Below are 144,179 nucleotides of genomic sequence, written 5' to 3'. Positions count from 1 at the left end.
GGAAATAGAGAGACATTGATGCCTTAAAAAGTAGATTCTAAAATTTTCCTCATATTTTTTGATCTAGTGGCGACCAAAAGATACTAATCAATATGAATATCACAAATAACTTAAAAAATAATTTGCAAAAGTTTGAGAAAAATACGACTTAATATCAAAATATTTAATATACAGACAAATAAATTCAAACATGTTGAGTAAAAATAATCATATTCATATCGATGACATAATTGGATTAATAAATATGTATAAAAACGTGTATATTTAGATGAATTTGAAGAAGATTGAAAAATTATTTTCATGATATTAAGTTGATTCCAAATAAATTGAAGCCCTTTTTAGGAGATTGGCATCAGTTAATGAAAAGACTGCCCATTTATCATGCTATGGGAAATAGAAGGGAGACATTGATGCCTTAAAAAGTGGATTCTAAAACTTTCTTTTTTTTTGATCTAGTGGCGACCAAAAGATACTAATCAATATGATTATCACAAATAACTTGAAAAATAAATTTGCAAAAGTTTGAGAAAAATACGACTTAATATCAAAATATTTAATATACAGACAAATAAATTCAAACATTTCAGTAAAAATAATCATAATCATATCGATGGCATAATTGGATTAATAAATATGTATAAAAAAACGTGTATATCTAGCTAAATTTGAAGAAGATTAAAAAATTATTTTCATGATAATAAGTTAATTCCAAATAAATTGATGTCCTTTTCAAGAAATTGGCATCAGTTTTTAAAATTACTATCCATTTATCATGCTATGGGGAATAGGGAGACATTGATGCCTTAGAAAGTGGATTCTAAAATTTTCCTCATCTTTTACGATCTAGTGGCGACCAAAAGATACTAATCAATAAGATTATCAGAAATACCTTGAAGAAGACATTTGAGAAAGTTTGAGAAAACTATAACTAAAAATCAAAATATTCAATATACAGACAAATAAATTCAAACATGTTAAGTAAAAATAATAATTATCATATCGATGGCATAATTGGATTAACAGATATGTATCAAAACGTGTATATCTAGCTGAATTTGAAGAAGATTGAAAAATTATTTTCCTGTAATTAATTTAATTCCAAATAAATTGAAGCCCTTTTTAAAGAGATTGGCATCAGTTTTCAAAATTACTATCCATATATCATGCTATGGGAAATAGAGAGACATTGATGCCTTAGAAAGTAGATTCTAAAATTTTCCTCATCTTTTTTGATCTAGTGGCGACCAAAAGATACTAATCAAAAATAAATTTGCAAAAGTTTGAGAAAAATACGACTTATTATCAAAATATTTAATATACAGACAAATAAATTCAAACATTTTCAGTAAAAATAATCATAATCATATCGATGGCATAATTGGATTAATAAATATGTATAAAAACGTGTATATCTAGCTAAATTTGAAGAATAATAAAAAATTATTTTCATGATATTAAGTTAATTCCAAATAAATTGAAGCCCTTTTTAGGAGATTGGCATCAGTTATTAAAATGACTGCCCATTTATCATGCTATGGGGAATAGGGAGACATTGATGCCTTAAAAAGTGGATTCTAAAATTTTCCTCATCTTTTACGATCTAGTGGCGACCAAAAGATACTAATCAATAAGATTATCAGAAATACCTTGAAGAATAAATTTGAGAAAGTTTGAGAAAAACATGACTTAATATCATAATATTCAATATACACACAAATAAATTCAAACATGTTAAGTAAAAATAATAATAATCATATCGATGGCTTAATTGGATTAATAGATATGTATCAAAACGTGTATATCTAGCTGAATTTCAAGAAGATTGAAAAATTATTTTCCTGTAATTAATTTAATCCCAAATAAATTGAAGCCCTTTTTAAGAGATTGGCATCAGTTTTTAAAATTACTATCCATTTATCATGCTATGGGAAATAGAGAGACATTGATGCCTTAAAAAGTAGATTCTAAAATTTTCCTCATATTTTTTGATCTAGTGGCGACCAAAAGATACTAATCAATATGAATATCACAAATAACTTAAAAAATAATTTGCAAAAGTTTGAGAAAAATACGACTTAATATCAAAATATTTAATATACAGACAAATAAATTCAAACATGTTGAGTAAAAATAATCATATTCATATCGATGACATAATTGGATTAATAAATATGTATAAAAACGTGTATATTTAGCTGAATTTGAAGAAGATTGAAAAATTATTTTCATGATATTAAGTTGATTCCAAATAAATTGAAGCCCTTTTTAGGAGATTGGCATCAGTTAATAAAAAGACTGCCCATTTATCATGCTATGGGAAATAGAAGGGAGACATTGATGCCTTAAAAAGTGGATTCTAAAACTTTCTTTTTTTTTGATCTAGTGGCGACCAAAAGATACTAATCAATATGATTATCACAAATAACTTGAAAAATAAATTTGCAAAAGTTTGAGAAAAATACGACTTAATATCAAAATATTTAATATACAGACAAATAAATTCAAACATTTCAGTAAAAATAATCATAATCATATCGATGGCATAATTGGATTAATAAATATGTATAAAAAAACGTGTATATCTAGCTAAATTTGAAGAAGATTTAAAAATTATTTTCATGATAATAAGTTAATTCCAAATAAATTGATGCCCTTTTCAAGAAATTGGCATCAGTTTATAAAATTACTATCCATTTATCATGCTATGGGGAATAGGGAGACATTGATGCCTTAGAAAGTGGATTCTAAAATTTTCCTCATCTTTTACGATCTAGTGGCGACCAAAAGATACTAATCAATAAGATTATCAGAAATACCTTGAAGAAGACATTTGAGAAAGTTTGAGAAAACTATAACTAAAAATCAAAATATTCAATATACAGACAAATAAATTCAAACATGTTAAGTAAAAATAATAATTATCATATCGATGGCATAATTGGATTAATAGATATGTATCAAAACGTGTATATCTAGCTGAATTTGAAGAAGATTGAAAAATTATTTTCCTGTAATTAATTTAATTCCAAATAAATTGAAGCCCTTTTTAAAGAGATTGGCATCAGTTTTCAAAATTACTATCCATTTATCATGCTATGGGAAATAGAGAGACATTGATGCCTTAAAAAGTAGATTCTAAAATTTTCCTCATCTTTTTTGATCTAGTGGCGACCAAAAGATACTAATCAAAAATAAATTTGCAAAAGTTTGAGAAAAATACGACTTATTATCAAAATATTTAATATACAGACAAATAAATTCAAACATTTTCAGTAAAAATAATCATAATCATATCGATGGCATAATTGGATTAATAAATATGTATAAAAACGTGTATATCTAGCTAAATTTGAAGAATATTAAAAAATGTTTTTCATGATATTAAGTTAATTCCAAATAAATTGAAGCCCTTTTTAGGAGATTGGCATCAGTTATTAAAATGACTGCCCATTTATCATGCTATGGGGAATAGGGAGACATTGATGCCTTAAAAAGTGGATTCTAAAATTTTCCTCATCTTTTACGATCTAGTGGCGACCAAAAGATACTAATCAATAAGATTATCAGAAATACCTTGAAGAATAAATTTGAGAAAGTTTGAGAAAAACATGACTTAATATCATAATATTCAATATACACACAAATAAATTCAAACATGTTAAGTAAAAATAATAATAATCATATCGATGGCATAATTGGATTAATAGATATGTATCAAAACGTGTATATCTAGCTGAATTTCAAGAAGATTGAAAAATTATTTTCCTGTAATTAATGTAATTCCAAATAAATTGAAGCCCTTTTTAAGAGATTGGCATCAGTTTTTAAAATTACTATCCATTTATCATGCTATGGGAAATAGAGAGACATTGATACCTTAAAATATAGATTCTAAAATTTCGCTCATATTTTTTGATCTAGTGGCGGCCAAAAGATACTTCTCAATACGATTACCACAAATAACTTGAAGAGATAGATTTGCGAAGGTTGGAGCAAAATATGACTTAATATTAAAATATTTAATATACAGACAATAAATACAAACATGTTGAGTAAAAATAATCATATTCATATCGATGACACAATTGGATTAATTAATATGTATAAAAACAAGTATATCTAGCTGAATTTGAAGAAGATAAAAAAATTATTTTCATGATATTGAGGTAATTCCAAATAAATTGAAGCCCTTTTCAAGAGATTGGCATCAGTTTTTAAAATGACTGCCCATTTATCATGCTATGGGGAAAAGGGAGACATTGATGCCTTAAAAAGTGGATTCTAAAATTTTCCTCATCTTTTATGATCTAGTAGCGACCATAATCAATAAGATTATCAGAAATACCTTGAAGAATAAATTTGGGAAAGTTTGAGAAATATATTACCTAATATCAAAATATTCAATATACAGACAAATAAATTCAAACTTGTTAAGTAAAAATAATAATAATCATATCGATGGCATAATTGGATTAATAGATATGTATCAAAACGTGTATATCTAGCTGAATTTGAAAAAGATTGAAAAATTATTTTCCTGTAATTAATTTAATTCCAAATAAATTGAAGCCCTTTTTCAGAGATTGGCATCAATTTTTAAAATTACTATCCATTTATCATGCTATGGGAAATAGAAGGGAGACATTGATGCCTTAAAAAGTAGATTCTAAAATTTTTCTCATATTTTTTGATCTAGTGGCAACCAAAAGATACTAATCAATACGATTACCACAAATAACTTGAAGAAATAGATTTGGGAAAGTTTGAGAAAAAATATGACTCAATATCAAAATATTTAATATACAGACAAATAAATTCAAACATGTTGAGTAAAAATAATCATATTCATATCGATGACATAATTGGATTAATAAATATGTATAAAAACGTGTATATTTAGCTGAATTTGAAGAAGATTGAAAAATTATTTTCATGATATTAAGTTAATTCCAAATAAATTGAATCCCTTTTTAGGAGATTGGCATCAGTTATTAAAATGACTGCCCATTTATCATGCTATGGGGAATAGAGAGACATTTATGCCCCAAAAAGTGGATTCTAACATTTTCTTTTTTTTGATCTAGTGGCGACCAAAAGATACTAATCAATATGATTATCACAAATAACTTGAAAAATAAATTTGCAAAAGTTTGAGAAAAATACGACTTAATATCAAAATATTTAATATACAGACAAATAAATTCAAACATGTTCAGTAAAAATAATCATAATCATATCGATGGCATAATTGGATTAATAAATATGTATAAAAACGTGTATATCTAGCTAAATTTGAAGAAGATTAAAAAATTATTTTCATGATATTAGGGTAATTCCAAATAAATTGAAGCCCTTTTTAAGAAATTGGCATCAGTTTTTAAAATTACTATCCATTTATCATGCTATGGGAAATAGAGAGACATTGATGCCTTAAAAAGTAGATTCTAAAATTTTCCTCATATTTTTTGATCTAGTGGCGACCAAAAGATACTAATCAATACGATTACCACAAATAACTTGAAGAAATAAATTTGAGAAAGTTTGAGAAAAATATGACTTAATATCAAAATATTCAATATACAGACAAATAAATTCAAACATGTTAAGTAAAAATCATAATAATCATATCGATGGCATAATTGGATTAATAGATATGTATCAAAACGTGTATATCTAGCTGAGTTTCAAGAAGATTGAAAAATTATTTTCCTGTAATTAATTTAATCCTAAATGAATTGAAGCACATTTTAAGAGATTGGCATCAGTTTTTAAAATTAATATCCATTTATCATGCTATGGGGAATAGGGAGACATTGATGCCTTAAAAAGTGGATTCTAAAATTTTCCTCATCTTTTACGATCTAGTGGCGACCAAAAGATACTAATCAATACGATTACCACAAATAACTTGAAGAAATAGATTTGCGAAAGTTTGAGAAAAATACGACTTAATATCAAAATATTTAATACACAGACAAATAAATTCAAACATGTTCAGTAAAAATATTCATAATCATATCGATGGCATAATTGGATTAATAAATATGTATAAAAACGTGTATATCTAGCTAAATGGAAGAAGATTAGAAAATTATTTTCATGATATTATTTTAATTCCAAATAAATTGACGCCCTTTTTAAGAGATTGGCATCAGTTTTTAAAATGACTATCCATTTATCAAGCTATGGGAAATAGGGAGACATTGATGCCTTAAAAGGTGGATTCTAAAATTTTTCTCATCTTTTACGATCTAGTGGCGACCAAAAGATACTAATCAATAAGATTATCAGAAATACCTTGAAGAATAAATTTGAGAAAGTTTGAGAAAAATATGACTTAATATCAAAATATTCAATATACACACAAATAAATTCAAACATGTTAAGTAAAAATAATAATAATCATATCGATGGCTTAATTGGATTAATAGATATGTATCAAAACGTGTATATCTAGCTGAATTTCAAGAAGATTGAAAAATTATTTTCCTGTAATTAATTTAATCCCAAATAAATTGAAGCCCTTTTTAGGAGATTGGCATCAGTTTTTAAAATTACTATCCATTTATCATGCTATGGGAAATAGAGAGACATTGATGCCTTAAAAAGTAGATTCTAAAATTTTCCTCATATTTTTTGATCTAGTGGCGACCAAAAGATACTAATCAATATGAATATCACAAATAACTTAAAAAATAATTTGCAAAAGTTTGAGAAAAATACGACTTAATATCAAAATATTTAATATACAGACAAATAAATTCAAACATGTTGAGTAAAAATAATCATATTCATATCGATGACATAATTGGATTAATAAATATGTATAAAAACGTGTATATTTAGCTGAATTTGAAGAAGATTGAAAAATTATTTTCATGATATTAAGTTGATTCCAAATAAATTGAAGCCCTTTTTAGGAGATTGGCATCAGTTAATAAAAAGACTGCCCATTTATCATGCTATGGGAAATAGAAGGGAGACATTGATGCCTTAAAAAGTGGATTCTAAAACTTTCTTTTTTTTTTAATCTAGTGGCGACCAAAAGATACTAATCAATATGATTATCATAAATAACTTGAAAAATAAATTTGTAAAAGTTTGAGAAAAATACGACTTAATATCAAAATATTTAATATACAGACAAATAAATTCAAACATTTCAGTAAAAATAATCATAATCATATCGATGGCATAATTGGATTAATAAATATGTATAAAAAAACGTGTATATCTAGCTAAATTTGAAGAAGATTAAAAAATTATTTTCATGATAATAAGTTAATTCCAAATAAATTGATGCCCTTTTCAAGAAATTGGCATCAGTTTTTAAAATTACTATCCATTTATCATGCCATGGGGAATAGGGAGACATTGATGCCTTAAAAAGTGGATTCTAAAATTTTCCTGATCTTTTACGATCTAGTGGCGACCAAAAGATACTAATTAATAAGATTATCAGAAATACCTTGAAAAATAAATTTGAGAAAGTTTGAGAAAAATATGACTTAATATCAAAATATTCAATATACAGACAAATAAATTCAAACATGTTAAGTAAAAATCATAATAATCATATCGATGGCATAATTGGATTAATAGATATGTATCAAAACGTGTATATCTAGCTGAGTTTCAAGAAGATTGAAAAATTATTTTCCTGTAATTAATTCAATCCTAAATAAATTGAAGCACATTTTAAGAGATTGGCATCAGTTTTTAAAATTAATATCCATTTATCATGCTATGGGAAATAGAGAGACATTGATGCCTTAAAAAGTATATTCTAAAATTTTCCTCATATTTTTTGATCTAGTGGCGGCCAAAAGATACTTCTCAATATGATTACCACAAATAACTTGAAGAAATAGATTTGCGAAGGTTTGAGAAAAATATGACTTAATATTAAAATATTTAATATACAGACAAATAAATTCAAACATGTTGAGTAAAAATAATCATATTCATATCGATGACACAATTGGATTAATAAATATGTATAAAAACGTGTATATCTAGCTGAATTTGAAGAAGATTGAAAAATTATTTTCATGATATTAAGTTAATTCCAAATAAATTGAAGCCCTTTTTAGGAGATTGGCATCAGTTATTAAAATGACTGCCCATTTATCATGCTATGGGGAATAGGGAGACATTTATGCCTTAAAAAGTGGATTCTAAAATTTTCTTTTTTTTTGATCTAGTGGCAACCAAAAGATAGTAATCAATATGATTATCACAAATAACTTGAAAAATAAATTTGCGAAAGTTTGAGAAAAATATGACTTAATATCAAAATATTCAATATACAGACAAATAAATTCAAACATGTTAAGTAAAAATAATAATAATCATATCGATGGCATAATTGGATTAATAGATATGTATCAAAACGTGTATATCTAGCTGAATTTCAAGAAGATTGGAAAATTATTTTCCTGTAATTAATTCAATCCCAAATAAATTGAAGCACTTTTTAAGAGATTGGCATCAGTTTTTAAAATTAATATCCATTTATCATGCTATGGGAAATAGAGAGACATTGATGGCTTAAAACGTAGATTCTAAAATTTTCCTAATATTTTTTGATCTAGTGGCGGCCAAAAGATACTTCTCAATGCGATTACCACAAATCACTTGAAGAAATAGATTTGCGAAGGTTTGAGAAAAATATGACTTAATATTAAAATATTTAATATACAGACAAATAAATTCAAACATGTTGAGTAAAAATAATCATATTCATATCGATGACATAATTGGATTAATAAATATGTATAAAAACGTGTATATCTAGCTGAATTTGAAGAGGATTAAAAAATTATTTTCATGATATTAAGTTAATTCCAAATAAATTGAAGCACTTTTCAAGAGATTGGCATCAGGTATTAAAATGACTGCCCATTTATCATGGTATGGGGAATAGGGAGACATTGATGCCTTAAAAAGTGTATTCTAAAATTTTCCTCATCTTTTACGGTCTAGTGGCGACCAAAAGATACTAATCAATAAGATTATCAGAAATACCTTGAAGAATAAATTTAGGAAAGTTTGAGAAAAATATGACTTAATATCAAAATATTCAATATACAGACAAATAAATTCAAACATGTTAAGTAAAAATAATAATAATCATATCGATGGCATAATTGGATTAATAGATATGTATCAAAACGTGTATATCTAGCTGAATTTCAAGAAGATTGAAAAATTATTTTCCTGTAATTAATTTAATCCCAAATAAATTGAAGCACTTTTTAAGAGATTGGCATCAGTTTTTAAAATTAATATCCATTTATCATGCTATGGGAAATAGAGAGACATTGATGGCTTAAAACGTAGATTCTAAAATTTTCCTAATATTTTTTGATCTAGTGGCGGCCAAAAGATACTTCTCAATGCGATTACCACAAATAACTTGAAGAAATAGATTTGCGAAGGTTTGAGAAAAATATGACTTAATATTAAAATATTTAATATACAGACAAATAAATTTAAACATGTTGAGTAAAAATAATCATATTCATATCGATGACATAACTGGATTAATAAATATGTATAAAAACGTGTATATCTAGCTGAATTTGAAGAGGATTAAAAAATTATTTTCATGATATTAAGTTAATTCCAAATAAATTGAAGCACTTTTCAAGAGATTGGCATCAGGTATTAAAATGACTGCCCATTTATCATGGTATGGGGAATAGGGAGACATTGATGCCTTAAAAAGTGGATTCTAAAATTTTCCTCATCTTTTACGATCTAGTGGCGACCAAAAGATACTAATCAATAAGATTATCAGAAATACCTTGAAGAATAAATTTGAGAAAGTTTGAGAAAAACATGACTTAATATCATAATATTCAATATACACACAAATAAATTCAAACATGTTAAGTAAAAATAATAATAATCATACCGATGGCATAATTGGATTAATAGATATGTATCAAAACGTGTATATCTAGCTGAATTTCAAGAAGATTGAAAAATTATTTTCCTGTAATTAATGTAATTCCAAATAAATTGAAGCCCTTTTTAGGAGATTGGCATCAGTTTTTAAAATTACTATCCATTTATCATGCTATGGGAAATAGAGAGACATTGATACCTTAAAATATAGATTCTAAAATTTTGCTCATATTTTTTGATCTAGTGGCGGCCAAAAGATACTTCTCAATACGATTACCACAAATAACTTGAAGAGATAGATTTGCGAAGGTTGGAGAAAAATATGACTTAATATTAAAATATTTAATATACAGACAAATAAATTCAAACATGTTGAGTAAAAATAATCATATTCATATCGATGACACAATTGGATTAATTAATATGTATAAAAACGTGTATATCTAGCTGAATTTGAAGAAGATTAAAAAATTATTTTCATGATATTAAGGTAATTCCAAATAAATTGAAGCCCTTTTCAAGAGATTGGCATCAGTTTTTAAAAAGACTGCCCATTTATCATGCTATGGGGAAAAGGGAGACATTGATGCCTTAAAAAGTGGATTCTAAAATTTTCCTCATCTTTTATGATCTAGTAGCGACCATAATCAATAAGATTATCAGAAATACCTTGAAGAATAAATTTGAGAAAGTTTGAGAAATATATTACCTAATATCAAAATATTCAATATACAGACAAATAAATTCAAACTTGTTAAGTAAAAATAATAATAATCATATCGATGGCATAATTGGATTAATAGATATGTATCAAAACGTGTATATCTAGCTGAATTTGAAAAAGATTAAAAAATTATTTTCATGATATTAAGTTAATTCCAAATAAATTGAAGCCCTTTTTAAGAAATTGGCAACAGTTTTTAAAATTACTATCCATTTATCATGCTATGGGAAATAGAGAGACATTGATGCCTTAAAAAGTAGATTCTAAAATTTTCCTCATATTTTTTGATCTAGTGGCGACCAAAAGATACTAATCAATACGATTACCACAAATAACTTGAAGAAATAGATTTGCGAAAGTTTGAGAAAAATATGACTCAATATTAAAATATTTAATATACAGACAAATAAATTCAAACATGTTGAGTAAAAATAATCATATTCATATCGATGACATAATTGTATGAATAAATATGTATAAAAACGTGTATATCTGGCAGAATTTGAAGAAGATTAAAAAATTATTTTCATGATATTAAGTTAATTCCAAATAAATTTAAGCCCTTTTTAAGAGATTGGCATCAGTTATTAAAATGACTGCCCATTTATCATGGTATGGGGAATAGGGAGACATTGATGCCTTAAAAAGTGTATTCTAAAATTTTCCTCATCTTTTACGGTCTAGTGGCGACCAAAAGATACTAATCAATAAGATTATCAGAAATACCTTGAAGAATAAATTTAGGAAAGTTTGAGAAAAATATGACTTAATATCAAAATATTCAATATACAGACAAATAAATTCAAACATGTTAAGTAAAAATCATAATAATCATATCGATGGCATAATTGGATTAATATATATGTATCAAAACGTGTATATCTAGCTGAGTTTCAAGAAGATTGAAAAATTATTTTCCTGTAATTAATTCAATCCTAAATAAATTGAAGCACATTTTAAGAGATTGGCATCAGTTTTTAAAATTAATATCCATTTATCATGCTATGGGAAATAGAGAGACATTGATGCCTTAAAAAGTATATTCTAAAATTTTCCTCATATTTTTTGATCTAGTGGCGGCCAAAAGATACTTCTCAATATGATTACCACAAATAACTTGAAGAAATAGATTTGCGAAGGTTTGAGAAAAATATGACTTAATATTAAAATATTTAATATACAGACAAATAAATTCAAACATGTTGAGTAAAAATAATCATATTCATATCGATGACACAATTGGATTAATAAATATGTATAAAAACGTGTATATCTAGCTGAATTTGAAGAAGATTGAAAAATTATTTTCATGATATTAAGTTAATTCCAAATAAATTGAAGCCCTTTTTAGGAGATTGGCATCAGTTATTAAAATGACTGCCCATTTATCATTCTATGGGGAATAGGGAGACATTTATGCCTTAAAAAGTGGATTCTAAAATTTTCTTTTTTTTTGATCTAGTGGCGACCAAAAGATAGTAATCAATATGATTATCACAAATAACTTGAAAAATAAATTTGCGAAAGTTTGAGAAAAATATGACTTAATATCAAAATATTCAATATACAGACAAATAAATTCAAACATGTTAAGTAAAAATAATAATAATCATATCGATGGCATAATTGGATTAATAGATATGTATCAAAACGTGTATATCTAGCTGAATTTCAAGAAGATTGGAAAATTATTTTCCTGTAATTAATTCAATCCCAAATAAATTGAAGCACTTTTTAAGAGATTGGCATCAGTTTTTAAAATTAATATCCATTTATCATGCTATGGGAAATAGAGAGACATTGATGGCTTAAAACGTAGATTCTAAAATTTTCCTAATATTTTTTGATCTAGTGGCGGCCAAAAGATACTTCTCAATGCGATTACCACAAATAACTTGAAGAAATAGATTTGCGAAGGTTTGAGAAAAATATGACTTAATATTAAAATATTTAATATACAGACAAATAAATTCAAACATGTTGAGTAAAAATAATCATATTCATATCGATGACATAATTGGATTAATAAATATGTATAAAAACGTGTATATCTAGCTGAATTTGAAGAGGATTAAAAAATTATTTTCATGATATTAAGTTAATTCCAAATAAATTGAAGCACTTTTCAAGAGATTGGCATCAGGTATTAAAATGACTGCCCATTTATCATGGTATGGGGAATAGGGAGACATTGATGCCTTAAAAAGTGTATTCTAAAATTTTCCTCATCTTTTACGGTCTAGTGGCGACCAAAAGATACTAATCAATAAGATTATCAGAAATACCTTGAAGAATAAATTTAGGAAAGTTTGAGAAAAATATGACTTAATATCAAAATATTCAATATACAGACAAATAAATTCAAACATGTTAAGTAAAAATAATAATAATCATATCGATGGCATAATTGGATTAATAGATATGTATCAAAACGTGTATATCTAGCTGAATTTCAAGAAGATTGAAAAATTATTTTCCTGTAATTAATTTAATCCCAAATAAATTGAAGCACTTTTTAAGAGATTGGCATCAGTTTTTAAAATTAATATCCATTTATCATGCTATGGGAAATAGAGAGACATTGATGGCTTAAAACGTAGATTCTAAAATTTTCCTAATATTTTTTGATCTAGTGGCGGCCAAAAGATACTTCTCAATGCGATTACCACAAATAACTTGAAGAAATAGATTTGCGAAGGTTTGAGAAAAATATGACTTAATATTAAAATATTTAATATACAGACAAATAAATTTAAACATGTTGAGTAAAAATAATCATATTCATATCGATGACATAACTGGATTAATAAATATGTATAAAAACGTGTATATCTAGCTGAATTTGAAGAGGATTAAAAAATTATTTTCATGATATTAAGTTAATTCCAAATAAATTGAAGCACTTTTCAAGAGATTGGCATCAGGTATTAAAATGACTGCCCATTTATCATGGTATGGGGAATAGGGAGACATTGATGCCTTAAAAAGTGGATTCTAAAATTTTCCTCATCTTTTACGATCTAGTGGCGACCAAAAGATACTAATCAATAAGATTATCAGAAATACCTTGAAGAATAAATTTGAGAAAGTTTGAGAAAAACATGACTTAATATCATAATATTCAATATACACTCAAATAAATTCAAACATGTTAAGTAAAAATAATAATAATCATACCGATGGCATAATTGGATTAATAGATATGTATCAAAACGTGTATATCTAGCTGAATTTCAAGAAGATTGAAAAATTATTTTCCTGTAATTAATGTAATTCCAAATAAATTGAAGCCCTTTTTAGGAGATTGGCATCAGTTTTTAAAATTACTATCCATTTATCATGCTATGGGAAATAGAGAGACATTGATACCTTAAAATATAGATTCTAAAATTTTGCTCATATTTTTTGATCTAGTGGCGGCCAAAAGATACTTCTCAATACGATTACCACAAATAACTTGAAGAGATAGATTTGCGAAGGTTTGAGAAAAATATGACTTAATATTAAAATATTTAATATACAGACAAATAAATTCAAACATGTTGAGTAAAAATAATCATATTCATATCGATGACATAATTGGATTAATAAATATGTATAAAAACGTGTATATCTAGCTGAATTTGAAGAGGATTAAAAAATTATTTTCATGATATTAAGTTAATTCCAAATAAATTGAAGCACTTTTCAAGAGATTGGCATCAGGTATTAAAATGACTGCCCATTTATCATGGTATGGGGAATAGGGAGACATTGATGCCTTAAAAAGTGGATTCTAAAATTTTCCTCATCTTTTATGATCTAGTAGCGACCATAATCAATAAGATTATCAGAAATACCTTGAAGAATAAATTTGAGAAAGTTTGAGAAATATATTACCTAATATCAAAATATTCAATATACAGACAAATAAATTCAAACTTGTTAAGTAAAAATAATAATAATCATATCGATGGCATAATTGGATTAATAGATATGTATCAAAACGTGTATATCTAGCTGAATTTGAAAAAGATTGAAAAATTATTTTCCTGTAATTAATTTAATTCCAAATAAATTGAAGCCCTTTTTCAGAGATTGGCATCAATTTTTAAAATTACTATCCATTTATCATGCTATGGGAAATAGAAGGGAGACATTGATGCCTTAAAAAGTAGATTCTAAAATTTTTCTCATATTTTTTGATCTAGTGGCAACCAAAAGATACTAATCAATACGAGTACCACAAATAACTTGAAGAAATAGATTTGGGAAAGTTTGAGAAAAAATATGACTCAATATCAAAATATTTAATATACAGACAAATAAATTCAAACATGTTGAGTAAAAATAATCATATTCATATCGATGATATAATTGGATTAATAAATATGTATAAAAACGTGTATATTTAGCTGAATTTGAAGAAGATTGAAAAATTATTTTCATGATATTAAGTTAATTCCAAATAAATTGAATCCCTTTTTAGGAGATTGGCATCAGTTATTAAAATGACTGCCCATTTATCATGATATGGGGAATAGAGAGACATTTATGCCTTAAAAAGTGGATTCTAAAATTTTCTTTTTTTTGATCTAGTGGCGACCAAAAGATACTAATCAATATGATTATCACAAATAACTTGAAAAATAAATTTGCAAAAGTTTGAGAAAAATACGACTTAATATCAAAATATTTAATATACAGACAAATAAATTCAAACATGTTCAGTAAAAATAATCATAATCATATCGATGGCATAATTGGATTAATAAATATGTATAAAAACGTGTATATCTAGCTAAATTTGAAGAAGATTAAAAAATTATTTTCATGATATTAGGGTAATTCCAAATAAATTGAAGCCCTTTTTAAGAAATTGGCATCAGTTTTTAAAATTACTATCCATTTATCATGCTATGGGAAATAGAGAGACATTGATGCCTTAAAAAGTGTATTCTAAAATTTTCCTCATCTTTTTTGATCTAGTGGCGACCAAAAGATACTAATCAATACGATTACCACAAATAACTTGAAGAAATAGATTTGCGAAAGTTTGAGAAAAATATGACTCGATATTAAAATATTTAATATACAGACAAATAAATTCAAACATGTTGAGTAAAAATAATCATATTCATATCGATGACATAATTGGATTAATAAATATGTATAAAAACGTGTATATCTAGCTGAATTTGAAGAAGATTAAAAAATTATTTTCATGATATTAAGTTGATTCCAAATAAATTGAAGCCCTTTTTAGGAGATTGGCATCAGTTATTAAAATGACTGCCCATTTATCATGCTATGGGAAATAGAAGGGAGACATTGATGCCTTAAAAAGTGGATTCTAAAATTTTCTTTTTTTTTGATCTAGTGGCGACCAAAAGATACTAATCAATATGATTATCACAAATAACTTGAAAAATAAATTTGCAAAAGTTTGAGAAAAATACGACTTAATATCAAAATATTTAATATACAGACAAATAAATTCAAACATGTTCAGTAAAAATAATCATAATCATATCGATGGCATAATTGGATTAATAAATATGTATAAAAAAACGTGTATATCTAGCTAAATTTGAAGAAGATTAAAAAATTATTTTCATGATAATAAGTTAATTCCAAATAAATTGATGCCCTTTTCAAGAAATTGGCATCAGTTTTAAAATTACTATCCATTTATCATGCCATGGGGAATAGGGAGACATTGATGCCTTAAAAAGTGGATTCTAAAATTTTCCTCATCTTTTACGATCTAGTGGCGACCAAAAGATACTAATTAATAAGATTATCAGAAATACCTTGAAAAATAAATTTGAGAAAGTTTGAGAAAAATATGACTTAATATCAAAATATCCAATATACAGACAAATAAATTCAAACATGTTAAGTAAAAATCATAATAATCATATCGATGGCATAATTGGATTAATAGATATGTATCAAAACGTGTATATCTAGCTGAGTTTCAAGAAGATTGAAAAATTATTTTCCTGTAATTAATTTAATCCTAAATAAATTGAAGCACATTTTAAGAGATTGGCATCAGTTTTTAAAATTAATATCCATTTATCATGCTATGGGAAATAGAGAGACATTGATGCCTTAAAAAGTATATTCTAAAATTTTCCTAATATTTTTTGATCTAGTGGCGGCCAAAAGATACTTCTCAATATGATTACCACAAATAACTTGAAGAAATAGATTTGCGAAGGTTTGAGAAAAATATGACTTAATATTAAAATATTTAATATACAGACAAATAAATTCAAACATGTTGAGTAAAAATAATCATATTCATATCGATGACACAATTGGATTAATAAATATGTATAAAAACGTGTATATCTAGCTGAATTTGAAGAAGATTGAAAAATTATTTTCATGATATTAAGTTAATTCCAAATAAATTGAAGCCCTTTTTAGGAGATTGGCATCAGTTATTAAAATGACTGCCCATTTATCATGCTATGGGGAATAGGGAGACATTTATGCCTTAAAAAGTGGATTCTAAAATTTTCTTTTTTTTTTGATCTAGTGGCGACCAAAAGATACTAATCAATATGATTATCACAAATAACTTGAAAAATAAATTTGCAAAAGTTTGAGAAAAATACGACATAATATCAAAATATTTAATATACAGACAAATAAATTCAAACATGTTCAGTAAAAATAATCATAATCATATCGATGGCATAAATGGATTAATAAATATGTATAAAAACGTGTATATCTAGCTAAATTTGAAGAAGATTAAAAAATTATTTTCATGATATTAAGTTAATTCCAAATAAATTGAAGCCCTTTTTAAGAAATTGGCAACAGTTTTTAAAATTACTATCCATTTATCATGCTATGGGAAATAGAGAGACATTGATGCCTTAAAAAGTAGATTCTAAAATTTTCCTCATATTTTTTGATCTAGTGGCGACCAAAAGATACTAATCAATACGATTACCACAAATAACTTGAAGAAATAGATTTGCGAAAGTTTGAGAAAAATATGACTTGATATTAAAATATTTAATATACAGACAAATAAATTCAAACATGTTGAGTAAAAATAATCATATTCATATCGATGACATAATTGGATTAATAAATATGTATAAAAACGTGTATATCTAGCTGAATTTGAAGAAGATTAAAAAATTATTTTCATGATATTAAGTTGATTCCAAATAAATTGAAGCCCTTTTTAGGAGATTGGCATCAGTTATTAAAATGACTGCTCATTTATCATGCTATGGGAAATAGAAGGGAGACATTGATGCCTTAAAAAGTGGATTCTAAAATTTTCTTTTTTTTTGATCTAGTGGCGACCAAAAGATACTAATCAATATGATTATCACAAATAACTTGAAAAATAAATTTGCAAAAGTTTGAGAAAAATACGACTTAATATCAAAATATTTAATATACAGACAAATAAATTCAAACATGTTCAGTAAAAATAATCATAATCATATCGATGGCATAATTGGATTAATAAATATGTATAAAAAAACGTGTATATCTAGCTAAATTTGAAGAAGATTAAAAAATTATTTTCATGATAATAAGTTAATTCCAAATAAATTGATGCCCTTTTCAAGAAATTGGCATCAGTTTTAAAATTACTATCCATTTATCATGCCATGGGGAATAGGGAGACATTGATGCCTTAAAAAGTGGATTCTAAAATTTTCCTCATCTTTTACGATCTAGTGGCGACCAAAAGATACTAATTAATAAGATTATCAGAAATACCTTGAAAAATAAATTTGAGAAAGTTTGAGAAAAATATGACTTAATATCAAAATATCCAATATACAGACAAATAAATTCAAACATGTTAAGTAAAAATCATAATAATCATATCGATGGCATAATTGGATTAATAGATATGTATCAAAACGTGTATATCTAGCTGAGTTTCAAGAAGATTGAAAAATTATTTTCCTGTAATTAATTTAATCCTAAATAAATTGAAGCACATTTTAAGAGATTGGCATCAGTTTTTAAAATTAATATCCATTTATCATGCTATGGGAAATAGAGAGACATTGATGCCTTAAAAAGTATATTCTAAAATTTTCCTAATATTTTTTGATCTAGTGGCGGCCAAAAGATACTTCTCAATATGATTACCACAAATAACTTGAAGAAATAGATTTGCGAAGGTTTGAGAAAAATATGACTTAATATTAAAATATTTAATATACAGACAAATAAATTCAAACATGTTGAGTAAAAATAATCATATTCATATCGATGACACAATTGGATTAATAAATATGTATAAAAACGTGTATATCTAGCTGAATTTGAAGAAGATTGAAAAATTATTTTCATGATATTAAGTTAATTCCAAATAAATTGAAGCCCTTTTTAGGAGATTGGCATCAGTTATTAAAATGACTGCCCATTTATCATGCTATGGGGAATAGGGAGACATTTATGCCTTAAAAAGTGGATTCTAAAATTTTCTTTTTTTTTTGATCTAGTGGCGACCAAAAGATACTAATCAATATGATTATCACAAATAACTTGAAAAATAAATTTGCAAAAGTTTGAGAAAAATACGACATAATATCAAAATATTTAATATACAGACAAATAAATTCAAACATGTTCAGTAAAAATAATCATAATCATATCGATGGCATAAATGGATTAATAAATATGTATAAAAACGTGTATATCTAGCTAAATTTGAAGAAGATTAAAAAATTATTTTCATGATATTAAGTTAATTCCAAATAAATTGAAGCCCTTTTTAAGAAATTGGCAACAGTTTTTAAAATTACTATCCATTTATCATGCTATGGGAAATAGAGAGACATTGATGCCTTAAAAAGTAGATTCTAAAATTTTCCTCATATTTTTTGATCTAGTGGCGACCAAAAGATACTAATCAATACGATTACCACAAATAACTTGAAGAAATAGATTTGCGAAAGTTTGAGAAAAATATGACTTGATATTAAAATATTTAATATACAGACAAATAAATTCAAACATGTTGAGTAAAAATAATCATATTCATATCGATGACATAATTGGATTAATAAATATGTATAAAAACGTGTATATCTAGCTGAATTTGAAGAAGATTAAAAAATTATTTTCATGATATTAAGTTGATTCCAAATAAATTGAAGCCCTTTTTAGGAGATTGGCATCAGTTATTAAAATGACTGCTCATTTATCATGCTATGGGAAATAGAAGGGAGACATTGATGCCTTAAAAAGTGGATTCTAAAATTTTCTTTTTTTTTGATCTAGTGGCGACCAAAAGATACTAATCAATATGATTATTACAAATAACTTGAAAAATAAATTTGCAAAAGTTTGAGAAAAATACGACTTAATATCAAAATATTTAATATACAGACAAATAAATTCAAACATGTTCAGTAAAAATAATCATAATCATATCGATGGCATAATTGGATTAATAAATATGTATAAAAAAACGTGTATATCTAGCTAAATTTGAAGAAGATTAAAAAATTATTTTCATGATAATAAGTTAATTCCAAATAAATTGATGCCCTTTTCAAGAAATTGGCATCAGTTTTTAAAATTACTATCCATTTATCATGCCATGGGGAATAGGGAGACATTGATGCCTTAAAAAGTGGATTCTAAAATTTTCCTCATCTTTTACGATCTAGTGGCGACCAAAAGATACTAATTAATAAGATTATCAGAAATACCTTGAAAAATAAATTTGAGAAAGTTTGAGAAAAATATGACTTAATATCAAAATATTCAATATACAGACAAATAAATTCAAACATGTTAAGTAAAAATCATAATAATCATATCGATGGCATAATTGGATTAATAGATATGTATCAAAACGTGTATATCTAGCTGAGTTTCAAGAAGATTGAAAAATTATTTTCCTGTAATTAATTTAATCCTAAATAAATTGAAGCACATTTTAAGAGATTGGCATCAGTTTTTAAAATTAATATCCATTTATCATGCTATGGGAAATAGAGAGACATTGATGCCTTAAAAAGTATATTCTGAAATTTTCCTCATATTTTTTGATCTAGTGGCGGCCAAAAGATACTTCTCAATATGATTACCACAAATAACTTGAAGAAATAGATTTGCGAAGGTTTGAGAAAAATATGACTTAATATTAAAATATTTAATATACAGACAAATAAATTCAAACATGTTGAGTAAAAATAATCATATTCATATCGATGACACAATTGGATTAATAAATATGTATAAAAACGTGTATATCTAGCTGAATTTGAAGAAGATTGAAAAATTATTTTCATGATATTAAGTTAATTCCAAATAAATTGAAGCCCTTTTTAGGAGATTGGCATCAGTTATTAAAATGACTGCCCATTTATCATGCTATGGGGAATAGGGAGACATTTATGCCTTAAAAAGTGGATTCTAAAATTTTCTTTTTTTTTGATCTAGTGGCGACCAAAAGATACTAATCAATATGATTATCACAAATAACTTGAAAAATAAATTTGCAAAAGTTTGAGAAAAATACGACATAATATCAAAATATTTAATATACAGACAAATAAATTCAAACATGTTCAGTAAAAATAATCATAATCATATCGATGGCATAAATGGATTAATAAATATGTATAAAAACGTGTATATCTAGCTAAATTTGAAGAAGATTAAAAAATTATTTTCATGATATTAAGTTAATTCCAAATAAATTGAAGCCCTTTTTAAGAAATTGGCAACAGTTTTTAAAATTACTATCCATTTATCATGCTATGGGAAATAGAGAGACATTGATGCCTTAAAAAGTAGATTCTAAAATTTTCCTCATATTTTTTGATCTAGTGGCGACCAAAAGATACTAATCAATACGATTACCACAAATAACTTGAAGAAATAGATTTGCGAAAGTTTGAGAAAAATATGACTCAATATTAAAATATTTAATATACAGACAAATAAATTCAAACATGTTGAGTAAAAATAATCATATTCATATCGATGACATAATTGTATGAATAAATATGTATAAAAACGTGTATATCTGGCAGAATTTGAAGAAGATTAAAAAATTATTTTCATGATATTAAGTTAATTCCAAATGAATTTAAGCCCTTTTTAAGAGATTGGCATCAGTTATTAAAATGACTGCCCATTTATCATGGTATGGGGAATAGGGAGACATTGATGCCTTAAAAAGTGTATTCTAAAATTTTCCTCATCTTTTACGGTCTAGTGGCGACCAAAAGATACTAATCAATAAGATTATCAGAAATACCTTGAAGAATAAATTTAGGAAAGTTTGAGAAAAATATGACTTAATATCAAAATATTCAATATACAGACAAATAAATTCAAACATGTTAAGTAAAAATCATAATAATCATATCGATGGCATAATTGGATTAATAGATATGTATCAAAACGTGTATATCTAGCTGAGTTTCAAGAAGATTGAAAAATTATTTTCCTGTAATTAATTCAATCCTAAATAAATTGAAGCACATTTTAAGAGATTGGCATCAGTTTTTAAAATTAATATCCATTTATCATGCAATGGGAAATAGAGAGACATTGATGCCTTAAAAAGTATATTCTAAAATTTTCCTCATATTTTTTGATCTAGTGGCGGCCAAAAGATACTTCTCAATATGATTACCACAAATAACTTGAAGAAATAGATTTGCGAAGGTTTGAGAAAAATATGACTTAATATTAAAATATTTAATATACAGACAAATAAATTCAAACATGTTGAGTAAAAATAATCATATTCATATCGATGACACAATTGGATTAATAAATATGTATAAAAACGTGTATATCTAGCTGAATTTGAAGAAGATTGAAAAATTATTTTCATGATATTAAGTTAATTCCAAATAAATTGAAGCCCTTTTTAGGAGATTGGCATCAGTTATTAAAATGACTGCCCATTTATCATGCTATGGGGAATAGGGAGACATTTATGCCTTAAAAAGTGGATTCTAAAATTTTCTTTTTTTTTGATCTAGTGGCGACCAAAAGATAGTAATCAATATGATTATCACAAATAACTTGAAAAATAAATTTGCGAAAGTTTGAGAAAAATATGACTTAATATCAAAATATTCAATATACAGACAAATAAATTCAAACATGTTAAGTAAAAATAATAATAATCATATCGATGGCATAATTGGATTAATAGATATGTATCAAAACGTGTATATCTAGCTGAATTTCAAGAAGATTGGAAAATTATTTTCCTGTAATTAATTCAATCCCAAATAAATTGAAGCACTTTTTAAGAGATTGGCATCAGTTTTTAAAATTAATATCCATTTATCATGCTATGGGAAATAGAGAGACATTGATGGCTTAAAACGTAGATTCTAAAATTTTCCTAATATTTTTTGATCTAGTGGCGGCCAAAAGATACTTCTCAATGCGATTACCACAAATAACTTGAAGAAATAGATTTGCGAAGGTTTGAGAAAAATATGACTTAATATTAAAATATTTAATATACAGACAAATAAATTCAAACATGTTGAGTAAAAATAATCATATTCATATCGATGACATAATTGGATTAATAAATATGTATAAAAACGTGTATATCTAGCTGAATTTGAAGAGGATTAAAAAATTATTTTCATGATATTAAGTTAATTCCAAATAAATTGAAGCACTTTTCAAGAGATTGGCATCAGGTATTAAAATGACTGCCCATTTATCATGGTATGGGGAATAGGGAGACATTGATGCCTTAAAAAGTGTATTCTAAAATTTTCCTCATCTTTTACGGTCTAGTGGCGACCAAAAGATACTAATCAATAAGATTATCAGAAATACCTTGAAGAATAAATTTAGGAAAGTTTGAGAAAAATATGACTTAATATCAAAATATTCAATATACAGACAAATAAATTCAAACATGTTAAGTAAAAATAATAATAATCATATCGATGGCATAATTGGATTAATAGATATGTATCAAAACGTGTATATCTAGCTGTATTTCAAGAAGATTGAAAAATTATTTTCCTGTAATTAATTTAATCCCAAATAAATTGAAGCACTTTTTAAGAGATTGGCATCAGTTTTTAAAATTAATATCCATTTATCATGCTATGGGAAATAGAGAGACATTGATGGCTTAAAACGTAGATTCTAAAATTTTCCTAATATTTTTTGATCTAGTGGCGGCCAAAAGATACTTCTCAATGCGATTACCACAAATAACTTGAAGAAATAGATTTGCGAAGGTTTGAGAAAAATATGACTTAATATTAAAATATTTAATATACAGACAAATAAATTTAAACATGTTGAGTAAAAATAATCATATTCATATCGATGACATAACTGGATTAATAAATATGTATAAAAACGTGTATATCTAGCTGAATTTGAAGAGGATTAAAAAATTATTTTCATGATATTAAGTTAATTCCAAATAAATTGAAGCACTTTTCAAGAGATTGGCATCAGGTATTAAAATGACTGCCCATTTATCATGGTATGGGGAATAGGGAGACATTGATGCCTTAAAAAGTGGATTCTAAAATTTTCCTCATCTTTTACGATCTAGTGGCGACCAAAAGATACTAATCAATAAGATTATCAGAAATACCTTGAAGAATAAATTTGAGAAAGTTTGAGAAAAACATGACTTAATATCATAATATTCAATATACACACAAATAAATTCAAACATGTTAAGTGAAAATAATAATAATCATACCGATGGCATAATTGGATTAATAGATATGTATCAAAACGTGTATATCTAGCTGAATTTCAAGAAGATTGAAAAATTATTTTCCTGTAATTAATGTAATTCCAAATAAATTGAAGCCCTTTTTAGGAGATTGGCATCAGTTTTTAAAATTACTATCCATTTATCATGCTATGGGAAATAGAGAGACATTGATACCTTAAAATATAGATTCTAAAATTTTGCTCATATTTTTTGATCTAGTGGCGGCCAAAAGATACTTCTCAATACGATTACCACAAATAACTTGAAGAGATAGATTTGCGAAGGTTGGAGAAAAATATGACTTAATATTAAAATATTTAATATACAGACAAATAAATTCAAACATGTTGAGTAAAAATAATCATATTCATATCGATGACACAATTGGATTAATTAATATGTATAAAAACGTGTATATCTAGCTGAATTTGAAGAAGATTAAAAAATTATTTTCATGATATTAAGGTAATTCCAAATAAATTGAAGCCCTTTTCAAGAGATTGGCATCAGTTTTTAAAAAGACTGCCCATTTATCATGCTATGGGGAAAAGGGAGACATTGATGCCTTAAAAAGTGGATTCTAAAATTTTCCTCATCTTTTATGATCTAGTAGCGACCATAATCAATAAGATTATCAGAAATACCTTGAAGAATAAATTTGAGAAAGTTTGAGAAATATATTACCTAATATCAAAATATTCAATATACAGACAAATAAATTCAAACTTGTTAAGGAAAAATAATAATAATCATATCGATGGCATAATTGGATTAATAGATATGTATCAAAACGTGTATATCTAGCTGAATTTGAAAAAGATTAAAAAATTATTTTCATGATATTAAGTTAATTCCAAATAAATTGAAGCCCTTTTTAAGAAATTGGCAACAGTTTTTAAAATTACTATCCATTTATCATGCTATGGGAAATAGAGAGACATTGATGCCTTAAAAAGTAGATTCTAAAATTTTCCTCATATTTTTTGATCTAGTGGCGACCAAAAGATACTAATCAATACGATTACCACAAATAACTTGAAGAAATAGATTTGCGAAAGTTTGAGAAAAATATGACTCAATATTAAAATATTTAATATACAGACAAATAAATTCAAACATGTTGAGTAAAAATAATCATATTCATATCGATGACATAATTGTATGAATAAATATGTATAAAAACGTGTATATCTGGCAGAATTTGAAGAAGATTAAAAAATTATTTTCATGATATTAAGTTAATTCCAAATAAATTTAAGCCCTTTTTAAGAGATTGGCATCAGTTATTAAAATGACTGCCCATTTATCATGGTATGGGGAATAGGGAGACATTGATGCCTTAAAAAGTGTATTCTAAAATTTTCCTCATCTTTTACGGTCTAGTGGCGACCAAAAGATACTAATCAATAAGATTATCAGAAATACCTTGAAGAATAAATTTAGGAAAGTTTGAGAAAAATATGACTTAATATCAAAATATTCAATATACAGACAAATAAATTCAAACATGTTAAGTAAAAATCATAATAATCATATCGATGGCATAATTGGATTAATAGATATGTATCAAAACGTGTATATCTAGCTGAGTTTCAAGAAGATTGAAAAATTATTTTCCTGTAATTAATTCAATCCTAAATAAATTGAAGCACATTTTAAGAGATTGGCATCAGTTTTTAAAATTAATATCCATTTATCATGCTATGGGAAATAGAGAGACATTGATGCCTTAAAAAGTATATTCTAAAATTTTCCCCATATTTTTTGATCTAGTGGCGGCCAAAAGATACTTCTCAATATGATTACCACAAATAACTTGAAGAAATAGATTTGCGAAGGTTTGAGAAAAATATGACTTAATATTAAAATATTTAATATACAGACAAATAAATTCAAACATATTGAGTAAAAATAATCATATTCATATCGATGACACAATTGGATTAATAAATATGTATAAAAACGTGTATATCTAGCTGAATTTGAAGAAGATTGAAAAATTATTTTCATGATATTAAGTTAATTCCAAATAAATTGAAGCCCTTTTTAGGAGATTGGCATCAGTTATTAAAATGACTGCCCATTTATCATGCTATGGGGAATAGGGAGACATTTATGCCTTAAAAAGTGGATTCTAAAATTTTCTTTTTTTTTGATCTAGTGGCGACCAAAAGATAGTAATCAATATGATTATCACAAATAACTTGAAAAATAAATTTGCGAAAGTTTGAGAAAAATATGACTTAATATCAAAATATTCAATATACAGACAAATAAATTCAAACATGTTAAGTAAAAATAATAATAATCATATCGATGGCATAATTGGATTAATAGATATGTATCAAAACGTGTATATCTAGCTGAATTTCAAGAAGATTGGAAAATTATTTTCCTGTAATTAATTCAATCCCAAATAAATTGAAGCACTTTTTAAGAGATTGGCATCAGTTTTTAAAATTAATATCCATTTATCATGCTATGGGAAATAGAGAGACATTGATGGCTTAAAACGTAGATTCTAAAATTTTCCTAATATTTTTTGATCTAGTGGCGGCCAAAAGATACTTCTCAATGCGATTACCACAAATAACTTGAAGAAATAGATTTGCGAAGGTTTGAGAAAAATATGACTTAATATTAAAATATTTAATATACAGACAAATAAATTCAAACATGTTGAGTAAAAATAATCATATTCATATCGATGACATAATTGGATTAATAAATATGTATAAAAACGTGTATATCTAGCTGAATTTGAAGAGGATTAAAAAATTATTTTCATGATATTAAGTTAATTCCAAATAAATTGAAGCACTTTTCAAGAGATTGGCATCAGGTATTAAAATGACTGCCCATTTATCATGGTATGGGGAATAGGGAGACATTGATGCCTTAAAAAGTGTATTCTAAAATTTTCCTCATCTTTTACGGTCTAGTGGCGACCAAAAGATACTAATCAATAAGATTATCAGAAATACCTTGAAGAATAAATTTAGGAAAGTTTGAGAAAAATATGACTTAATATCAAAATATTCAATATACAGACAAATAAATTCAAACATGTTAAGTAAAAATCATAATAATCATATCGATGGCATAATTGGATTAATAGATATGTATCAAAACGTGTATATCTAGCTGAGTTTCAAGAAGATTGAAAAATTATTTTCCTGTAATTAATTCAATCCTAAATAAATTGAAGCACATTTTAAGAGATTGGCATCAGTTTTTAAAATTAATATCCATTTATCATGCTATGGGAAATAGAGAGACATTGATGCCTTAAAAAGTATATTCTAAAATTTTCCTCATATTTTTTGATCTAGTGGCGGCCAAAAGATACTTCTCAATATGATTACCACAAATAACTTGAAGAAATAGATTTGCGAAGGTTTGAGAAAAATATGACTTAATATTAAAATATTTAATATACAGACAAATAAATTCAAACATATTGAGTAAAAATAATCATATTCATATCGATGACACAATTGGATTAATAAATATGTATAAAAACGTGTATATCTAGCTGAATTTGAAGAAGATTGAAAAATTATTTTCATGATATTAAGTTAATTCCAAATAAATTGAAGCCCTTTTTAGGAGATTGGCATCAGTTATTAAAATGACTGCCCATTTATCATGCTATGGGGAATAGGGAGACATTTATGCCTTAAAAAGTGGATTCTAAAATTTTCTTTTTTTTTGATCTAGTGGCGACCAAAAGATAGTAATCAATATGATTATCACAAATAACTTGAAAAATAAATTTGCGAAAGTTTGAGAAAAATATGACTTAATATCAAAATATTCAATATACAGACAAATAAATTCAAACATGTTAAGTAAAAATAATAATAATCATATCGATGGCATAATTGGATTAATAGATATGTATCAAAACGTGTATATCTAGCTGAATTTCAAGAAGATTGGAAAATTATTTTCCTGTAATTAATTCAATCCCAAATAAATTGAAGCACTTTTTAAGAGATTGGCATCAGTTTTTAAAATTAATATCCATTTATCATGCTATGGGAAATAGAGAGACATTGATGGCTTAAAACGTAGATTCTAAAATTTTCCTAATATTTTTTGATCTAGTGGCGGCCAAAAGATACTTCTCAATGCGATTACCACAAATAACTTGAAGAAATAGATTTGCGAAGGTTTGAGAAAAATATGACTTAATATTAAAATATTTAATATACAGACAAATAAATTCAAACATGTTGAGTAAAAATAATCATATTCATATCGATGACATAATTGGATTAATAAATATGTATAAAAACGTGTATATCTAGCTGAATTTGAAGAGGATTAAAAAATTATTTTCATGATATTAAGTTAATTCCAAATAAATTGAAGCACTTTTCAAGAGATTGGCATCAGGTATTAAAATGACTGCCCATTTATCATGGTATGGGGAATAGGGAGACATTGATGCCTTAAAAAGTGTATTCTAAAATTTTCCTCATCTTTTACGGTCTAGTGGCGACCAAAAGATACTAATCAATAAGATTATCAGAAATACCTTGAAGAATAAATTTAGGAAAGTTTGAGAAAAATATGACTTAATATCAAAATATTCAATATACAGACAAATAAATTCAAACATGTTAAGTAAAAATAATAATAATCATATCGATGGCATAATTGGATTAATAGATATGTATCAAAACGTGTATATCTAGCTGAATTTCAAGAAGATTGAAAAATTATTTTCCTGTAATTAATTTAATCCCAAATAAATTGAAGCACTTTTTAAGAGATTGGCATCAGTTTTTAAAATTAATATCCATTTATCATGCTATGGGAAATAGAGAGACATTGATGGCTTAAAACGTAGATTCTAAAATTTTCCTAATATTTTTTGATCTAGTGGCGGCCAAAAGATACTTCTCAATGCGATTACCACAAATAACTTGAAGAAATAGATTTGCGAAGGTTTGAGAAAAATATGACTTAATATTAAAATATTTAATATACAGACAAATAAATTTAAACATGTTGAGTAAAAATAATCATATTCATATCGATGACATAACTGGATTAATAAATATGTATAAAAACGTGTATATCTAGCTGAATTTGGAGAGGATTAAAAAATTATTTTCATGATATTAAGTTAATTCCAAATAAATTGAAGCACTTTTCAAGAGATTGGCATCAGGTATTAAAATGACTGCCCATTTATCATGGTATGGGGAATAGGGAGACATTGATGCCTTAAAAAGTGGATTCTAAAATTTTCCTCATCTTTTACGATCTAGTGGCGACCAAAAGATACTAATCAATAAGATTATCAGAAATACCTTGAAGAATAAATTTGAGAAAGTTTGAGAAAAACATGACTTAATATCATAATATTCAATATACACACAAATAAATTCAAACATGTTAAGTAAAAATAATAATAATCATACCGATGGCATAATTGGATTAATAGATATGTATCAAAACGTGTATATCTAGCTGAATTTCAAGAAGATTGAAAAATTATTTTCCTGTAATTAATGTAATTCCAAATAAATTGAAGCCCTTTTTAGGAGATTGGCATCAGTTTTTAAAATTACTATCCATTTATCATGCTATGGGAAATAGAGAGACATTGATACCTTAAAATATAGATTCTAAAATTTTGCTCATATTTTTTGATCTAGTGGCGGCCAAAAGATACTTCTCAATACGATTACCACAAATAACTTGAAGAGATAGATTTGCGAAGGTTGGAGAAAAATATGACTTAATATTAAAATATTTAATATACAGACAAATAAATTCAAACATGTTGAGTAAAAATAATCATATTCATATCGATGACACAATTGGATTAATTAATATGTATAAAAACGTGTATATCTAGCTGAATTTGAAGAAGATTAAAAAATTATTTTCATGATATTAAGGTAATTCCAAATAAATTGAAGCCCTTTTCAAGAGATTGGCATCAGTTTTTAAAAAGACTGCCCATTTATCATGCTATGGGGAAAAGGGAGACATTGATGCCTTAAAAAGTGGATTCTAAAATTTTCCTCATCTTTTATGATCTAGTAGCGACCATAATCAATAAGATTATCAGAAATACCTTGAAGAATAAATTTGAGAAAGTTTGAGAAATATATTACCTAATATCAAAATATTCAATATACAGACAAATAAATTCAAACTTGTTAAGTAAAAATAATAATAATCATATCGATGGCATAATTGGATTAATAGATATGTATCAAAACGTGTATATCTAGCTGAATTTGAAAAAGATTGAAAAATTATTTTCCTGTAATTAATTTAATTCCAAATAAATTGAAGCCCTTTTTCAGAGATTGGCATCAATTTTTAAAATTACTATCCATTTATCATGCTATGGGAAATAGAAGGGAGACATTGATGCCTTAAAAAGTAGATTCTAAAATTTTTCTCATATTTTTTGATCTAGTGGCAACCAAAAGATACTAATCAATACGAGTACCACAAATAACTTGAAGAAATAGATTTGGGAAAGTTTGAGAAAAAATATGACTCAATATCAAAATATTTAATATACAGACAAATAAATTCAAACATGTTGAGTAAAAATAATCATATTCATATCGATGACATAATTGGATTAATAAATATGTATAAAAACGTGTATATTTAGCTGAATTTGAAGAAGATTGAAAAATTATTTTCATGATATTAAGTTAATTCCAAATAAATTGAATCCCTTTTTAGGAGATTGGCATCAGTTATTAAAATGACTGCCCATTTATCATGCTATGGGGAATAGAGAGACATTTATGCCTTAAAAAGTGTATTCTAAAATTTTCTTTTTTTTGATCTAGTGGCGACCAAAAGATACTAATCAATATGATTATCACAAATAACTTGAAAAATAAATTTGCAAAAGTTTGAGAAAAATACGACTTAATATCAAAATATTTAATATACAGACAAATAAATTCAAACATGTTCAGTAAAAATAATCATAATCATATCGATGGCATAATTGGATTAATAAATATGTATAAAAACGTGTATATCTAGCTAAATTTGAAGAAGATTAAAAAATTATTTTCATGATATTAGGGTAATTCCAAATAAATTGAAGCCCTTTTTAAGAAATTGGCATCAGTTTTTAAAATTACTATCCATTTATCATGCTATGGGAAATAGAGAGACATTGATGCCTTAAAAAGTAGATTCTAAAATTTTCCTCATATTTTTTGATCTAGTGGCGACCAAAAGATACTAATCAATACGATTACCACAAATAACTTGAAGAAATAGATTTGCGAAAGTTTGAGAAAAATATGACTCGATATTAAAATATTTAATATACAGACAAATAAATTCAAACATGTTGAGTAAAAATAATCATATTCATATCGATGACATAATTGGATTAATAAATATGTATAAAAACGTGTATATCTAGCTGAATTTGAAGAAGATTAAAAAATTATTTTCATGATATTAAGTTGATTCCAAATAAATTGAAGCCCTTTTTAGGAGATTGGCATCAGTTATTAAAATGACTGCCCATTTATCATGCTATGGGAAATAGAAGGGAGACATTGATGCCTTAAAAAGTGGATTCTAAAATTTTCTTTTTTTTTGATCTAGTGGCGACCAAAAGATACTAATCAATATGATTATCACAAATAACTTGAAAAATAAATTTGCAAAAGTTTGAGAAAAATACGACTTAATATCAAAATATTTAATATACAGACAAATAAATTCAAACATGTTCAGTAAAAATAATCATAATCATATCGATGGCATAATTGGATTAATAAATATGTATAAAAAAACGTGTATATCTAGCTAAATTTGAAGAAGATTAAAAAATTATTTTCATGATAATAAGTTAATTCCAAATAAATTGATGCCCTTTTCAAGAAATTGGCATCAGTTTTTAAAATTACTATCCATTTATCATGCCATGGGGAATAGGGAGACATTGATGCCTTAAAAAGTGGATTCTAAAATTTTCCTCATCTTTTACGATCTAGTGGCGACCAAAAGATACTAATTAATAAGATTATCAGAAATACCTTGAAAAATAAATTTGAGAAAGTTTGAGAAAAATATGACTTAATATCAAAATATTCAATATACAGACAAATAAATTCAAACATGTTAAGTAAAAATCATAATAATCATATCGATGGCATAATTGGATTAATAGATATGTATCAAAACGTGTATATCTAGCTGAGTTTCAAGAAGATTGAAAAATTATTTTCCTGTAATTAATTTAATCCTAAATAAATTGAAGCACATTTTAAGAGATTGGCATCAGTTTTTAAAATTAATATCCATTTATCATGCTATGGGAAATAGAGAGACATTGATGCCTTAAAAAGTATATTCTAAAATTTTCCTCATATTTTTTGATCTAGTGGCGGCCAAAAGATACTTCTCAATATGATTACCACAAATAACTTGAAGAAATAGATTTGCGAAGGTTTGAGAAAAATATGACTTAATATTAAAATATTTAATATACAGACAAATAAATTCAAACATGTTGAGTAAAAATAATCATAATCATATCGATGGCATAAATGGATTAATAAATATGTATAAAAACGTGTATATCTAGCTAAATTTGAAGAAGATTAAAAAATTATTTTCATGATATTAAGTTAATTCCAAATAAATTGAAGCCCTTTTTAAGAAATTGGCATCAGTTTTTAAAATTACTATCCATTTATCATGCTATGGGAAATAGAGAGACATTGATGCCTTAAAAAGTAGATTCTAAAATTATCCTCATATTTTTTGATCTAGTGGCGACCAAAAGATACTAATCAATACGATTACCACAAATAACTTGAAGAAATAGATTTGCGAAAGTTTGAGAAAAATATGACTCAATATTAAAATATTTAATATACAGACAAATAAATTCAAACATGTTGAGTAAAAATAATCATATTCATATCGATGGCATAATTGTATGAATAAATATGTATAAAAACGTGTATATCTGGCAGAATTTGAAGAAGATTAAAAAATTATTTTCATGATATTAAGTTAATTCCAAATAAATTTAAGCCCTTTTTAAGAGATTGGCATCAGTTATTAAAATGACTGCCCATTTATCATGCTATGGGGAATAGGGAGACATTGATGCCTTAAAAAGTGTATTCTAAAATTTTCCTCATCTTTTACGGTCTAGTGGCGACCAAAAGATACTAATCAATAAGATTATCAGAAATACCTTGAAGAATAAATTTAGGAAAGTTTGAGAAAAATATGACTTAATATCAAAATATTCAATATACAGACAAATAAATTCAAACATGTTAAGTAAAAATAATAATAATCATATCGATGGCATAATTGGATTAATAGATATGTATCAAAACGTGTATATCTAGCTGAATTTCAAGGAGATTGAAAAATTATTTTCCTGTAATTAATTTCATCCCAAATAAATTGAAGCACTTTTTAAGAGATTGGCATCAGTTTTTAAAATTAATATCCATTTATCATGCTATGGGAAATAGAGAGACATTGATGGCTTAAAACGTAGATTCTAAAATTTTCCTAATATTTTTTGATCTAGTGGCAGCCAAAAGATACTTCTCAATGCGATTACCACAAATAACTTGAAGAAATAGATTTGCGAAGGTTTGAGAAAAATATGACTTAATATTAAAATATTTAATATACAGACAAATAAATTCAAACATGTTGAGTAAAAATAATCATATTCATATCGATGACATAATTGGATTAATAAATATGTATAAAAACGTGTATATCTAGCTGAATTTGAAGAGGATTAAAAAATTATTTTCATGATATTAAGTTAATTCCAAATAAATTGAAGCACTTTTCAAGAGATTGGCATCAGGTATTAAAATGACTGCCCATTTATCATGGTATGGGGAATAGGGAGACATTGATGCCTTAAAAAGTGTATTCTAAAATTTTCCTCATCTTTTACGGTCTAGTGGCGACCAAAAGATACTAATCAATAAGATTATCAGAAATACCTTGAAGAATAAATTTAGGAAAGTTTGAGAAAAATATGACTTAATATCAAAATATTCAATATACAGACAAATAAATTCAAACATGTTAAGTAAAAATAATAATAATCATATCGATGGCATAATTGGATTAATAGATATGTATCAAAACGTGTATATCTAGCTGAATTTCAAGAAGATTGAAAAATTATTTTCCTGTAACTAATTTAACCCCAAATAAATTGAAGCACTTTTTAAGAGATTGGCATCAGTTTTTAAAATTAATATCCATTTATCATGCTATGGGAAATAGAGAGACATTGATGGCTTAAAACGTAGATTCTAAAATTTTCCTAATATTTTTTGATCTAGTGGCGACCAAAAGATACTAATCAATAAGATTATCAGAAATACCTTGAAGAATAAATTTGAAAAAGTTTGAGAAAAATATTACTTAATGTCAAAATATTCAATATACAGACAAATAAATTCAAACATGTTAAGTAAAAATATTAATAATCATATCGATGGCACAATTGGATTAATAGATATGTATCAAAACGTGTATATCTAGCTGAATTTGAAAAAGATTGAAAAATTATTTTCCTGTAATTAATTTAATTTCAAATAAATTGAAGTCCTTTTTAAGAGATTGGCATCAGTTTTTAAAATTACTATCCATTTATCATGCTATGGGGAATAGGGAGACATTGATGCCTTAAAAAGTAGATTCTAAAATTTTCCTCATATTTTTTGATCTAGTGGCGGCCAAAAGATACTTCTCAATACGATTACCACAAATAACTTGAAGAAATAGATTTGCGAAAGTTTGAGAAAAATATGACTTAATATCAAAATATTCAATATACAGACAAATAAATTCAAACATGTTCAGTAAAAATAATCATAATCATATCGATGGCATAATTGGATTAATAAATATGTATAAAAACGTGTATATCTAGCTAAATTTGAAGAAGATTAAAAAATTATTTTCATGATATTAAGTTAATTCCAAATAAATTGAAGCCCTTTTTAAGAGATTGGCATCAGTTTTTAAAACGACTATCCATTTATCATGCTATGGGAAATAGGGAGACATTGATGCCTTAAAAAGTGGACTCTAAAATTTTCCTCATCTTTTTGATCTAGTGGCGACTGAAAGATACTAATCAAAATTGTGAACTTTGCAAACAATTATATGTCAATTATGTCAGAATAAAATGTGTAAGTTATTTAAAACACAAACAGCCTTTTGTGTTCAATGTAACAGAAGGGAACAAGGATTTGTAGTAATACCTGATTTCGTTACAGACATAATTCAATACAAACTAATACAAAGCTTAAAAATTCTGGACTACCCAACCATTTGCTCCAAATTGGTCTTTTCTTTCGTTCTGGTCTTTGCAAAATGATAATCTCATCCTGTACCCTTGTACCCTGTTTAAAATAATGTGAGAGTTATACATAGCATTAGACTTTTTGAGTAGTAGACAAGGTAAATACCATTTTGGCAATTATAACATACTAACATTGTTATTCCTCAGTTAAGTTCACAATATATAACAAATATCCCAATTATTTTTTCAGCAACATAATCCTCAATGCGATTTTAGTGTCACTTACCGTATGTAGATGTCTAATCATGAATGTGATGCCTGGTACCCTCCCCCCAAACCCTCAGGTTATGTTTGTATCAACGTTTTTTCAAATTTGAGAGAATATTTAGATTGCCTTTGCAACAACAGCAGGTATTCGAAGGGGACAGATTACCAAACCATATCAACTGGTTTGTACAGAAATTTTTTTGCGAAGGCAGTTATAACAAAGAATGCCTATGTAGATAATACAAATGTATTTGTAAAGTGTGTCAGATGAATAATTGGAAATTCCATCAATGCTACTAATAGACTTTTAAAAATATTTCAAAAAGGTCAGAAGTTATCACACATTTCCTATAAACAAGGCACTGAAAGATAGCTTGTGAGACTATGTTTAATGAGTTATAATAGTCCAGAACATATCTATAAAAGTTTTTCTTGCTATTTGTAAAATTTGGGGGAGTGGAATTATAATAAAAAATTCAGAAGGTTGCGTGTTCAGATCACGTCGGGGTCACCAATGTAACTTCTGGTGTCTAAATTGGTCTCTGATTGAGCGAATTAGATAAGTATCTGACTCCAAAAACAGAATATATAGTAGGTTACGTGTTCAATTTGAGATATCTGTTAATTTTATATAACAGTAAGGATCTGACCCATTTGCCTGTAAAGATTTTTATTTCCACAGATAATATATCACAATAAATTGACTTACAATAAAACACACTCACAATCGTGAAAACCAAGTCGGTGATGAATTAGCATTGTTGCATCGAAATTGAAATAGAAAAGCCGGTTGCTGTATCGAACGAATAGAAAAGCCGGTTGCTGTATCGAACGAATAGAAAAGCCGGTTGCTGTATCGAACGAATTGAAATAGAAAAGCCGGTTGCTGTATCGAACGAATTGAAATAGAAAAGCCGGTTGCTGTATCGAACGAATTGAAATAGAAAAGCCGGTTGCTGTATCGAACGAATAGAAAAGCCGGTTGCTGTATCGAACGAATAGAAAAGCCGGTTGCTGTATCGAACGAATTGAAATAGAAAAGCCGGTTGCTGTATCGAACGAATTGAAATAGAAAAAGCCGGGCTGTATCGAACGAATTGAAATAGAAAAGCCGGGCAAACCACGATCAAAATGTCTATTTAAACGGTAACATCTTTTTCATCTCGCTCGCCAAAAACGGTACCTTTCTTTATTATCCAAAAATCTCGTTTCCCACGGAGCAATTTTTGCTCATATCTAGAATGTTCGGTACCCTTCTTACAATAATTACACTTGTTTATAGGTTACCTGACATGGGAAATATCCATTTTCTCATACACGAGAAAGATCTAGACTCAATATTTCGAATGATCTAGAAAGATCTCTTCAATATTTCGGTTGTTTATGGGTCACCCGACATGGGAAAATATCCATTTTCTCATACACGAGAAAGATCTAGACTCAATATTTCGAATGATCTAGAAAGATCTCTTCAATATTTCGATTACGTCAATTATTATATAGAATTTGACTTACATTATCCAAATTATTGGTTAATTTGTTACACATTCCTGGCACCACAAGTGAAATATTTTAAAAGCACATATTAAAAATTAACCGATAATTGTAGAAATATAAGAATGAAATCGAAATTATCATGACAGTAATCAAATCTCGTAACTTTTGAAGATGGCAATTTGAAATGTCAAAGTAATTTGTTTGAAAACTGTCGGATGAAGAGCAAGAAAAAATGGTCGAGTGTAATTAATCAATAAGACATAAGACTCAGAAACGACAAGACAAATTCCTTAATTTTGGTTATTTAAAATGGCAATTGAAAGATTTATATACAAGAAGAAAAACATGAAATTTGAGCACTAATTATACATGCAAGAATTAAAAACATACAACTTAAGAACTCATTGTAGCCCCATTTATTATGATTCTGACTTGGGGTCTTTTCAAATTATAAGGATGAGACATTTGTATTGTGAAAGGCATTTGAATTGTGCGATTCAGTGAAATAGTAATGGTATTATTATACCTTCTTCTCACCTACACGACTTTCAAAATTGTGAGCACTTGTTTAATGTACGATTTACTATTAGATAAATTAGGCGATAATGACTTTAAAAAATGAAGAAAAGATGGTTTATTGATTCCCAAAAACAAAAAAATCTTACAATATGACTGTATTGTAGGTCTTTACGTTATCAGTGTTAAACCTTATCAAACATAAGGCTTTTTGGTAGGTCGTTACGTTTCAGTGATTGCAACTAGGTAGGTCTTTACGTTTCAGTGATTGCAACTAGTATTGTTACTACTCATTCTACATTTAATTGTCTGTACCATTTGCAATAAAAATGGGGGGGGGGGAAGATTTAGATGTAAAACACAATAATTTGTCATGAGATTTGAAAAATACAACAAATAGACGAGCGTCGTAAAACCAATAAAAGAATGCAACAATAAAATTAATTTTGAGACATCGGTACCGTGATATTTCCTATTAATCTCATAAATTCAATAAACTGCAGAAAGAATTAAGATAACTTTTGTGAAAACTTTGGCACTTTATTTGGAGATAAAACTTGGTGGAGAAAACAAAAAAAAATGATTGGAGTACTCCATTTGGGGAATCATTGGTTGAAAAAAAAATGATTGAGGGAAAAAAAATGAGGCTTAAAAAAAAAAAAAAAAAAAAAAGGTTTTTATTTTCTTGATTATACTTTCTTGATTATGTAACCTGTCATTGTCTTTTATCAGGTCATGAGTTTTGTTTATCGCCGCGAGCGCTATAAGTTTTTATTTATTCGCTTCCGCTATCCGACACGAGATTTATGACCTCGACATTTCCACCATTGCTTCTGAGGTGTTGCATAGCATTGGCCCTCTCGTTTGCTGGGGGAGCTCTTTGCACCGGTGCCATAGGACGAGCTGTGGATGATTGGCCGATGGGGGTTCGGCTTCTGGCTCCGCCACGGGACGACCAGAGACGGTCCCATCTATCCCTTACTGGGGTACGCGTGACTCTCGGTTGGTGGGGAAGTGGGCACTGCAATAAAATGGGCAAGAATGAAACATTAAAAATTAGGCGAATATATATATAAGACACTGAAAATTACGAGAAAACTACGGCAAAAATATATAAGACACTGAAAGTCGGTCGAACAAAAAAGGCGAGAATGAGACATAAAAATGGTGGGAAATTAGTACTGCAATATTTTCTTGATTACGTATGACACAGTAAACCAACGAAAAAATAAATCGAAAAACTGGCGAAAAATAGACGTTGAATTGACGAAAAATTGCCACTCCATTTGGTGGAAATTGGGCACTTGAATATTTTCTTGGTGTTTAGATCAAATCATAAGCCTAGTTGGCTGCTCGACTGAGCTTCTTTCTCTGTTACGTGTCAATGTTTGCGCGTTACCAGCTTGACTTTTTCATCTGAAAAAGATCCTTTAGACCCCATTTGGTCATCCTCCTGGGTGCCTCTGGGCGCATTGTTACAATTTTTTTGACCTAGTTGGTTTGTATTTACTCATGTCGGGTTGAAATAGCGCATTGTTGCAATTTTGCGACCTAGTTGGTCTATATTTGCCCCATGCCGGGTTGAAATAGCGCATTGATGCAATTTTGCGACCTAGTTGGTCTATTTTTGCCCGATGTCGGGTTGAAATAGCGCATTTTTTTTTGTTTTGTTATGCCAGCTTTGGGCTTTTTCGGAGAATATAACTTTTTTCGTCTAATTTTTGTTAAGTCGAGCGTGGAGCTCATTCAATCACTGAATTTACTTTCAAGGGCATTTTAGTAATAACGAAATCTATCCAATCAAAAAGGGGTTTGTTAATTCCCGCCAAGCTTTCAGTTATTATAAATCTCTCGAAAGTCATTTAAAGTTTAAACATTCAAATTCTTCTACCATTAATTCATCAAAATTGAAAGCCAAATTGTAACATCATAAATATACAAATGGAAAAGTACTATATCTTAGAAATAGAGTGAATATAAAAAAGAGTGAATACAAAAAAAACTTAAAATTAAACAACATGATGAATTACGTTTCTAAACATGTCTATTAGGTAGGGATACGCACTGGTATCTTTATTATTCGGAATAGAGCTGGTTTTATTTCTATTGGAGAAAAAACTTTGCCAATGCACTTTATTAATTATTTCGTATTTAACTGAATTAGTTTCAGAAATATCCAAATCCAAGTCCGAATTGTGGGTCGATTTCGTCAACAAATCGACCTTTTGACATTTCTGGGGTAATATGTGGTAATTTATAATGATTCACCCCTAATTTAACTTACGTAATATCTATCCAATATAGACCAAACCCCACTAAGCAATACCAGTTACAAAATTACAATAACAAAATTAAACCACCAAAACAATAACAGGTACATAATTACAATAAGTATGACAGTAAGACAAAATTAAAAAACGTACAAAACAATACTAAGTAATAAGATATAAAGACTTGCTTACGGTTGTTAAGTATAATCCATAATAATCTCGATATTCGGCGTCATCAGTGAGACGACTTCTGGTGATGAATAATTTCAAGCTATTATTCATAACAGTAGCGTAGCGATCATCAGAATTATTGATACTTGACGATAAGGATGACGATCGCTTGAAATGTTTGAGATCGCATTTAAAGGGATACACAATTTTCTCGATTATTCGAGACCGTTCTTACACTGATTATTCATGTAAAACACGGTCATTCAATCGTGAAAACCAAGTCGGTGATGAATTAGCATTGTTGCATCGAAATTGAAATAGAAAAGCCGGTTGCTGTATCGAACGAATAGAAAAGCCGACATTTCAAATAAAATATCCGAATCGTCGTCATCTTGGTTTATTGTCCGCCTCAGATCAAGATGAATCCCTACTTTTTTATTCATATCAAACTTTTAATATGCAATTATAACATAGGATTCTCTTATTGTGTGAGTGCGTTATTGGTGAAATATGTTTTTGACTGTGTGTTGACGCTAGGGATGCGTTGAATCTAAAAAGGTTCGGCTCGGCCGAATCTCGAGTATTTGCGCTGGACTCGTGTCCGAGTCCCGAGTCCAATACTTTTACATAGCTCCGAAATAAATACCTAAAGTGAAGCTGTTGTTCGCGTATATTGGCCGTAAATTAAACATTCTGTATGATAAGACTATGCAATTAAAAACGTTGCACATAAACACTATTGCTTTCGAGACAATCATTCGCTGAGCGGCTAGTTTAAATTAGTACAAATAGGTCCTATTCCCCGTCGAAGGAATACTTTGTTACGTAACTCTGATCTACCGCCGCGTCGACTGCTGAAGACGCCGCGCTCGTGTCCTGTCACGATAAATATGGGCCATAACCCACACGTTTGGAACAAATTTTTTATGGGAAATTTTTACTTATATGTTATCTTTTTTAGTCGGCTTTGAGATATTAATAAAGAATTGCCAACTGTGGAAGCATCGAATAAATGTATCTTATAAATATATCGTAACAAAATAGCTAGCTACTCTTGGTTTGAAAACCATCAATAGCGATTTTCGAATCCGCGGAAAATGAGAATGTGTAATTGTTGATTATAATTCAATAAGGGAGACGTAAAAGAAGAAATGTGTTATATGCTAAGTTACGGCTGTCTGTTCAAACTCATGGTCATGACACAATCATTTTCATTAATACAAATAACGGCGCTTTGAAAAGCAAAATCGAATTTATTAACATTAATTTAGAAGAGAGAGTTACGAGTAAAAACCCACATACGACTCTCACTAACAGACAGAAACGATAAATGTGAGAATTATTATGTTTTTGGTTTTCTTTCTGCGCCTATCCTTATCTTTACAATTGCCAATTTTGCATAAAGCGCGCCAACACCTTTTCACATTTAGAAACGTCAAACCAGATTACGTGAGGCAGGTAAATAATGTAATATATGGAAATATTGTTTGGACTAGGTAGAAATGCCATAACTCGAAACAGCACGCAATGGTAAATTTCCGGAGTTTTTATTTAATATCTAATACTAAAATAACACAGCCACGATAGGTATTGTTCGCTTAAAACAGGGACCGTAATTTACAAACTGTGATATGGAAGACCAAATTCAGAAGATGAGACCAGAATAAAATTAATATGTTTATGAATTCACTAATTAATAGCTGTCTTTAATATCTTCGCCTATTTGTACTCACACTTTTTTATTTAATATCTAATACTAAAATAACACAGCCACGATAGGTATTGTTCGCTTAAAACAGGGACCCTAATTTACAAACTGTGATATGGAAGACCAAATTCAGAAGATGAGACCAGAATAAAATTAATATGTTTATGAATTCACTAATTAATAGCTGTCTTTAATATCTTCGCCTATTTGTACTCACACTTCTGCCTGAAATATAAAAACGAAACTTCGATGTCCGGCGTTGTGTGGGAACTGATAGTGAAAACGGGTGCTTTAAAAATATAGTTTACCAACAATAATCAGGATGTCCGTCGCCGAAACGATCGCGGTGACAAAAAAAAACAATTCGCGATTGTGATAAAATTACGGATAAGAAGTAAAGAAGCCGCTTTGTTATCGAGTCTCCAGTCTTCTGGTAATTTTCTACTATCGGTAAATAAAAAGAAATAGACGAATTATTCGATCAGGAAAAATTCGATTTGCCCGTCACTAATCGCGGTGTATGTAAATACTTAATTGAATAAAAATAAAAAGTCGGCCCGATTAACATCCAATTACCACGAGTAATAGTTTCCAAATTTATGCACATTTAATCGATGCGACTAGCGAAATTGTTTTTGTACATATATACGATTGTAACGCCACTGACATCTGCGAGTTGTACTTTTCTCTCAAATATACCGTAATTTTCACTATTTTATCGTTTCATTTCTAACATTTCTCACATTTGTTTCTCTCTGGAAATAGCTAGATCAGTGATTCCCAAAGTGGGCGATATCGCCCCCCGGTGGGCAAAAACGATACAGAGGGGGGCGAAAAATTCGAAGGGGGCGATAGGGGGGCGATTTCGCGAAACCTGTTTTTGTTCAAGCATCGTGCACTTATTCTGTACTCTGTGTGAATTCGCAGGCTTGAATCACGTGGCCGATTACCACACGCAAAAGGATTGCTTGACTCGTCTTCGCAGTAAGGTAAGGTAGTTTGCTTATCCCAGTGGTCGGCAAAATACGGCCGGAGTAAAATAATCTGGCCCGGAACGATTCACTGAATGGACCATTCCCCGACCTTTGACTGCGGAAAATTCTTCCTATACTTTACCATTTCAAAATTTTCGGTGCTCATTTTAAGAGTGGTTTTGCGAGTTGCTGCCTGTAAAATGGGATATTGTTTCAAACTATCATTCTAATTCATACCATCCAACAATCTGTTTTTGAAAAATACAGATGGAGAATTTTAGCCTAGTCTATCACAGCTATTTCTACACTAAATTTTGATTACTGTATTTAAACTGAAACTCATAGGAAGACAAAGTAATCATTGACTTATTTGATTTATATATAAATTTCCGAAAAACAACTAAAAACTAACGAATATAAATCAAAAACGCGAAAATGGGGTAATGTTCACAACCACGCCTGAAAATCTGTCTGAGAGAGTGTGTCTGAGCGGATGCGAAAGAGGGCATTGTTACGTTTATTTTTGCATCTTGCTGATTGGCCAATGTCACGAAGTAAACAAGGAAGTCTATGCCCGGAGAAACATCCAAATGGCGGTTTTGACGATGAATTAATATTACCCATAATCTACGCTCGAGGAGTAAATTACATTTTTTTACGTAACAAAATTTATCGTGAGACACGTTTAGACTAAATTTTATTATATCCTGAAAATTCTATCGAACAGCTAGCTACTCGTGTAACGAGCCTACAATTTAACTAATTATAATTAGACAAATGGAATCACGGAAAAAAGTTGATGCTGAGGGCAAGGGTTCAATAGCGCAGTAAATATTCGAATATAATGCGATGCAATAAGGAAATAAAATTTATATTCTATTCGAGAGATTCACGATAGTTGGTCACGGCTTCTTCCACATCCGAGTCCATGAATCCAAAAACAAAAGACTGATTAATTCTGTGGACTGGAGGCCGTGGTAGGATAAGGAATCGGGGATGATATTTACCGAAGTATTTTTGTGCAGGTCATCAGGCTGTAGGAATGAATGAGATGTACGAAAATCATTATTATAAGTTTGGGAAAATTACCTTTGTTTTCATTATTTTAATGTGAAGTGGGGTGAATTTAGGGAGTGAAAGGCTATAAGGAAGGAGTACACGGCGGTTTTTGAGGAGGTAGAAGCCTGGATTCTTTCATTTCCTACCTATTATATGGTGAAAAAGGGGTTTTCAGCCGTGCTACTATTGCTATCAAAACAACGAAATCGCCTTTCCATCTGTAAACGGGGTAATTTTAGATATAATGAAAAACTCGCTGAAGGACACCAAGCTCATCCATCTCATTAAAAAACAATATAAACTATGATTTGTCTTCTTATTTGGTCTGTAATATATTCGTTTCTGACTTTAAATTTTTTTGCATTGCTGGGGGGCGATGAAGTTGTATAAGCTACTGTAGGGGGGCGATGGTCAAAAAAGTTTGGGAACCACTGAGCTAGATCATTTATGGAACGATAAAAGGCGAACAGCGCGACACGGTTACCGCTAATTGCGGATTAATCACTGTTCGAGAATTAGCAAGTATATGCTTGAAATAGGACGTGGTAAACATTCACTAAACGAAGTCCTATCAATGGAAGGCAAGCTACACGCAACACTGGAATTTATTCAACTGACTTTCGCTGACATTTTTTTGTTCTTACGGCTAATTTGTAGTTTTGGCGACTAGTTTTAATTTCACCGTAGAGAAAATAGGCTGGACCAGCGGTTCTCAACCAAGGGCCCTCGGCCTCCTTAGGGGGCCACAGAGGAGTTGGAGGGGGGGCACAAGGATGGGCTGAAATCTGAATTTACTTTTCACTTTAATGGAAATCTCACAGTTTTCCCTAGTTTGCTGCTCAACAAGGTTATTTCGCAGGGTGTTTTCGCTCTCTTTTGTGCAAATTGTTTTAACATAATGGGATTTGGAATCTATCAATGAAAATAACCCTATTAATACCTCTGGAATATTAAAGTGGGGGCCATGGGTGCTAAAATCCTCCGAAAGTGGGCCACGAGTCATAAAAAAATTGAGAACCACTGGGCTGAACAGTCTCGTGGCAAAACAGAACGAGAAAGTTGCCGCCACCAGTCTGCGCTTGACTATCGCGTGACGTATGATATCCCGGACTCGGGTAAAATCATCAAAGGCTCGGGCCGAATCCGAGTAGCAAATTACGGGAGATTCAGCCACGAATCCGAGCACGAGTCCGAATCTTGTCGCATCCCTAGTTGACGCTTAGAAAACTGTCCGAGTGATAGATTACCTACATGTTTTCACTAATTCATGTTTCTGGAGGGTCCATTACAATAAAACAGTCGATACAACTAACTACATATCTTCCAAGTATTCGAGATTTGATTAGATTCAAAATAAATATTCGATTTGGTTCTTAAATCATCAGGTGTTCAAAAATGCTATATTATATACATGCATGTAAAGCAGTTTTTAGAACGCTTTGTCTTGTGGCCTCGTTTATCTTTTGACTTAGTGGTATTATAGTGTATTTTGATCAGTAGATTTCAAATCCAACTATGTTTAAACAATTCATGCTCAACATAATGAAAACACGCAATGAAATACCTTTATCAATCAATAAATGGGGAGGTTTATTGTCAGGGGAAAAGTAAAATCAGTTTTGTACCTAGCATTGCGGACCCCCTCTGAAAATGGGCCGCCGGTCCAAACTAGCATTTGCTTTAAATGCAATTTAGAAAACAAACCTAAAGACTTTCTCTGATGCTTGAGTGAAGCCACAATGCTCTGGTTTGTATTCATGTGATTTGATTGATAGAAATGAGCTGAGCTGAAAACTAAGAGATAAAAATAAGATTTCACCTTTGAATAAATTCAGACATATAATATAGACTTATGTATACATACATTATTTACAGTTGAAAGTAAGAAATTCAGCTATGGATCGTCTTTAAAAAAGAACATATTGAAAAAAACTATACTTTTGGATTTTCTAATAAATATTTATTTATGTATAGAATAATTCTGAAAAAAGTCAACTTGGAATTTCACTTAAGAATGGCATATATAGGATGGAGTTTCAGGTTTCAGTCAAAAAGTTGAAGTGCAGCATTCATGGCTTCAATGAATTTATTATCTTATTGCAGATGTTCACAAAATACCTAAAAAACAATTAATCGATGTCTTTGTAGCCCAAGATATATACGGTAAGCGCTGATAGATACCTATGAGATATGACTTGGGAGAATTTGCGAAAGCTATATGAAGATTTTTGCATTTTATTAAATAATCAGGTCATCCTAATGGCAACGATCAGCTGTTATACAAAAATTAGCTATGGAAAATCACACACATTTTTCGTAACCACTTCAGGATTGGAAGAATTTTAAAAAGGGGTGGTTTGGACCCTGATTGAATATGGATAAGCTATGACAGGTGTGGTTTGGTGTTGTTTCGTAATACAAATAACTAGCAAAATCTTTTGACATATTGTTACATCACTAATGAATGTCACTGAATTGACTAGTGTTAAGGCTAGCTGGGGCAACTAGCAAAGTTGAATAATGTGTTTGGCTAGCCTAAATTGTTAACCGGTTTTCTATTTTTTGGTCGGGAATATATGCTAACAAAATAGGCTTAATATAAAATTAAAAATCAAATGAGTTTTTTTGCAACCAGCCTAATCAGTAAAATATGCTGCCTATATGTCAGAAAATTAAGTAATTACCCTCTCAAATTTGATAAAATTCAGTAATCAAACAATCTGCAGTTATTTTGTGAACATGAGAAAGAAAGCTGACCAATTTGAGCAGATGTTTGAATGAATATGGGAGGGAAAATACCACAATGCTTGCTCAATATGTTTACAAATTGTGTCGTGACAATCTAAAATGACATTTTCTCCATTATGAAGAGTTTGAAATCTTACACTAAATATAGTACGATTTTGCATGCTTTAGTGAGTTTTTTGGTAGTTTTGGCATGTTTTAGCTTGATAAATTACAAATAATGATCACTGTATTTGGAAAATAAAATGGTTTGTCTTGTATTGCAATGTTCACCTATTCTTGGAATTATTGTTGCCCGCAAACTTAACAAAAATAATAGTGTGGCCAGCAAGGCCGTTAACCTTGGACCACCCTGAGCTATGAACTAAATAATTACCGTACCTGTATTCTCTCCACATTTTTGCTGGCTGATCTTTTATCTTCTGGGTCTCAGTTGTTACAATTACTGTTTGGGCAGGAGGTGCCGTGACTGAAATATGAAATAAAATATGCCAAATATAATATATATTATAGCATTATAGGTAAGATATAGGTATATTGAGCATACTGTGATGGCGACTATATAATGTTAAAAAGAGCGTATTTCCATATTTTGATAATCTGGTATTCAATGCTTCATCACTCTCAAGATAATCAAGATGCATCTATGAACTAACAATCATCTAATCTTTGAGCAACCAATTTACCCAATTGTTCATCTGCATAGAGCAAATAAAACATGGAATGTTTTATTGTAGAGAGATTGCATACAGAATTTATATAGGAGAAACTGGTTTCTTTATAGAAGTTTGAGAGAATGGAGAAAAAGTATAAACTTCTGTAACTCTTTATTTGAATATGTTGTGAACCGCCATAAATTTAATTTTACAGACAGGCAAGTATGGAAATGAGTTTCCAGCTTTGAAAGTTTGACCCATGCATGTGAACATGTACCTAGGTATATTAAATCATAACAATACACATCCTGCTTGAAGAGTTAACAGGAAATTTTGTTTGTCGCCCTGCTAATTATATTTTAGCTATGTCTATGAAATTCGCGCACCAAACCCAAGCTCTGGAGAACATGACACAATATCTTTGTTGTTTTTCGCTACTCCCGTAGTGTTTGTACCAGGTTGGGGTTAGGCCATAACTTTAATCAGATTTTCCTTATTTTAGTTTTATTACGAGTTCCGGGACTGTCTGTGTTAGCCCGTGAATATACCCCCACCAGCCCATATGCTTCCGTCCCTTTACAACTTGATGTGGCGAAAAAAATTAGTTACCTCCATATCTGGTACACACACTTCCGGAGCGCCGTTTTTTCAGTACTCTTGACTGTTGGGAACATGCCTATCAATATTTTGCAGGATAAATGCGTACTAAAACCATAATAAAACCATACTAGAGGCCTGGAGCTTCCATTTATACACATCAATTTTGGGGTATGAACATTCTTTTGATAGAAGTCATGAATCATAAATCTAACATTTACCTTTAAAAAACTTTGACCGGGCTTGGGATAACAGCTGTCAAGTCCAACCAACTCAAGGTTGTGGAAAACTGACCTTACATAATGAAAAATCTGGTAAAAATCACAAAAGTCAAGACCATATCTACCTGAAAATTGTTGAAGTTATCAACATTCTTATCTCAGATATCAGGATGATGATGAAGTCTCCATACCTATCAGTGTCAAGAATCTAAATTCTGAAAAATGATATTTACAATTAGAACCAAAGTTGCCCTTGCCTTAATCTAGCGTTATTATCTTGTATATTTGATTTCAAAAATTTGGGGAATTCTTCTGCTCACTTAAAAATAAAAAATATCTCGACTCAATATGGCAAGTACAATAAAGAAGGAAGCTATATTCCATCTAACAAGACTCTCATCGACAGAGACTCAGAAAATGATGTGATAGCCTTATTTTAATGAGGCGAAAAAAAAGTCATCTAAACATCTGGGGCCAGAATTCTGAACATCTGGGGCCAGAATTCTAATCCCATTTCCTAGCACTAAAACTTTGGAAATGATGACCTATTCTTTTAATAAGACTAGAAACTTATTGAGAAGTTTTTTTTTTTTTCTCATGATTCAAATAATTTTCTATTAACCATTCATGTCATTTTAAAAGAATCAACAAAAATAGTGAATCTGAAAGACAACTGATAGGCATGAAATTATGCTTTTTGTTTGTTCAAACTAGGGTCCAAGGCCCTCAATTACGAGGGATAAGAGTATGAAAAAAGTATTGTAAAGACCACTGAAAAGTTAAGACAGAGATGCCACTAGTCTGACTAGACAGTTGTTCTCTGGTGTCCAGTTGTTGGCACAGTTCTCGGATTCCAAGAATAGCAGCCCTACATTGAAAAACATCTTTATTAACAGTAAGTGCAAACTCCTCATTAATGAGACAGTCTGCCCTCCATATCAACATGAATGAATCAACGCATAAACAAACAAAAATGAAGTGCAATCTAAAAACGTCACCATCAGATTCATCAGAAAAAATAGTCCGATTGACTGGAGGAACAAATTTTAACCATAGCATTCGAGAGTTTTAAGCCAGAAATTGCACTCTTGGCCATGTGATGGTCGCATCAAATTCAGATAACTATTGAGATATGCTTGGCACAATCTGGCGCGTCTGCGTCATGCCAGAAGCCCTCCTTTCAGAGACAGATGGAGTCTTTGTATTAATGAAACAAATGTCAGAACATAGAAATTGGCCTTTGGAGAACTGTGCTCTACTGTCACAAGACTTAAAAAATTAAGTCAACTCAGCCAGGGGAACAAATTCCACAACAGAGCTTGTTCATGCCCAGAATTGGTATATTATTCCAACATCTAGAATTAGATAACCTCCATTATAATTTAGTATTTGTGCAAATATTTATACCGGTAAACCAACTCATTGTCTGCAGTAATTAAGTAGGTAGTATTTTAATAATTCTTTCCACGCTGGAAAAACTCACTTCTAAAACATCAAGAAACATAGTTTGATTGAGGTGCTGCTGATCCTTCACAAAAATGTCCCTCCTTGTCTTCAATCAGAGAGTTAAACTGTGTCAAAAATTAGGTTTCTGAAAGCGAAAAATAACCTAAACAACAAGAAGGTAATATTTAAATCTTTTATATCAATGATGATGACTTGCAACCTTGATATGATCAAACCAACATAAAAGCACACACCCAGGGAGCATTATCTAGAACAGTAGAATGAGACTTTCCATATGATATAATAAATAAGTGCTAGAAAAAAAATATAAAAACATATTAAAAAAAAAATGATCACAATATGTTGAATAGCTTACATCGATTTAGTTAGTGGTTTCTTTCATTGGTCAGATATTATTTGTATTTTCCCTATAATGTTAACTTATACCATTTGAGCTAAATAACAAAATCATAGTATATATATCACTTAACGGTATATCACACAATATTTGATGATATAAGTTCTGCGCTATATATTGTAATTAGAAGTAAGAAGGCAATGAATAAAAACAAAATTATATAAACCAAATAGTTCACATACCGGTAATTACTGCTTCAAAGGGATAACGTCCCATGATCCCCATATATATAATAGCCTGACTTACAATTGAATTATTATTCGGGCGTAAATACTTCGTGTGGATGTGAGTTTGAACATAGACTGCAGCTTCTACTATACAACTGTACTGTACAAGAAAATAACGGAGAAGTGTAGAATACAACAAACAAACAAACAAGCGGTGCACAAAATGCGATAATCAATGTGATCACGAACGCAATCAACTAGTTCAGTAGTTGTCGACTGGACGATAAACAACAATAATAAAAGCAGCGTAAAAGTAAACAACAACAAACGAAGTAAAATATGGCAAGAGCATTCCAAGCCCTGGCGTTCGAACTTTAGTTTAAATCAAAATCCATGTGCTTTGTGTAAGCAGTCTTTTTATGGAATCAAATATACGGTACGTTACATCTGACGTTTGAATGTTCATGTTATTCTCAGCTTCGATCAGTTTTCCAAGATAAACTCCATGCAGGCCAGCATGATCTGATGCGAACTCATCCATAAGGTACCGTATCGGTATCACCCATATCGGTACTGTATCCGACTGGAACTAGTTACTAGTTTGGGAAGCCCTGCCATAGATCTCCATGGCGACTATTTACTGATTTAAGACGTTTTTTTTTATTCCTTTTCCACGGAACACTTCGAAAATGCTCGCGGAACACTAGTGTTCCGCGGAATACAGTTTGGGAAACGCTATGCTAGAGCATGACACTGCATTGACCGAATTCCAACTACAAAAACACACGATTGTTCCCGATGGGTTTCTACCGCGCATTCAGTCAACAATTGTTTGGGACAATAATGATTTCAATGAAGAGACAAAATCTGGAGAAGGAACGACACATAATACAAATGGAATTTTTATACAGGTCACAGAAACTGTTATTGCCTCTCAATCACGAGAAAAACATGCAAAATCTAAGCGACGTTCTGTTCCAAATCGATCGGAATCCATAACTCCGTACCGCGGTTCAATAACGTCCTAACCTGCTTAAATTTCAAACGAAATTATGTCTCCACTGCCTGTTCTTCGTTAACTTCCGAATATTTGAACATAGATCTTGCTTCTTAAACTGCCAGAAGTTTCAAAAAAGGTTGTTCCGGGCTGGAATGCTTTTGATGCCATTCTAAATAAAAGTACTGCCAGTGTGTCGAATATTGGATACTAGCCGGTTATCGACGCACCATCTACAGATATATCAACAATTAACACAGTACTCGAAAAAGCGTTGCTATTGCTGATGAACTTGACTTACACTCTGTTGTTGTAGTATTTGATCAGGCCATATACGCTAAGGCCCAGAAAATACGTTGGAGCAATCCACTTTTCTACAAAAGATTGGTTTTGCGACTTGGAAAGTTCCATACATGCATGTCATTTCTTTCAGTAATTGGAAAACGATACGAAAGCTTTGGTCTATCCGATATATTAATAGAATCCCGTGTTGTTGCTCCAGGTTCCATTAATAGCATTATGCAAGGTCGCCATTACAATAGAAGTATTCGAGCCCACAAACTCGTGTTTGAAGCGTTGCATAGGATGCGGTGGAACGTATTCATTAAAAACCAATCTTTGCAAAGCAAAGCCAAGGTTTTTGATTTGGCATCAAAGCTGAATAATGCTTATACAGACCCTCAATTATTCAAACAAATATGTGAAAGCGAGGAAGTGAGAAGTCTACTGGCGGATTACCAGTATTTTATAGAGCATCAGAGCAAGTTGAATAAAACATTCAGTTTATGGAGTTATATCGATATATATATCTTATATCGATATGGTTGAACTTCTGCTGCAATTTATTCGTGATACTAGAGACGGCTTATGACATCTCCATCTTGCTACACTTTATAAAATGCTACCATGTTTTTTTGCGTATGATCATATCAATTATGCGAGATATGTCTCAGTCTATTTGTCCGAAATGAAAAATTAGTCATCAAGTCATCTTTAAATATATCAGTATTTAAAGCAGGGTATTTTTTCTGTACAGCATCATGCTCAATATGGTTTCAGCCAAATTGCCTGCGATCAAATAATTGAGCAAACTTTGAACAGAGATTTTAAAACCCGAGGCGGAATTCGTGGGCTATCTTTAAACAAATATGCTGTAAATAGATGGCTCCTATCACACCATCAATGCAGATTCAGATAATTTATTTTTATCATGCAAGAATCAATGAAGACACAACACAAAAGTGTATAACGGAATTATATGAAAAATTGAAATAAACACGGGAAATAACGACAGAGATTCATAGCAATCGATAAGGGGTCGCGAAGGACTGTAACAGGCAACGCGCTCTTATTTCTATGGCATGCAGAGAAATGACTGGAAAAGATGCTACTAGACGACAATGCAAAGACCTTGATTCTGCTAATTCAATCAGAGAACAAAAAAACGTGCAATCAATAGTCGATACGGTGACCTTCATGACCGACCCGTTGGGTTTAGAACTTTTCTTCGGGGTCCGTGGCATCAAATGCTATTAAAATGGGTATGGAAGACGCATGTAGACTGGGAAAAAGCAACGCAGATTTATTTTGCCGAAACCGAATTCTTGCTAATTCAACTGTAAGTATATTTACTCCAATGAAAATCAAGAACATTTGCTTTGGGTAGCGCCAAAATTAACGAAAAAGTACCACACTTCTCTAAAAAATCAGAAGATAATTTCTATAGGCTTCTACTTATTGGGAAAACGAAAAATATAGAACTCCAAGAAATGCTAGAATATCCATTTACTGCTATCCCCGCATCTATTGGATCAACAAACGGAACGCCGGTGAGAACTAATAAAGCTAGGCTCTTGCACGAATTGGAAAATAGTGTACCAGAAGTATTAGTCAAATCATATCCATTGAATGCAGCTCTCGTAATAGATGGTATGGCTTTACTGCAATCGTTGAATAATATTCCGGAAACTTTTGGAACACTCTTGAATTTGATTTTCGTCAGAATAATTAATATGGCAAAGTCTTACAATTGTAACAGGGTTGACTTTGTGTGTGACACGGTGACCGTACATTTGAACCCATGTACATTTGAACCCATGGGTATATCCACGGGTTCAATCTATATGCGGGTGCTAAAACCCATGGGTTAGGGTTAGTATGGGTTTAACTATCCGTGAAACAAAAAAAATTCCAAAGGTGCAATAGCATACAGGTGCAATTGTCATGGGTTCAAATGTACGTGGGTTCAAATGTAATGGAACCGTGTGACACCTATCCAGATACTAGCATAAAAAATTTTGAAAGGTGTCCCCGATCATCGAATGAAAGCGAAATCATCAAAATAATAGAATTAAAACAAAAAACGCCGAAACAGTTTAAAAAGTTTTTGTTTTCCGGCATGAATAAGGAGGCTCTCGTGGAATGTTTAATTTTGTTTGCTCCGAATTATCAACCTCCTCGTCCTGCGGGAAATATGAAAATTTTTATCGGCCACGATTCTGAGTGTCACTGCATCAATTTCAGCTTTGCGTACCGGGCGAGCCTTCTTTGGTCAACGATCACGAAGAAGCAGATACCAAGCTTTTATTACACGCAAAGCAATGTTCATCGGGATTTAACGACGTAATTATTATTAATGGTGACCGTACATTTGAACCCATGTACATTTGAACCCATGCGTATATACACGGGTTTAATCTATATGCGGGTGCTAAAACCCATGGGTTAGGGTTAGTATGGGTTTAACTATCCGTGAAACAAAAAAAAATCCATAGGTGCAATAGCATACAGGTGCAATTGTCATGGGTTCAAATGTACGTGGGTTCAAATGTAATGGAACCATTATTAATAGTTCTGATACCGATGTATTGATATTGTCATTGGCACATTCTACCGATATTGGATGTAATTCGTATTTTTTAACTGGAAGTGGTTCGCAGTCCAGGATGTTATCAATCAGAACGATGGTTAACCACTTCGGAAATGTCATTTGTAAAGCTATTCCGAGTCTACATGTATTTAGCGGATGTGACACCGTTACCGCTTTCGGTGGAAAGGGAAAAGTGAAGGGTATGCGATATAGGCTTTTAGATAGGCTTTTTCAAAGTTAGGGGATCAGTGGTACATTCCTGAAAATATTTATATTCAACTTTCAAAGTTTGTTTGCACTCTTTATGGTTACTCTGGTGAGATGTCTGTTAACAAAGTACGTTTTGAAATATTTCAAAAGAAATCGCTAGACGAACCCTGTATGCCCCCATCTGAGGATGCTATCGTACTCCATTCAGCGCGTGCAAACTACCAGTGTGTCATACACAGGAGAGCACTACAAAATTTTATATCTGCTCCAAATCCTGATGGCCACGGATGGATTGTAAATGATGGAATTATAAGTATTAAATGGATTTCAAAACAAATTGCCCCAAACTCAGTGCTAAACCACTCTAAATGCAGATGCGCCAAATTGAATTTGCAAGAACACCAAATGCCCTTGTGTGAAGTCAGGGTTCTCATGCTCCAGTTTGTGCAGTTGCAACGATTGTAGCAACGCGGATGTCATGCGTGAGGAAGACGATTATATTAATATCGAAATATGGTTTTAACTTTCATGAAGTCCAGCCCAAACAACTAAAATAGTGATATATATACATTATACGAGTTAGAACGAATTATTTTTATTTAAACATATTCAATAGTGATATATGCACCATATTAGCCGCGTGCTTGTTCATTTTTAATATTTTAATTGCTTTTTTTTTGCAATTCTTACAATTGTCATAGTAGATTTTATAGCAGGTGACGCTGATTACATAATTATTAGGACATGAGAAATACTTTTGTTTTTTTAGTATTTTTGGCCAAACGCGCTCTTGCTCTCTCTGTACTCATTTTGTGTTCTTTTCATAACATAGTGTTTTTGAAAGTTTAATTTAATTTTACTTTCACATTATTTTTGTTACTTTTACGGAAGAATATGCCATAAAAAACTAGTTTTGAAATATCCGTTTCTGTGTGTATCGATAGGAAACAGCAGGGATGGTCATTGCAGATTACTTAGTCTCCGCACAATAACAGAAAAATAAATGTTGAAAAGCAGTTATGACGTCACATTTGACCAAAGAGCAAATTGTGACGTCATCTGATACAAAAACTTACCCCCTAATTTTTTACAAATCCGTCAAAGGTTTCGGTATTCAACGTGCAAATCCTAGGTTTAAGTAGAATATTATATAGTAGATATGGGTTGTGAGGGCACGTGACGTCATCGTTAATTGTGAAGTAATGCTCCACTTTAGAGATGTCAACTTTTTATGTTTAGTTAATTGAGCTTTTAGCTTTCTAACCCACCAAAATTTAGGTCCCCCCTCAAGAGTCACCACGAACTCGATTTTTTAAGCGCTTTACAGATTTCGGCCCATGGCCTAACTAACACAACTGTTTCTTTTTATCTAAATTCCTGCAATCACGCACTCATGAAGATCCCAATCCCCTCACGGCGTCCAGGCTACTTGCGAACGAAACGGCAAACGTGGTAAAGTTCTTGGCGACTGATCTCAACCCGACAGTTTCACTATTGCGAAACAAAGCCTCTTTAGTACGGTTGTGAATTGAGGTCTCATTCAGTTTATTGAGCTTGTATTGCAAAAACAGAACGGACGACTTTCATATTCTGCCTGGGTATTGTATCAAAATTATCAAACTTACTCTGCAAAAATCGTAAAGACATATACAGAGAAATTAAAAGATTTTTTCATAAACAAAATGTCCACTTGATGTACGAAAATTATACCCGTTGATTATAAACCAGCAGAACTACTGTCCCCTTAAAGTTGGCGAAAATATGCAGATATTTTAAAAATATTGAAAGAACATATTATTTTTGATACTGTTTTATCAGAGAAAAAGAGATTTCAGATAAAAAAAAAACGCAAAACGTTTTAATTATGGAACGTGGAATTATTGAGCGGACAGGAAAATGTCTACCCAATTTTCCGTCTACATAACTATCGCTTTTTTAGCACGGTATGTCTACTTAACTACCGTATTAGATACATATGTTCATATATATATATATATATATATATTCATCAACTTGAAATACTTTGCTTAAATGGTCTCAGGATTCATATATGCTATTTTGGCTAGGGCAACTTCACTAGATTTCTTGTAAATTTGATATTTTAAAAAACACCTCTGCCACGTTTCAAAATTAGTAACTATTCAGTTATTCGTAAATATCCGTGGTAGAATTGACGATTATTCCATATCTTGAAAACAAAAACGGTTACCTTTTTCGAATAGTTTCTGCAGTCTGAAAAGTCGAATAAGCATTTCGTCAAAGTAAATGTTATGATCATTGCCATCAATATATTATGCTAGGGCCTTGCACGAAATTCATAACGTGAAAAGATACGTCCAGCGGTTTATACCATAAACCATTTTAGTGTTTTTATCGATAATAATATTCAATTGTTTAAAAGAAATACATTTTGTTAGCCTTTTTTATTTCTGTCGCAAGTGCTGACAATAACACTATTGAATGATTTTGGCAATGGAAAAATCAAATTGTAACAAAAAATAATTAGATTGTGCAACGGTGAGAATACCTGCGATACTAATAAGGGCATAACGTGGAACGCGGAAGGGCGAGCAAAATCGAAGCGCGTGATCATAAATGCGTTTCGAGATCACGTCTTACCGGTGCAGCCGCGCATCTTTTGCAATAAGCAAGGTGCTCTGAAGGCGCTCTCGTGTACAATTATTGTAAGATAACAGTTATAATATCGGTAAATCTTAAATAACCAATTGTGCGCGCTCGACTATCGCACTTTTTCGTAAAGCGGAAACAACATGTGTTTAATTATAGACGAAATTATTGGGGGGGGGGGTCCTCTCTTAGAGAGTTAGGAGAATGTCTACCTCACATTCGTCCACAAATTACAGCAGTAGTAGTGAAGCACCAGGCATAATAGTCTTACTGACATTCGCCATTCTTAATCTATACCTGTTACTAAATACAGGAAATGTTGTATTAGGCCGCGAGACGGGGGCGTTTATCTTTCAGTTTCGTAGCGCGCATAAAGTAACTACCTGAAAATGATTTTAAAATGTTCCTTAGAAATTTAGTAACAAATATTGCCTTGTTCCCACTTCCAAAAGTTGCTCGTTTTACGGAAAAAACGCTTTTACTACAATAAATATGATTTTGTCTTCTTCATCGGTATCATGGGCCAATGAACGCAGACTTCTACATGACGTAACAATTAAATTGGTCAGCTGTAGATGGATGGATCTATTTCATATGAAATAACTGTATCACACAATCAAACACTTTGTGTCACGAATCATCACAAAATATCTCAAATATATCAAAATTTCTACATCTCAGGCCATTTTTTATAAACCTTCAAAAACCTTGGTGAAATTTTAACTTTTTCGGTGGAATGAATGCAGTCTAAAAAAATTCCAACGTTGTTTGATATAAAAAATGCAAAAAAATTACTTTCACTACACTTTTAAAAAAATTGATGGAATTCAACTTTTGCTTGGAATGGCCCATATACGCTCATTGAGTAGCCTACATAAATATAATGCATTAAAAAATGCATTATGTATTAAAAGTGTTAGTCAGTATTTAGTGGTATTTTTACACTCATGCTGTTCCAAATATGATTTTCTTCCTCATTTTAGATACTGTACTACAAAATAAAACGACAATGTTCCACCAATCCAACCTCTAGGCTCTAATCCCTGCTGCTATCAGCGCAAAATGGATATAACAAGAAGTCTTGAAGCATAAAGGTATATGAGAACCAAAACATTTGCAAGCAGCTTAAATTGGCTAGATATGAAGAATGTAAATGATACCAAGGCATGTCTTTTTAACACTGGCAAACATATGTATTATAGTACTCTCCCACCCAACAATGATTCACTGAAGAAGCATGTGGGACAAGAAACAAGCAAGCTAATGGCAAATTATCAGGCAGGACTTCATCATTGTTGCCTTGAACCAAGACCAATTATTCTACCATCTATCGGCCATAGATGTGTTCTTGATAAGGGTGTTTTGCGGGTTAAATTGATGGATCTACTTCCACCCCCCAAATCAGTTCTTGAGTTGGCAAACTGCAAGTGTAAGAAAAAAATAGTCAAAATAATTTAGGCACGTGTGCCAAAAGCAACCAAAATAGCACAGATTTTTGTTTGTATTGACTGCAAAAACAATAGTACACTTATAGAGGAAAAGTCGACTTCGAGATAGTGGGTTTCGGAAACAATTCAGAAGAAAGTGAATTAAATATTGAAGTTGATTTAATAAATATTATTTTTTTTCGGACATCTGTTAGTGTCGTTAACCTGTTTCTAAAAAGAATATTGCCTTTGTTCGAATATATAACCACATTAACTAAAAAAAGACTAATTGTAATATTTCTGTTCACTATGGTATGTACATTCATTTAATTTTCTTGACTTCTCCAGTAAATTTCTAAGTGAGAAATAACTGATTTATTTGTGTTTTTGTGCTCTCGATGTTAATTTGTGACTTCATTGCTTAAAAATAAATACGTTTGACAGCTTCTGTAAAATGAATGCAACTTCTTATGCTGTCATTGTTGTAAACTGCTTGTGGTTGGTTATTACATAAAATTTATTCGCTAATCTGAATCAGCGTTGTTGATGTCCCTGCTTGAAGACCTTTCGAGGTTCCTCGCGACCCCTGTCACACAATTAAAGTATTTTTTGTTGTTGGGTAGATATGCCATATTTTTCGTAATCTACCTAATAAATTATGATTGACTGAGGAAGTCTGATTTTGGTCAGGCAAGACGTTACAGAAAACCTTTCGAGGTCCCTCGCGACCCCTGTCACACAATTAAAGTATTTTTTGTTGTTGGGTAGATATGCCATATTTTTCGTAATCTACCTAATAAACTATGATTGACTGAGGAAGTCTGATTTTGGTCAGGCAAGACGTTACAGAAATACATTTGTGTTAGTGTGCTGCATGGCTCTTGAATTGCATAGTTCTTATGCTACGTTGTTGTAAACCTATGGTTATTGAATTTTTGGGGAATTTTTTATTCAATTTCGCATCAGGATTGTGGAACAAGCTGTAATGCGTTCAGTATGTTCATTTTCATACAAAACTAAAGAATTTATTTAGTTACCAGATGTGCGCTACGAAACTCATTTTCTGGGCGTTTTCAATGCTTCGTCTCACGGCCCATATCCGTGGTAAGGATCTACAAGTGTTTAATAACTTACTTACTTTTTAACAACGTCTTAGCATAACTTAACTAATAATAATAACGAGAATATCGGTCAGAGACCGAAGACTTATCGATCGAAAGTTAGGGGATTCCCAAAACAGCGCTCTAACTCCATAGTGACACCTTGTGTCCCATCACTAATTAATCAATAACTTGCTAATTACACAACATAATTCGCCCAAAATCGATAGGCTTATGGTCCGAGATATGATGAATGCACATGCAAAATCTGGAGCAGATTAAATCTCGGTTTCGTGAGATATCGCGTGCGTCTAACAGACAGACAGACAAATACCTATCAACATACTTACCGATCAAAATCGATTAATCGAAGTAATAACTAAACAGTTTATGGAAAGGCTACCCAACTCAACGCAAGATCGAGCAGTAATAACTAAGATTCATCCGCCCGCTAACAGCTGATTCAATTCAATTGTTACGTCACGCAGAAGTCATTGTTCATTGCCAGAAATGTAGAGAATATAGGACAGATCGTAGCACATATTTCTTGTAGAAAAAGCGTTCTTTCCGTAAAACGTGCAACTTTCGGAAGTGGGAGCAAGGCATTATTTGTTACTAAATTTCTAATGAACATTTCAGAATTATTTCCAGGTAGTTTCCTTATGTGCGTTACGAAACTCATTTTATAGGCGTTTTTCAGGGCCTCGTCTCACGGTCTATATTTACATGAATACAATTCCCCTTATCTGATCTTCTTTGTTTATTATTATTTTATAGCAAATTGGCTTTGTGAGTAGAAAATGTTCATGTTTTGTGGTAGGTTTAAAGTGCTCAATAGTGTGCCGTGGCATAAAAAAGGCTGGGAACCACTACAGTATAATAAACTATACCAGACTCTATTTCTTTTTCTCTCGTTTTGTTCGTCTCAACGATCCCTATATGAGAGAGATCGCTGTCATTAGTCAGTTCTTCATCATCGGCGCGAATTCATTTCGGGCAATCGTAGTTATACTTTGACAAGCCCCATGACGTCGTAGTGACGTAATTTTTGGATGACGTTGTCAGGTGGGGGTTAGGATTGACATGTGGAGTACGAGGACGCCCACAAGTATGTTAAGTACGAAACTGCACGAAATCCCTTTTCACCGGTTTACACTGCTCATTGCGTCATATTTTTCAGTACTATTTATCTGAAATATATAGTTAAATATGATAAATTTAAAAATAAATCAATACCTTACATTCTTGTATTGATCCTCGAATGTTGAATTGGGACTGTACATGTTATAGATCATGTCAGAGTTGAAATATAAAAATGAAATTGAACTGGGGAATTTCCATGACAAGCTGTTGGAAGAAATTGTTAGGATTGAAGATAAAAATTATACATCAGGCGGATTGTTTTTTGCACAATGTCTCAATGAAATACATGACATAATGCAAAGTATGATGAAATTTAGCGATAGTTTTTCTCTGGATCATTCTGCTGTGTCATTCTTACTAATGAATGCGTCTGTCTTGAAAACAACCTTAGAAATCATATTACACACACCAAATGATATGCTATATTTGAGACAAAAATTTCCAGATATATTCAACAGTTTAAACTTTTTCGATTGTCTTATTTCAGTTTTGATTCGTGTTCATCCATCCAATACCTTGTTATTCGCGCTAACTGAAGTATTGTCCATTTTCATATTAGTTTCCTACAAGTTTTCTTGTTCCCAGTCTTATTTACATAAACTACAGTGTTGTATGAACCAAGATATACCGAATTTAAAAATTTACTTATATTTGATGTACCATTTGGTTTTAATAAGTCAAGATTATTTTTGTGAACATTTCCATGAATTCCTATGTGGTACTAATGGTGTTTTGAGGAATGACTTTTTGTCAATTCATTTATTCAACAGTGAAACTGACATTAAAATATTGACTTTGAAAATTTTCAAGTCATTGTTATCTGTGAAAGAAAGTGAAATTGTGAGATTTAAATTACTACAAAATATTAACTTATTTGATGGTTTTTCCAAAACTGTGAAATCGTTTAGAGCACGTGGATTGTTCTGGAATTTTCTCAGAGAATTATTGCCATTTTATAACATACATGATAACTATGATTTGGTACCAACTTCGGCCTCAAAATTTATTCTTGAAGAAATTCGTTACATCAATGTGGAAGATATTACTTTGCGAAATTTCAAAGGTGATCTCCTGGGAGGTGCTCGGTTTTCACCTGCGATTGTCAACTTGGTTTTAAACTGTGTCACTTGGGTCTGCAAAAGTGACGATTCGAATTGTGATGACGTGATACTGGTTAATCTCCGTAAACTGCAGCTGTTGATTACTCATAAAGATGCATCAAGCGCAACTATTTCGACACAAATTATTATAGTGTGCTTCATGGAAGATGATGAAGGTCTCGTAGATTTTCTCTTGCTCCAACTTGAATTATATTGCATTTGCCAACAAAGGTTAGTTTGTTCAACTGATATTTAATTTTTATGGAGTCTTGATACTTTAGCATACTTTTGTTAATTACCGTAATAAACAAATTTAGTCTTTTTTAATGCCTGTGTCTCTATGAATTAATTTAACTATTTGTTGGAAGTCGAGAAATCAATGCCTACACATTCGACCATCCTATTCCCTTAGACTCCAAGAAATTAAATAATTTAGTATTATTGACAATTACAACTAGAATGTGTTTATCAAGACTAGACTGATTCATTTCTTGCATTACTTACATGGTTTTAATCGATTGTAGGTACATAATCTTGCAGTAGTTAGGATAGATATGTAGTGTGTTTCTCAAGAATTACCGTATGTGCTTATTCATCATAACTTCAATGTAAATTGTGCCTGTATCTGTCAATCTTATGCTTCAAAATAAAACATGAGTAATTCAGAAATGCTTTATTTATTACCAGAATCGCATCATCAATTATGAAGGAAAGCTTCATATTCAATCCATTTGAACTATTTCTTGAAGTGATGGATGCATTGTCCTATGACTCTTCTATCCTTTTGGATTGGTTGCTATCCAATGAAACAAAGTTTCTCCAATACTTTATTCGATATTTGAGGATTTTAGAGTCTTCATGGAAGGATTTCATCAAAGCTTGCAATAATAAAGATGACAAGACACCAAAAAGCAGCACCAGCAATGGGATGAGGACTTGTGATTGTTCCATTTCTACATTGATCAAATTGAAAACTTCAATCAAAAACTTGGCTGAATCAAATTTATTCCCTTATTGTCCCACCCCGCTTCTGAAACGTTTAAATACTATTGAATCAATATTTGAAAGCAAAGTTGAATCTCGATGAAGTATTATTTGGTTTTAACTTTTCAGTAAGAAAGAAAAAAACTATATATGGGCTACCATCCATGTTTGGAAAAATGGAACATTTTTTTTGTCGTATTATTACATCATTATAAATTGGTTGTTTCAGCTTGCATCATTACTGGCTGGTATGAGCAATTGCTAGTTTAAATCACTGATTGTCTTTTTTAATGCATGTTTTTATTGTTTGCATTTTGCTTAAGTCCTTTATGTTAAAATGGAAAATGATACATATGGAATTGATAGCGGCGTGAATGAAAATGTCAGTTTAGAGCAGTCAATTGAACAAGCACCTGTAAAGACTAAAGAAGAACTATTTTGTCATGATAAACCCGACGAGGGCCATAAGGACAATAAACCACCTAGTGACGAGTTAACTGATCAAGTTGAAAGTGTATTGACTGCAAACAAAAAAGACGAATCTAATTCATCTGAATCAGTAACTTTCAAAGTGATTTTCAATAAAAACAAACATGATGTAAAATGGGAACTTGATAAAACTGTATTATCTCTAAAGAATCATATTCAGACTTTAACTAATGTTGCTCCAGCGATGCAAAAACTCATGTTCAAAGGTTAGTTCTAACCCACTTGTGATTGGATATTTCTTCTATACATCATTATTTTAATTGCATCGATTGTAATACTTTTTTCAGTTTGGTTCTATTTTATTGGGAGGTTCTATTTTATACTGTCATGTCCTTCACTAATATGGTTGGTGATATAAGTAATATTTAGTGTAGAATGATTGTAATTTTGTAATCAATGAAATGAAATATTTTAAAATAAATAATTACAAATATTTAAGGTCTTGCCAAAGATGAAAAGACATTAAGAGAACTGGGTGTAACAAAAGGTTCAAAGATGATGCTTGTTGGCTCAAAACTGCAAGATGTAATATCGATAAATACTGTCAATGCCGGTGCATCAGCTTCAGAAGATGAGAAAGCGGAAAACAAGAAAGAACCCTTGTCTAAGCAGAAGCCTCATGCAAAGGTGCGTTATGTTATCTGTAGTTGGCAATAGGTAAGCCAAACAAGAGACAATGTATAATAAAGAGAATCCCCACCTGTTACTAGTTAAAAAGTGGGTGCTCCAGAAGTGTGTGTACCAATATGGAGGTAACTTGTTCGCATCACGTTGTGTAAAGGGACTGAATCCCGTGAGCAGGGTGTAAGCTAACACAGACAGTCCCCGAACTCGTAATATACCTAAAATAAGGAAAATCGGAATGAAATTATGGCCTAACCCTTACCTGGTAATTGGTACACACACTGCAGTAGTACCCAAAAAGTGTGACACATTGGATCAGAAAATGCAAAATTTTGGAAGGCAACTGAGGCAAGACTTACTTGACTGGCCTCTTTTGACAATATCTCTAAACCAGTGGTTCCCAAACTGTTTGAAGTTGGGACCCACTATTTATTCCCACAGCTTATTGCGACCCATTTAACTTTTTATGACTTAATAACACAGAACACAGCAATGGCTAATCATCGCAAAACTACGGTGTTTCCTCGAAAATAAAAAAATATATTGAAATCCTGTCTAATTTTCGAGGAAAAACGGTAAGAAGTGCTATACAGTGTACAAAACTGATATGCATTCTTTGTGTAGCAAATTTTTGTTTTTTTGAGAAGATCGTAAAAAGAAAACTTTTACAGATTAGAATAAATTCAATTTAATTTTTTATGTTTTTTTGAAGATTTACGTATTCGAGTCGCCACTGATCCTAATAACTAGTATAATTAATCAAAGTTTTCTACATCTTTTCATGACCCACTAAGATTCCTTTTGCGACCCACCAGTGGGTCGCGACCCATAATTTGGGAACCGCTGCTCTAAACCATTTGAAATCAGATGTTTCGAATAACACTTGTAAACGCGTAATTGGGTGTAATATTAATTATTTGAGATGGAACAAGTCCGGCATTATAGAGATTCGACGAATCCGAGTAATAGGTCAAGGACTGGAATCGAATCCTCCAGAGTCCGTGACGTCACAGTATAAAAGTAGAAAAACACGCTTTTGACCATACTACAGCATCGCGCGCTCACAAACATACGTCAGAGCTCATATTTTTTCCCTAATGGTTCCGTAGATGTTGAATCAATTTAAAAATATATTTTTCTTCTTTTTTGGCGGCCATAATACAAACGCGAACGTGGGTCAATGTGCGTTTTGGCTGTGAACTGGATTTCCAGCCCACCACTTTGCGTCAATTTTGGGCGGCTATTTAGAAATTCTTACATGTCAATATGAAAAATAAAAAGCTTTTGACTACAATGCTTTCCCATAATTCCAGATATTTCTAGCCTTAAATTTACTATGTCGCGTACGCAAATGGTAGAGAGATGCCACCTGTCGTCAATACAATGCTTGCAATTTAGTAGTTCATGTAAACGTTCTAAATCGATCCATGCTTTCCATTGCTCCCTTTTTAGAGAAAGGATTGCACGTAATAAACTCGATTTAAAAGAGGTATTGATGAGATTCCCTCTTGGGTTGATCCTGCGCATCTTTCATATTTATTTACGCGATTCGAAAACTCAAAAATATTGCACTAACACATATTTTATTGGGTACCACACGTATACCAAAAAGGATAGATAGCTTGAAGACTACTGGCGCATTATTGTTATAAGCTATCAATAGTTTTTAACTTGCGTTATATTATCTGGATATCTGTCGTCGTTTTTATTAGGAGTGTTCATAATACACACAAGTGATATTGTTACATATCTAACCTTGAATTTCAACTAGCTAAGGTATGTAGTGAGATTTATAGGGGTAAAAGTACAAACATAGGCGCAAATTAGTAAAAACAGAATTGATTATAGACTCGGTAAAAATGACGGACTCGAAATCGAATCCGGGTCCAAAAAATGCCTGGATTCGAATCCGAGTCAAGATCCGAATCCCGGCCCATCTCTATTAATTATTTCAATCCTAGACTTTTTTATGACAAGGTAATTGAAAAAGGAGTTCCAGATGATGTAATGCCTGGGTATTCGAATGGGAAAGAGCCTCTTCCAAGCACACCTTTAAAAGGAATGGTGAACAAATTCAGCAACAAGGTTGTTTTTCATTTTTGTAAGATTGAAATTAGTTCTTAGTGAAAATTGGACATCTGTATTATAAGTATCAGAAGTATTGGATCCAGGTCACTTTTATTATTAATTCATAGAGTGGTGCTCCCTTATTTGAAGGTGTGAACTAAAAATTGAAAGCAAACTTCATTTCACTATTTGCCATATTCAAAAAAAGATTTTTGTTATTCGACAGTCCCCGATTTGAACTTTTCGTTTAACACTGCCTAGTGGGAGAGGGATTGAGTGAGAGTCTATTCAATAATCTCTTGTTGTGACTTGTGACACAATGAAAAACTTAAGCTAAGTCATTTTAAAAATTGTTATTGGAATTGTTGATGAAATAAAAACTCAAAAGACGTGCAAACAACTTTCTGGGATTCAACGGAAAAGACTTCGTGTTATGAAAATAACACTACATTCATGCAGTATGATAATGAAATTTGTTCTAGCGTAAGTGTTGTGTATTTCCATGCTATCACCAAATTGTCAACTCAGAATGAGAAGGCCAATGATCTAAAATATTTGTGGTACATTTGTTAATAAGTACGGTATGAATTTTATCTTCAGGTACGACTAACTTTCAAACTTGAAGCAGATCAACTTTGGCTTGGGACGAAAGATCGCACAGAAAAACTTCCACTTAATTCAATCAAAGATGTTGTTTCTGAATCAATTGATGATCACCCTGGTTATCACATGCTCGCACTTCAATTGGGACCAACTGTGCAAAGCAGGTGACGGAAGTTCGCTTTTGTTGTATTTTATGGATGGCATATGTGCAAGCCACAACTTCAAGTAGAATGTTCTTCAGTTTGTATTCCAGACCACCTATCTATCTTACTTATATTAAGATAGTCACTGTGAAGACCATGACATCCTAATTTGGGGTGGGTCTGCATAACTGCAGAGTGTTCTTTTAATATTCCTAGAGGCGGATGCAAACCAAAACCGCAAAGCGGCTGTACAATAATAATTGCATTGTTAATCTAAAATCTCTTGTGAATAAAATAAACCACATAAAGCTAATTAAGACGCAGTTGTGGCCATTTGCTAATTGTAAACCCCATACTGTAATACGTCGGTCGTCGAACGACTCACTACTCAAAGAATTCGGTAGCTAACCCAAAAAGTTCTCGTCAAATATACCGTGGTTCATGAACACCAGAGCACGTCGCCGAGTGAGATTACGTCATCCGAACTGTTTATCTTGGCCATTTATTGATAAGAGAGCAATGCTCAAATATATAGAGACAAAGGCCAAAACGAAGTAGTACGGGTAGCCATCTGTCACAGTAGACTACCGGTATGGAAATCATCACGACTAACGCGAGTACGGAACCACCACAAGGTGATCAATTTTTTATGGCGTCCTCGCACATGACAAACTAATCCCACAGTGCCATTCTATTTATTCAATATAAACTGGCAATTTGTTTATTCGATACGGTACCATGGCTTCAATTGTCCCTGAAAATAAGGTTCTCAATCACAAAAATTCACAATGGATGCTCTTATAGCATTCATTGCAATTGCAACCCAGATGCTATTCTGAAACCTGTAACGTTTCAAGCCAGTGATTCCCATTCTTTTTCGGCACATTCCTCCCTATGCCTATTTGGATTACGGTACTTTATTCCCACTTGCATTGCTTAAAAACTTTGTTTTCGTTATTTATTCAATTCTTATAGGATTTTTAGCTAGTGTTATGGGTGAGTCATTAGGTTAGTTTATAATGTGTGTATAGGGAAGTATTATAATAATAATAAAGGACTGAATAATATTTGTTATACTACAGCAAACACAAAGCAAAATTTCTCCCTGGTTGCTTTGAGCCGAGATCTCATTAAGAGCAAGTTCATGATACATTTGATCTTGTAACTTTTGTTTATTGCTACATTTTAAAATTTTGTCTTGATCTCATCTTTTCAATTTCAGGTATTGGATCTATTGGGTTCCATCACAATATGTTGATGCAATAAAAGATGCAATTTTGGGAAAATGGCAAATGTTTTGAGGCTTGTTTGTTGCCAGTGACTTCTCATATACCTGCAGATTGATTGCTGGAGCATTGTGCCAAATTTTGACCTTGTAATAATCTACTTCTTACATTTCTTGTTATATTTTTGAGCATTACAATTTTAAGACTTGTCAAGACTCGCACACACTTTCCATTGCTGGTTATGCATATGTTTGTTATTTGATAGGGTTTGGGAATTTATATCAGCTCATTTTAAATATCAAAAGGTGGATAGCAAGGATGGCCAATTTCGAATTATTCACAATTTAGAATACATTTTGAATTTTTATTTTGAATATGAAATATCGAATATATTCTAAACTAATATAAAGTAATAGCTCTTCTTAGTGCACGAAGGAATTCACATACGATAAAATAAACAACGGAATAACTGTTATCTCAACCTGGCCATTAAATTTTACGGGCTTTTCTTAATTTGTTCATTTCCTGTTAGTTACCTCGCATAAAACCTCTTCCCAGACTGTTAAAAAAATGATTTGCAGTAAGATTATCAAACCTGAATGAAAGTGTTTCAATCGCAAGCAAGACCAAAGTCAGTAAAATTGTCATTTAGCGGAGAACGCTATACATTTCGATTCAGTAGCACCGCAACAAATAAAAACGATACATGCCCTAAGCACTTAAGCTTTGGTGCCCTGTATATAAAAAGAAATAATGTTTAACTAGTGTTTCATGTTATCTGAAATTGAATAAGTAAGTTTCGGTACTCACTGCTAATTGAGGGCCAAGTTATGATTAATTAACATGATATTTTTTGGAAATAGTCCTCATGCGAACATTTATAGAGGTTTAATTGTGAAACTTGAGAATGAAAAAATTCATTTCAACAGGGTCAATATTGATGTCGGAGTTGAATCATTTTATTTAGCAATAAGGCAACATAATAAATTCGACTATGGCGATTTCTGTGGTACCCCTTTTCCTCCGTGCCCTAAGCACGTGCTTATTTGCTTAAGGTTAATCCAGTCCTGGATAAAAGCGTACCAATGTTACCTATATTTCATCAAATTAGTATTCTTTTGAATTCCATCGCGGATCCTGGCATTTTTAAGAACGATAACGACTTCGCAAGAATACAAATCGAAAATTAATTTTAATCGGACAGTTTACCACACGTGTCTACATATTGCTTCGAGTAGAAAGGCGTTTTATTTTTTCGTAATTGCGTAAATACGAATCAAAAATTCTTTATAATCGGGTAGTTTACCTCTCATTTTTGTCCGCAGATTGCCGTGGTATTTTAGAGTAACAAGTCTGTTATTTATTCGTAAGTCGACGCAACCGTGAGTTGCGTTGAACAGAATTAAAATATTGCGGCAAGGCATTTTAAATGTTAGTATCGGTCATGAATTGAATATTTTGTTCAACAGGAGGAATAATATCGAAACTCTAGGAATATAATTTTAACACGAGGCTTATTGTTTTCTACTTTTGCTTGTAAAACACTGTAAATGTTGTTCATAAAATGTAACTTTTCACTTACATGGCCCGCCAGTCTAAGGATGCAAAATCTTTAGCCCCTGGAACAAAAACCTTGCCCACCTGTCGGAAAGATCGAGAAAATTGGCACAATCTAGAGAAAGGTTTATGCCAAACGCTGTAACACACACAGAAGTGAAAGAATCCTCACTACAATCTTACTGAGTGAAGAGAAAGAATGAAGCTATGACCACGAAAAAATAAAGTTACGTAGGTTATTAGTGAAAAATTTTGGTGATCGCAAGTGGTGAAGAGTATGCAAAAACAACGCATCGTACCAATGAGCATAGGATCGTACTAACTAAGCGTTAGGAATACTTTTGCCACCGCACTGTAGGGTTCGAATTTGTTTTTGTTAAAAAAGTGCGGGCAAGTGAAAAACGGGATTACAAAAAAATGTTAAATCAGCGAATATCTGAAAATGGCCAAATTACCCCGTTAAGAGTAATGACCCCATGTTTGGAAATCACGGATGACCTCTACGGAGGGGGTTATTTGAAATGCGATTGGGACATTGCATTGATGACTTGTTAAGGTAATAATGATGCAACCAAAGTGACACTTTGATTGCAACTATAGCCTATTTTATCCCTATCAATGATGTCGCCATCACGTCAAGCTAATTTAGTCATTGTATGAACCGAGTTTTGTTGCATCTCTTAGATATTTACTCAGGCTAATCAGTGTGGGTAATATGTTTATTTCTCTGTCTTTTATTAGTGAATATGCCATTTTATTTATTTTTCGAAGTGCCTAAATATGTGCCTAGCATATGTGGTGACCAAGCGCGTGCGACTACCTTTAATACTACGTTTTAAATATTGTTATTGAGTTTGCCCGTTGCAATTTGCGTTTTCAACATTTAATTTGGCCATTTTTAACTAATTGATTATGCATTTAAAAGGTATTACGCCCTTTTTACTTTTTTTCTAAAGTGCCTAAATAAGCGCCTAAAAAAGTGCCTAATTTGCAAGTGCCTACTTTTAGTCCGTCTCCCATCAACTTCATCGATCTAATTATTGCCGAAAAGATTAACGAACCGCGACGATATTTCTCACGCGTTAATGGAAATTACACTAAAATGCGGCCACAAACAAAAAAGTTATGACCGAAAACCCGACCGAAGAAGAAAAACGGTTGGTTCATTTTTACATGTCGCCAACTACCCATTCAGCCATTGTCCCATTAAAAAAACTTAAAATCCATTCAAATATAGGAGATAAAAAGATGAAACTTGGCAAGGAGATAGAGTTGTGTTTCTTTCAACCATCTTTGAATTTTCGAGTTTCTGCATTTAAAGGAGGGGAATAGGGGGGTGCGCATTTCACATACGCCGATAATGTCTTTGTCGACCAATTTGCGACCACCGTGTTTTTGTCTGTTCAACCTAGTAGTATATATTTACGGTCTGTTTGATTGCTGTGATGCGGTGCTTTGTATATAATTTGACGAGTTTTGTTCGAAATGACCGTGTTCTTGAAATATGTGACGGTTAGAAAAGCAATTAGAAGCCCAATTTTTTCACTCAAAGCTGCGTATGCTGTCTCTAGTAGATGCAGCAGAAACGATGTTCAAGGCCTGAAATCCGTGGTCGCACACTGGTCATTCGGTCACTAATACGTCTTCCGAGTGTCGTACTTTGGTGTCTGTATAGCTTTAACCGTAAATATATACTACTACCTTTAACCCCTGGTCGTGGAAAGTTAATCCGAGGTTTAGCGTGTAGAATAAATGCCAATGCGCACCTACGGTGAAAAAAATAACGGGTTAGAAATATTGGTTTTTGTTTTATAGGTAGCGAATGATTTGAATGAAATCGTCCGCAGACTGGCTACTGGTACCCTATGCTATGGCCTACCTAATTTAGTTATTTAATTAATCGTAAAAGAAGTGAAATAGCTGAATGTCAACAGAGGTCAAAGAAGTTTTTGCAATCGTTGAGTTGATATTATTATTAAATAAATGCTCTTGCTGTCTTCAAGTACTGAAGCACTGAAGCAACTAGCATTATCATAAAAGAAAGAACTTTCACATTCAGACATTTGTATATAACAAATGCTATATCTGTATATACAGATATAGCAGACATTTGTTAATGCTATTTTTCTTGCATTCTAGAGATTATAGGTATACGTTATTTTGTTGAAGAATACTTTATCGATAAGCAAGGTATGTACCTGTAATGCAAATGTATGTGACGGAATGTTTGCATTATTCTGCTAATACTATCCCAAGAAACGAGGCAAAATATGTCCAGAATTCAAAACAATCTAGGCCTACTGCACAGTTTCAGAGTTTCTTAGTCATTATCATTATGATATTCTAATAAATGGCCTTAGATACAGTAGACATGATTTTACTGATTTAGTATCTATAGAATTAGGAACATATTACGATTTTGACTAAACTTTGAAAACTGATCAACAATGCAAAACCAGTTCATATTCCTTAATTCTTCAAATTCTATATTCTGATACCAGTTAAAAAAATATTTCATCCGCTGATTTAATTGTGATTTTCTTGATTATTTTTAATACAGAATAGCTTGTTTTAATATTAGAAATGAAGCGAACTATCCACTTCAAGAATCATCACAAGGCATTCATTCAACCAGTTTTGACCAGGAATGTTAAACATAGCACATGTTTCTCAGATTTCTATTTTGGGTCATCTTGTTCCACTCTCGAAGAACTGCAGGTTTGGGTGAGTAGTCTCGGAGCGATCAATCAAGAAAGAAAAGATAATGTTGGAAAACATATTAAAGTGCAAGAAATTCCAACACAACTTGGACTATATGCTTGGGGAAAGCCAGCTGAATACATTTTCATGCTTTCTGAATACTGGGGTTTGCAAGATGAGGCCAAATATATAGCTCTTGAGCTTTTCAATGTATTCATGTCAGCATTGGTTATGCAACTTCGCAAACTGATTTTTGACAAAATTGCATTTAGTAATTATCAAAGTGATTCGAGTTTTAATACGTCGTCTGAAATTGATCATCATAGCCAGCAATTTGCACCTGGAGATGTCTTTAGTTCAAAAGATAAAAATACACACTTGGATTGGATGAATTTGGGAAGAAAAAAAGCTAATAGTGAATGGAAAAAAACTTTAGAGCACATAAAAAGTCAGATGAAATTACGAGCAGTCACTTGCGTTGTAATAGCTAGCAAAGCTACAGCTCACTATGAAATCGTTACATTGAACAAAGCCTTGGACTTTCTGCAAAAGCAGGGACATCATTTTAGCAAATCTGTACTTCTAAAGTCAGAATTGAGAATTTTGAAAGCCATTAATTTCAGGATTAAGTTTCTTCCTTCACCTCACCCTTATATAACAGTCATGCTTGAAATTTTGAATAGAACTGACCAAAGTTTCAATGTCAAACTGTTTTATCCAATTTGCATTAGGATATTAGATCTTTTCTATTATTTGCGACCAAGAATAATTGGACGTGTTAGTGAGATCTTAGTGACTGAGCTTGGACTTCCCAACATGAAGAGTTTATCTGAAGCACAACGCTTTATAGAAAACCAAAATGACTTACAATTCATATCAGCTGGTATTATTGCTGCTTCAGTGTATATCAAAAACAAATCTATTAGTGACAATATCATCACTCTTTTAGGTAAAATGATTCATGTACAAGAATCTGATCTCACTCGTTTTACATGCATTATTCTGGATGTAACACTTGCATCTTGATTGTATTGTTGATTATTGCTAGGTAAAAATGTATGTTATTGAATTTGTGAATTGGATATTAAATTTTTAACAACATCCCATTTAATTCCAGAGCATGTGTACATTTCACTTATTAACAGAGAACAGTTAATGAAGTGTTTCCTGTCATTTTGAAAATTCACTGCTCTCCACTATCAGTTGTTAAATATCCGAAGCAGTGTCAATCTAAAGCGAGTTATTTTTTTTCTAATATTAGTAATATTTACCTTGTTTCACTTGTCCTATTTTCTTTCATTAATACACTGTTTGTTTATAAGACACTGTCCATAATTTTGTATTCTACTTTACCTATTCCTTATGCAAATACATTCATTGGCTGTTGTTACTTTTCAAGGGCTTGCAAACTCTCACTGTCAATATTCAGTTTATTCATTGCACTCTGAACATCACCAAACCTATTGTACAGTTCAAACCAGGCCTGATTTACACAGTTACACAACTTGTCAAACTTTGAAAAAAATGTCAAACCTTATTTTAAGTTATTCATTCGTTTTTAGTTATTCATGCGATTTAGATTTGGCTTAATAAAATGAACCCTTGTAGTAGGTTCTTGCTGTCATTGTGGAAAATTGCTTTGCTATTAAACAAAAGATATTGTTTTGAGTGATAGATTTTGTAAAATTTCTTCGATTTTGGTTTGTGATGGGTGTTGCAAATTATAGTTGTTACTATTAGAAGTGATTCGAGCAGGCTAGAAGCTAATGTACATTTATTTAAATAGGCTTGAGTCAAACTAAATTATAAAATATGGTTGCATAAAACATGTGAGAAACATTCCTTTTTATGAATGCATATTAACAGAATTTTAAGTTTATTCCAATTTTCATTCCTTCAATTTATTCCTATAGCAGTTCATTATCAATCAGTATAAGCACAGTTCATTTTACATTTGCATGTGTTAGTGCCTCATATATGTTTCATATATTTATTGCTTTCATTTCCTTCATATATTTCAGGATTTTCAGCAGTCATTAATGGTGATTGTAGCAATATTATCTTAATATGGTCATCGAAGAAAATGCAACAGAGGGAAAAAAATACGAAAAAATGAAGCATGTGAAATTATGGGAGGACAATTTGAGACCAGAACAACGTCAACTAATATCTGACTATAATAAGCATCAAAACTTAAAATTCAATAAAGTACATCCATTGAGAAAAAACATCATCGGATTTACTATAGGGGCAGCTGTACTTTCTATTTATGCATACACATGGCGTCAAATGTCTAAAGATCGTCTTTGTGATGAAATTGATACAGAAATACAGGACAAGCTGCAGCATTAACTGATGTGGTTGATCGAGTTAAACATTTACTGTTCTCGTCATAAACTATGTTTGTTTTTACGCAACCCATCTTGGTTCACTTGTGGTTCACAATCCAAGAAATTAGATTGGGTCAATATATTGTGCATAATTAGTTTTTAGTCAAGGCATAAACCATTAAGTGATAAACGTGCTTTGACTTTTTTTGGTTTAACTTTTGTGGCATTGCCCACATAATTTGGACATCCACAGGTGACCTTAATAAATTGTTTGTATGTTTACTAATTGTTAAATATGGGTATGTCAAACATTAACTTGATTGGAATTATCATCATGATATTTTCCTGCAAAAAGAACAAGCAGTTCAATATGACACTCACACAGTAGTGGTGTATTTAGGTTTTAATGCTGTTAAGCTCAAAAATATCATTTAGTGTATACTTTTATTAATTAATGATGAATTGTGAATGTTATGGTATAGTTAGATAAAAAATGGTCCAGAAATTTGTCACCTCATTTAATGCTGTAATAGGAAAGTTGTGATGGATGATGATTAGGTAATACTTAATTTTGCTATAAGTATATCACTTTGAGCGAATTAATTAAAATATGTACCGGTATGTTGAAGTTTTCTTTTGGTGTGGCTTTGTAGAAATCTGTTACAGTATATTTAACAGCAACCTTCAAATACTGTGTACTTTAAGCATCTTGTTATTATATTTGAAAATGTAAAATTTAGTGCACCAATTTTGTTCCTAAAATTTTGGTAGGCCTATTCTGTTCATCAATCGGTTATCCATTTTTTGTTTATAGATATAGGAGGTTAATATTTCATAAAATAAAATGGCGGACACTTCGGATGAAACTAAATTGATCATGGAGGAGCGTAGAAGAATGGATATTAAGGTTGAAGAAATAACAAATGTCATTGATGGTGGATCAAATAACACAACTCTTCGAAGAAAAATTAGTTAGGATTATTTTATAACTAGTTCTTTTTTGTGTATCGTATTTTTCGTTCCTAGTTGATAAATCATGTTCCATACTAGCATTAGTGAATTTCTAAGTACTTATTCTGATATTGTTTATAGTTGTAATGCTATATTCATCGATTACGTTTTTATCGATTATGGTTTTTAAATTGTTCACTCACATGTAGTTTGAGTATTATTGATTTACTCTGATGAGAAATTGTTCAAATCATTTTTTGTGTGTTTTATAGCCGACATGATACAGAATGATGCGATTCTTTCTGATATGGATCAATTCTACAAAACTGAGGAAGAGAAGTATTCTCGTGGAATACGAAGAGCGTTACGCGTGAGAAAATTAGACGTTGATTTCAATGATACAACAACTCAAAGAATTCTTTTCATGTCAGTAGATATGTATATTTAGAAATGTTGTTGTGAAGTGCTTCTATTGGTTTTACACCTACCTGTTTTTAAATTCTATTTCTCCAATTATAATCATTCGAAAGTAGTATTTTCTGGTTTTTAGAAATGACATTCTGTGCGATGTTTTTGCTGTAAATTAAGGTTCTCAAAAGAGAATAGGAAATTTTTTGAAGATTTATTTGAATCTGTAGTATTTTACTTCATTTTAATCAATCAAAAAAATTCATGTTTAGAGCAACTGGTAAAGAAATTGGCCTTCCGATTCATAGTGGCGTATTTGTACCAACTATTATGAATTTGGGAAATCAAGAACAAGTCGAGAAATGGGTTCCATTGGCAGTCAATTTCAATATTATTGGCACTTATGCTCAAACAGAGCTTGGTCATGGTGAGAATTTTGCTGTTTGTTGCACATGTATAATCTTGATATGTTTTGATCAATTCCAATTTTTGTATGTGATTTTCTCCTATAAAAGATTTGATACTCCTGTAGTACATGAACCAAGGTGGTGGACACCGGGAAGTAGAATGTGTACCAAGTTAGGGTTAGGCCAGGCCTGGGCAAGGTGCGGCCCGCAATGTTTCAGTCGGCCCACAAGCAGGTTTCTAGATTTTAACATTTTCTTTTTTATTTACATATAAAATATACTTTGATTGTGAACAAAAGAAATATTTAGAATAATCAAATCAAATAATCGGTAATCAAATTGCCGATTGTTTTCGTCAGCGTGAGGTATTATTTAGACCGTAAACATCTTCTTTAAGTCGGAGATTATTTTCCTCGAATCACAAATTTCCCTCAACATATATATGTCTTGAATACGCAACTGTGAAACCATTGATGAAAACTAGTTATTCGGCGACTAGACGCTAAAAGATAAAGAAAGGAGTGCATCTGCAAGCAACCTGAATTTAGCTTTTAGAGCGGCATTATAAAATACTAAAATTTTCCCCGACCCCCTGTTTACATTAAAAATGCTCCGATGACAGCAAAGATAAATGAATCACCATGTTTGACCACCGAAGGCAGCTATTTATGTTTTAAACTAGTTTTAATAACTGTGCTTTAAATAAAAATTCTAACGAAGTACAATATATATAGTACTTTTTTTTTAAATGTGTAATAAAATACATTAAAAACACGCAATTGACTTTGCTTAGTCCGGCCCGCCACCGCATTTTGAATATTCAATGTGGCCCGATAGCAATAATAATTGCCCAGCCCAGGGTTAGGCTATAATTTCAGGTACAAATACCACAGCTAGTCCTCGAACTTGTAACAGAAATAAAATAAGGAAAATTGGAATAAAATTATAGCCCAACCTGGTACACATACTACACTATAATATGAAGGCATGAATGAGGACTAGTAAATGTCAACCTCTAAAACTATCTGGTCAAACGTTAAAGGAACAAATTTGCGAGGATTGGAGACGACTGCTACATTTATTCCGGAATCCCAAGAATTTGTCGTCAATACTCCCAAACTATCATCAATGAAATGGTGGCCTGGTGATCGTAAGTATTTATTAACATGTATGAAAAATTGATAGATTTCTTGTCATTGAAGTTTCTCAACTCATTTTATTGTTCCTTCCATTTCAAGGTTATTAAATACTAGATATACACCGTTATTAGATTTCATCAAAGGCAGCCGCAGTGAAAGCAAATCTTTTTTAAATTTTTGAAACAAACACATACCGGTAGGTATGTCCTTTTATCATGTATATGCCCCATTCAACGGGATATTTGTAAAATACATTGTGAAATCATTGAATTTTGTTACTAATTGTAGTGTCAGGAAGTTGAAGAAAATATGACTTTTTGAATGACCATCATTTCAAATACCGGTACCTAAAATGGCAATTTTTATGAAATAATACTCAATTAGGTATTCCCGTATTTTTTTCCAGTGGGAAAAGCCGCAAATCATGCAGTTGTAATGGCTCAATTGATCATTAAGGGAGAAAGTTATGGAATGATGCCATTCATTGTTCAGATTCGTGACTTGAGTACGCATCTTCCGCTTCCAGGTATTTTTTCTGATAAGCATGGAGTATATCGCAACATGATCTAATGTTGCTGTTTCTGTTTCTATATTCTTAATGCGTTGAATATTTTCACAGGTGTTAAAGTTGGTGACATAGGAGCAAAGTTTGCATTTGAATCTAATGATAATGGTTTCCTTATATTGGACAATGTTAGGATACCAAAAGAGAATATGCTTTCTGGAGTTGCTGAGGTATTTAGTCAAATGTGCTCAAAATGATTGACTAGTTTCTTGTACTGGATTGACGTTTATGTGTAATAGTTCTTGTGTTGCCGTTGGTGTAGATTTGCTTTTTCCAGATATTTTTTTGTTCAAATTCTCTAAAAATAAGTTTGATTTATTTTCAAAATTTTCATAAACATGGTCAATATAATTACTATAGATGGTGGTTATGGGTAAAGAAACTGATATAATTCCAAAACATGGAAAATGCTCTTCCATAGAAGTTCAAAAGTGTAGTTTATACATTGAAAGTATATTATAGAGCAGTGTTTTTCAAACTTTTTTTCTTCACGGCCCACTTGGCACAGCCAAATTATTTTGCGACCCTCACAACCTAAAATAAAAATAAAGTGAAATTTAATAATAGAAAAATTATTAAAAATATATATAATAAAATTGGCAATATCTTTAATGAAACCAATGGGCTTGCATATTCTTTCCCGAAAGATTGAATCTTGGCTGTTCTTGAATCTGGTTCCAAATCTTTCAATTGTGATCGAAATTTTGTTTCAACATAGATTAGTGTTGAAAGAGAGTTTACCGCACCGCCATTTAGCTTTTTGACAACACACCAGGGGATCGAGACCCTCAGTTTAAAGAGCCTTGTCATATTGTAATTAATACTTCAGGTTGATGCGGAAGGCAATTTCATGCTTAAAAGTGATCCAAGGGTTTTATATGGTGGAATGATGTTAATTCGTGTGAATCTTGTCGACTCTCAGGCGGTTTTCCCTCTGCAGCAAGCATGTACTATTGCAACACGATACAGTATTGTAAGAAGACAGGGTTCCATTCAATCTGGGTCGGTATTGTTTGCAGCAATTCCTTTTCACTTTATAGATAAGTATTTTAGATATATGTTGGATGATATCTATGAATCATGATTCTGAGCAATAGATGATTTTAAATCTTAACTACTTATTTTTGATTTGTAGCCTGATGCAGGACTGGGTAAACATCTAATAAGACCTAGTATAACTATATAAGTACTCAAAAGTTTCAAATTCACTTTCTACATATATATTTTTGAATTCACTTTTCAGCGGGGACGAAGTATCAATTCTTGACTATGTTGCTCAACAGCACAAACTCTTTCCACTTCTGGCTGCAAGTTATGCTTTTCATTTCTCAAGCAGACAAACCCACGAGTTGTATAAGATAATTAATGCTGAAGTGAAGAATGGAGAATTTTCCAATCTTCCTGAAGTTAGTTGCTACCGTAACAATTGAATTAGTTGTTTTTGTTTATGAATGATGCGGTAATCGATACTTAATTATGCGAAATTTCAAAATAGTTGTAATAGAAATTTATCAGTGGATTAATTACCTATGAAAATAAAAGTGATGTGTTTTTTTTTTTTTGGGGGGGGGTCATTTTTCAAATAAATGGAACTAGTTTTTTGCTGTGATAAACTTTGTGTTGTGTTATGTGCACATTAAGTTTAACTGCATATTACATCAACTGCAACAGCATGTGGTCATTTTGTGATGGTAGACTAAATTCTTATGATCTTTATATTTACAGTCATATCTTGTATTGTTTGAAAAAGTTAGACCATGATCGGAAGCTGACAAATATACCCGCTATTTTGTTGAAATCATGTTGTTGAGATCATGTTATTTTTACTTATCAGAATAATAATTAGTTTATGAATATTGAATATATTTTAGCTTCATGCTCTTACTGCTGGGATGAAAGCCTATTTAACTGAGAAATGTTTGGCTGGTACAGATATTTGCAGACGGGCTTGTGGCGGTCATGGATATTTGCAGGTAAAATTATTCATTCATGATGATGGTAATTGACATCTTGTTTTTCTGTTATTCTTTTTCAATTTGATACTTCTACTTATGCATATATATTGGTACTCAAAATTTGTTACTTTGGGTGTTATGAATGTCCTTGTTTTCATTCAGAAACTGTCTAAAAAAAATTCAATAACTTTTTAATTTTTTATTTTGACAATAGCATTTCAACTCGCAAAAGCTTATATTTTGAGTTATTTGTACCAGATTTTGTTATATATGTAGATGAAGTCATCAATTGTTAACAGTCATTGAAATAACTACTTCTCTTTTACAGGCAAGTGGTTTTCCGAATATCTACTTGCAACAATTGGCATCTGTAACGTATGAGGGAGAAAACACAGTTATGTTTCTACAGTGTGCCAGGTTTGACAATTTCAAAAAATATTTCTTACATTTATCAGTAGAAAATATGCGGGACTAACTCCCAATACTTCCTCAATGCCATTGCACAAGTGGATTCGTATGCATATAATGCAGCAAGGATACTGCAGCAGGAATAAACTTATCATACTTGAATATATAACACAGAATTTATTTTTTGATTAAAAATTGGACATTTTTGAATACAGTTTCAGTTGTATAGAAAAACTTTGATAATATTTATGGAAATTGAATATATACCACAAAATTTTTTTTTGATTAAAAAAATTGGATATTTTTGAGTTTAGTTTCAGTTGTATAAAAAATCTTGAGATACAGTTGATTACAAGTCATTTCTATCATATTGTGATTATAGATATCTGATGAAATGTATGTCTGGAGTAATCAATGGCAGAAAGATAGTTGGTATCCCATCATACCTCAATGAAAGAATGTCGGATCGGTGTCATGCAACTTCTGAACGAGATCTAACAAATCATGATACACTTCTTCAGTGTTTAAAGCATAGGTAGTATTTTTTTTTCATTTTCCAATGGTTATGATACTGAACCAATATGAATGCTCATTTTTTCTTAACTTAGGCAGCTGATTTCTAAACTGCCATTCATTTTTTCATGAGGTCGATTTCTCTTGGCAGTCAACCAATTTACATTATTTTTCGTTTAATCTATTTTCTTCATACTAAAATATTTTGTGCCAAGTTTTATTGAGAGATATATACTGACAGGGTTAGTTAATATTCCGTAAATGAATGAGAGATATATACTCACTGGTTAATTGATATTCCGTAGTAAATGAGAACTGTGGTCCTCCATGACCATAAGTTGTCTGATCCTGTGTTTTTCAAACAAAGGTTGAAAGAGCTTCATTGGTCTATTATGTCTTCACAACTTGAAAAAAAATAATGTAACGTAAATGAAGATATCATAATTTGGAACCAAAGTTCGGCTTTTTATTTCTGAGAAGAACCATGCTAAATGTTGGGGTAATGCTCTTGCAATCGCCTCTCACCACTTTTGATTTAAATCAAAAACTCTCTTGTGTTTTAGATCAAGTTTTCTGATTAGACAAGCTAAAGAAAAAATTGACAGTTTGACTAAATCAGGGAAGTCTTACCAAGATGTATGGAATATAACATCTGTTGAACTTGTCAACGTGGCAAGGGTAATTATAAGTTTTTCATAGTCCTGTTTCAAGATATAAAATTACTGAATACATTTCAATATTCAAAAACAATTACTGCTGAAAGTGATGTAAATATCCATAAAACATGATTATTAAAGACGAGGTAAACATCACTTATATTGTTTTTGAATTGGCGGAGTTTGTCAATCAGATCCATATGGAGGATGATTGTTCAAACTTCATTTTCATGGAGTAGACTTTTTAGGAAAAAATAATTTTGAAATATTCACAGCGTTTCAAATGCTATTTTTTTTGTCGACAGGCACATTTGGAGTACTACATCTTTTCCAGTTTTCTGCAAGTTATTCAGAACATGAATGCTTCTGCGGATACAAAAGGAAAAATGGGAGAATTGTGTTCATTGTTTGGGCTTCATACCATCAATGAGAATATGGCAGATTTATTGAGGGTCTGTCTCAAGTGTATAGTATTTTTAATGAGTAGTCTATAGCAGGGCCTAAAATGAGGTTTTCTCTTTTTAAATGACTTTTATACTTTTAAAATTTATTTTATAATTTGCACCTGACTATATATATGGAACGAACTGTAACGTCATAATAAACAATGCGAATAGCGCAATCTTGATTAGCCAATAATCATTAGTCAGCCAACGAAGTGTGCGTTCAAGGAATTTTTGGTAAAAATAGTTGAGTAGCCCTGGTCTATAACTACCATACTAACTTGGATGAAATGGCAAGATTTCCATATTTATTTTAGAAAGAGTTAATATGGCAGCTTAATTCAGGGTTTAATGCCATTAATCATGTATGGTATATGACGGCTAACCAGTTAATATTCCATATGGCTGGGTATGGTTGACAGTGAGCCACAATCAACTTCATTCACCCTCACATTATTCAAAATTATGTGTCTGGTTCATTGATTACTAGTGTTATGGGGAGAAGCAAGCTTGCTAGAGCACTAATACTTTCAGGTGACCTATACCAAATTTTCAAAGTTTATATGATTCAACGTGTGGATAAAATAAAGTAGAACAAAACTTTCGAACTCCACATAGAAGATTTGAATATATTTAGGTTCCCTATCAAATTGGCCGACCATTAATTTCACTGTGAGATATCATTGCCGTGGCTGTTTGGGTTGGTACATATATCGGGCATGCACAGGTCCAAGCCTGGTCGATTGACTGATGTGAATTGGGGGGGAACTGACTATGATGACCTTATCGCTCCCTCCAGTCTATACCGAATTGACTTGCATATTTTTATATATTTTACTGTACCATTGCTTGTTTCCTGGTTGAGGAAATAATAAATATCTCTCGTTCTCTCTCTGTCACAGTCTGTAGAGGTTATTTCAAAACAGCAGATTAATAAATTTGTTTTCTGTAAATTCATGATGTTATTTTTTATCGCAGGATAAATACCTGAGTGCCAAGCAAGCAAGATTGGCAACAGAAGCAGAATTGTCATCACTGTCTCGAATTCGTAAGTATGCTCTTGGCCTTGTGGACGCATTCGATTTCACAGACAAAACATTAATGACATGTATCGGCACTTATGATGGAAATGCTTATGAAAGATTATATGAGAATGCTAAGCGAGCACCAAGGAACAAAACTGAGGTAATAATATATAGAGTAGTTGTGTGTAAATAGCATTCAAAGGTTATATGGGTCTGCGCTTACCACAGCATTATATTCCATTGTTCTTTCCATTTTAAGATTTACAGCAAATAAATTTTGTTGGATCTTGAAATATTATTTTCCTTTATGGTATACTTAATATTTCTATGGTTTGGTTTCTGTATTTACAGCAAATAAATTTTGTTGGATCTTGAAATATTATTTTCCTTTATGGTATACCTAATATTTCTATGGTTTGGTTTCTGTCAGCCATTAAAACAAATCCGTGGGGAATGCTGCAAACATGACTAAGAATTGTGAGTTTAGTCTCAAGTGGGGCGTTGATTTTTTTGTTGTGCAGTGGGATTCATAGTTCAAATTTAGTCCAACACTGCATATGTAGATAATACATGGCATGGTTCGTGAATTTGTAAGTTCAGGTAAAACATGACCTCTTCAAATTCTATTTGTATGATCTTGTTCACGAAGCTTTTTAGAATATTTTGCATAACTTTTTTCACACCTCTTTTGTCAATATTGCTAATTAAAACTTGTCTTGTTTCAGGTAAATGAGGGTTTCTACAATCAGTTGCGGCCCTATTTATTGAAAGGCAGAGATATTCTGGAGGGAACAAAATCAAAACTATAAAACGTACATATAAAAATTGTGTTCATGTTTTTTTGTAATTCATGTTAAATTTGTGCAGCATTAGTGTCATTTCAATTTATTTTTATATAATTATAATATCTGCCTCATTCAGCTGACCAACAATCAAGTTGTAAATGCTGTCATTTGGTTCTTTTTTTTAATTTATTCTATGCAATATGGTAGAAATATAATTGGAAGACATTTTTAGATTTTCTAACAGTATATATTAATTTATCACTGAGCAATGAGTATGATTACTAACTTTCTTTCATAAATTTGATGACTGTCTGATTTTATTGCCAAATTCAACTCACATTCTTGCGACAACTTATGTTATTTTACCATTAATCATGACTGATAAAAAATTTCTGAATTCTATTGAGTTACTTGTGGTATCAGAGATAGTATCAGATTTATGTAGGATAAGGCCATCTTAAGCTAGGAAATGAAGTGCGGATACCCGAAACGTTGTAGTTGAAAGTGTTATATTTGTGTAGAGTGGGGGTCAGCAACCTATGGCATCCGGCCCGCGACGCTTCACTGCATTATAGCTGAATTAGAAGAAATTATAGATGTTTTGTCGATTATCGTGTAGACTAAATTCTATTCTAATGTGACAAGAATATAATTCACAATTACTCGTTTAATGAGCCTATATTTTTATTATAATTTAGACAAATGGCAACAAAACGCAGAAAAGTTGTTGCTAAGTGCAAATGGTTTAATGGCGCAAAAAATATTCAAATGGTCAGTCTTCACGCGCTGCTTAAAATTTAACTTTTGATCTGTGTGATCAAATGTGATTCATCTGTCATCCATTCGATTTTTAACTTTCTAAAGATATGTGCGGCCCGCCAATGACTTGCAACCTTTAATTTTAGCCCACGAGCGACAAAAGGTTGCCGACCCTTGGTGCAGAGGGCATGATTATAATTTAGTTTTACCCAGAATTGTAGACCAAATGATTATCAGCAAGAAGTCTCCCCATCCACTCTGAAGTGAATTTTAAGAAAAATCGCTACACAGAAACTGGTTTTGAAAGTCAATTGTAATGGTTGGATAAAGCAGTGTAGGAATAATTCGTCCCCTCCCAGTGTTATAGTGTTTGTAAAATAAGCTCATCACTGTCGAGACTTGGTTCAGCTTGAATAAAAATGCTTTTCGGACAACTTTATTCTGTAGGTATTATTCAGTCTCTAGATCTGGCATGTGAATACTGGCTCCGAATCTCTGCGATACATGTTCACACTGGACCATGGGGACTACTGGGAGTTTCTAGCTGCCATTATTGTAGATGGCTGATGAGAACCTCTAGCTAGATCAAGGGTCGGCAACATACGGCCCGCGAAGTAAAACAACCTGGCCCGCAATGCCCCACTGAATTATAGCCACAAAGCGCCGATTTATATATATCAAAAGTATCATATTGAAGAAAACTTTATTCAAATTTGACAAACCATGCGAACAAAATTCACATTGATGTTTCGAAGTACATATGTGTGGGAACAATCATTCCCAAAAATGGACATTACAAAGAACGGGGAACTCGGATTAGTGATGCCCATTTAGAAAACGTTTTATTTACTCTTGGCTTCATCCATCATACCACCTGATGTCGAAAAGCTATTGAGTGTGATGCAACAAAAAAGTGTCACATTAAATGTCATTTGTAAATTTTTTTCTTTTAGTAAGACGAAGTTGAGTTCACGAGTGGTCATGGTCTTCTTCTCAATTTCAACTTCTGCTCCGTGTGAAAAAGTTGCTATTCGTCAGTATTTAACCTTCCAAAAATACGTGCGGCCCACCAAGTCTTGCAATTGCAACCCTTAATTTTGGCCTGCGAGCGACAGAAGGTTGCCGACCCCGGCTCTAGATCTCTAAGGAAATACTTCTTGATATTGCACATGCTGAACTTAGATCAGAATTATATGATTTGAATAAATGATGAGACATTTACTCCAGGTACAATTACATAATCAAAATAAATGGAACATAAAAAATAGATATTTTGGGGGCAATTTCATTAAAAATGAAGAGCCCACAGAGCGTATGTATGGTACGTGTCTGGGTATTCAGTATTCATTCGTTTTTGTGTATGACCTTACTACCCAACGCAAGCTATCTTGAAGATTTTAGTCGATCGTGGTTGAAATCAGGTTGGCCACCCCTGCCATATAAAATAAGATCAAGAACTGGAGATAAAATGGTACATGTACATTGCATTGTAATATCGTTTATCAGAATACGATTTAGATTATTCCATAGCGAGTAAAGTCCATGAAATGATTTGGATCATCTAATACAACATGGATTGTTCCCATAACTGGGGTTTGGAAGAATAAAATGCCATTGAACTTAGAATAATCTAACATAATTCGTTAAACTACTATAAAAATTGCAGCAAATTCATTGTTTTTTCAAATAGTTAGTTATATATCACATTCCCTTACGGCCACAATGAGATGAAATTGAATATAGTTGAATAGGCTATTAAAAACAAGGAGTGTGCTTCGATCCCTTCTGCTATCTGAGATACCAATATAAAAACTGGAAATGAGCATGCCATTGAGGGATTTCAGTCAGTTTAATATTCATATTATAAATGAAAAAACTTCTAAAATTCATTTGAAAGTCAATATTTTAAATCAAATAATCAGCCAAATGATTCTGATGATAAAATGCACTTTGCTTTTCACTATCTAAAGGATCATATTATGCTTTATCATACTAATTATAACCAATGATTTGCACAAAAAATGATAATTGATTCAGGCGTCTGTTGGCCGTCTGAGAAAAGCACAAACTTGGCAAGTTCTTGTGTTAGGTTCAAGCACAATATCTACAGTTGAAAATACTTTAATTTTTTGTGTGATTGTCTCATTATACTTCGGCAATTTCAGCTTCCCTTTCTTTTTAAGTGCCTTTTCATCATTTGTTAGTTTGTATTGCTCTGATTTAACACATGGCCACAGTAACTCGATCTCAGTGTTAAGTTTTATTAATTTCGATCCAACGATAGGCATGGCGTCCAAATAAATTCGATGCACTTGTCCATATTTGATCGAAAGCACATCGAAAGAGTGATCATAAACATACATTACAACAGCCTCAGCTTCAAGTGATCCAATACCTTTCACAAGAGCGTAGAAGAACAATTGAGTACTCAAGTCTTGCACTCTCTTGGCCTCACTTTTGCGGACATTGCAAGCATCAGCTTGTTTCTGCAGCATAAAGAGTAATTCATTACAAATACAAATTAAATTCAGTATTTAAATTATAATTAACAACCTAAAAAAAATCTTGACAACCAAATTACATGCTCTAGCCAACATTTTTCTGTTATTCAGTAAATAAACAAATGATTTTCTGGAGAATCAATTTTTAACGTTAAATTCCAACTTTCATAAATTTGAATAGTTGCTAATTCCACTGACGCAAGAGCGTGTTTTGTCAAGATTTTGCATTTAGCATAGAAGATACGACAAGGATTTAAATATCTACTCATTAACTACTAATTTTCTTGTATTCATTTATAGCAAGTTTGCGCAGACACCGATAGCCATAAATAGAATATTTGCATTTGCATATCCAAATTGTTACATTGGCACTTGCCTGGAGATCCTGGGAAGACATACTTGCAAGCTCTATATCTCCGGTATCACCAAGTGCTGCAGAAAGTTGTCGATGAACAATGACATCAGCATATCTAAGTGAATGATAAGTATAAAAATTAGAGAAAAGTTACAGAGAAATAATAAACCAAATTTTAAAGTTTTACCTTCTGATAGGTGATGTAAAGTGGGTATACAGCGGTACATTCAAAGCATAATGTCGAAATTTTTCCTCGTCATCGACACAGCCAGTGCAAAAATAAATTGCTAATTCTTGTGGTTTGATAGCAAGCATTTGGAGTCCTAAGATACAATGATCTGCCAATTCGTCACTTTCAGCTGCAGCTCTCAGTGAATCCGCAAGGGCTTTTGAAGAAGACACATCGAGTTTCCATCCATTTTCACTACAATATGTTGCAATGTTTTTTAACATATCATCTTTGGGTTCAGGATGACACCTCAAAAATGCATGATCCGGGAGAGAATTTCGTAGCTTTGTTGCAACAGCCATATTGGCAAGAAGCATGAACTCTTCAATGAGCGCATTACTGGCTTTGTATTCATATGTAAAACATGAATTTGGCATTCCAGTTTCCTTATCAAGAGTATAAGAAAGTTTAATCTGATCAAGCCTTAGGGCACCATCATCAAATCTTTGACTTCGGAGCGACTGACTTATTTTATGTAAATCAAGGACCTTGGTTCTTATCTCTTTCAAATTATAGCTTGCACTTATCTCAGGAAATTCCTTTTCATCAAATTCCTTCTCTGGATTTTCAATGAAGGACTGCGCATGCTCATAACTCATTTTAATGCAAGAATGAATTACAGTCTTCCCGAACCATTCGTCAACAATTTTCCCATCACTTGTCATTTTCCATATTACTGAGAAAGTTAATCGATCTTTTCCTGGATTCAAACTGCACAACTCTTCACATAAGAGAGTAGGCAACATAGGTATAACTCTTTGCACCAAGTATACGCTCGTACATCGTTTGGCTGCAATTTCATCAACCTCTGTTCTGGGCTTTACAAAATGACTAACATCAGCAATGTGAACACCAACTTCATACAAATCGTCACCAATCTTTTTGCAATGCAATGCATCATCTAAATCCTTGGCAGTGGCAGGATCAATGGTGAATATACATTCTTTTGTTAAGTCTCTTCTATTTGAATATTCTTGCTGTGGCACTTTCCAAGGTAAATCCACCGGTAACGAATCATTCACAGTTTGTGGAAATGCTGAATGATCCACACCATGTTCAAGTAAAATACGAGTTGTTTCCGGTTCAATTTCTCCTCGATCTCCAATATATTTTGATAATTCACCTTGTGCAAACATGTCATTGTCATCCCATTTCACTATTGAAGCCATAAAAAGTTTATCAGCAAAATCGCCGCCCCGCTTGAGAAATTCAGGTGGACATTGGTCAATAGGAATTAAAATACGTGGAACACAATGATCTACTGGAGTGAATAATACTTTATCATTCCTAATATCTTTCAAAAATCCGACACAAACACGACCGTGTCTTTTTTCCAAAATTCCCACCACATCCCCGGTCTTTGTCTTTTTTCCACTGTTTTTATTTTGAACGGGTTTATCACTAGATACTGACAGATTACTCATGAACTCTGAAACCACTTCAACGCCTTTATCACCCTTGACATTCAACCATTTATCCGGAGAACGAAGTTTAACCGCAACAACATCACCTGATAAAGCCCGATTGCGGGCAACAACAGAATCAAGTAAAATGTCTGGGTTTTTTCCATCACTAATGTAGGACGTAAAATATTGTCTTGGATTCATTTTTAATGAACCAGAAATAAGGGAACCATCTTCCAAGCCATTATTTATTCGATCTTCATCCCAGTAAGGTTCATACCTTTCAATTACTTTGTGCATCATATCAGGAACAACAGTGTTAACTCCTTTCGGTTTATTTTCTTTCAGATTTTTCCAAATATTTTCTGCTTGCTCGGCAGTTGACATTTCAACAGTTGACATAACATTATTTGACAAAATTTTGCGCCGCATTGCGATAATCTGTCCGCCCAAAGGCTGCAAGATTGTTTTGATGTCAGTTAATGACAAAGCTTCATCCTGGTGGAAAAACAATACACATCTATGATTGTTGCTGGGCCAAATATTAGATTTAGGGGTTGTGTGCATGTTTCTTGATTGTTGTGCGTGGCTTTGCCTTCCTTGTGCTTCATCTTTATTGGAGTTTTTTCTATTTCTATAACCAGATTGTGGGCGTCTCTTCGTGTTGTTTTGTTTTTTACTTGCATCACTCATTATTACAGTCAATATCAATCGTTGATTAACCAGAGGTAAACGCTGAACAAGCTTTGGAAAAAGCATGAATTGAAATTTTCGAAATTGTTTAAATCTGTTCCAAATTCCCTGATATCCTCCGTAACTTAAATAAGTCTACCCTATATTATTCAATCCTATCTATATAAAATAAACAAAAAAACATAACAATTTGATCAGCAGAAATTCTCAGCACAAAATAGTTTTCCAACTGTAACCGTTTTAATCAAATTCACAAAATACATTTGGACATTGAAATACAAACAAATAAAAATTTTATGAACAATTAAAACCCGAATTAATGATCTTGTACAAAAAGAACATAAGCAAACATTTAATTAATAAAGCCTCAGATGGGAGTCCTTAGAATATGGATGTCAAATAATACAGGCCATGTCACTAAATAAAGTTGAAATATTTTGGTTAAAAAGTAACATGTACCACAAAAGCCTAATTTAAACCTGAATTACAAGAGCTATACTCAATCCAATACGTATTTTGTTTAAAATCTGAACATGAACAGACAAATAGAGTCACCAAATTAATATTGATGTAGTGCACTGTTAATATTCACCAATGAATGTCTGCTAATTGTATCCCAATAATAATTAAATTCCTTTTTTAAACAAAACGAAGAATTATTTTAAAAACACACAAAATAATTAAAACTTAAACAATAAAATCAGCCAAACTGCGGCTACTTTGATTGAATGAAATTCAATTCCATCATAATGACAATATTTAAATGGAAAGCACTAGAAAAATTACAACAAAGAAATCCAGAAAATTAAAACAAATTGCTGCTGACTTAAGAAAACTATAAGTGTTATTAAACAATATGGGCAATTGCTGAAAATCTTGTTAACAGATTGAAATCAAATAATCAATTTATCATGCCCGTCTCTAACAACCAGTGGAATAAATTAACAGTTCTGTAACTTTGACGCAGGTTGAAACCTTCTAAAACACTTGTAAAAAAGATCTAGAAACCATAACATAACGAAAACTGATAAATTTATCAAATCATGCTTTGTTATTTAAACATTGTCATAATTGTATTTATTAAAATATGGCATGAAACAACTGCTTTAGTGTTGATTATTATAAAAATGTGAGTCAAAAGTTATGTACTATTCAAATTGATTAAAAATATTCCCACATGTTTATTTAATTTTACGATTTCTCGAGGGCCTCCTGGCATCCGATGTTTCTTCTGACAATACAACAACTAAATTCTTTTTGGATTTGGAGTCGGCAATGCCATTTACAGTTAATTTCTTTGTTTCTGAACTTTTTTGTACTTTTGTTGGTGTACGCTTAGTGGATCTCAGGTAATCAAACATCTTACTACCAGCAGATGCTCGTTTTGGCCTAGGGGAGTCTGTCACCGATGAATTTGGAGATGATAACATCGATGAATCCTCTGATGGTGTAGAAAGTGTTTTTTGAGATGGAGACGAAACCTCCAGTGACGGCTCTACGATAGGCTGGTTTTCCTTCGACTTAGTAGATTTTTGATCTTTTTTAGGTGTTTTTCTGGCTTGCATCAACTTAGTCTTTTTTGTTGCAAGGCTTTCTTCATCTGAACTTAAATAATCCTCATCTTGATGTTTTACTTTTCTCTTTGACCCTCTTCTTTGTGAATCACTGGAAGACGTCGTCAAAGATTTACTTGTTGAACTTGATGAATGTTGTACCGCATTCCTATTTTTTGTTGGGCTAGTTACAGCAACTTTAGTAACAGCAACAATTTTAAGAGGTACTTTTGCTGATTTTTTAGCTGCATTCGATTTACTTTTACTTTCACCAGATGTTGCTTTACGTGTTGGAACAAGCTTGGCCTCAATCTGAAATGCTTCTGGAAGGTAATTGGTTGGATTTTCAGAAGACGTTAGCTTTGTGTACAATCGAGCCGGTAGAAATTTTTTCATTGCATCATCTGGAGGTTCAACGATACCAATAGCATATTGTGCCGATTTTATCAAAACAGACTGCAAGACAAGATCACATACTCGATACATTGTTTTGTTTCGAAAAGTATTGTCAGAATCATCCTGAAATTTTGTACGTTTGACCAATTCAGCCAAACGCTTTATGAAACCGAAACTTTCTGGGTTGTCTCTGGTTAGCAGTGGTTCTAACATGAAATTGAGAGATTCTTTAAGTCTGGAAAGAATGGGTTTAGGGATTTCCTCTTTCAGTGGAATGTCGGGATCATTGGCGAGCAAATGTATAGTGAATGACAGAACATATTCAGGCATAACATAGTGCATGTAGTTAGAAGTCATTGAACTCCGTCTGCTGACATCCCGATATCTTTTCACCAGCTGAATATACAATGCTGTACCATGATCTCTGTGTTCCTTCACTTTTTCTTGAGAAATCACACAAAATAATGACATAAAAGATATATGTATTTGGAACTTGAACAATGCTTGATGAAGTTTAGCCAAAAACTGTTGGCGTACTTCACGCAGATCATCCATTAGAAGAATGGCAAGTTCTAAAAACACAGAAGGTGAAATCAAATCTTTATAGCCATCACATCTAGCAATTCGTAAGACACAAAACGCTGCCTTCAGCCTCAAATGCGCCATATCAGGTTTGGATATTTGTCCGCATTTCATGAGATCCCCATCATTGTGCATCATATGTTGTAGAAGTCTCAATGTTGAGCCACAGCAATCTAATTCATTTGAATTTAATCCACACAACCACCGTACCATGCATTTCATTGCTACAAGTTTAGTTGCAGTTTCATCACTAATCTCAGATTTTTCCAGCCATTTCAATTCTTTTTTCTTTCTACTTGATTTTGCTTTAGTTTTCATGATGATCTTCTTCACAACTACTGTAGCAATGAAGCCTTTCAGTTCTTTCCCAGCTTGTTTTGGCAAACATTCTGCAATACACCCTAAAGTTGTTAGCAATGTTCGTAAATTCAGGCCGTGTGCAGTATCTTCACTCGCCATCTCTTTGCATTGTTGAAATACCTGCATAAGAGGAGCTTCTCGTACAGATGTCATTAAATTAATGCAGCGAACAGCATATTTTGCTTGTTTTGGTGTGCCTGTTTTAGCAATTGCTTTGAGTTCAGGCAGCAAGATAGTTCTTATTGTGGTAAATTTTTCTTCAATGATAGGGCAAGTATTCAAAAGAACAAGCAGTGCTTTCTCAACAGCAAACTCATCTTTTCCTCTCAGCATTGACAGAAAAATCTCCAAGCATTCACTGTCCGCAAATAAGTTTGGATCATGCTTCGCTAATACATGAAGCAGATCTACTCCTCTTTCTTTTACTGAATAACTTTCAAAGTTCTCAATGTCAGAAATTCCATCTAGCAAATCTCGAGCAAGTTTTGTCAATGTCAGCATTGAGGGTGCATCAATTAGAACTGTCACAAGAACAACTCTTTCGAGTAGCTGCTGCACAGTCCCGCGTACCACCTTTGTAACACCATCTGTGTCAAGTTTTTTTAAAATATCTCGGACAGCAAGCGCGACCTTTTGACAAGTATATTGCTCTGCAGTAATATACTCCAACCACTGTCGAATCTTAGCATCATCGAGAACAATTGCTACAAATTTCTTTATATGTTCACGAGCCTGCATTGGTGACTGCAAATGGGAAGATAATGTTAATATTTTTGGCCACAATTTCTTGTTCCTTTGTTCACTATCCTTTAAAGAAAGAGAATTTAAAATGTCTTTTAGTGCTTCTTTCAAGATTTTCTGCTTTTTGAACATTTCCACAAGCGCTTTGACAGCATGATTGTCTGCCGTACAGTACAACTGAAATAGTTGTTTCATTCTCTCTTCGTCAGGCAAACTATATTGCACAAGACTGCTCACTAAAATGCGTTCTAACAATATGCAATCATCCAGATTTTGGGTGTAATACACACGAAGAAGCTGACTTCTGAAAATTCCCAACTTCCTTTGATATATCAAAGGTGATTTCGTACTGGCAGAAAACTTTTTGTAGATATCGGCAACAGCTCTGATCGCAGTTTCACGAACTTTGTGTTTTTTGTCAAGCAATCTTTCTCTGAGGAAATCCAGCAATTCATCAGTTACTAATCTAAGATCATTCATAGCGATTCCTCGGATCGTAGTGACAACTGCAATTCTTACACCTTCTTCCGTGTCATGCCTTCTTAGTTTCAATAATTCCACCAATTTAGATAAAACCTCTCTCCCCTTTGCATCATCAGTACCGTGATTAATTACCATATCTGAGCAAAAGTTAACACACACTGCTCTGATTTGTGGATCTATGTCATTGAATCTTAAGAGGAAACTGTTCCAGAGTGCAGTATGCTGCGAAGAAAGGCTCGAGTCCTTTTCTGAAAACATTCTGCTTAGTAATCGAACAACTTGAAGTCTTTCAGGAACATTATCGGTTCTGAGTTTCATCTCAATCTGAGGAATTGTGTTGACAAGAAGAGTAGGAGCAATTTTATACAACTCTGTTATTAGTTGCGGCCAACTCCTAGATAAACGATTTGAATCCTGGTGATCACCTAATAGGATATTTTGAAAGAATAGCATGATCACTCCTTCAACATTGTGAGCAGTCTTCCTCAGTAGTTCACGAGCAAGTTCATATGCTGAGGGATTCATTTTTTTAGTTTTCTCCAAAAGACACTCAAAAACATTGTCGAACAATCTTTGTGATACAGATCCACTTTCAGAAACTATGCAAGTCATTATATCAAGCATGTGTGCTTTCAGTTGGTCATCATGTGAGGAATTAACTATGCTAAAGAAAATTTTGAAAAGTCCACAAAACACTTCATCCGCTGATTCATTGTCAAGTTCCAAGCAACTGTTATAGGATTTCACAGTTGCCACATTTTCCAATATATGGTATGCTTTAGAAAACAAGGTAGATTTAACATCTCGTAAGTGACTCAATTGTTCATTTAAAAACAAAAAAATATCTTTCAATTTGTCTCCTGGAAATGGATTTTCTGGGGCATGCAAGCGAAAAATATCAGCAAAAATACAACCTAAATGAATCCTTGCATTAGCATCAGTTATTTCATGAACGAGATCACTCTCTGATATGTATCGACAAAAAGGTAAATAGATCTTCTTTTCTTCATCTTGATCCTGTTCCAACTGAGAGAAAAACTTACAACATCGTTTCAACGACTTCAAAATCTCAGAAGGGTTCATATCAGCAGAAATTGATTTGGAGCCAGGAGGAAACCGAATTCCTGATAACTCCATCTTAGCAAACAGTTAATTCACCAGGTCTTCCAGTTAAAAAGCTTTTTTGAACTAGGATAATTCTGTATGAGAGTAAGTAAAGAACATTAATCATCCTGTAACATTGGTATCACAATATCACCACCCCAAAGTCAGTACGGTACACTTTCCAGATCGACAGACATTGGCTCATTTCAGGGCATCTCAATTTGCCGATGACCAAACACAGGAAGTCTGGACATTGTTTTTCCTCAAATCTGCAAGAATACTGTAAAATGAAGTTGCGCAAAAAACTAAATCGTTGAATTTGGCAGTTAAAAAATAATCCAATTTCCCCCAAAAAAGTTTTTTACCGTGGCATTTGAGAGTTTTTAGTAAAAACTCACTCAACGGCCATGATTAATTTAGATTATTATCAAGTCAAGCATGGCGCGATATGATGCATCTGCGGTGCCAGCCAGACGCCCCACGTTTGTGAGACACATGGAGTGTTTGTTTTATCGAACCAAACAGAGGGACATTCTAAGAATTTGGAAAGTGTGTCCTACTGAAAGTGCGTGGAAGTACAGTATGGCACAGTTCTCTGATTCCAAAAATAGCCCCCTCATTGATAGATATCTATGAAAATTATTGCAAACCCGTCGTTCACGAGCTAGTCTTGGTCTCCATACCGGCAAATCAGAACGGTGCAACGGTGCTAAAGACAGTAAAAGCAAGCGCAATCAAAAATCCAATTTACAAAAGAAAAAAAAATTTACTGTAGCATTCGAGTTTTTAGAAAAAAATACTGCAATTTTGGTCATGTGAAGGCTGACGAATATTGCGATTAATTTGGATTCATGAACCAATGCTTATACGTTTTAAATGTAAATATGATGAAGACTAAAAAAACTTTTTTTGCAGAGGCGTCCACATCACTCAACTCTTTAGCACAAATTCTTCTGATCTATGCATCTAAAAGAGTAAAATTTAAACTTGAATAAAATGCCATTTTCATTCAACCACCTTTCGAGTTCAGTCTCTCTGCAGTCAAAAGACTGAAGAAGTGTGTGTTTTAAATTCAATTTTTGACATTTGTCAGCTATTTGTTTCGTTGACAATTTTACAGACAAATTTCGAAAAAAATACTACTTTTCAAGTGTTTAGTGGTGTCATCAGGTGATTTAATTGTACCGGTATTGAATATGATTATAGGCCTACTAAAATGTGTCAAAATGTTTATTGAGAATCTGCACATGAGCCATTTGGGTAGCCTCGATACAACAGGACTGCAGGATGGTCGATGCATTAACGGTACCGTACCTGAAAGCCCTGAAATGCATACCTTACAGAAAATCTGTGTTTCAAATCATAATCAATAGACATGACATGGGTCCTATTATTTAGTTAAAATTGTAAGACGGTGAGAAACATGGCTAACAACTGAACATGTGCCGTTATTTAGTGCACAACAGAAGAAATCAAAGCAAAACAGATGGTAGCCATGTGAAATTGATACAAAACGATAAACTTGCCATATTACTAGTAGTTTTAGATAATAGTCTAATTGTCGTCTTTTAGTGACATTTATCAGTATTGCATATGACGCACACAAAACCAAATGCAAAATGTGGTTGAATTGTTTTTCTCATTTGGACATGATTTTACCGGTACCGTCCCTACAGTAGCAAATTCTGGCACCGTACAGCCGTACACTAGTGTCGATACAGTAGTACTGGGATTGATGGAATAGAACATGCGCCAATGCCTACCGGTACCGGTAACTGCTACAGGGGTGGTGACTCCTCTACGACCCATGGGCCGGGGCCACGGCCCATCCAATTGGGCCACATGGGCCATGGCCCATCAAGCTATGGGCCGCGGCCCCGTCAGGAAAAATTCAATTATCTTATCAAAATTTTCAATTCTTACAAAATTGTCAATATTCGAACCAAAAAATAAACTCCTGTAGTATGTGTACCAGGTTAGGGTTAGGGCAAAATTTTGTTCAGATTTTTCACATTATAGTTCTATTATGAGTTTGGGGACTGTCTGTGTTAGCCAAGTGAATAGTTTCTTTACACAACTTGATGGGCCGCGGCCCATAGCCTGATGGGCCGAGGCCCAATTTGATGGGCCGTGGCCCCGGCCCATGGGCCGAAGAGGAGTCACCACTTCCACTCGGTAACTGAACAGTGAACTTTACGGTGACTCTCCAATTTCTACATTTGGCGTTTTCAGAAACGTACCGGTAACCAGAATTTGCCGCGCAGAGCCACACGTCGTTATCAGTGCAAATGGTCAGTGTGAATCTGGCGCAAAACTAGCAAACATTTTTCATTACACCCAGAATGGTAACTGAACAGTGAACTTTACGGTGACTCTCCAATTTCTACATTTGGCGTTTTCAGAAACGTAACCAGAATTTGCCGCGCAGAGCCACACGTCGTTATCAGTGCAAATGGTCAGTGTGAATCTGGCGCAAAACTAGCAAACATTTTTTATTACACCCAGAAGAATTCCACGCGTAATAAAATATTGCACTCGTGTAATCCACGTCCAAGTAGAACTGAATAACATAGTTCATGTCGAAACCCTCAACACAACAGGGAGAAAACTCAACATATCACAGTAATACACAGAATGCCTAAGCGGACCTTCATATTTGCTGCGAATTACAAGCTACGCAAGATTGGTATACTGGGAAGGGAGTAGTGGTTATAAAGTAACGGATAATTTCCTCAATGAATCGTTGCAGTTGATCCATTTGCAAAATACATGAGTTAGTTAAGATCTAATTATGAAACATTTTTTTGATTCGTTCTGGTTTATGTAATTGTCCGTCCCTTTTGCTGTATTCTTTTTTTTTTTCAAATAGTGGGCCTCGACCCACCGATACTTACCTTTTTATACTTACTTGTTGCTGGGGAGTCTTTCAGGTGAAATTTTTTTTCTGAAACATATAAAAGATAGAGTTGACAGAACACCTGGCCTCGACAAAAATTTTTCCGCCACATATAGAGGACTTGCACGGGTCACGTGACATTGTTACTGGACGGCAATAAAACAAAAACGTCCATTTTGGCTCCTGTCAGTTGCAAGTCGGATTATACGTTTGCGTTTTGTTTGGTTGTTGAAAATGGTTATTTCGTTGTTCTGTTGGCTGTACGTATAGTATAGACATGGACGAAATGGATCTTCAGTAATATTCCACTGATTTCAAATAATCCTGAACGTCGCGCAATGTGGATATCATATATTGCCTATTGGCAGAACTGCTTGGTGTCAAGTCCAGAAGCCATCTTACTTGTGTTTCACTGTTTGCGGACAGCACTTCGTTGATGGTGAGTGATAATGTGGTGATAGTGTGCCGTTATCAATTTCTTTAAATATTCACAAGCTCCCTCATTTCAATCGAAAGCAGATGACAAACTACTGTTATCAGTAGGCCTAGGTGTGGGCCTACGTGCAGTTGCAGACTTGACTTGTGTAAGACAGTAAGGAATTAATAATCAAATAATCAACTACTGTTATTAGTAGGCCTAGTTGCAGACTTGACTTGTGTAAGACAGTAAGGAATTAATCTAATAATCAACTACTGTTATTAGTAGGCCTAGGCGTGGGCCTACTTGTAGTTGCAGACATGACTTGTGTAAGACAGTAAGGAATTAATAATCAATTGCTGTAAGGTATTGTTTCCTGATTAGCAGGTAATCTATTACTAAGTGTGAAAGGTTGAATAGATAACTAAAGTTTAACACCACTGGTCATGCAAAAAATAACCAGAATTTAATTTAATTTGCCATCTAGGAATACGCTCGCCACCGCATCTCTGATCACCCTGGTAGTTTCACAGGTTTCAATCCCATGCGGGGATAGTTATGTGCTAGAGGATTGCAGCTCCACTCCCCCGAGGGTGGTTCACATGACCGCTGATCGGTTACGACCATTCCCCACCATCCAAGTCCATGCTTCTGAAAACAAATAACTGGCTCCCCTCCCTCCCCAGATAAATCCTATCCTAATGGTGCTTGTACAATTGATTCAAAATGTCTTTTTATTGTCATTGGTAAAAAAGATATGCAACCCGGAAACAAATTCATTTTCGACTAGTGGCTGTGGTGGGATATGGACATAAATTTCACCCGGGCTAGGCATTTCGAATCGAATAGTAAATTATTCGAATCGGTTCAGACTGGAATTTCGAATCGCCGCCATCTTGTTTTTATCTTTCCGCTAATGGTCGAGGTGAATTCCCCAATTTTTTTTTCATTGAAGTCATATTTTTTCAACGGAATTCTAACATATGACTGTTTTCTGTAGTGAGTTATTGATAAAACGTGTTTGTTATTCTGTGTGAACGCTCAGTAATCTATCTGAGTGATTTATTCTATGTCTTCAGTAATTCATTTGTTGAGAGGACCAATTACTATGATAAAGTCGCTTACAATTTTATATTTTCAAGTATTCGAGATTCGATTCAAAAAAATTATTCGATTCGATTCTGAAATCACAAGGTATTCGAAAATGCCCAGCCCTAAATTTCACACTCCTTGATCGTTAGATTTTATGAAAACTCTTATCTGTATCCATTATCTTACAGATATGGGTGCGACCATGGAATAGATGGATGGCAAAGTATAAGTTGCAACAAGACCTCAGCTTGCGTGACTTGATAATACATCCTCAGTATTCATTTATTGATGCTTATCGTAATGACAAAGTAATTTGTCATTACTGTGGATTGGTGGAGATAAAGTGTCCATTGTGCTTTAACGAAATCAACTTCAAGACGACCCTATCAAGAAAAAAAATTGTTTCGGTGGGTCTGGTCGTGAAGGTTTCAGTCTAACGTTGGACACCGATACTACAACCAGATACAGTTGCCAATGAAACTTAAGCGAGGCGTAATATTGCGACTTTGTGATCTGAAAGGAAATTCTGATGGGTAGCCAGCTAGCCCCAACCTTTTGTTTAAACAATATTATGAGATACGACTTAAGAGTCTAAACTTTTATTTGAGAGGGGTGTAACCCAAGCTAATTTGCAAATAGTATTCATGTACCAAATGTATCACACACTTTACAGTAATTATATTTGAAAAATAAAGCACATCAAAAATGTATTTTTAAAAAACAATTGGTTTTATCTGCAGATACTAGGTTGATATTGAGATTGATCATTTCAATGCTAAATTTTCTTTAGTCAAAAGGCACACTTGATTCGCAAAAATTTGTGAATGCGCACAGTACACCAATTTGTCTAATGTTTTGATTCCATAGGCAGGAGGTTGTGGATCGGTGCTGCTCAGGATGGGATATTTTTGCCTCTAAATGCATATTACGTGTTTCACATGAATCCATCGTGCTCAGATTCGTCTGTTTTCAAGGTCTGAAGGCTCCAACAGCCTTATTTTATGGGTACACAAGAGAATTTTCAGTGTGGCATGCATGGGTCAGTTGGAGTCACTAACCTCAAGATATCTATAAGCAAGGATAAGATAACCTGGAAGTAACATTCCATAATTTAGAGTAAAAAATGTATCTGCCTCCACAGCCCTTTCAAATGAAAGATGTGATGCCTCGGGGGTAATTTCTATCAAATATTTTACAGTATTATGGTTCTAGTGAAAAGGGGTGTAGACGGCTTTTTTTAAAGTGTGGTAGGTCTAGTCGAAAGACACATTAAATGTTTATGCTAACAACTGCAAATTAATATTGCAACGCATACAAGTTAACAGAATTTGTTGAAATGGTCCTGCCTTTTTCCTTTCTTCGAAATTCTCTGGGGATGGCAAAAATTCAAATATCGATGGGACATGTAAGCAGCTGATAATTTTTCCCTTTTTCCTGAAAATAAATTAAACACTAATCATCATTTGACAGTGCCAAGTTTGTGTATCAGATCAGTAATAAATTACCTGCTAACTACCAAAACAATCAGACAACACCTTCTGACCATTAATGAAGATTTCTTTCAATTTAAAACGCAACTATGCCTACCCATGTGGGTAGTTTTTAGGATAGAATTTATCTGTGGTTGGGGACAGATTGCAAGGTGCAACATCGTACGATTACCATTCTATGTCGGGATTAGTTAGCCAGTTATTTGTTTTAGAAGCATGGACTTGATGGTGGGGGATGTCGTAATCGACCAGCGGTCGTGTGAACCACCCTTAGTGGGAGAAGAGCTGCAATCTCCTCGTCCCCTCGCACATAACTATCCCCGCATGCGATTGGAACCTGTGAAACTCCCAGGGTGATCAGAGATGCGGTGGCGAGCGTATTCTCAGATAGAGAATTCAATTGAATTCTGGTTATTTTTTGCATTAGCACTGGCATTAAACTTTAGTTATCTATTCAAATTTTCACACTTACTAATAGATTACCTGCTAACTAGGGAAACAATACCTTATGGCAATTATTGATTAATACCTTACACGAGTCAAGTCTGCAAGTAGCCTAGGCCTAAGCCTACCAATAACAGTAGTTTGTCATCTGCTTTCCATTGAAATGAGGGAGCTTATGAATATTTAAAAAAATTGATAACGGCACATCATGACTCACCATCAACGAAGTGCTGTCCGCAAACAGTGAAACACGAGTAAGATGGCTTCTGGACTTGACACCAAGCAGATGATATCCACGTTGCGCGACGTTCCGGATTTTTTTAAAACAGTGGAATATAGCTGCAGATTCATTTCGTTGTCTATACTATACGTACAGCCAGCGGAACAATACGAAATAACCATTTTCCACAGCCAAACAGAACGGAAACGTATAATCCGACTTGCAACTGACAGGAGCCAAATGGACGTTTTTGTTTTATTGCCGTCCAGTAACAAGGTCACGTGACCCGTGCAAGTCCTCTATAGGAGGGTTCGCAGAAGTGCACCTTGATACACACTCACCCCCCAGTGACGAGTATATCGTTTGGCCAGGCAGGCAGTAAATGGAAGAGAAAGAGTCAGAATGACGAAGAAAGAAAATTATGGAAAAGGCTATGAAAAAGAGAAAAAGAAAATAATAAAAAAAGAGTATAAATTAAATGGCAATGAAGTTGCCAGTTGGGTGTATGTTGTGCTATAGAATAGAGAGGACTTGCAAGGGTCACGTGACTTTGTTTTCTGCACGGCAAAAAAACAAAAACGTCCAGCTGACACCTGTCAGTTGCAAGTCGGATTATACGTTTCCGTTTTGCTTGACTGTTGAAAAATGGTTATTTCGTCTTGTGTCGTTGACTGTGCGTTTAGTATAGACAACGAAATGGAACTTCAGTTATATTCAACTGTTTTCAAAAGATCCGGAACGTCGCGCAATGTGGATATCATCTATTGGCAGGACTGCTTGGTATCAAGACCAGAAGTCGTCTCGCTTGTGTTTCACTGTTTGCAGACAGCACTTCCTTGATCGTGAGTGATAATGTGCCGTTATCAATTTCTTTAAATATTCATAAGCGCCCTCATTTTTATTGAAAGCAGATAATAAACTACTGTTATTGCTATTGGTAGGCCTACTTGCTTGTCTACTTGCAGACTTGACTTGTGCTGTTGTGTAAGGAGCCAATCACCAATTGCCGCAAGGTATTGTTTCCATTGAGGTGTATATATAACCTCAATGATTGTTACTCTAGTTAGCAGGTAATCTATTAGTAAGTGTGAAAAGTTGAATAGATAACTAAAGTTTAACGCCAGTTCTCATGCAAAAAATAACTAGAATTCAATTGAATTCACCATCTAGGAATACGCTCGCCACCGCATCTCTTATCACCCTGGTAGTTTCACAGGTTCCAATCCCATGCAGGAATAGTTATGTGCGAGGGGATTGCAGCTCTCCTCCCACTGAGGGTGGTTCACACAACCGCTGGTCGGTTACGACATCCCTTCAAGTCCATGCTTCTGAAAACAAACAAGAGAGCTACGCACAAATATATGGACACGTTAGACCAGAGCGAATCAGTCTTTACCGGTACCTTTGACGCTACCGGTACCCTAAAAAAAGTTCTGAATTTCCAGTAGCAAGAATTTTGCAGAATCAAAACGTACAGCCAGTCATGACACTGACTAAAATCCGTGTTCCCATGGATAAAAAATAATACAGCAAAATTTTAGACGAAATATCAAATTTCATAGAATTCACGCAAAATTTTGAAATAAATAAAAGTAATAGCCTTCTAGCGAAGAAATTAATCTTTAACCACTGAAAATTTCAAAGCAATTGGTCCAGTATTCGAAGAGAAAAGCGATTTTTTAAAAACGTGTCAAAGAACAAGAACAACAACAACATAATATTGAAACGATCGTTATGGCCACTAAACGTGTCCAACAAGAGAGCTACGCACAAATATATGGGCACGTTAGACCAGAGCGAATCAGTCTTTACCGGTACCTTTGACGCTACCGGTACCCTCAAAAAAGTTCTGAATTTCCAGTAGCAAGAATTTTGCAGAATCAAAACGTACAACCAGTCATGACACTGACTAAAATCCGTGTTCCCATGGATAAAAAATAATACCGCAAAATTTTAGACGGAATATCAAATTTCATAGAATTCACGCAAAATTTTGAAATAAATAAAAGTAATAGCCTTCTAGCGAAGAAATTAATCTTTAACCACTGAAAATTTCAAAGCAATTGGTCCAGTATTCGAAAAGAAAAGCGATTTTTTAAAAACGTGCCAAAGAACAAGAACAACAACAACATAATATTGAAACGATCGTTATGGCCACTAAACGTGTCCAATAACAACAAAATTTTGAAACGATCGTTATGGCCACTAAACGTGTCCAATAACTGGCTAACTAATCCCGACATAGAATGGTAATCGTACGATGTTGCACATGCAATCCTCCACCCCAGATAAATCCTATCCTATATTCTACTGTAATTGGTAGGCATATTTGCGTTTTAAATTGAAAGAAATCTTCATCAATGGTCAGAAGGGGTTGTCTGAATGTTTCGTTAGTTAGCAGGTAATCTATTACTCTATTAATAGGCGTAAAAATAGCAGCAGTGTTCATGAAGAAAATAACCAGAAGCTCTTAGCGACATCAATTCATTGATACACAAACTTAGTACTGTACTGTCAATTGATGATTAGTGTGTAATTTCTTTCAGGAAAAAGGAAAGATAACCCATTTTCAGCTGATTATGTCCCATCAATATTTGAATTTTCGCCATCCCCTGAGAGGAAAAGAATAGTTAGAAAAAGGTGGATTTTGAAAGAAGGCAAAAGGCAGGACTATTTCAACAATTTCTGTTAATTTGTATGCGTTGCAATATCACTTTGCAGTTAGTATAAACATTTAATGTGTCTTCAGACTAGACCTACCACACTTTAAAAGAAGCCGCCTAAACCCATTTTCACTAGAAGAACCATAATGCTGAAAAATATTTGAAAGAAATTACCCCTCAAGGCATCATATCTTCCACTTAAAAGGGCTGTGGAGGCAGATACATTTTTTACTCTAAATTATGAAATATTACTTCTAGATTACCTTATCCTTGCTCATAGATATCTTGATGTTAGTGACTCCAACTGACCAATGCATGCCACACTGGAAAATTCACACGTGTACCGATAAAATTAAGCAGTTAGAGCCTTCAGACATTGAAAACAGTCGAATCTGAGCACGATGGATTCATGTGAAACACGTAATATGCATTTATAAGCAAATGGAATCAAAACATTAGACAAATTGGTGTACTGTGCGCATTCACAAAACTTTGCGAATGAAGTGTGCCTTTTGACTAAGGAAAATTTAGCATTGAAATGGTCAACCTCAATATAAAACTGCTATCTGCAGATAAAACCAATTGTTTTTTGAAAATACATTTTTGATGTGCTTTATTTTTCAAATATAATGGCACATAACTATCCCCGCATGGGATTGGAACCTGTGAAACTACCAGGGTGATCAGAGGTGGGGTGGCGAGCGTATTCCTACATCAGTAGATGGCGAATTCAATTGAATTCTGGTTATTTTTTGCATGACCACTGGCGTTAAACTTTAGTTATCTATTCAACTTTTCACACTTACTAATAAATTACCTGCTAACTAGGGAAACAATACCTTACAGCCTTATGGCAAATGATGATTAATTCCTTACACAAGTCTGCGAGTAGGCCGAAGCCAACGACTAACATACCGGCCAAAGCCTACCAATATCAGTAGTTTGTCATCTGCTTTCCATTGAAATGAGGGAGCTTATGAATATTAGAAGGAATTGATGACGGCACATTATCACTCACCATCAACGAAGTGCTGTCCATACATACAAACGTCAATGTCATCTGAATATATATACAGCCAAATCATACATATACGGCAATTCAAGTGATGTACATCCAATGCCATATGCGTATATAGATACTCAATATATTTATACAGCAATTCAAGTAATGTACGTACCGTGTTTCCCCGAAAATAAAACCTGTGCTGAAAATAAGACCTAGCCTGAATTTTAAAAATGATTTTAGTATAAGCCCTCCCCTTAAAATAGGACCTAGTCAATAACGCATTTGTTTTTATCTAATAGGGTAGCAAGAAATGTATCATGATAAAGAATATATGTATTGCAGTTATTTCGAATATATATAGTAAATTAATATCGGATCTCATATTTTGTAGGTTTAAAAATCTCGTAATTGTCTACTTTGTAAATTTGTTTTTGATAAATGAAAATATAAGACATCCCCCGAAAATAAGCCCTAGTGTATTTTTCGGAAGAAAATTGACATAAGATCCAGTCTTATTTTCGCGGAAACACAGTAATTAACCAATGTCATATGTTACAGGGCTTCTCTGGAAGGGGCCTCGAAACGAATTTTAGGGGCCAAAAAGTAAACACCAAATTTACACGAAGTACTATATCTATTGTACTTTTTCAGTCTCTTCATTCGAAACACAATTATTAGAATGTGTGTAAAACAAAAATTTCACGATTCCGAGTTAATATATCTTCATACCGTGTTCCCCCAAAAATAAGACAGTGTCTTCAATGTTCTTTCGAAAATAACACTAGGGCCTATTTTGGGAGGATGTAGAGAATAACGAGATTTATTAATATACAAAATAAGAATATCGACTTCTATTTACTTATTTAATAGCACGTTTTCATTTAAAATAACTGCTATATCCTATATATATAGATTATTAACCATTTAAAAAGTCAAAAAGATTTCTTGCTATCGATTAGGACTCGGTGATTCTCGAACTTCATTGTATTGTGACGCCCTCCAAAAATATTCTCAAGTTGCGACTTTCCGTGAAAATACGTGTTGATACCTTTCAATAAAAGACCTTTATTGCAATGAGTTTCATAAAAACGAACAAATAAAACCTAACCACATTCAGTGAAATCATATTTAGCAGGCCATGGTAGAAAAGCCTGCTTTATAAAAATACAAAATCGCAAAGAGGATGGGAGTGCACAATGCTTCTTGAAAAATAAAGGTAAAATAATCTTTATCTACAAAAAAAAGAATTTTCAGAATTAAACTTATTTATCATAATACCATCACAAAGTTTGCGACGCCCTAGCAAAATTGAAACGATGCACTTCCACTGGACTAGTTAATTAAAAAATTGCACTATCGACGAAGTCTTTTTTGAGGGGAGCGCTCATATTTAAAACATTTTTGAAATTCAAGCTTAGTCATATTTTCGGGGAAAAACGGTAGAATCATCGCGCATACCAATGCATATTCTGATTGTAAGACCCGATTTTCGCGTGCTTGCATAACAATGTCGGCTTTAATCACTAAACTAGCGATTTCCGAAGGCGATTAGCTAAGTGCGCCTCGAAACATATCATATATTTTGTTTGTTCTAAATGTTTTATTGTTTCTCATTACTGCAAATGATTGTTATATGAATCAAATTCATTTTACCGTTCTATATTGTTCACTTTCTGTAACGTTGGGGTCTATTGTTACGCAACAGAAGAAGTAAACCATACATGCAGCAATTTCGTAGGCTGCAGTTTATTCATTTGCTGAACCGAGTTTATCGAACATGAGTGATTTTTTAGCGTTTTAAAGAAAACCTAGGCAGAGATAAGAAAGAAAAGTTAACCTTGATTTGCTTCAAAAGGCATGAAGTACATATTAACGATGACTAAATTGTGCTTCATTTTGAAGCAGTATATTTTTTCGTAGGTGCACCATGAGTTTTTTCCCTGATAATTTGGAGCACACAAATCGGTGTAAGTTTGATCAATAAGAGTGTGAACAATTCCGGATAAGGACTAGACCGTCGGTGGCCAGACATTGTAATTCATCAGTTAGGCCTGCATACCCAAACATTGCGCCACGGCTGGACCTGCTATGCAGCAAAAAGCATTCGCACCCATTACATTGAATAATTGAGTAACCTTAATCTGAGTAGCCTAAATATGTGCTTGTTTTTGTTATTAAGTAGGCCAGGCCTACTAAAAGCTGGGAATTAGCTGTGTCAATTAAATATCAAAAATGCATATTTCGAACTGTTTAGCAATATTTATTTAAAACGAGGGCCGCGAAAAATTTCAGTATATATATCAAAAGGGGCCGCGAGCTCAAAAGTTTGGGAAGCCCTGATCTCTAGTCAACTCTATATACATATGAAGGCATTTCAGTCAGCTGTTGTGAGGCATTAGGGCTTTATAGATTTAAACCTATTCTAGGCCTACATTTTTATGTACCACGAGCGCCAGCAATTTAATGTAATACCCAATAAACACGTGGACCCTTCCCCTGAATGATTATATCATAGTATTTGATTAAGTCTACTGTAAAATTATTGTGGCTGTATTTGTATATTGAGTTGTTTGTATACGCATGTGACTTTGACAGTATATGTAGGCCTATAATTGGTTGACTGTATATGTATATAAGTTGGCGGTATGCGTCGGAAGCTCTGGTGTGCGGCACGTTGCCAACCCTATTGCAATCACCAACTGCGAGCAAGTAAATTGCAATCGGGACATATAACGAAATGGGCTATATGTTCTATGAGTCCCGAAAGAGTCTCCTTTTATCAGTTCATGTAAAAACATTTCGAACCAATTCTTCCCTTCTCGAGCACAAATCTTCGCTATACTTGTCCACACAACGAGCAAAATACATTTCTACATATGTTTTTATTGATAGAAAATGTACAAATCGATAGAAATGCTCGTAAAATCCAGGACTTTATATCGCTGGATGGATATTGAATAGTCTTGATGAGATAGGGACATTGATAATTAATCATTGTCGTACTAGTTTTTTTCTAGGCAACATTGGAGATTTTGCAATAGGAGAATCAAATGCGCACAGATTCAAGTTAATCTAATCTTCTAATAATTTTCCGCATGAACGCGCAGTGTAAAATCGATTTCAAACATCGTCCATGTAATTGTTTTCAGATAATGATCTTCACTGTGACCCATATACATGTGTTGAACTAGGCTCATGTGAAACTATTGCATGGACGCGCCATTATACGAATCCTCTTCCAAATTGCCTCGCAGATTTATCATAATTCCATAAACATTTGTTCGCAATTAGAGCTGGGCATTTTTGAATACCTAGTGGTTTCAGAATCGAATCGAATATTTTTTCAAATTGAATCTCGAACACTTGAAAGATGGGTAATTGAATGCGACTGAATGCAAAAAAAAACCATTCGATTCGAAATGCTTAGCCCTATTCGCAATCTTAAAAATTAAGCGCATTGGAAGATTCATCAACAACACAATATTTTTCTTTTTCTAATTCATACTTTGCGTTCACGCATAAACTCCCAAAGTTGCAATTCCATATTTTGTCAAACTGATTGACATTGATTTTCAATGAATTACGCAAATAATCAACGAAATTGAAATATATTACAAAATCATTTTTTTTTTAACTCTAAGCAGTGTGTTGCTGAATGCTTGTATTGTTTCTTCAATTTAGTTAAATTATTTAGTTAAATAAACTGCTGTAGGCGATCTTCTATGAAGAATCGTACGACCTCTTAGAAAAATAAAGAAAGTGAAATACTTCCCTAAAATTAGTACTGCTAAATATCGCCATCCCGTTCATCAACAACATTTACACATGAGTTAATTATACAATCACCAAATCGAAGTAACGCAGGCGATTCAAGCATTGTTTCATAACTATAACTATCAACCACGGCATTTTTTTTATTTTCATCAATGATTTTTCATCAACAAAAATAACGAAAGGCTTAACCAAACGAAAATTAACGAAATTCAGTTGATTTTCTCAGGTTTCTTGCAACATTGAAACTCTGACTGAATCAGAGTTACTACACAAATTGATCAGCATATTTTTTTCTTGGTTGGCATTGATGCTTCCGAATATCCATCCATTCAGTTGATTGTCAGACTTTGCATTATTACACTAATGAAGAATGGCATCATCAGCATAAACAAGCAATTTGCAAATGAGAATAACCAGAGGATCGGTGATGGATAATACGAAAACAATGTGGGTCCAAGAATTGAGATGTAATGGACACCGGCCTTAAATGAGATGCTGAAGTTGTTCGGTCTGTTGCATCGTCTTTCATATTCATTTCAAATGCCAGATGTTTATATTTGTTAGTGCTGCATTCAATACACTCTGTATATAAGTGCATATTGAATCTCTTTTGCAATATTTCTATATGTATTGATCTTATTTACTTCTACAAACGTCAAAATAATAGATACGTCATACCAGACTAGAGATTATACATAAACCAGCTTTTAATATAAATGAACTATTATACAATGTGAGCACTAGTTCGAATATATTTCCAAAAGAAGTTATATATATCGAAACGAGTGAGGAATTCTTGAATGTTAAAGATGATAAAAAGCGTTTAGTCCATTTTTATAGACAACTGAACAATGATTTTTCAAAACGAGTGAGAAATTCTTGAATGTTAAAAATGATAAAAAGTGTTCAATTCATTTTTATAGACAACTGAACAATGATTTTCCAAATGACATTCATACCCTTTTAAGAGAGTAAGTTTTTGTCTGTTTTTTTTTGGCATCTGGCATATATATTAGCAGGAGCTAATGCTGATCAGCATTATGAGTATTATTTTTCTCCAGTGAGGAATACGTCAGCACTTGGTGGCTTTTCCTCTCCTCCAACATTTGTCACAACTATGTCACGACTCATTGCTTGTGCCGCTTCGTATACTTCTAGATCGCAACCGAGAAGTTCTATTCTGAGAGCAATGCGGTTATGATACTCCAGTGGCTGTATTTGAATATATCGAGCAAGAACTGGTTCTGGGAACATGTTGCGCTTTAAGCCATCGTTATCCACGTTACCGTCGAATTTCTGAAAAAATGCGATTTTTATCGACTTTTCTTATGCTTGTAATAAGATTGTTCTCGTCGGCATTTAGTTTTTTACTGAACTTAGAAGAAAGGTGTCCGACATCACTTTTATGTTAGATATGTCTTGGGAAGGTCAACAGATGTATGCTTGTATATTTAAGTACTGATATGAATAACTCAAGCGAAACTGTGGAAACATATTTAGAAATTTCAAATATGTATAATTAAATTTGATAATTTAAAATGTACCTTATCTATTCCTCCTTCTTGTACAGTTTTGTAATTGTGACCATCTTTGCTAAATTTGATTAAATATTTTGTAACCCACATTTTCACATTATAACGACTTGCGCCTTGTGTTAATATTCCAGTTACCGCTGTTGGCTTTTCCAAATCGACCTGATACAGAATATAATGGAATAAAGTCGTAAAAATATAGAAAGCTACGGATGGCTACTGTAATTAAATATTTTGAGGTTTTAAATTAATGAAAATAACATTTTAAATAGAAGTTTCTTACTCTTTGACGTACTCTTCTGAAAAATTATTTCTAGCAAATAGTAGTAATAGTAATAATCATCACTTTCAACGCAATAGTTCGACCATATCATAGCACATTATCAATTTATATTTTTATGAAAATGGGGTGCCCAGAAATTAGTGAAAAACGAGCCACAAAAACAGCTTCATTTTTATGTTACTTGACCCAACTAAATTAAGCTTTTGAAAAAGAAGCAAACTTTATGGTTCGCAAAATTTGTCACAAATTTTCACCTGTATCACCATAACTAATAAACGTATAAAGTCACCATACCTCCATGTGTTGGTCACGACGATGATGGTGTGCGGGTATCCATGCATTTACCATGTCCTTATTGTGAAGTCGAGCGACTTGCGCACTCCAAATGTTTGAGAAAAATATCAGAAACGTGTGCTTGTATTCCGAAGTTGCGTAGATTTGAGAAGGGTCAATTTTGCCGCTTTCAATTCCGAGAGCTGTAGTGCAGTCTCCAATAGAGTCGCCTAAAATTTATTATTTTAACTTATAATACTTCATAATAAAGTTGAAAATTCAGAGAGGCCCCAGAGAAACATTGCGTGATGCCGTATTATATAAAAACATGCGAGTTTTTATCGGGGAAAGTAAGGATCACAAGCCAAAGTTATGTGAAAATCGATTTATAAGAGAAATATATATTGAATATATAAAACAAGTTTACAATTCAGTATGTTACATAACTAAGTTTACACGAAAATAAATTGGTAAAAGGAAAGGTAATATGAGAGACGAAATGATGAATGATGCAAACAAACTTGATGCTACATTTATTACCTTTATAACACCAAGCATCCCAATGATCCTGCCAATAGCATTGATGTAAGCCAGGAGCGTCACCACAACCATCAACCGCTGTAGTCATTGGAAACCATGCCGTCTTGTCTAAAGTCCATCCACACGCGCACAAAGAGAAATTACTGGAATATACCATGCCAACGGTTTATCTCAAATATATATAATTCAACACGGGCAATTTTGTATCTTTAATAAGTTTTCTTAATTTTGAAGATCGTTTAAATAGTGGTACGCAAACATATAAGATATAATACCAACGTCAAACATCTCGAGCAATTAATTCGAGTTGAATCAAAATTTAATTTTAGCATATTGCTAACATCACGCTATTTTTTGAAACTAACTTACGTTTGCCTCAGCTCTTCTAATTCTGCTTGTGTAGCAAGATGAGCACCCATTATCCCACAAGCTTGATGTGCTTCCCAGTAAGACATCTTATACGTTCCCTTTGCACTTGTGACATGGAACACTAAAAACATTTGAAGTTTTAGACGGCATGATGTGTGCCAACGTTACTGTCAGTTTATTAAGTCGTATTACGATGGGTTGGCAGTTGTTCAAATTTAAATGACCAAATTGAGAATGAATTTAAGAAATCTAATAATATAATTCTGCCACACACTTGATTAATTGGTAATTCAGCTTTCATCTGATATATTGATTATGTATCGGAAAACACGTTGTGTAAAACTTATCACAGTAATATCAGTCGACATTTGTTAGCAATGCTCATACTCGGCTTCCTTGTGAATGAAAAATATGTATATATGGCTTGTTTTTCTGTAACAATGTGCCTATTTTTATACTAAAATTGACCTGGATTATCGTCCCCGTGGTGTATTTGAGACACAGAGAAAGCTGAGGATTCAGATATAATTTTCTAAATATAAATATAATTTTTTAAGTGATTACTATTGCGTGAAACAATTGAGTTAACTTACCTTTGGCAGCCAAGCTAGCTGAAGCACACAGCAGCAACACTAACACAATATTTGTTTTCATGATTAGATGCTGAACTGATAAGGGATTTCTCATAGAGTTCTGAATTGCAAGTGAATTTAGAAGAGAAAATTTAATACTTTCTCGGAAATTTCTTTCAATATTTCTCACACATATATATATTCTAAATTAGTATGTTATAAAATGTAAACACTAGGCTCTCGTTCTTAAAGTTATATATCCATCTCAGCTCATTCTAAGTGCTAAACATTTCCTATGATTTCGGGTAGCGTGCACGCCTTTACGATGCGAAGTGCTTTTCACTTCTAGAATTAACATGAAAAACTTGCCGTAACATATTCGTGCCGAGCAATAAAAAACAACACACCTGATCACTTAACCCATTTTACAACAGATTTGCTGCTTTGAACAGACTACTCGTGAAACCAGATCAGATAAATAAATATTTACCACTCATAATGACTAATTTTTGTACTAATCAAATTCAGATAATTACATGACTTTGCAGTGTATTTTAATTACCGATCATTTCTATTACATGCGATTATTCTGTCAGACATGCCCAATCACATCTAATTTAAGTTCGAACGTGAGGAATTCGAACTTGGATATCTAAACCGCCCTCTTCGGTTGTTTTCGTAAATTGCTCTTTATAAGCAGTATTTCAAAGGTTATTCATGTTTTCGAAAATGGTTCGATAATTGCGGTTATAATGTAAAGATCGCGTCACGATTGCCCAAGGCTATCTATTGCAAAGATAATAACTGGCTAAACGTGCAACCTCATCGTATTTGTTGTATGAATCACTGAAGATTAGGAAAATTCGATAAGAAAAAAAAAATTGCGCATAATAGTGATTCACTCTTCTTCGAATACAACCTATAAACAAAGATCAAATTTAAATGAAAATTAGGCGACAAAATTACTGTTTATGTCTCATTTGAGTCATAGGTACATTAACGAAAATTATTATTCAATTTTTCATTACGTAAATATATAGGAATACTACATTTCACCACGCTTGTCCACCCTCGACTAAATCCTTACCCGATGCGCAAATGTCGTGTCCATTTACTAGCATTTCGCTTTTGTTCTATTCTAATATCAAATCATAAATGATCCTCGAATGGAATTTATTTATCAAGTATAAAAACTAGCCTAGCGTTGCTTTGCCAAGTTTGGATGAGATCCAGAATCCTTGATACACTTCCCAGAGTGACCCTCTGTATAACCAATATGTACAAGAAAAGTACTCTTTCCTCACGTAAACGAACACCATGCACTATCTAACTCTAAATTAGTGTATGAGCGACACGTAAAAGCAACTGTATTGGTTCCAAATAAACCTATACATTCATATCGTTCATAAGCAAGTCTAAATGTACCAGGTACAGTCAACGCCGAAGCTTTTTTCATGCCCTTGCGTGATACCAGAATTCTGTCGAAAACCCAATTCAGGAAATGGCCAATATTGATGTATTATCGTTTGCATTGGTAAGTAAATGTACGCACTAGAATGATTTAATTTGCTACTCCACAGAAATTCTGATACATCACGAGATATGATTTGACCATATTTTCAGTTTATAAAGTATTGGACAAGTATGTTCTATTACGACATCATTCTTTTGAATGCCCTTTGCACCGGAAGTTTTTGAACTGTGAATTATCAGTCACGATTTATTCCGTGAATTTAGGAGTTCATTGTAAGTGAAATTGATTACGAAGATTATGCATACTGACCTTTTTCTAAAACCACATGCTCAATTATTTTTCTGTGAAAGCAAAGTGGCGAAAACAGTGTGAGTATTTTTTTAAGCAAAAACTTTTTTAATGTCAATATTTATTTTCAGGTTATCCTTTATAACATTATACAACGTCCAATACGCATTTTACAATATAGTTTTGTATCTTTTCTACACATTTATGCTGTGGTTTCATTGTAAACAGACTCCCATTAAATACACGAATTCGATCTTGTTTTAAAGGTGATATAATTTTCTAACACATAAATCTACTCCACCAGCTTCATGATTCCTTTTTAAAATGAATCTTCAGTCCCGTAAATTCACAATAGCGCCAACTTGGCCAGACTCAGTAGCTACGTTTAATTTATAACAATTATGGGTCGACGAGTTATTATTTTTATTTGTTGTGGAGAAAAGCGATTTTCCCACCACAACAGCAACAATTGTAACAAAACGATCTATGTCTTTTTTGTACAATAACTCGATAATTATTTTGTCTTTTTAGGAGTTTTTGTTTTGTTGCAGTAAACAAAAATTAGTCGCTAAAAACTGCGATAGAGCTGCCTTATTACGGTATGTCAGTTCGTCAAATGTTGATAGGCAACGGCCATTTATCATGAAATATGTATAAACGATCAAAAACAAGTAACTAGACTCATCAGAATTAGCGCTGCGCTTGTTCGAACTTGAATACTGTTTATTGCAAAGTTAAACGATATTGTCGGCTAGTCACTGTGCTGCCCTGGTGCCCCAAAGTGAATATCTAGGAGAAGGAAGAGATAGTTTTGAGCAGCGGTTCACAACCTCTGGCCGTCGGAAAGGTATCTGTTTGTGTAGTATTGGTCTCCGAGGTATTTAATATTTGTTTTCTTATTGTTACGCCAGTGTAACCACTAACCACATTCCTCATATGTGAATGATATATATATATATTATAGATCAGGTTGGTCTAAACCGCGGCCCGTCGACACATTCCGTGCGGCCCGCAGAACAATTTTAGCGTGCACTAAACTATTGGCAGATACTTGTATTTAATGGCAGAACATTTTTGTGTTATTTGTAAACTATTCCAACTAGGAATAGCCTTTTTCCTAACCCCGATGTCGGGATTCATGTTTGTTAAAATCACGAAATTTCAATGTCGTATCTATAAACGTCAATACGGTGCCAATATGGGATGACGTCCTATGATTGTCTTGTGCAGACAGGACCAAGTCGATGAGATGGGTCGCGCTTTTCATCTAAACTTCGTACCTTGAGCTCGCTTCAAGTAACTACTCATTTAGAGAGACGTCTTGTGCCTTTATTTTAGTAAAACACTCTATTTTCAAGCGTTGGTCGTGTGACAGCAGTGACGAACTGACTGCAGACCTGACGCCGCGCTATCCATTTTTTTTAGCTGGGTTCGGAGTCCCAACTTAGACGGACTTGGTTGTTCTTTGACAATAGCACCAGTAAGCTACTGCTCACGCTACAAGTGATAAAGTTAGTCAAATATAAGAATTCATCATATAATGAGTGTAAAAAAGGTGACCGAGGTAAACTTTGAGGAAACGTATTTTCTAACCCACAACAACGTTGAACCACAGTGTCTGGTGTGTTTTCAAGTAATATCTGTCACGAAAGAATATAATTTGAAGCGACATTACCAAACCAAACACGAGAAAAAATACAGGAAATACAACGGTAATTCTCGGGAAGCAATTTTAGAATATCTAAAAGCTTCATATATCTTCCTTAAAAAAACTGATATCTCTCTTTTTTAAATATATATATACCGTATTTCCCGGCGAATAAGTCGAGGCCCATTTTTAAGCCCGGAAAATGTGTTTTTGCATATAACCTCCCAATAAGACGGACAGTAAAATCGGGATCTCAAATTATAATGCAACGGCTTCTGAGGTGTTCCAGGTGTTTGCGCATTTGTTAAAATAACCCGTAATGACTTTATCTTGTAGCGTAATATTCAATCCATGACAACTAGAGGAATTCAAAATGTCTTTCAATTTTAATTGTCCATGATGTGTCCATGTGTGCAATTGCACTTGGTTGCAAATGTCCGTGGTTGCAATTGCAGGTGGTTGCGAATGTACGTGTGTGCAAATTTTGTGGGTGCAGTTGTACGTGGGTTCAAATGTCCATGGGTGCAAATGTACGTGGGTGCAATGTAGCCTACATGGATGCAAACGCCAATGAGTGCAAATGTACGTAGGTGCGAACGTCCATGTGTGCAATTGCACGTAGATGCAAACAGTGATTTCCCTACACCCCCCCCCCCCCCCCCTATAGGAGGTGAACACCCCCCCTAAAATTTCAAACACTCCCCCCCCCTAATTTTGAGGTGCGATTCCACACTGGGGTTCTAAACCGCAGTCTGCGGGCCAATTACGGCCCGCGTGACGATTTAAAATGGCCCGCCGAACTTGAGTGAAATAGTTTAACCCTTCATGTGGTACCTTTTGAGTTAGATACCGTCTATTGCTACATCATTATCACAGTTTAAGCACGTTTATTTCGTAACAATTGAATTATTCCGGTATCTTATGTATACCTATGGGTATTAGGATTACACACTGCAGTATTTTAGATATCAGCCGTATATTAAGAAAGCTTAAAGATGTCACAAAACGAAAACTAGGCACTGAAAACAGACTTTTTTAGATGAATGACAGCGTTGTTTATTTCTTTATTGAAAAGAATCAAACTTCAGCGATTTGTCTTCTTAGTTCTTACCAACAAAATATTTCAGTTCTGAAGGAATACAACATTATGCGACATTATGATCAGTTGACGAGCTTATTCCAAAATTTAATTCATACAAAAGTCAAACAAACATGTTCAAAAAAAAGAAATGTGTAACAAAACAAGCCATAAGTAGCCATTCATACAATGCCAGATGAGCAAGTAACTTCATTAGTCACTATCTGTTGCAACTTGCAAATTACTTGTTGAAACGTAGTAGTATATATTTACGGCTGAAAGCCGTGCTTGTTATCTATTCCCCGGGAATTCTATCAGCTAAATATTATAATTATTGATTTCATTACATAACAAACTGCGATGTTAGGTGTATCTAAAATCAAGCTTAGAGCCTATTTTGGTGCCTATCTCTCAAAATTTTCTCAGGGCGCTTGAGCGCGCCCTGAACCCCAGCCGTGTTGTCCCGCACTTTTCCTCGCTCCCCTTTTCTGGCCCTACAATTACATTCTGCTGTGGATTTTGGCTCGCGTCAATCAACTTGGAGGCCCCCATGTAGCCTACATCGTTTCTAAAATACATACCATTTTTTTAAGAATACAAATAGCCTAGTTTTATATCTAACAGCAAATTATTTACCACCCCCTAAATTTTGAAACACCCCCCCCCCCCCCCAAAAGAAAAGCTGGGGAACATACTGGATGCAAATGCCCGCGTGTGCAAATTTTCGTGGGTGCAATTGTACGTGGGTTCAAAGGTCCGTGGATGCAAATGTACGTGGATGCAAGTGTAGCCTACATTGGAGCAAACGTTCATGGGTGCAAATGTACATGAGTGAAAATGGGTGCAAATGTCCGCGTGTGCATCATATATACGGTTTCTAAAATCTGTAGGTGCAAAGGTATGTAGGTGCAAATGTCCAACGTGCAAAGATAATGAAACCATAAGCACCATTAACCCCTTTTCAATCATTACTTGCGAGTCTATTTTGTATTTCGGTGACCGGCTAATCGGACTAATCTAATTCAAAATGCTATTTGAGACTTACCGAAAATGAAAGGGGCGCAAAAGAGGAGGGAGTTATAAACGTAAATCTATTCGTGAGCTTGCAAAATACCTCTCAGATTTGTTATGTCCTGACAAGGCAATGAGACGACTGTTTGAAGTAACGAAGTATATTACACAATATATACAATAGAAACGGCGACCAGTATAAGACCAAAATAACGAGCAGACCACAAGCTTAACAGAAAACAGTAGAATGAGTAACAGCCAGGGAAATCCCTTGACGTCACAATATGCTATATACAAGACTATGCGCATGAATATCTACCAAGAATGAGCATGTAAAATTAGTATCAATGTTTCCCCAAGCATCCATTGCCTCGTTCATTTTTGTAACAATGACCAATCAGCTACAAGTCAACAATGACATACAATTGTTATTTGGCCGCTTTTGCGTGTTATTTGTAAGGTTTCCAGTTGCTATTTCAAAAAATAGTTGTAAACAAAATAACTGAATTGTCTTCCGTAGAACGTCAGTATAGGTTGCGATAATTAAAAATTGATACCGCAAACGCTGTCATAGACTTGCCTGAAATTAGATATCAATCAGTACCTGTGAGCGGAACGGGGTCCAATCTTTTGAGTGGAATTGATATTTTTGAAAATATGAGCCAGTTTGTAGGCGCCAACTCCCTGAAATACTCTCAAAATAAGCGTTAAAAAGTTTTCCATAGTTAATTATAAGAGAGATTTTTCAGGTATCAAGGGTCGCGGAAACGTCCATGGTGAAGTCATCACAGAAAGATTTTTTCTGGTGCCGAAGGTCGCAGAGGCATCCATTGGATACCGAATTCAACATCTGTACATGGGCGATTCTACCATTGTAATAGATCTATGATGTAATAACTTGTGACTAATTCTAAAATTATGTCAATCTGTTTTTATTACCCGGCATATGGGCATAACAAAATTAAATCACCTTTGCCTGCCCTAGAATAGACAGAATAACAGCCAAGTGAACATTCGGTCTACTTGTCAGCGGCTACTTTGCAATAGCTGTATCAAATTTATGAATACAATTACAAATACAATTTATGAATCAAAGTTACTACAATACGAGTACAGTAAAGGCTTTTATGCGAGAACAGCATAGCCTCGAGATAGCGCTACAAGGCAATGAGTTGCCATGGTTTTTATAGAATTAGGGACTCCCGCTGTATTTTTTTTTGATGCAACGCTGTTCTGGCAGTTAGCTAGACGTTTTCGAAGGAGAATTCAGTAAGAAAGTTGAACATTATATAATCTACTTATATCAGATTTAACTGTATATCAATAGAGAAGTACTCATACTGATATCTTAAGTCGAAAAACTACTTCATAAGTGTAAAGATATATCAAACTAACAAATAGAATCACAATCATGTCCATGCAGCCATGGAGCCACGAATCACTAAAATGTAAAATCATAAGATAAGATTTTGTTTCGATTCATTCGCAAAAACAAAATAAACACATATACACAAAAGATTAAGGCGAAGAATCTGGAAAGTGAACAAAACCTAATAAAATAGGTTTAAAACGTATTAAACGCATTCACTTACCAAAGAAAAAAGAAAACGAGTCACAAACACAAACAAATAAACATACAAACAAATAAACATGAATATTGACGGCAGTCATTACTCAGGTGTTTCACTTGGTAATCAGGTTGCGTGCAATCTTTTCAAAGACAAAACAGTGAATTAAATATCCGCTGTGCGTGTGATGCGGCATGTAAACAAACAGTCCGAAAAATCCTAGAATGAGGTGAATAAAAGTACAGAAGTATGTAATAGGGGAACGGTACTACATATTTAGGAAGAGTATAAAGAGAATAAGTGATTGCGTAATTGTTTTTTTAAAATTGGGATATGTCAAGTCTTTAATGGTAGAAGGTGAATCATTCCAAATTTTTACACCTGCTCCCCCTTGGGTTGATGATCGCATGTGATGGCTATGTATAAAATACTGAGCTGTGAAATAATTATTAAAATCTTTTGGTAATAAATTTGATGGGTATTGATGCATTTATTTCCAGAAAGGCATAAATTCTTGAACTTGAGGGGTACAACAAGTAAGAGGTGTAGAATTGAATAATATTGTTACAGCTTTATTGTGTAAAACTTCTATTCTTCTTGACAATTTTCTGGTAATTTAAGTTGGGTTGGGGGCTGGGGCGAAAGTGATCTTTGGTGACGTTTTTCATCCCCGAAGGATTTTATACTCACTTATAAACTACTTCAATAGAGGTACGTCAAGAAAAATCTACTTTCAAATGTAAGTACAGAAGTAAATTAACTGTGAACTTAGGACCAGATTCACATATTTATCCTGGGGAAGAGAAAAGTTGATAAGATGGCCTAATCATATGGCGAACCATGGTCTCTCGTCTGGGTATCAGCCCACGTCGGGTATGGGATTAGTTAGTTTACTTTTATATCTGTATGTCAATTTTGGTTGAAATGTTATTTTATTTTCCTACTTATCGCTGTAGTACGAGCTTTGTTATTGAGTAAGTACAGAAGTAAATGCATTCTAAGAAGGAATTGCCCGATTCACCGGGGTTTGAAGTTTCATTGAAACTTGATGTGCACTCGGAAAAGGATTTCTGGGGCTCTGGTGATGGTTTCAAACCTGCCAAGTATGAAGTGAGCAAGAAAGTGTTGTATCCATCAGACCATGCTATTTCCCGACAGGTTGGTTGTTAAATTTGTTATATTCAACAAATTTGAAAGTTAATATTCTATATTTCTACATATCATTTTGTTCTGATTCTTTTATCAGTATATCAAAAAAGACCCAACGGTAAAAACGTTTAACTCATTTTGTTTTTGCATGGACAACACAATAGTAAATTAGCAAGATATTTGTTTATTATTACATGTGTTACATACATGTGTTATGCTTCTTTTGGTTAAAAGTTCGTATACTATATACTGTATATAGCCTACCCAGTTAAGAAGCACAAGATTAGAGTGTATGAAAATTTGAATATGCATGCATTTTATTGTCATTCCAGGTCCGAACTACAAGAGAAATACAAAGAAATCTTTCTGATGCCTTGGATAATTTGGAGTCTCGTACCGCTTTGAGTGAAATACAAACACTTTGTCATGCAATACTTAATCTGTACAAAAAGGTTTGATTTAAAAAATGCATACCTGAGTGGATATTTACTTTTTATATTTTTGCACAAAAGTTGGTACTCCCGTAGTATGTGTACCAGGTTAGGGCAAGGCCATAATTTTATTCAGATTTTAATTTTTTTAGTTCTATAAATATGTAAATCCTAATCCTATTACGAGTTCAGGGACTGTTTGTGTTAGCCAAGTGAATATACCCCCTGCTCATAGGTTTCAGTCCCTTCACACAACTTGATGTAAAGTAGGCGAACAAAATTAGTTACCCCCATTTTGGTACTCACACTTCTGGAGCGCCTGTAAGTTAGTAAGTCAGGAGGAGACCATGCTACCTGGATTTCAATAATAACAATCATTGAATTTGTTTAGACCCAACATCTTTCACAGATTGTTGATATTTTGGACAAATTGAATAAAGAAATCAAATTTTGTAGGATAAATCTACCTGGACTTCAAAATGCTAATGTAAGATATTGATATACCCTATTAACTAGCAATATTCATAACGATCATAGTTTGGGATTTTTAGAGGTTGGTATTCCTTAGAATTTTAAATTTGACTTACAAGTTTCAAAATTTTTTTGTTTGTTCCATTAAAACTTGAATATGAAGTCTTCGTCTTTGTGTAATCTAGTGCAATTTTTTGCATTCCTCCCACTTGACGATGCATATTTTTAGTAGTAAATGGCTCACTATTCTAATAATCAATGCAATTGTTTTTAGTCAAAGGCCAAGTTAAGTCACAGAATTGAATGGCTTGAGAAAGGAATACTCACACTTGTTGAAAGGAACAGCTCTGAAAAATTGGATGAACTGCTAGAAGTATGTCTCATAAATTTGTATGATGGAAAAATAACATTACTTATCAAAACTGAACACTTTTTACAGTCATTGCTGTAAATAGAAAATAGTCTAGCACTCCGCAGAAGAAAATTATTTATTATCAATTTCGAAAAAAATAATTACCAGGGATGATTTCAATACAAAAGTTGAGCATAAAAAAATTGAGCTATGTTTGTTTTAGCTACAGATTTACTTTTGTTATTAACTTCAATATCTGCCATCACTGCTGTCTGCAGGGCCGCAGCCAAGATTTTCAAAAGGGAGGTGGGTTCAAAATCGGAATCAAATACTTCCCACGCAAAGGCATCCAAATCAACTGTTGCAATTACACGCTCGTTAAAAGAGACTGCTTCTTCAGTGTATTATGATTTTTCCGTCACATAAAATATTCAATCCACGACAACTACAAGAATTTAAAATGTTTTTCTGTAATGAGTAAATTTTTCATCTGGCAAACATTCAATGAGTAAGGTAGCTGACCTACACAATAGTAGCCTTTATACCTAGAAAATGATATCCTCTTTTGAAAAGAAGGCTGTCAGAAAGCATTCATTTATTATCATCAGTACAGTATAAACTGAGTATTATGATTTTCCATTTATATTATTTTATATTAATAATGGTTACAGTTGAAGACAGTTCCTGAAATCAAAGTACCAAACGAAAAACAAGTCAGAAAAACAAGTTTGAATCTTGTCTCTTCTGCCTCCTTTTTTACAGAGGTATTTGAAATAATATAATGTAGTCTGATAATTTATTATTGCTATAGAATGAAGACTATTCAGACTATTACTATAAAGTTATAATAATGTAAGTAATCTCTTAATTTCAAATTTTACAATTTTTCATATTGTACTTGACATTATTTCAGGTTCCAGGAGCATCCCCGACACCAAAATCTATTATTCATCTAACTCCTGATGTACCCTTATCACAACAAACCATTGAAAGGTCATCTCTGAAGAAAACTGCTACTTTACCACCAGTTTCGTTTTCAATACCAGAAAATGGTACATGGTATAGTTTAATAATACTGCCAGTGTTTTATTTTAAATTGATAAAATTTATCACCTGGAATACTTACTGTAGCTGGAATTGTATAATTATGACAAGAAAAAAATATTGTTTAAAACTATTTACTTTTATGATATAAAATATCCTATTATATGGTTCATGTTAATTAACCATGAAATCTAGCACAGATTTTGATTGGAAGTGGCCATATAGCATTTTTTCAACTCATATCTGAGTGAGAATATAGCTAATAAAATATTGCAATGTAATCTATATTATGGGTTATATGAAAATAGTTTTTGCCAATAAAATACAGTTCTATGTTTATTCATTAAATTATTAGAGATCGCTTTATGAAATGTTGCACAGACTTTGATTGGCCAGTAGCCATATAGCATTTTTTACTCATGTCCAAGTGAAAATATAGCTAATAGAATGTCGCAATCTATAGTTTTATTGGTGGCATTCAAGCCAATCATTGTCTGGTAGTCCTGCTCCAATGAAAGTTGTTTTAACTCCTGCAAAAGTGTAATTACCCATACTGGTAAGAAATCTTACAAAAATTTCATTGATATGTTTCAGAAGAAACGAAGTCAAATGCTGATGCGAGTGATGCTTATTGGTCAAGTGGTCATCATCAGTTTATTTATTCTCCCAATAAGGACATTATCATGCAGGTATGGCTGTTTATATAATTCTTAATCAGTATGCTATCCACGACTATAGACTAGACCAGTGATTCCCAAAGTGGGCGATATCGCCCCCCAGTAGGCGAAAACGATACAGAGGGGGGCGAAAAAGTCGAAGGGGGCAATAGGGGGGCGATTTCGCGAAACCTGTTTTATGTTCGGCGCACTTAATTCTGTAATCTGTGTGCATTCGCAGGCTTGAATCACGTGGGCGATTATCACACGCGAAAGGATTTCTGGACTCGTCTTCGCAGTAAGGGACGGTAGTTGCGTATCCCAGTGGTCGGCAAAATACGGCCGGAGTAAAATAATCTGGCCCGAGACGATTCGCTGAATGGACCTTTTCCCGACCTTTGACTGCGGAAAATTCTTCCCATACTTTACCATTTTAAAATTTTCGGTGTTTTTTTTAAGAGTGGTTTCGCGAGTTGTTGGCTGTAAAATGGAGTATTTGTTTCAAACTATCATTCTAATACACACCATTCAACAATCTGTTTTTTAAAAGTACCGATCAAGAATTTTAGCCTAGTCTATCAGAGCTATTTCTACACTAATTTTTGATTCCTGAAATTAAACTGAAACTTATAGGAAGACAAAGTAATCATTGATTTATTTGATTTATATTTAAATTTCCGAAAAAAACTAAAAACTAACGAACATAATTCAAAAAGCGAAACTGAGGTAATGTTCACGACCACGCCTGAAAATCTGTCTTAGTGAGCGTGTCTGAGCGGATGTGAAAGGGGGCATTGTTACGTTTTTGCATCTTGCTGATTGGCCAATGTTACGAAGTAAACAAGGAAGCTATGTCCGGGTAAACATCCAAACGGCGGTTTTGATGATGAAAATTTTTTATTTATAATCTACGCCCGAGGAGTAAATTACATTTTTTTACGTAACAGAATTTATCGTGAGACTCGTTTGGACTAAATTTTATTATATCCTAAAAATTCTATTGTACAGCTACTCGTTTACTGAGCCCACAATTTAATTATAATTAGACAAATGGAAACACGAAGAAAAGTTGATGCTGAGGGCAGGGGTTCAATAGCGCAGTCAATATTCGAATATATTGCAATGCAATAAGAAAATAAAATTCATATTCTATTTGAGACATTCATCACTGCTTAATTTTTGTAAGAATGTATCTTCTTAAAGAAAATCTTTATCAAAATTTCACAAATCATGCAAAAATATTCACTTCGATGTTTGAAAGTACATATTTGTGCGAACAATTTTTTTCAAAGATAAATATTACAAAGAACAAGCAAAGAACTGGGATTAGTGATGCCCATTTAGAAAATGTTCCACATTTGGCGTCGTAAAGCTATTCAGCGTGATGCAGCAACAAGACAGTGTCACATTAAATGTCATTGTAATATTTTTTTAATAAGACGACTGAGTTGAGTTCACGAATTGTCGCAGTTTTCGCGCGCTGTTCCGTTTTTAACTTTCAAAAAATATATGCGACCCGCAAAAGACTGGCAACCCTGAATTTAGTCCCGCGAGCCGTAGCCGATAGTCGATCACGACTTCTTCCACATCCGAGTCCATGAATCCAAAAACAAATGGCTGATTAATTATGGACTGGTGATCGGACTGGAGGCCGTGGTAGGATGAGGAATCGGGGATGAATTTTACCAAAGTATTTTGGTGCATGTCATCATGCTGTACGAATGAATGAGATGTACGAAAATCATTATTATAAGTTTGGGAAAATTAACTTTGTTTTCATTATTTTAATGTGAAATAGGATGAATTTAGGAAGTGAAATACTATGAGGCAAGAGTACACGGCGGTTTTTGAGGAGGTAGAACCCTGGATTCTTTCATTTCCGACCTATTATATGGTGAAAAAGGGGTTTTCAGCCGTGCTACTATTGCTACCAAAACAACGAAATCGCCTTTTCACCTGTAAACGGGGTAATTTAAGATACAATAAAAAACTCGCTGAAGAACACCAAGCTCATCTATTTCATTAAAAAACACTATAAACTATGATTTGTCTTCTTATTTGGTCTGTAATATATTCGTTTCTGACTTTATATTTTTTGTATTGCCGGGGGGCGATGAAGTTGTATAAACTACAATAGGGGGGCGATTGTCAAAAAAGTTTGGGAACCACTGGACTAGACTATAATAAGGTCAAGCGGGAATACTGGTGGTATTTTTTTCTATAGGGCCTTCAAAATTATGACCTGTAACACACAGACATACTCAGTTCAGTCAGATTTCATTCTTACAAGAATTATTGAGAAAATTAAAGATTGTTATGGGATTGAGTGATTGAGCTGATCGTTAGATCTGGATTGTCGGTAATGATTAAGACATTAGAAGGAAATGATTAGGCCTATGCTATGCATGAATGAGAGACTTCATACTTTTTTGTCATATTTAACAATCAATCAGACAATATTCTAATTTTGGGTTTCCTACCGGTGGTATAAAAATACGAAGTTTTTTTTTTGTTGGAAAACAGTAACTTCTGTTGTATGTGTTTATCACAGGGAAATGCTCTTTCCTACCATTATCTCGGCCTTGCTATGCCAGCGAATTTCGTTACTCCGACTTCAGAAGAATATATAACATCCGCATCTTTGCCTTGGCTGACTGATCAAAATGCAGCAGCAGGAAATTTTGACATATTGGTAAAGATTTTTTGATACTCCAATTCGGGATTGAAATGTTGGACTTTAATGATATTGGCATCGCATGTTAAAAATCTCTGGTCCAAATTGAATGCCCACCACCTCACCCTGGTGGTACTAAATTCAGTGGACATGGCTGAACTGGACAGATATCAGTTTTTCTGAACTACAGTAGCAATGTTGGCTTGCGCATTGCCTTGTTCAGAGAGAAAGGCATATGAAACGTTGAATAAAAATTTAAATATAGCTTCAGTACTGTGTTCATAAAATCTGTGTTCCCAAATCCTTAGTGTATATGAATGTTCAAAAATTGATCTACAATGATCAAACTCTGACACATTTTTTAATTTTTCACTTCTAATCTGAATCACTTACTTTCCCAACTTTATCGCATCTTGCATAGACTAGCTGCTGGAATTACCAAGGCTAATAAGTGCTTGTAAACTTATGTTTAAGAAGCTATTATAACATGTTAATCAAGCTGTTCCATGTTAATTTAGTGAGTATTTTTGTTTCAACACGTTTATTGAATTGATGAATAAAGAAATAAAGTTGTTTTTCTCCTGAAATTTCGAAATAATAAAGTTAAAATATTTGTAAGATATTTACTACCGTAAATAAGTAAGCTGGTAATGTACTCAAAACTCTTTTTATTTGTCCAGAATTGTTTGGGTTCTGGCTGTTGGGTCGAGAAATACCTATTTAAAGGTCAACATTCCCCACTTAATCTAGTTGTAACATATGCAATGTAAAATTTTGTTTCATGATATTCAGAGAGGCGATTTGGAACGAGTATTACGTCGTACTCGCAGAATTCAAGATAAAGTTTGGAAAGCTGCAAATTTATCTGTTGAATTTGATGTGAATAACAGCGGTGGAGACAACAATGAAAATTTTGAAATTGTCAGTAAATTGCAAAGTAGAGGAAGCACTAGAGACAGAAAAAGAATATGGACTGGAGGTTCGTTTTTGTCCCTCATAAAGCTGGCCTCGTTATTTGATTATAAAATACAATCATACTTTGTTAGAATTTTTTTCTTAATTAAGTTATGAATTAATGAACCAGTAATAATAACAGTTGTTATCATAATATGATAGTCAATCATTATTTTTTGTATTTTAGATTTTTCTGTATTGATTATATTTGATGTTATTTGACAAAATACTTGTTCCTTGTTGTTCCTATTGCTGCTTGGTTAATGTTTACCCTATTAGAAATGTCTTTTTTGCTCATTTTTGAATTATCAGTGACTGGAAAGTCTGCATGTTTATTTCAACCCTGTAGTTTGATGATCACTACAATGAGGTTCTAATTGAGTAATTTCCCCGATTTCAAATGCTGTTATGTGCTCGAGACTTGACTTCTAAACATGTCTAGTGTGCGGTATGCTGTTGTACCATATAGGGTAGCATATGCTGCACCAATGGATACCTAGTTTGTAATTGTCAAAGTGACAAGTTGATATTTGTAGTTGTACCTTCCATTGGTTTCACTTTGATCTGGGAATTCACACTGTTTATTCTGACAAAGGAGCGATCAAATATTTACCTTATTTTATAACTTTTTTTTTAAATGTCACGTGGTTGGGTTGTCGCCTAGTGAAATCCTAGGAAAAAGGGGTTGAACTTTCATAATTGTAAATGCGCTTGCATAAGTAAAAAATCATTAAAAGAAAAATTTGATATACTGCAAAGGACATGCCGCTGGATTGTTTCAATGGCACAAATCATGTCAATTAGGCTCGCATACACCATGCTGAAATCTGGGTCCATTGTAGCTACAGACATTTTAATAGTGATTGAGGTATCAGATTCCATTAAAAATATCTTCTTGTTAGTTTGGAAATAGAAATATGATATGGGGGATTTGTCAGCAATCAATAGTAGCAAAAATAATTATGGATATAATGTAGCACTTTCAGACTTCTAAATTGTCTTCATTGAAAGTATAGAGTTTTTAAAATTATTAAATGTAGCTGTAATAGAATAGGCTCTTACAAGAAAAACAAATAAATTTGAAACAAACAAACCAAAACACGGTATCGATAATGATGTCTCAACATAGGACATCTTAAATTTTTCATCTGTCTTGCCACTATGAACATGTTATTCAGAATGACTATCCACAGTATTCACTACATAAAAATAGCTCCAACCATATGCGCATATTATATACTTTTAAACTTTCCAGGTGTAAAGTTCATTGCTCAGAAATAACAAAATGTAACATTCAAAAGTAATAATATCTGTCTTAATCTGATATCCCAAATTAAGGATGGCAAATTTTCACTATGAAAAACTTTTTTGTTTGCATTCTTTTTTCATTTTAGTTGATAATTTTTTGACTCAAAGACTTCTGCAAGTTGAAATTGTGACCATTGACTTGATTCTAAACAAAATAATTGAAAGCTTCAATTCTATATCTCCCAAAGTCCCAACAATGATTTTCGAGAATTTTCTTTGGTGTGTAATGTCGCAAAAAAGTTTAAATAACACTACACTCACTGGTCTAACTCTGGCCCAAGGATTGTGCCTGCATATTCTGCACCATTATATTTCCATCCATATATCCTCTGGACTATTTTACTTATTATATTATATCCTTAAACATGATATATGTCTTACAATCACAGTAAAAATGAGTACTTTTTGTTTTTATTTGGCAGGATCAACTGTTGGTTCTTTTCGAAGTGATGTTACTAGAGCTACGTCATCAATGAGTATGTAACTTTCAATACTTTATCATATGTGTTCATACCAAAAGTGCTCTGAAATTGGATACTTATTCATGCCTAGTTACACTTAAATCGCAGTCCTGGGGTTAAATTCATTCATTTTGCACATTTCCTACACTTTTTATATTCTACTATATAGGATAACTATTTGAGTTTGAAAATTTAAATTTGCTAATCTACCTGCCTATTGCAATTTGTGACTGAAAATTTGTTTCAGTAAACAAGAAACGCTACTAATGAAATTGTTTGTCTGATGACTTTTCCAAAGATGAATACATATGTCTGAAATGTCAAATAAAAAGGTTTAGATGAAGAAGTTGCAAATTTAGATTTTCCTCAATTACAGAATCTTCAAGGCCTGGATCATCATCAAGTATAATGAGTAGTTCAACCTACATATCATCAGGATCTCTGGCTGCTTTGCAACCTAACACCAAAAACATTCAACAATTAACTAGAACGGTGGGTATTCCAAGTTATCATGGTTATTTATTTGTTTTTGGATTCAGGATTTTGAAATATATGGGTCATCTGGTAATAATTCATCAGAAATTACTGTCAAAAACAGACTTTTGATAAGTATATCAAGCAATAATATCATGATTTCATTTATTTGTGAGAAGACAATGCTATACATGCAGTGTCTCGAATAGATTTCAACAAATATTATCAAATCGATTTTATTTAGTGCTTGCTTTTTTCAGAACATGTCAAAAAGATATCCTCATGTCTGTGATAGGTGGACTGAAGCTCGTCCAGATAGTGGTCATTTGATGACACAACAAACAATTGTAAATCAAAGAAATTTATACAATCAGACCAAACTAAAGCTATTTGTAACAAAAAGAAACAGAGACAGGTGGAATGGCATTTTGTATATATTTATATTACAGTGATACCTCGGTAGTCGAATGACTCGACACTCGAACGATATGGTAGCCGACAAAAATTTGAATAAAAAATGCTGTGATATTTGAACAAAAATTGACAATGCAAATTAAATTTCACATTATCTTGCATCAAAAAAAATATTTTAATTTTTTTTTTATGCAGTTGGAGATCACATTTTGTTTACTTAGTCATTGTGGCTTTTTTGCTCTCTTTACAGGTCTTCTATTAGGCGTGATTTGATAACTCCCAACAGTGTTACATCGAATCGCTCATTTAGAAGGATTGGAAGTGGAATACGATTCATTGAAAAGTTGAAGTCCAGTGGAGGTAATGCTCTTTCACAGCCTCAAAAGCAAAGGCTGGAGGTGAGAAATAATTTTGCTAAAAAGCTTCTGTATATTGTGTTTTTCACACATGAATTTATTGTTTGGGTATAAAATATCAGCGTTGTCAGATTGATGATCGCAAACCTAATTTGGATAGACATGTTGCTTTGATGCTCCAGAAGTGTGTGTTCCAATGTGGAGGTAACTAATTTTGTTCCCCTACTTTACATCAAGTTGTAAAGGGACTGAAAGCTATGGACAGGGGGTATATTAACACGGAAAACGCAAGACAGTCCCTGAACTCGTAATAGAACTCAAGGAAAAACGGAATAAAATTATGGACTGTCCCTAACCTGGTAAACATACTACGGGAGTACCGATGCTTTTTGCCTCTCATCATACTAGCTCTTCTCTTATATAAGTGTAATTGGAAAAAATTTTTATAGCATTTCGGCTGGGTTAAATTTGTTTAAAATATTGGATATACAACAATCACAAGACATTGCACACTGTTAATAATGTTTAGACCTATTCAAATAAAACATGGTTTCTTTCAATCCGCTAGATTGTGTGTTTTTTCATTATTCAGGATCTATTAACAACCGGAATAAAGTCTGAAAAAGACGATGTCAGAATTTATGCAGCGAAATCTTTATCTTTTCTTGGAGTTGCAGATTCGGATAGCACTGTTCCTGTATTAACTGATTTGGTGAAAAATGACTCGAATGCTATTGTGCGATTTGAAGCTTCTAAAGCACTTCTGAATCTAGGTGAGAAGATAAGTGTCTTATTGAAGCCTCAACCTCAACAATGCTTAACTTTTAGTAAACATATTGCAATTCAGGTGAAAATTATAACGAAGTTGGTACTTCCGAAGTACTTTGGTTGGGAGTACCACAAAGTTAGTAGTCTTGTAATTGTATGGAACATGATAAAATAGTTTTGTAAGAATTGGCAGGTTTTTTGCCAGAGCAAAGTGTAAAACACCTGCAAAATTTGGTTACATGCCATATTACGTATTTAGATTTAACTCATTTAATAGAATTCATTAATGTTTAATGTTAATTTTTTTTAGTTTTTTGCTTTTGGTTATTTTGAGTTGTCTCCTTATTGCACTATTGAATGGATTGAGATTTTATCATACTCATTATTGGATTTGCTGCAGTGTAAATCTGCATTGAATACCGTATTCACTCTTATAAACCAGCTCTCCTGAATATTTTTGACCATGACCGTAGTATGTGTACCAGGTCAGGGTTAAGCCATAATTTCTGGTACAAATACTACGAGAGTCACTTGGCTACGAGAGTCCCCGAACTCATAATAGAAATAAAAATAAGGAAAATTGGAATAAAATTATGGCCTAACCCTAACCTGGTACGCATACTATGTACCGGTGTCCGCCATCTTGGGTCACATACTATGGGAGTACCCAATATTTATATCGGATTATTCCCATTAGGCCATGTATAAAAACATTTGACGAGATGACTAATAGTACGCTTGTCAGTCGTCACCCCTATTTTAAATAATCTAATCGGTTTGAATGCATTGATTTTCCAGGATTTTGTTCATGTGATGCTGTCAGAGAGTTAACACTCCATCTTCGCCATGGTAATGATGAAACAAAACTTGATGTTTTAGAGCAAATAGCTTGTACATCTACTATTCGAGGAATATTCCATGAGATTGAATACAAAAAAGTGATGCGAAAATTGGTCAAGGTGCATATCGTTTAATTTTGATATTCTACTATTAACAAGATGACTATATTCAGATTGGGCTAAGATTGAGATCCAGAATCGCATTCAAGTCGAATCCACACATTTGTGGGACTCCCAAATCGATATCATGTCCTTGTCAATTTTTAGTCTTTATTCCATTCAGGTTTTACAGATTGACGCCTTTATCGGTACAAACAATAACTTCTAAAACTGTGATCGATTGCATAGGATCTCTACAAATATACATTCGTAATGTTTCACAGACTCCTATTAGATAAATTTCACTTCCTTCATGCTAATAATGAATAAACCGAGAAAACCCTCATTACCCCAGATTATTTGCATTTGCGTTATGACATCATAGATTCTTGAGGAATCACTTCAAGTTCTTTACCTACTACTCAAATGTACTGGATCCGGCTAATACTGCTTGTTCGTTTGTTTGATTACCAACAAAAAATAATTTTCAAACTTATTGTAGCCATGAATGTCTTTGTGTATTAATCCCTGGACATTTTACTCAAAAGATACAACTTCGAATCATATGGTTCATAGTTACAAGTCCAGGTCTTCAATTTCTCCAAGTAGAAAGTGCTTCCTTTAATTACTCAAGGATGAATGAAATTGTAATCTTTGCTCCCAATGTTCCATCTAAAACTTTTTGCTCCGTTGATACTCACTCTGAACATTTGGCAAATTTTCTGACTTTGTAAGTATAATATTTTTCTTATCAATCAAGGAACTACGACAGCTTGCTGAATCGTCTGATGCAAATGAAGAAATCGTTTTTCGAGCAGCTGTTTGTCTTGGACTAATTTGTGGACATACAGATGAAGATTCTGCCGTGATTTCTCAGACAAAGTTGAAGCATGCAGTTCTTGTAAGTTTTCGGAAATCAAGCTTGATTGTTGACAAATTAGGCTAGGCATTAGATATTCTTGCCATATGACATAGATAGCATTTGTCTTCTTGACCTCATGAGAAACAGTTATTTTGTGCAATCGTCTTAAACTACGATAGAAAGACAACCCGGTTAGAAACTCAAAAACTGGTATATATTTATAAGCTATGGAATTAATGGTTTTACATTTATTTCAAACTTAATTTGTTACCAATTCTACAATAATTAGTGATGATTTGTTTGTTTGTAGTCTTCAACAGATTGGACGGTTCGTGCACAATCACTCGAAGTTCTAGTTCGTTGCCTAAATTACTGTGATGAAGAAATATTCAATGTCATTGTAAAACATCTGATAAATGCCGTCAAATGGAAAGATAGATTGGCAGCTGCGTTATTGATAGCATTTTTAGGACCGAATAAGGTAACAGTAGATTGACATATATACATTCACTGTTTTTGTACGTTTTGGCAAGCTTTCTAGAGGTTTTTCACAGTTTTTCACGTTTTGGCAAGCTTTCTAGTGGTTTTTGACGGTTGTATATATAAGAAATGAGTTAGGTGACTTGGTGTAATTCATCAATATAATTACTGTTGATGAAATTTTTAGGTTATTTCAGTAAAAATGGTTTGATTGTAGTTGGCAACCCTTTTTGAGGATTACTACCGTTTCGTCAAGTTTTCTATTGTCAGAAAAATTAGTTGTGTTTTTAAAATTGAACATAGATATTACACGAGTAAGACTGCTGCTTTATACAGATAATAGGATATTAGAGGCAGCTTGATGAAATGACTAGAATTTTTCAAAGTAATGCCAGAATATGCTTTTTCTGGCCCCTTAGTACTGGGTAATTTCATTGAAGAAATACTATCTCATTGGAAAAAGATTATAGACTTATAAAACATGATAAAAACAATTTTATATTTGTAAATTTTCAATATATCTATGAATAAAATTCTTTGTTTCCAACTTTCAACTTGTGCATTAATTGCTTATCTCACAACATGTTGCATTGTTAAATACAGTTGGAACAAATTGTTGATGAGGAAACATTGTACAGGATACTTAGCAAGAAAATGTACGATGATGTTAAAAGGGATGTTCGACTTGGTGTATCACAAGCTATCACAGCTCTTGGAATGAGAAACAGGTTTATTGATATAAATTGATATTAAAATTATTATCCCACTACTCATGAATATTTAACATTTTATTCTATAAACGAATGTTAGCCCATTTTTTAAAAATCCCTGCTTAATATCTCCATATATTTCACAGTAAGTATTTACTTAGTCAGTGAAAGCTTGTTGTGTGAATGCCTACTGATTTCGTTTAATCTTGTAACATTTTTCTACCATAAATATGGTCTAGACCAGTAGTTTCCAAACTGGGGTCCGCGGCCTTTTTAGGGTACGTGAAGTATTTTTGAAGGTTCCGCGAAACAAAGGCTTATGGTAATATGGCTAATAGCTTGATAATAAAAAATGAAGTGCTTAACTTTGCAAATACATATTTGTCGCCTTTTGCTGATTCGCAATCCCTGATGGAGTTTTCTGTTTCGATCACGCTGCCCCATTGTGATATCACAGAGATAGTTCAGTTCATGCCATCACAAGTTTACTAACTGCAGAGCTGTAGCTGATGCTGCCCTTTCGCACGCTTACCAAATATCGAAACAGATTGGATGTCACACATGTCATTAGAGTTGCGCTTTATATTCTTTTGTTCATTTAACTATATGGCGCATTGGTTTTTTGTTGTTATCTTTTAATGTTTTGTTTTAGTGCCGGGCCGGAAATCATTAAATAAATTACAAGGGGTCTGTTTAGACTCACTTTGCAGCTTGAATTCTACAGCTTGCTATACTCTACACACTAACTAACTTTATACTGGCTTAAATGCAACATCTCTGATTGCCGACAACTTATGTGATGGAAATATTGATAATATGATTTACGCTTCGCAATGGCTATAAATTTTTGTGTAAAATGCGAAGATATTAATGATGTAGAGCAGAGGTCGGGAACCCATGGCTTGGAAGCCATATATGGCTCTTTTGGTGACAGCATATGGCTCCCAGACAAATCTAGTATTTTAGGGCTAAGTTTACTATTGTTACGAGATTTTATAGCCAAATTCTATACAATTCAACTACACTACGTTTGAGAACGCTCGCCCATCGCATGTCTATGTTGTCTAAAAGAGTTACCAGGCAGGCATTGTGACAAAATTAGGGGATTCTGGAACATATTTTGTGACATCACAAAGCGATAGAGTCACGGAGCAACAGAATAAAGCTTTTCGTTCATTTGTACATACTAGTTACAGTATATATTCGTCATATTTAAATTGGACTAGCAAAGTTAGTTTTTAAGATTCTACGGTAATGACTAACTGAACGAAAGAAGGGTGATGAGTATCGTAGGTTTCAACTAACTTGTGCTGCATGTGAGCAGTCGCTTAAGGCCCGCAGCGACAACATGCAGCATCAGAAGTCACGTTAAATTAGGGTTGCCATATCTGGAAAGACAAAATCCCTGACAAAATTTTAATGAGCCACATTGACCAATTTTGCAACCAAAACACTTATACTGTACAGTACTATGGTATAAATTCACGATGTATCCAAAGACACAAACTGTTGTCGCTTTAACATGAGACAAGAATGAATACAGAACAAAACGAAAGGAGCAGAATTGTTGCCCAATCTTCAGCAATAGTGACTAAACCCTAGCACGGAATAAAGCACAGGTAGAGAGAGTGCAATAAAAATTCTGATTAAAAAATGCTGGCGATTCAGGTCATATGTACCATCACAATTATCTGTATGCGACGCAATCAGCGTTGCACAAAAATGCTAGAATGTAACATATCTCTGAAAAATAGCATTTTGTGGATGCGCAATATCTGAATACTCGATTTGTAGCAGGGATTCACTATATTCGAAAATTTCTGACATTTAATCACTTTTTAACAATTCTCCCTGATGCATGACGAAAAATATGGCGTATGGCAACCCTACTTTAAATGTATATTGACATTGTATGTGTTGACTTTTGAGTAAAAATTTCAGGCCTGATTAAGTGAAGAAATGCTATATGGCTCGCACGGAAATGCAGTTTAAAAATATGTACCTTTTATGGCTCTCTTGACCAAAAAGGTTCTCGACCCCTGATGAAGAGGCACGATAGTTTCAGACTGAAAATATAGTCAGATTTATTTCCCTGAGAAAATCATCCCTATTTCTAATTATACTCATTCAGGCTTATGGAAGATTTGGATAATTCATTGCATGACTCGAATGAAGAAATTCGATCACAAGCTGTCATTGCAATGTCTGGTGCAGGAATTCGATCTGACACAACATTAAGATTTTTGGTTGAAATGTTGGGTCTTGATTCGAGTGATTATGTCAGATTGCAGGTCAGTCATCTAACTGATTTTTTTTCTAAGTTTGATATATTCAATTGTGCAATTTCAATTTGTTTTCATGTCATTCGAAATTTGATAGCAACCTCGACAAATATTATGTATACCATATTTGAGTGCATTTTTTTTCGTGACTTTGCGTCGAAGTCATGTAGAGTTGCTAGTGATCGATGATATTTGCTGTAGTAGTTTTTCACTTGATATAAAATTGCATTTATATTTGCTTCTTGTTCGTAATTTTAAATAAAGGTTTACACAAAGCAGGGTTACAGGCCACAAAATGGATAGGACAGCCATTTTTAGTAAAATGTCAAAACGTATTTATCGATTTAGTTCACAAGCTTTTTTGTCTTAAACTTTATTATTTGTTATTCAGGTAATAAGAACCTTTCAAGCACTTGGTGTGACAGACATTCGTGTGGTTAGAGCTGTGAGGGAAAGAGAAAAAAGCGGTGGTCCACTTGCTAGGTTGGTTTCATTTCATGATTCTGCACCAAGCTATGGGCAGCTAGTTCAAAAATGCTCAGGACTCTTCTGCACTGCGCTAATATGCAGATGTATGCTAAGGTTTAAATATATATTCATACGAAACATATGTTATTTTCTGCTTGTTTCAGAAAAACCCTGCTCTTGTTTGGATATACCGGTAGTTTTCTCATAAGGTCTCTCGTCTCTTATAACAGCTTCATCAGTTAAATGCAATTGTCGTTTTTAATAGGGCTGCACAAAGATATTTGAATGCATTTGACATTCCTCTGGCATCGTCGCAAGCCTCTCAAAGACGTGCTGCAAGCTCAAATGCCTTTGACAGGAACTTGACCCGCGGTAACTCATCATGGTCATACAATACAAGAGCATCAAACATATTTACTCGGGAATCAATGCGAAGTAAAACAACTCTCAATTCACCAACTAAAAGTTCAAGAAAAGCATCTTCTGTTGGACTGAACACAGATTCTTTTCCAAAAATTGAGATTTTATCCACAGCTACTAGAAAATCTCCTTCTAAGAAATCGCCATATGGCAAGGTTTCTTTCTCTGACGGAAGATTGCTTACTAGTGCCAGTAGTATTTTCTGAATTGTCCCCCTTTTTTCGTTCAGAAACATATAATTTGCCAGGATGTAATTATTACTGCTTTTTCCAAATTTTCAATACTTTTATTGTGGTTTGTAAAAAGAATGTACATAGCTATCGTTATTGAACTGCTGATATTTTACTTAGTTTTTTTAGTGGTCTCGCTGACATTTACCTATTTTACCCATGCATTTAAATCTCTCGCCTTTATCATGTTTAACCCACTGTATGGCTTTTTTCGTTTTGTTAAAATTATGAAGTTTTGTATATTTATGATAAATCCATTCCATTTCCATGCTTATCTTGTACAACTGTACTAAAAAAATTTGTCTTTAATAAGGCAATATCTACCAATGAAAGCATGTGATACTATCTTTTTGAGTGAATAATTTTCTTTAAATCAATCTAATGTTTTTGTCCTTAAAAGAGGATTCAAAATGGTTGCATAAAAATGACTACTATACAACACAATGTGTAGTAGTGGTGAAGCATGGATTTTGCAACCTAGTTATGTTATTATACATACTTTGAAATTACTCTCTAAATTATGAACTTAAGTGATTCAATGTGTGGAAGAATAAATATGTATCCAATATATTTTATTTGATGCAAACCAGTGTAAATATCATATTAAAGTGAATGACTTTTCTTCCAAAAAGGTATATATTATTATCATCAGAATTCTAAAATACAATTGCCTTGGTTCAGCATAATCTTGTGTCAAAATGATGACAGCACATCATGGCTATCATTCGCAAACAATTCCTATGCATTGTTCTTCGCCGCTAAGGCTGAACGCACCCAGGTTTCCAGTGCGAACCCAGGTTAAATGAACAGATCTGTTTGTAATAAACGGACGTACACAACACGTCTGAGTGTTGTTGTGTTTGTGAATTACGAAGATTGGTAAGCCCACCAACTTTCTCGTATTTTAATCCAGATGCCCAAACATTTGTTTCCGTAGATGCCTCAAGCGTAGCTCTTGGAGCAATTTAATCACAAATTGTACATGGCCGAGAGGATAGGATAGGATAGGATTTACATATTTATCCCGGGGGAGAGGAAAGCCGATAAGACGGCTTATCCATATGGCGAACCACGAACCTGCGAACCCACGCAGAGTAATTAGAGGTGCGGTGGCGAGCGTATTCCTAACGCTTAGCCCGTTGAGCCACACCGCCGCGCCAGTAACCTTTGCTTCGAGAACTATGTCGGCGACTGAATACACGACAAGTGGATAGGATAGGATTTACATATTTATCCCGGGGGAGAGGAAAGCCGATAAGACGGCTTATCCATATAGCGAACCACGGCCTCTCGTCCGGTTACCATTCCAAGTCGGGTATGGGATTAGTTATATTGTTTGTTTTCGGAAGCATGGACTTGGTGGTGGAGGAAGCCGTAACCGACCAGCGGTTACGTGAACCACCCAACGAGGGCGAGCATTGACGAACGCGAAGCATTAGCGTGTATCTTTGCTGTTGAACACTGGCATGTATATCTATATGGTCGTAAATTTACCCTGAGAACTGATCATATGTCACTAACTACGCTTATGCAAACGACTGGTTCAGGGCATAAACCATTGCGTTTACATAGATGGGCAGACCGATTATTACAATATAACTTTGATGTAAAATATATTTCTGGGAAGAATAACCAAGTTGCAGATATGTTGAGCAGATTCATACAAAACGATCCGGAAGAAGATGACCTTTAACTTGACGTCTTACAAATATCATTAAGTTTCTTGGTTAATGCAGACAAACTGAAAAAAGAATCAGAAGTTTTTGAACATTTTGTTGAACTACGCAGATTTATACGCGAAGATTGGCCTATAAATGTGAGTGAAGATTTTTTGAAGTTTCGAAATGTTCGTAGCGAATTGTCAACCTGGAATGAATATTGTATTCCAAGAGGTACTAGAGCAGTAAAACCAGAATCATTAAAACGTTCAGTTTTAAATATGGCACATGATGGTCATCCAGGTATTGTTAAAATGAAACAAAGATGTACAAATTCTGTTTGGTGGCCTGGTATTAACAAAAATATCGAAAAATTGTGAATCGTGTTTGTTATCAGAAAAATCGGTGAAATTTTTCAAACCTCCGTTGAAACTTTTGACATTTCCTGATGGTCCGTGGCAAGAGATAGAATTAGATAATTTTTGTGAAATTCATGTAGCTCCGCAGGGTTATAAATTTTTAGTTGTGGTATACGACTTGTACTCAAAATGGCCTGAAATTGCAGCGACTACTCAATCCTTGATAAACATTTCGAAAGATTTGTTTTCCAGATGGGGATATCCGAGAATTTTAATCACTGATAATGGGCCACAAATGACATCATACGAATTTGAAAACTATCTTCGCGATGTAGGTATAGAACATCGGCGAACAGCTCTGTAGAACCCAAGATGTAATGGAGCAGTAGAGCGCTTCAACAGGTGTAACAAAGAAGGTTTGAAAACACAAATTGCAGATAGGAAGCTATTCGATGAAGCTATACGAAGTATTTTAATTAATTATAGATCCTTGCCTCATTCTTTACCAAATTTGTCTCCAGTCGAACTTACGATTGGGAGAAAGTTGCTGCTTCCAATTGATTTTTTAAAACCGCGGGAAGAAAGGGAGATTGATGATTTGAGTAAAATGGTATTGCAAAAGCAAATGGAAACTAAGAATTATTATGATCGCAGATATAATTCACGAAAATCCCTTATAAAACCAGGGGACTATGTTTGTGTCCGTAGACCTAGTCGATCCCACAAATTAAAATCTCGTCTTTCAGATCCTTTACGTAAGATAAGCAGAAAAGGAAACCCTTTCAAGTTAGAAGATGGAACAATTTGGAATGCCTTAAGTTGTGTTCTATCAAACCCGAAGATTATTAAGAATAGAAGAGACTACGATGAATGCGAACCTGAAAAGATGTTTTAGTATGCAGAAGAATCGGTTCCAGAAGAAATTCGACGATCTCCCGTTCGTATAAGACCTCGACGCAGCAGACGACGACCAACATATTTGAATGAATATGTTCTTGATTGAGAAAGAGGGAAATGTTGTGTTTGTGAATTACAGCTACAATAAGTATATGTTGATCGAGAGCTATGACGTCATTGTCAAGCACTTTGCGTTGCGGACATTCTTGAAGGACATTTGTATAGTGAAGCTGGTCGCGCTAACATGTATCCTGCTGGATCTACTCTAATAGACTTTTCAGTTAACTTGTATAATTTGCGTGCTTGTTTATTTATGCATTATAAATAAACATTACAGGTGTGCCAAACTTTTTTGCTGCCCAGGGCGAATTTATATGATAATGATGCCCTCCACACCAAACTTCAAAACTAATTCGGGGGATGAACAAGTTATAGATGTTGTTATACATGAGAATGGTTAAATTAAAGGTCAAGTAAGAGTTAAGAGTAAGTAAATGTTCGTATTATTAATTAAATACTCAAACTAAGCAACGAACTCTCGTGTATAGGACCAGACTCATTATCTGTTCCCCCTACAGCATGCTCATGCTGCCCAGGACCGCTGCCTCTCATCTGACAACACTGGTAGATACTGCGTGCCCATGTATGTACATTAGTCTTCTTTTGGTAAAACAACGGACGTGAAAATTTTGAAATGTTATGGGTGCAAGGGGGTTGTTTTGACTTGGCGTGTATGCACAGATTTGGGTATTATACCGTCGAAGTACCTTAAGCCCGTACAAGTATCTACAATCGCTTTACCTGCGGCTGAGGATAATGAGGACATGTCATTTGCCAGATGTACCCTCATCGGATGAAACTTTAGATATGAAAGGCAAACTTATTGTATATTTCAAAGATGTGCGCAGTTCAGAAAAAATACTGAAGCCAATGGAGGGCCCTCCAATGAAAATTTACTTCAGGGACGAAGCAAAACCTTCCGTATCACATGCCCCTAGAACAATTCCGTATGCATGGCGAGAAGAAGTTTATCAGCAAATGCAAAATATGGTCGAAAGAAAAATAATATCACCAGCAACCGAAGGGTGATGCCATCCTGTGATAATTGTACCGAAGCTGCAAGGCGGTTTACGTGTTTGCGTTGACTTAACAAAGCCTAATAAATTTGTTACCCTGCCATCATATCCACTACAGACCCCAAAATAGGTAATATCTGGATTATCGGGTGAGTCCGTATGTTTTTCTACAATGTACGCTAAGCCTGGTTATTGACCAAATCTCGCTCGAATCAGGTCGTTAGCGCCTGACAACTTTTATGACCCCGCTGAGGTAGACATAAATTGTATGAGCTCCCAGGGGCTTGTCATCCACGGGTAGGGCTGGGCATTTCGAATCGAATCGAATAGTAAATTATTCGAATCGGTTCAGAGATAAATTTCGAATCGCCGCCATCTTGTTTTTATCTTTCCGTTAATGGTCGAGGTGAATTCCCCAATTTTTTTTTCATCGGAGTCATATGTTTTCAACGAAATTCTAACATACGATTATTTTCTGTAGTGAGTTATTGATAAAACATGTTTGTTATTCTGTGTGAACGCTCAGTAATCTATCTGCTGAGTGATTTATTCTATGTCTTCAGTAATTCATTTGTTAAGAGGACCAATTACTATAAAAAGTCGTCTACAATTATATATTTCCAAGTATTCGAGATTCGATTCGATTCGAAAAAATTATTCGATTCGATTCTGAAATCACAAGGTATTCGAAAATGCCCAGCCCTATCCACGGGTGACTAGTACTGCGGTCGGGAAGATGAGGCGCTTCATGGAATTCTATGGAAAAAGTGTCGATGACGTACTCATGTATTCCAAAACTTTCCCAGAACATGTCCGTGCCGTTTGGGCATTTTTATGTAAATTTAAGCTTACCATACGTACTGCTTTAGGCGGGACAGTCCCGCTTGTTAGCGTCTTGTCCCGACGTCCCGACAAATCAGCCAAAAGTCCCGCTTTGGCGTTCAGCCATCCAGCATAATAAACGAACATGTTCTCGTTACTGTTGTTACTGTGTAGCGCAGCGCTAGCATACTTACTGAAGGTGAATGCGTTTGTTTCCTTTTTTTCCACTAACATTGTTAGAAAACGTATCGCATGTAAAACCAATACTAAATAGTCTAAATTCGATTTATTTGTACCGGTATCGTTAATGTCAATTCCTTTCTCTTTCTCGAACTGGACCCGATATTTGGACAGAGAATATGCGCATGAATTCTCGATGACAATATGGTCGATGAAGACAGCCGGGATAGCTTTAAATATAGGTCTAAGTAGTAAAATCGGAAAATGTAAAGTTACAAAATCACAGCTAAGGGGTCGTTGTCTTTAGAGGCGTCCCACTTCTATGTCACAAAAAGATGGTAACCCTATGTAAATGTCGCCATAGTAATACCACACTGAACACTGTGAAAAATTTGCATTCTCGGCAGGCACGGTAAAATTTGTGGGGTTTATCATTTCGAAACATGGTATTCCGACTGACCAGGAAGTTCACGTAATTTCAAAATTTCCGACTCCCGCGAATATCACTGAATTGCGTAGTTTTATAAGTCTGGTAAACCAATTAGGGGAGTTCACACCATGCATGCATCACACGGGATGGGATTGGGCTATGGGTATAATTGTCATTGGGTGCAAATCAGTGAGGAGCTGGAGAAATCGTAACAACCGGAACGCACCTAATTTGTGTATGCAATATATATTTACAACACGACGCGGATGCTGCCAGAAATTTTTGTCTGTCCCAAGATAGAGACGAAGAACTACAATGAAATATGAATTCATTATCTGAAATATGTCTGTTTAAAATTACAAGAAGTCAAGAATATTCATACCAAATCAATACAAATGGTATTATTATAATGTCACAGGATAAATTTTCACGGGGTCAAAGGTCGGCGAACAATCCACTACACGTCACTGCTGTACTAATTAATTGTCTGTCATAATGTAAAAATAATTTCTACGTAACAAAACGTAAGTTAATATCTAATTTTACAAGATAAACTAAACTTTCTATGACATAATTTCATATCAACAACAGAAATGCAATAAAATGTCCAACAACCACAACGCCGTTCCGGTGCGTTATAATAAGTATAGTATAAGTTTATTTCGACTTCATAATCAGCATAACAATACATTTGACAGATAAAAACAAATCAATAAAAACTGATTATGAAATCAGGGGAGCAAACGAAACCATAGATAAGGTTTATAACGTACAAAATATAAGATGGAAGGTTTTCCCAAGAGGAAGTGGTACGTGTTCACTCACCTGAAATTATTAAGTTATTTCACACACGCTCACATGCACCCACCAGCCACACACACACAACCACTGAGAAGTTATTTAAGTAAGAATAAAACGCGATAAATTTAGGGTATACTATACAGTAAACAAAAAAAAGTAATAAATAGGCTACTAGAAAAGAAAAAATTATTTGCCACACCATATTGATATTTTTGTAATGGTTGCCATTGCCAAATTGATCGATCTTCTAATCGTTAATTAAAATATAAAAGGAAGATTCTATTGAAAACATATTGCCAAGCTGATTATAGTTGGAGTCAAATGCCAAGTTGCCCAACCAAAGTTGCCAGAATTGGGTGCATGAAGAGGTGGGCGAGACCATTTTATACCCCAAATTAGAGCCTATATTATTG

The 144,179-nt window shown here is 33.0% G+C and overlaps 7 protein-coding genes and 3 long non-coding RNA genes across 18 annotated transcripts; 5 read left to right on the top strand and 5 right to left on the bottom strand.

Moving 5' to 3' along the window:
• Nucleotides 1-35,272: 35,272 nt before the first annotated feature.
• On the bottom strand, nt 35,273-51,505 carry LOC120341520 (uncharacterized). Of its 6 annotated transcripts, none has more exons than XR_013480384.1 (6): nt 49,844-51,505; nt 48,486-48,575; nt 48,152-48,247; nt 47,268-47,355; nt 45,846-45,935; nt 35,273-35,779 (listed from the first exon to the last, which is right to left on the bottom strand). It is a non-coding gene; the product is annotated as an uncharacterized LOC120341520 (long non-coding RNA). The 6 variants fall into 6 exon arrangements; XR_013480385.1 differs by having other exon boundaries at nt 48,152-48,218; XR_013480381.1 differs by lacking the exon at nt 48,152-48,247 and having other exon boundaries at nt 49,844-49,969; nt 50,407-51,499.
• Nucleotides 51,506-60,549: 9,044 nt separating this feature from the next.
• Nucleotides 60,550-68,245, top strand: LOC120341018 (ubiquitin domain-containing protein UBFD1-like). 2 transcript variants are annotated; one of them, XM_039409434.2, is made up of 6 exons: nt 60,632-62,096; nt 62,553-63,544; nt 63,778-63,965; nt 65,940-66,047; nt 66,630-66,796; nt 67,998-68,245. In XM_039409434.2, exons 2-6 carry the CDS (start codon nt 63,187-63,189, stop codon nt 68,074-68,076), a joined length of 900 nt encoding a protein of 299 aa, XP_039265368.2. In that variant the 5' UTR covers nt 60,632-62,096; nt 62,553-63,186; the 3' UTR covers nt 68,077-68,245. The 2 variants fall into 2 exon arrangements, with proteins under 2 accessions (XP_077976019.1, XP_039265368.2); XM_078119893.1 differs by lacking the exons at nt 63,778-63,965; nt 65,940-66,047; nt 66,630-66,796; nt 67,998-68,245 and having other exon boundaries at nt 60,550-62,096; nt 62,553-63,172.
• On the bottom strand, nt 62,760-69,569 carry LOC144431974 (uncharacterized). The gene is made up of 3 exons (XR_013480324.1): nt 68,597-69,569; nt 64,039-64,180; nt 62,760-62,895 (listed from the first exon to the last, which is right to left on the bottom strand). It is a non-coding gene; the product is annotated as an uncharacterized LOC144431974 (long non-coding RNA).
• Nucleotides 69,570-70,916: 1,347 nt separating this feature from the next.
• Nucleotides 70,917-74,279, top strand: LOC120340588 (cyclin N-terminal domain-containing protein 1-like). Its single transcript, XM_078119783.1, has 2 exons — nt 70,917-71,748; nt 72,140-74,279. Exon 2 carries the CDS (start codon nt 72,142-72,144, stop codon nt 73,282-73,284), a length of 1,143 nt encoding a protein of 380 aa, XP_077975909.1. The 5' UTR covers nt 70,917-71,748; nt 72,140-72,141; the 3' UTR covers nt 73,285-74,279.
• A 330-nt stretch (nt 74,280-74,609) lies between these two features.
• LOC120340587 (peroxisomal acyl-coenzyme A oxidase 1-like) lies at nt 74,610-84,242 on the top strand. The gene is made up of 15 exons (XM_039408886.2): nt 74,610-75,559; nt 75,812-75,965; nt 76,220-76,374; nt 77,397-77,504; nt 77,900-78,019; nt 78,113-78,228; nt 78,888-79,060; nt 79,302-79,464; nt 79,930-80,031; nt 80,342-80,430; nt 80,804-80,956; nt 81,498-81,612; nt 81,896-82,042; nt 83,012-83,218; nt 83,784-84,242. Exons 1-15 carry the CDS (start codon nt 75,433-75,435, stop codon nt 83,865-83,867), a joined length of 2,013 nt encoding a protein of 670 aa, XP_039264820.2. The 5' UTR covers nt 74,610-75,432; the 3' UTR covers nt 83,868-84,242.
• Nucleotides 84,243-86,074: 1,832 nt separating this feature from the next.
• Nucleotides 86,075-89,849, bottom strand: LOC120341210 (DIS3-like exonuclease 2). Its single transcript, XM_039409685.2, has 3 exons — nt 87,646-89,849; nt 87,480-87,573; nt 86,075-87,088 (listed from the first exon to the last, which is right to left on the bottom strand). Exons 1-3 carry the CDS (start codon nt 89,847-89,849, stop codon nt 86,636-86,638), a joined length of 2,751 nt encoding a protein of 916 aa, XP_039265619.2. The 3' UTR covers nt 86,075-86,635.
• A 92-nt stretch (nt 89,850-89,941) lies between these two features.
• LOC120341216 (sister chromatid cohesion protein PDS5 homolog B-A-like) lies at nt 89,942-95,115 on the bottom strand. The gene has a single exon (XM_039409691.2). The coding sequence runs from the start codon at nt 95,033-95,035 to the stop codon at nt 90,965-90,967; it is 4,071 nt and encodes a 1,356-aa protein (XP_039265625.2). The 5' UTR covers nt 95,036-95,115; the 3' UTR covers nt 89,942-90,964.
• A 2,985-nt stretch (nt 95,116-98,100) lies between these two features.
• On the top strand, nt 98,101-100,118 carry LOC144432069 (uncharacterized). Its single transcript, XR_013480357.1, has 2 exons — nt 98,101-98,337; nt 99,597-100,118. It is a non-coding gene; the product is annotated as an uncharacterized LOC144432069 (long non-coding RNA).
• A 9,009-nt stretch (nt 100,119-109,127) lies between these two features.
• LOC120340912 (retinoschisin-like) lies at nt 109,128-113,199 on the bottom strand. Of its 2 annotated transcripts, XM_039409310.2 has the most exons (7): nt 112,982-113,199; nt 112,596-112,695; nt 112,003-112,123; nt 111,634-111,776; nt 111,115-111,323; nt 110,550-110,699; nt 109,128-110,301 (listed from the first exon to the last, which is right to left on the bottom strand). In XM_039409310.2, the coding sequence occupies exons 2-7, from the start codon at nt 112,687-112,689 to the stop codon at nt 110,053-110,055; spliced, it is 966 nt and encodes a 321-aa protein (XP_039265244.1). In that variant the 5' UTR covers nt 112,690-112,695; nt 112,982-113,199; the 3' UTR covers nt 109,128-110,052. The 2 variants fall into 2 exon arrangements, with proteins under 2 accessions (XP_039265244.1, XP_077976035.1); XM_078119909.1 differs by lacking the exon at nt 112,982-113,199 and having other exon boundaries at nt 112,596-112,886.
• A 7,155-nt stretch (nt 113,200-120,354) lies between these two features.
• Nucleotides 120,355-138,224, top strand: LOC120341127 (uncharacterized). Of its 2 annotated transcripts, none has more exons than XM_039409571.2 (21): nt 120,355-120,799; nt 121,123-121,242; nt 121,613-121,708; nt 121,967-122,065; nt 122,716-122,808; nt 122,958-123,096; nt 123,686-123,777; nt 126,296-126,436; nt 127,211-127,397; nt 129,103-129,156; nt 129,518-129,633; nt 129,876-130,030; nt 130,280-130,427; nt 130,978-131,158; nt 131,952-132,112; nt 132,852-132,992; nt 133,264-133,434; nt 134,037-134,161; nt 136,275-136,434; nt 136,817-136,908; nt 137,159-138,224. In XM_039409571.2, the coding sequence occupies exons 1-21, from the start codon at nt 120,632-120,634 to the stop codon at nt 137,517-137,519; spliced, it is 3,000 nt and encodes a 999-aa protein (XP_039265505.2). In that variant the 5' UTR covers nt 120,355-120,631; the 3' UTR covers nt 137,520-138,224. The 2 variants fall into 2 exon arrangements, with proteins under 2 accessions (XP_039265505.2, XP_039265503.2); XM_039409569.2 differs by having other exon boundaries at nt 120,358-120,799; nt 123,683-123,777.
• The last annotated feature ends 5,955 nt before the right edge of the window (nt 138,225-144,179 follow it).

This window comes from Styela clava, chromosome 14, assembly GCF_964204865.1.
Source record: "Styela clava chromosome 14, kaStyClav1.hap1.2, whole genome shotgun sequence".
Taxonomy (NCBI): Eukaryota; Metazoa; Chordata; class Ascidiacea; order Stolidobranchia; family Styelidae; genus Styela; species Styela clava.
The sequence above is the reverse complement of the archived record's forward strand: the minus strand, read 5'-3'. Positions and strand labels throughout refer to the sequence as shown.

What these genes read in the sequence shown, in the direction of transcription:
- LOC120341018 (XM_078119893.1), top strand. Translation starts at nt 60,916, where the DNA reads ATGTCAGAGTTGAAATATAAAAATGAAATTGAACTGGGGAATTTCCAT. An exon ending in TATTGCATTTGCCAACAAAG is followed by an intron (nt 62,097 to 62,552) that starts GTTAGTTTGTTC and finishes ATTTATTACCAG; the next exon opens with AATCGCATCATCAATTATGA.
- LOC120340588 (XM_078119783.1), top strand. Translation starts at nt 72,142, where the DNA reads ATGAAGCGAACTATCCACTTCAAGAATCATCACAAGGCATTCATTCAA.
- LOC120340587 (XM_039408886.2), top strand. Translation starts at nt 75,433, where the DNA reads ATGGCGGACACTTCGGATGAAACTAAATTGATCATGGAGGAGCGTAGA. An exon ending in GAAATGGTGGCCTGGTGATC is followed by an intron (nt 77,505 to 77,899) that starts GTAAGTATTTAT and finishes ATTTTTTTCCAG; the next exon opens with TGGGAAAAGCCGCAAATCAT. An exon ending in CTTCAGTGTTTAAAGCATAG is followed by an intron (nt 80,957 to 81,497) that starts GTAGTATTTTTT and finishes CTTGTGTTTTAG; the next exon opens with ATCAAGTTTTCTGATTAGAC.
- LOC120341210 (XM_039409685.2), bottom strand. Translation starts at nt 89,849, where the DNA reads ATGCTTTTTCCAAAGCTTGTTCAGCGTTTACCTCTGGTTAATCAACGA. An exon ending in TTTACATCACCTATCAGAAG is followed by an intron (nt 87,574 to 87,645) that starts GTAAAACTTTAA and finishes TCATTCACTTAG; the next exon opens with ATATGCTGATGTCATTGTTC. An exon ending in TGTCTTCCCAGGATCTCCAG is followed by an intron (nt 87,089 to 87,479) that starts GCAAGTGCCAAT and finishes TTTATGCTGCAG; the next exon opens with AAACAAGCTGATGCTTGCAA.
- LOC120341216 (XM_039409691.2), bottom strand. Translation starts at nt 95,035, where the DNA reads ATGGAGTTATCAGGAATTCGGTTTCCTCCTGGCTCCAAATCAATTTCT.
- LOC120340912 (XM_039409310.2), bottom strand. Translation starts at nt 112,689, where the DNA reads ATGAGAAATCCCTTATCAGTTCAGCATCTAATCATGAAAACAAATATT. An exon ending in TTAGAAGAGCTGAGGCAAAC is followed by an intron (nt 111,777 to 112,002) that starts GTAAGTTAGTTT and finishes GGTATATTCCAG; the next exon opens with TAATTTCTCTTTGTGCGCGT. An exon ending in GGATGCTTGGTGTTATAAAG is followed by an intron (nt 111,324 to 111,633) that starts GTAATAAATGTA and finishes AATAAATTTTAG; the next exon opens with GCGACTCTATTGGAGACTGC.
- LOC120341127 (XM_039409569.2), top strand. Translation starts at nt 120,632, where the DNA reads ATGCATTCTAAGAAGGAATTGCCCGATTCACCGGGGTTTGAAGTTTCA. An exon ending in AATTGGATGAACTGCTAGAA is followed by an intron (nt 122,066 to 122,715) that starts GTATGTCTCATA and finishes TAATGGTTACAG; the next exon opens with TTGAAGACAGTTCCTGAAAT. An exon ending in ATAAGGACATTATCATGCAG is followed by an intron (nt 123,778 to 126,295) that starts GTATGGCTGTTT and finishes TGTTTATCACAG; the next exon opens with GGAAATGCTCTTTCCTACCA.